Source organism: Glandiceps talaboti, chromosome 2, assembly GCF_964340395.1.
Source record: "Glandiceps talaboti chromosome 2, keGlaTala1.1, whole genome shotgun sequence".
Lineage (NCBI taxonomy): Eukaryota > Metazoa > Hemichordata > Enteropneusta > Spengelidae > Glandiceps > Glandiceps talaboti.
In genome coordinates this window covers 13,478,584-13,622,762 of record NC_135550.1, presented here as the reverse complement: position 1 = coordinate 13,622,762, position 144,179 = coordinate 13,478,584, and the positions used below count along the sequence as shown (strand labels likewise).

Below are 144,179 nucleotides of genomic sequence, written 5' to 3'. Positions count from 1 at the left end.
AAGGGGGGGGGGGGTGTGTACAGCATGTTATCTTCATTTCAGTGAACATGATGATTGTCAGTACGAAGAACTGTCAACATGTGACATATCAGCTCCCTCCCCCAACACTTGACATAACTCCACCCCCTAAAAAACCCAGACAAACAGAAATGGTTGACATGCTGCCTTATATATATTGTAAACTTAATGTCGATTGGTGTTAATTATTTTGCATACAATCTTCAACAGATGTGACATTTTTGCAAAGTGTAATGTAAAGCTACATCTACATCAAATTTTATGAAGAGGAATAAACTAGAGAATTTTGACTGTCCTCTCTTGGCATCAGTAACACAACTTGCATAGAACTATGACAAACATAGTAAAGCCATCGGTCAGTACCTTGTTTTGGAGTGCTTCACCACAGTTCTATGGGTTTGATTTTGTTGTTACTCGTGGTCAACATGATACATCAACACTTTGTTGTCATGGTAATCATACACAGACACTGTGCAATTGTTGTCGTCGTAATCATACATAAAACATATTGCATGTTGTGGTCATGGTAATCATACACAAATACTTTGCCCATTGTTCTCATAGTAACAATACACAAACACTGTTAACATATCTGACAGTGATATTCCTCTGTAAAATTTGTGCAAATGTGGTTTAAATCCCACCAAAATGTGCGGCTGTGAAACTTTGTCGGTTTCTCATCAAAACGAATGAACCAACATGCTATGCCATTGTGGCATTTTATAACTGTTTGCTGTTTTCTGGATAACAGTTTATTGGAGGCTAATCTTTGAAATATTCTTTAGTGGTGCCGACAAGAAGCAATTAATGAGTGTATGGAAAAAAACTGTTCCGATGAATGAACACATTGTATCACAATTGTCATGCACTAGCAGACACGAGGGTGTAATAATGATATTAATTTATCAGAACTGGTCTATTTTATAGACTAATTAGTTGTTGCTTGTCAGAACTATCATAGAATATTTCGAAGACCCACTCTCTTTGTAATTTTGATGTCCCAAAAGAGACAAACAAGACTTGACATTATTCTCAAAAAATGACTCCTAAGTTCAGTTTTTACAGGGAAGTCTGAAAAATGGTGTACATTGCATTCAACAATTTTATATACTCACTGAATCGCACCAAAAGTGATATTTCCAAAATACCTGAACAGTTACAACAAATAGGCCTTTCCAAAATTTGCCATGGTGGCGCTCTACTTCCTGTCTGTGTGTACCTTGGGTGTATACATGGTATAGGTTACTCTGTTTAATAATCACAGATGTCTGAACAATACAAAAAACATCCCTGATTTCCACATCTACAGAATACCAAGGGAAAAAGTTCTTACATTTGTGTATTAAAGAAACAGTACTATGAGGTGGTGATACCCGAATTTGAGCGAGGGCGCTGTATTCTCAATTTCCTGTTTGCAGTCTGGAATGGCCTATTAGCTGATGTACAGCTATTACATGTTACTTTCCGTTGTATCAGCAAGCTAGGGAGTCTTCTGTATTGATTTGACAGTAACAGTATATGATCTACAGCAGATAATGCCAGTACAGTGGAAATATGAGACTAATCACACAAAGACTCCCTATGTCAGTGCAACAGAGCTATCAATGTAGACGCCTGATCTTATTTTTTGGGCTGATATTTTCAGACTTGGCCACTGAACACGTAATTTTCTACCCTTTTCCATACAAATAATGTGAGAAGTACACATCGAATCAATAAAGTAGAAAACAGTTTTAGAAAGAGCAAAAAAAAGCTAAACATTTCACCTGATGATGACAAAGGCCCACTTAGAAAAAAGATTAAAATGAGGGTATGACTGTGAAAAAAGTTGTCTGTTAGAGCTTCAGAAAAAAGTTGGTCCAGAACAAAAGAATAATCTCATCTCATGTAAACCTTTTGGCTCCACTGATAAGATAACACAAATGTAAGAACCTGGGATTGAAACCCTGGCCTTTAATAATAGCTACAGTGGTTTGGTTGTTGCGTGCGCGTGATGTGCAGTGTGTAATCATGGTGTCTCATTGTCGGGCATCTCATTTGATCTTGCCATTGACTTTCAATCCTTGTTTAAACCAATGACATTTTGTTTAAAGCCTAACCCTCAATACTCACAGACACTCACCTGTCAAAACATTTGCACATTTGTATTGCATGTGCACATAATCCAAGTTACCGATTCCATGATATATATATATATATATATATACAAAAGTACTGAATATAGAAAATTAATTTTTTTTTTCAGAATGTTACCATTCAGTATTTATATCAATCCATACACTCAACCATATTTTTTTTATATCAAAATCTTGAGGATAAAAAATTAATCAAAAAGAAAAAAAAAAGGGGAACAAATTTTCTCAAAACTTTCCCAACATTGATATGTTACATGTTGTGAAAATATGACTCAGGATATCCAAGTATCAAAGTTCAAAGTTGAAAAAAAAAAACCCAGTAGGATCCACTGAAGTTCTGCAGAGGCTTTTGAAGGTGTTGTTGAACTGTAAACCAGTTCACATGTTTCTTTTTGTGGCTTGCACAAATTAGCCACTGATGTGTCAGTTTTCTATACATTGTAATTGTAAATCATCTGGTTTTTCTTTGCCCGACACCACTGACATTCTCACTGGCACAGACTCAGTAATGTTGTTGGCGGAAGGCTCCACACGACTGTCAAACACGCACTTAGTTTTAGCCCTGTGCCACAGTTTGACTGCACAGCTCCGGAATGTTCTGTTGAGGAGTGAGTGCATCCATGGATTCATTGCTGAGTTCAGTAGTGTCAACCACTGGGTCACTGAATCAGCATGATATGGTAAATTACGACCAGCAAAACTTGACCATGTATTTGCTATGGTGTAAGGGATCCAACAAATGAAGAATATTCCTAGAATAGAAGTCAGAAAAGAAGCTTATCAATTTTATTTAATTCACTAAGTGAATAAATAGCCCAGAGGGCTCTGGCTGTCTGCGTAAAGTTAAAATGTCATTAGTCAGATAGCCAGGTGAAGTGAACAGCTCCCACCCTCTTTCAGTTTTGGGTTTGGTATGTCTGTTGATAGATAATTTAAAAGAGCTGCTATGATCAATTGTGTAGACTGAAATTATCAATTGGATTGACTGAATTAGAAATCCCCCCCCCCCCCCCCCCCCCCTCAAAAAAAAAAAAAGAAAGAGAAGAATTTACACTACAAAGTCTACATCTTGTCCTGTATCCTCATGGCAAAAAAAGACACATCTTTGCCTTTATCCCTATGGCAACAACGATGCATCATTTCCTTTATCCCTATGGCAACAAAGATGCATCTCTTCCCATATCCCTATGGCAACAAACAAGGCTTTGTATAGTGGTCCAAGATTGACAAATTTGTACTATTGATCATTTTATTAAAACTCGGCTGTATCAAGAAAATGGAAAGTGTCTGATCTGTTGTGAGTGTGATTGATATTATCCCAATTTAATTTTGTAATAAATCATGTCTACTTTGTCATATACATCCTAGATAAATTACGGCAACTACTGAAATGAAGTTTACCTATCTATTAATGTGCTTCATCAATGTCATTGATGGCGATTGTACAGTATTCTTTGTTACTAAGCTTAATATCAGGACAATGGTAATATTCTGTTTTATCCGTCAAAATGGAAAGTAAACAATGAAATATTGACACCACAGAAATGAAGGCTGTCAAATTCTTTTTTATGTCTTGTCATTTTTATCCATTTAGAATGTACAATCAGTTTGTATTTATGTTTTAAACTAGAGTCTAGTTATTGGCTTTCAAGCTGGCGATCATTTCCAACAGCTAAGGTCTGATTTCTAGCACAACTTTCTTACTACACAAGATCTGTATTTTAAATCCATTTCATGAAATTGGAGCATTAATATAAACCAATGACATTATCACATCCACACATGATGTATATTTCAATCCCATCGATGACTGAACTCTCTTAATCTAATTGTTATCATTCACAATGTACAAAGGGGGGGGGGGGGGGTCAGGCTAGACTAGCAGCAAGCTATTTCTTTACTCCTCATTTACCCTTCTCTCTCTTTTTTTGTTGTTGTTTGTTACCAAGGTTTTGTAATTATTTTTACATTTGGGTAAATAAACCATTTATGCATATTCAAACTTGGAGGTGGAACTATGATGTAACATAATTTGAATATCGAGAGTGTGTTTTAGAAAGGTCAAGTAGCGAAATACAAGCACCTCACTCTCTGTACGTCTAGCTAGATGTGTGTGTGTGTAAAATAACAAATCATTGTAGTCATTGGAAATGATTCAAAAGCCAACAACTACTCCCTAGTGTAATGTAGCTAATTCATGTTCTGCTTCAGCCTTCTAACTCATGGTGTTCTGTTTGGTACATTTTGTATTGAATCTTTACCAATGTGTTACTTCAAATTTACGGACCGTTCCGCAAAAAAAAAAAACCCAACACTTTTAGGTGAGAAACCTGGAAGTCAATAAAAATGTCAACCTTTTTCAGACAACCACTCATTGTTACTGTCCTAAAAGAATGAAGCTGTATCAACCCATTGATGTTAAAAAAGGTCTGTCACTTGATACTAGTACAAACTGTACTATGTAAAGCATGTCATTTTGCAGAAAGTTGGAAAATACAACTGTAACAGACTTACAGTTTGCCAATATCTCAGTTCTGTCCTGGCTCCAAACTACACACGTGTATTTGTGTGTTTGGCACAACCAACATGTGAATGAATCGAGGAATTGACCATAATATAGGCTGTTGTAAGGCCTAAAAAAATTGTTTGGTTCCGGTTGCCTGACCCCCACCTAGTTTTTCACGCTGACCCTAAACTTTTTTTTTTACGCATTTGAGAAAAAAAGTAATAAAATAGCAAAAAGTAGCGAAGTATCGCAAGAAATAGTGGATTCAGAAACTGACATCAACTTATGAAAATATTACAATATAAAACTGTTCTTCCAATCTGTAATGGCTGTACATTTGATAGGAAGAAACCAATAACACAGAGACCATATGGAAAACAACAGATTTAAACATAACTACCTGAACTGGACACTCACATATGAAAAAAAATAAAATAAAAAATTCTACCTACCCACCTATACTAAAATTGAGCGTAATCGGAAGCACATGATGTTTTGTGTTAGGTCTAAGCTCTATTGTACAGATATAGATCAAACTAGTCACCATTATAAAGGTGTTTAGAAATAACACCCTACAACATTGGGAAAAGAGTCAAATGTCAATTGGTTTAGAAATATTATGGTTGTAATCTGTAATAGATTTGATATAATCAGGGAATGTAGGCTATATGGGCTTACACAATGTAAGGAGATCAAATTGTAATTTGTGTTTTACCTGAGTGGGAGGGGAGGGGGGTGGAATACAGTTTATGAGTTAACTTATAGATTACATGAATAATAATGAACTGTTCTGTTACCTCTAAAAAGTCCAATTTACAAATAACAGAGGCAATGGCTTCATAATCATAGTTGTATTTTATCTCCCAAAAATGATGAAACACAGAGTTGAAAAACAGTAGCATCATAATATTCACTCACCTGTTATTATTGCAAGTATTTTTGCTGCTCTGTTTTCTCGACTTCTGTTCGGCACATACATACAGTGGTCGTCATTGCATACTAGCTCCCCCCGTTTCGCCTGAATGCGTGCTTCTCTGGCTATGTAAATGTAGGAATGACAGATAATGAAGGCAGGTATAATGACACCGATAACTAACACGATCATGGTGTACGGTATGTCGGCGCTGTAGTTTGGTGCACAAGTACCCTTCCCCAGTGAAAAATGGTATTCTCCAAAATTTAGGAATGGACAGAGTGCTCGGAGAACTGCATATACCCATGCTGTGACGATCATCCATCTGACAGTGGAATGTTTCATTTTCTGCGAATATTGCAGTGGGTACTTTATAGCAAACAATCTCTCAACACTCACCAAAGCCAGTGACGATAATGAAATAGTATAGAACACAATGGATAGGAAGGCCACAATTTGACACCACAAGTTTCTGTAATTCCAAGCAGCGTTTATCCGCACGTCAATGGAAAATGGCAGGACAAAGATAGCAATGCCGAGATCACCAAGTGCTAGGTTGATAACAAATACTCCAGTTATATCATGTAACTTTTTGCTGAAGGCTATGACTGTGAGAACAATAACGTTTCCGACTATCGCCAATAGCATAGTCAGACAAAGTGTACACACATGTAAGATCTGTAAGCAATCTTCCATAGTATCGTAGTCAGTTGTTGAGAAGACAAAACAAAATAATTACTGTCACAACATCAAAGAAATGTTCACAGTGTCTATATTCTGTTATCGCTTCACTGTGAAGTTGTTAATTAGCCTAGTAGTTGACTCCAGGTACTTTCATTGAGGAAGTCTCCCACTCACTGCATGCACTGATGGTCTCCGTATTTCTCACTATTAACACAGTATTGTTAAATTGCATGGTCCAATTCCTGTAATGATAGTCGAACATCAATTCCCCATGTTTAACCATAGACCCTCCCCACCCACAGGATAGGCAACTGCAGTAAACATCAAAGTATCTCTAAATGTTTATTGTACGATGTTTGCTTGCATACATTGGTGGAGGGTCTATGGTTTTTACACAAGTACAACAAGTACTGTATCCTATCGTAGTATTTGCCAAGAATCATTCAGTGCAATCTGGTGTTGTTTACTTGCACCCATCAAGCTAATTACAAAGTCTTCATAACCGTGACATGTTGTAAACCATTACATGATGATGATGATTACGCTTGTTAATAACGTTAATTAGAGAGAGTGTCTCACTATTTGCTGACTTTAACACAATTAAACTATTACTGCCTATTCACGGTAACACTTTTAATTCACATATTATAATCCTCTTTCTTCCCAGAGGTTATTTGTTTGTATACAACTATTAAAGTACAAGATGGGAGAAAGAGGATTTTTTTAATCAATGCAATTTTTAAAAGCATATGAAAGGGAAGTACAAATCTGTGTCTTATAATTATAATCTTAACAGAAAAATTTAAGAAACTATTTGATAAGGGAAATATGAAATGTATGCATTTTATAAAATCAATATTTTGCCAATAAACTATGAAAGCAAATTTTTGATTGTAACTGAGCTACACTCTAATCAGTTTGTAATGAGACTGTATATTTTAAGATTTGTAAAATTAAAACTTGTTGTTTCATGATTAGTTTTTTTTTTAAGGCAATTTTTTATAGCTTTTATAACTTATCTCCAGAAAAATATTTCTAACAGCATTGAATATGACATGGCCATAATCCTTAAATGTCATTTGCCGCAAGGATACTGCAAACGAGTAGGTAATGTAACTATAGAGTTCATTTAGTGATAACCTCTTAAGATGAGTGTAAAGCTAACATCCATGGTTGTCATGGCAGCAACTGGATTGCCCCCCTTTGTGATGCCACTTGCGACTTGAAAGTATCAAATGACCCTACAGTTACAATGTCTGGTGGTAGACTGTTTCTGGGGAGAAAAATGAATAGTTTCTGTTTTTGAATGTTGATATTTGGTAACTTTTTACTATGCATGTGTCTGGTATATCTTTTTTGGAGGTTTAAAATGCTGGACTTTGTTTATAGCAACTGCTTTCGACACTCTCGAGGCTGTAATTTTACGTAGTGATGAGTCCAGTCTGTGACATGGGTGGTTGAGTATATGTGTAAAGTAAAGGAAATAACTCAGCCACTGGGTTCTTTTTTTCTTAAGATTATCTGATTGAAATATGTGTATATTTATATCTCTACCGTATTTCTAGAGACAAGTTTGAGTATTTGCAATCAAATATGTATGTTTTCATTATAAACGAGACTTAATCTCTAAAAAAAACCTAAAGGTACAGACTGTCCCTCTATTGGCAATGAGGTGACCTTATCTCCCGTACAAGAACATATGGTGTCTCTGAATACAGATTTCTAAGGCCTGACATGTATGAAAACGGATCTCATTTTACAATGTACAGAATGTTAGAATATTAGTTTGTTCTATGACAGATATACTTACATTGATTATGTATAATACAACTCCTGCATCTTTCACAAACACAGTGTATCATATATCTACTTCTCCTAAAATTAGACATTTTATCATTTTCAGCTTTGCATTATTGATTCATTACTTAAATGTCATAGCATTGTACTGTAATTATCTAAAAGTGCATGTCAGCTTACTCTTTAGGGTTATTATCTTCATAGTTATGCATATTTGTGTGCCCCACCCTCACCCTGCCCAATAATCATAGTCATGGGAGATTTGCATAATAAAAGATCAGCCTCAGTCTACTGTTTTCAAGAAGTCACATATTGATATTTGGTGGTCATGTTACTTCTGGTGTCTAGTTAGGAAATTGTTGGAATGAAAATGATTGCATCAGAGATGTGGGTTTTGGGTCAAAAAATGTGATTTTTTGTCAAAAAACTTAAACTCCAAAACTACTGGGCAGATTGGCTTGAAATTTGATGGGAACATTCTTAGATGCGAATAAATTACATCTGGTAGGCAAGTGAGTAAACATTCAAAAAAAGTATGCAAATGTCCCTAGCAACCATGGCCACACCCATAGCAACAGTCAAAACGGTCGTGTATTTCACAAAGGTAACAACAGGGATTAATAGACAATTGAACAAACATTCAAAAAATTAATGTAAATTTGCCAAGCAACAAGACCATGCCCATAGCAACAACCAAATAATCACATATATTGCAAAGATAACAGGAATTGAAAGACAAATGAATAAACATTTTAAAAAATCTGTGCAAATGTGCCTAGCAACAAGACCCCGCCCATAGCAATAGCCAAATGATCACATATTTCGAAGATAACAACGGATTGAAAGACAAATGAATAAACATTCAATAAATGTATGCAAATATGCCTAGCAACAAGACCACGCCCATAGCAACAGCCAAATGATCACCTATATTGCAAAGATAATATCAGGAATTCATACACAAGTGAACAAAAACATAAAAAAAGTGCAAATATACTGAGATACAACATGACCACGCCCATAGCTACAGCCAAATGATCGCGTATATCGCAAAGATAGCAACATAGTTGGATATGCAACTGGATAGTCATTCAGCAAATGAACACCTATTGTTAGCATGGACTAGCATATGGATAAACATTTAAAAAAAACTGTACAGTTGTGCTACAACGCCATTGGCGCTATTTTTACTTATTTCGCTGAAAAACTAAAACATAAAAAATTAAAAGGTGATTAAACTGCCTTCTTGTGCAAAAACACAATGTACCAGGCTGGAAAATTAGTCTTTGAGAACTAGCTGAAAACTGAAAAATCGCAAGATTTGCTCGTAGCGAAAATATCTTGGTTTAAAGTACTACTCCCTAAAGGCTGTAGGAAGAATCTTAATATCTTTTAGATTACATGTCTTTTGTTTTGATTTTGCGAATATTTATCTCTACAGAGGATGACGTTTGAGTGATAAATACTTTTAAAACCAAGGCTTGCAATGTATGTCTTCTAATCAGTGGAAATGAATGATAGCAAGTGTCGTTATCGTTGAATCCCATGAAAGTAATGTAATATGGTACAATGAAAGTAACATGATTGGAAATAACGTCAACTTGAAAATGGCTCTGTGGTTATGAAATTGATCATTCATCACATCTCGGCAAATGGAAGAGAAATACATCAACACATTTGAACTAAAATGATCGAATACATGTACAAAAAGTTGTATGTTGGTATAGACAGAAATGAAATGGTAATTTAGTACCGTACCTTGTATATATATATACATGTATATTTCGTTAAAGCAAGTACTGAGAAGGTCTTCAAAGATGAAATGAACAGTTGATACAAAGACCAATCCCAAAGTCTGTCGTGTGTGTGGGCGAATCAAATCTGTGATGTCACACTGATATCCTATCAAGGACTTGTGAAGTATAAAACTCGACAAGACTCGACCATATTACTGCGCAAATGATTAGACAGATGGTAGTCATTGATAATATTAGCTGTAATGTGAGCAGCATGGTGACATTATTAAAAATCAGCCAGGTACCGTCATTGTCAAATCCTGTAGACACGATGGGCACTATGTTTTTCGTATTCTCAGTGGTCGGATGGAAATTGGTAATCCACTTCCAGGTAGTCGCAATCGGCACTATGTTTGTCGTATTCTCAGTGGTCAGGTGGAAATGGTAATCCAGGTAGTCACCATTGGCACCATGTTTTTTTCATTCTCAGTGGTCGGTTGAAAATCCAGGTAGACATAATGCAAAATAAAAGTATTATTTAGCTACTTTATCTTACATTGTCAGTGCATCAGTTCTCTATTCAAGTGCCACGATTTCTCTAGTTTTGACTAGTCAGTTGTAGAGCAGAAACTACTCAAAGCCTTGCACTCTGAGTGATGTAAGCTGTCAAACTCTACGGAAGAAACTGTCTTTATTTTATTTGCTCAGTCTATTCTATATGAATATAATTCATTCTAATAAAGTCTGTCATGTGACCTACATAGCCACAATCCATTAACCCCTTATATTACTAGTATTCAAATGTTAACACCCATAAGAAGTTATCCCAGTGCGTTTTGCTGTTCAAACTGGTTCATTATTTTAAAAAATGAAGTGGAAATAAAGCATGTACATTGACACCTTTCATCTAAGAGGATTACAATGAGGTAATTGGAGAGATAGTGGAGGCACCGATAAAAAGACTTCAAAGATAACCCTTTCCTGTGTGATGTCATTAGTCATGACATATGCCCCTCTATTCATTATCTATGTCAGATAATGAGCTTTAAAGTGGCCATATGGATGAGGATTATGTATGTATTTTGGATTTTGGATTTACAAAACAATTTTATCATGGCTTCCTACTTGGAAAAATCAATGTTACACAACATATATCAAGACCTTGTTTGTAGTTATTTCAATGAATTGCAAAAAGCATGATAAAAAATGTGTAAAATGTTTGTTATTGTATGTACAATAACAAATATTTTTACACTTTTTTGGGCTTTTTTGCAATGTATTAAATGACAAACGCAGACTTGATCTATGTTGTTTCACATTGATTTTTCCAAGTAGGAAGCCATGATAAAATTGTTCTGTAAATTAAAAAATGCAAAATAAATCCAATGGTCATCCATATAGACACTTAAGATGCCCAGTTCATTTACTGTCATGGCACCATTATCAAACAACCTTATTAAAAATGGATCTAGTTCATTCTGACAGCGTTATCATGGAAACTGTCATATTACATGTAATCTGATTTTGTTGATACTTGATACATTGACATTCCCTTGTGATATTAGACACATTATGTTTTTGTTTTTGGATGTGAATATATATATATATGGAATTAGTGCAGTTTTTCTGCTTCTGACTCAGTTTATGAAAACTAAGTTGTTTTACGTGTGTACAATCCCATTTGATTGGTCAGTGAAAGGAGTGTCTTTCATCTTTAGTCAGTGATTATATTCGCATCTGATTTCTGTTATGTAATTGCTGTCACCATGACAACCTTGTGATGATGGAGACTTCGAAAGTAGACTCAAAACTTCTCATCAAGTTTGCACATAATTTATTTCTAAATTGTTGAAATTGTTGAATGAAAATTCTTGTTTTCTGTACAACAAGGTTATTGTTTGACAGTTAAATTTTTTATACTGTAATTTCAGAAATGATAATTTTCTATTGAATGTTTTATCAGCCATATTTGATAATATGTATAGTAATGGCGAAAGTCAAACATTTTTATTTTGTTACAATTTTGTTGGATTTAAAATTATAATTAAAAAAGTTTTATTTTTACTAATCACAATATGTTTATGTTTTTGTTCAGCATTCGGCACCGATACCCCAAGGTGGAAGAGGATGCATTCAGTTCATCACCCAATATCAACATTCTAGCGGACAAAGAAGAGTACGAGTAACAACACTAGCACGCAAGTAAGTAAAACTTTACATTGACACAAAATAAAAGCAATTTACAAGGTAATGGCTGTGGAATAAATGTTGTGCCCTCTGGGCACAGTTCTTCTGTGATATTTACCTTTAATTGAAATGTCACAGAGAAGTCCCAGTTGTAATTGATTTTGACGTCGCTCACAGTATATGTTAATTTTGACTGCGATAACACTACTGATTGTCGGTAAAATTGTCCCTAAAGGATGCTGCCTATAGGGGAAGAAATGATAGATGAAAAGTATAAATATCAAATTTTTACTACAATCCAATCCACCAAAGTAAAGCATTTTCTGTATGTACCACTATTGTTTATAACATCGATATCAAGTACAACCCAAAACACCAAAGTAAAGTGTTTTCTGTATGTACCACAATCTTTTATAGCATCCATATCAAGTGCAAAAGTATAATATTTCATTGCTAATTGACCACCTTAGAAATATCATATGCTTGTCTTGTAAATAGATCAGTTGAAACAGTATACTTCTGCACTTGATATGAATGCTCTAAACCAGTAGTGTAGCACCAGGGAAAGTGCTTTGCTTCAGTGTTACCCTTCCTCATATTAATTATATTAGTACTAATCATGTTATAAGTTAGTTCTTTAATTAGACGGGTTACTCCTGAAATATCACTGATTTATAACTTTGTCAAACCTTGTACATTTTATTTACAACAAGTTTTTTTGATCTTTTTCCAGTCCAAGCAACATTTTCATATATTTTCAATAACATTTGAATGTTTTTTCTGTAAAGTCAACCTTTTAAAAGTTTGTTTGATATTTAGTCCAAAATACAACATTCATTATTCATGTCTATTCAGCAAGACATATCTGAAGGCCACATAGAATAGACTTAACTCATGTTTCAAAGTAACGATACGATTATGTTTGTTGTACCTAAGTATCTATTGATTTGTAATGTGTTAAAATCCTCTCGGATTACTATCGTACATGACATGATATCATGATTACAACTCGACTATCACATTACTCTCCTGTACTCAGCTCCGTTTGTCTGTCAAAGCTGATTGATCACATACTGAAATCCATCCAAACTTGGGCAAAAAAAATGTTTGAATCTGTTGTTACTTCATTGCCATAGCAACACCATATAGTATATACTGTCTATGTCGATGCTAGCTAAAAAGTTAAAATAGTAAAATGAGTTTTGCAATACCTTTCGTTTTTTTGGACGTATCATTATATTCCAGTGTATTGTGTTGTATATTTCTATGCTAGCCGAAAGGTTGAAATGGTGAAATTAGTTGTGCATGCAATACCTTCAGTTTTAGGATGTATTATTAATTAAAAATGTAACATATTGTGCTTAGATAGTGTTCCCCCAGTATTATTGTTCTTTGTTCAGCATAGGAAAATACAAATGTCACTATGCAATGTAGACAAGTAGTGACAAGACCCCTTATGTTACTTGTATTTGTGGCTGAATGAAGAAAAATGTTGGAGAATATAATGTAATATACCTGTGTCAACTTAATTTATGGAAAGCAGAAACTAATGGCAATCTTAATGCTAAGCACTACAAAATCAGTGATGTACACAAGTGTTGCCATGACAATGACGTTGGATATAATCCTGTATATTCTGTTCAAACATGTATAACTGAGCTTGTGTGTGGTATACAAGTACACACAGTGTTCAAACTGTTTATCTTATTCTTAATTAACAGCTAGGTAGACACAACCACAAATATTATACCAGGGTATAAATCTTATATTTTCTGTTCAAATGCACACAATTTAGCTTGTGCGTGGTATAGAAGTATTTACATAATGATCAAATTGTGTATCTTAAACAGCTAGGCAGCTGTCGCCATCAATAGTACAGGATATAAATCTTGTATTTCCTGTCCAAACACGTACAACTTAGCTTGTGCGTGGTGTAAAAGTACTTTAATACAGTGTTCAAACTGTTTATCTTAACAGCTGGGCAGATGCAGCCACTAATATACAACACATAGCAGCAGGCTTTGATCAAGAAGCTTCAGCAGTGTTGATGGCTAGAATTGCTGTACACAGAGCTGACAATGAAGAAGGACCCGATGTCCTGAGATGGTTAGACAGAATGTTAATTAGACTGTGTCAGAAATTTGGTGACTACCACAAGGATGACCCAAACTCGTTTAGATTCTCCGACACATTTTCCTTGTACCCCCAGGTCAGTACACATCATTTGAGAATGTCACAGCAATTTATCTAAAAGAGTCTCCTGATGGAGCAAGCATTTATTGAACTAATTATAATTATGCAAATAGCCAATGAAATAGAAAGAATATCCAATTACTGTAGTCAGATCTAAAGATATTCATGTCACTTTCTAATTGGAAAAAAAAATATTTTGACGTGTTCACCGGAGTTCAGCGAAGGCATGCTTCAGTGAAGTTGTTTACTAATTCACTGTGTTCAGACAGGATGAACTTTGAGAGTTCATTAACGTCCCATATAAAGCCTCGTACACTATCGTAGTATTTTTTAGGGGATAACCACACACACACTTTCAAGAATCAAGGGTTTATAGAGTTAAAACACAGAATGGCATTTTATGCAACACACTAGGTCATGGTCATTTCATGTGGAATATGCAATAATGAAATGTGGCCAAAAAGGAACTGTTATGTACTGAATTGTGTGTATTCAAACTTGTTCATCAGCGACACTGACCTTACCAGGATTATTTGTGGATAACTGTCTCTTGAATTCCTTTACCAATATGTAACTGAAGTTAGGCAGACTTTCAATCCTGTATCTAAATACGGTTGAATAGTTACAAAACATAGTTATTTTACATCCAGATCACATGTTATTCTCATTCTCATCCCCATCGTCGTATAGAAATCAATCACCTAACTGTTATATTGACTGAACTGTGCTATTTTGATATTTCAGTTCATGTTCCACCTGCGTCGTTCTCAGTTTTTACAAGTTTTCAACAATAGTCCAGATGAGACATCTTACTATCGACATATGTTGATGAGAGAGGACTTGACACAGTGTCTGATCATGATTCAACCAATCCTGTATGCGTACTCCTTCAGTGGCCCTCCTGAGGTATGTAGGGTGGTAGTTTTTGAGGGATGAAGTACTTTTATTGGTTGGCAAAGGGGTTGGTATTCTTGAAGAGTAAAGTACTCGGTGTGAGAGTTGGCAAGGGTTGGTATCCTTGAAGTGTACATTACTTGTATGAGGGTAGGCAAGGGTTGGTATCCTTGAAGCGTAGATTACTTGTATGAGGGTGGGCAAGGGTTGGTATCCTTGAAGCGTACATTACTTGTATGAGGGTAGGCAAGGGTTGGTAATGGGGTCTAATCGCCTATCACCCTCAAACCATATAAATTTTTTGTTTCACCTTGCGGCCTTTTTGTGATTAGACATTTGAAAGAGCAATTACATGATAACCATTGCTGCAAGGACAGAAGTGTAGATTTCTCGGTGATTACTGAGCGTGGGAGGTTGTAATGTACTAAATTTGTTTTGTCTCTGTATCTATTTCAGCCTGTGTTACTGGATAGCAGCAGTATTTTACCAGATCGTATTCTTCTGATGGACACATTCTTCCAAATCCTAATCTTTCATGGAGACGTAAGTTGATATATATTAGATTAATGTTGCAAAAAGGTGTGACATATGTATTGAATGTACAAATGTTGCAAGAAATATTCACACTGAGGAAATGATATCTAAGGTGTGTGTATGTATGTGTATCAGTTATTAGAGGTTGCTTGCTGGTCAAATTCACAAACCAATCCTACCCCACCCCCACCCCACTCCATCCCCACCACCGTCTCTTGCATACCATAGAAGAATTAGGAACTAGTACAGAAGTCCTGTGTATAGACTTGTCATTTTTAATGAAGAAAGGTAGTCAAGTTCTGTAGTCAAAGAATGCAAACACTACTGCAGTACAGAATAAGTTTGCCAGTATTTGGGGTTTAAGAGGAGACCTTAACTTTGTCCTCACATTCCAATATTTGATTTCTAATAGTATGGAGCAAGTTTGTGTTAGGGTTCAGGGATGACTGCAGACTGTTTACCTTCAAGTTCAGGGGCAAGATTTTGAACTTGTATAGTGTCACAGACCTCAAATTAGGCTAATGGAGTAGTACTACTGTGAGATTTAATCTTCCAATTAGCTAATGAGTTTACTGTGTACTTTAGTTAGTGACATGTGATAGATATTGGTCCTGTATTTGAAATGTACAGAACCCTTGAAATGTATAAAACTAAATGACGTCAAAACTGTCATGCTAAATTCCCAGTTCAATTAGATAATTAGGATATGTATGTTCAAATCAAGCTAACTCTGCCATTGTTTGACATAGCCGATGTCTGTCTTTGATTCTCAAATCCTAGTCTATAAGCTACATGTATGCAGTGATAGGGCCTTCACCTATCAACCCTTCTCATAGAGAAAGCAGATGAAGGCGAACTACATGATGTAACTTACAGTCTTGCTCTCTGAGCATTGTCATTTCCAATATCTGTTGATTTCACCTCAGACCATATGTCTGTTGATTTCACCTTAGACCATTGCATTATTTTACAATTGACCAATATCTGTTGATTTCACCTCAGACCATTGCATTATTTTACAACTGACTACTGTCTGTTGATTTCACCTCAGACCATTGCATTATTTTACAATTGACCAATATCTGTTGATTTCACCTCAGACCATATATCTGTTGATTTCACCTCAGACCATTGCATTATTTTACAATTGACCAATATCTGTTGATTTCACCTCAGACCATTGCATTATTTTACAACTGACTACTGTCTGTTGATTTCACCTCAGACCATTGCATTATTTTACAATTGACCAATATCTGTTGATTTCACCTCAGACCATTGCATTATTTTACAACTGACCACTGTCTGTTGATTTCACCTCAGACCATTGCATTATTTTACAATTGACCAATATCTGTTGATTTCACCTCAGGTCATTGCATTATTTTACAACTGACCACTGTCTGTTGATTTCACCTCAGACCATTGCATTATTTTACAATTGACCACTGTCTGTTGATTTCACCTCATACCATTGCATTATTTTACAATTGACCAATATCTGTTGATTTCACCTCAGACCATTGCATTATTTTACAATTGACCAATGTCTGTTGATTTCACCTCAGACCATTGCAGTATTTTACAACTGACCACTGTCTGTTGATTTCACCTCAGACCATTGCATTATTTTACAATTGACCAATATCTGTTGATTTCACCTCAGACCATATGTCTATTGATTTCACCTCAGACCATTGCATTATTTTACAACTGACCAATATCTGTTGATTTCACCTCAGACCATTGCATTATTTTACAACTGACCAATATCTGTTGATTTCACCTCAGGCCATTGCATTATTTTACAACTGACCACTGTCTGTTGATTTCACCTCAGACCATTGCATTATTTTACAATTGACCACTGTCTGTTGATTTCACCTCAGACCATTGCATTATTTTACAATTGACCAATATCTGTTGATTTCACATCAGACCATTGCATTATTTTACAATTGACCAATATCTGTTGATTTCACCTCAGACCATTGCATTATTTTACAATTGACCAATATCTGTTGATTTCACCTCAGACCATTGCATTATTTTACAACTGACCACTGTCTGTTGATTTCACCTCAGACCATTGCATCATGGAGAAATCAAAACTACCAGGACCAGCCAAAACATGAGAATTTTCGTCAGCTGTTACAGGCTCCAGTTGACGATGCTCAGGATATCCTACAGACAAGATTTCCTATGCCAAGATATATTGAATGTGATCAAGAAGGTAGTCAGGTGAGATAAGAAACACAGCAAATACTATAGGGGGGGATGTGAGGTTGATTGAACATCACAGGGGTGACATGAAGTAGATAGAAGAATTTTTAATAAAAATCTGACTTAAAAGCATAGGATAACAAATGAATCGGTTTATATCAAAAACATTTTTTCTGAAAGCCTCCCCATAAAATTTAAAGCAAAGGCAAACACATCTCAGTTGTTATATGGATGTTTAGACATTCTGTTCATATTTCAAATACACAGATTTGTAATAACCACAATATATGAAAAACATGGTGATAGCCATTTGCACATTTCGGTACTATGCTGCAATTATGAACTATTGACAACCTTATGTTAGTTTATACAGTCGATATAAAATTCATATTAATATTGTACCGTGGTTTGAAAGTCCGTTCACATTACCAGTGCTTGTTTATGACTTAAATGTATGTAGTGTTCTCACTAGATTCTCTCAACAAGGGCTGACATTTGAGAAATACCCCCAGTACTAGTTAGGTACAGACCAGATCTTTGGTCTGGTCACAGCTTTGATATCAGTTTTATGTAAAGTGAAGTGATATAGAGTTTGATTTTCAGTCTATCCACTGGGCAGTAAGACATTGGGAGGGTTTAGCATACTGGATGCCTTTGTTCAGCAGGGTGAAAACTGGTAACTAAGACTTACTTACATTTACCATCTTTGTGTTTCTAGGCGCGGTTCTTGTTGTCCAAAGTCAATCCATCACAGACACATAACAATATGTACGCTTGGGGACAGGTAAGTTTTCTTTTTATACTGCATGTCTTAAAGATCAGTTGTGAAAAATGTAAAAAAAAGCATGACCTGCTTCAAACTTGAGTTATTACAGTGGCAACCGAGGTTTCAGCTTGCTAAGATCGACACAGACCAAAACTATTACTGTTGCTGTTCAATATGATATATTATACAAGTGGGTGATAGCAGTACATCCGCTGTGCAAATATAATCACCATAGTAATCAAGACAGCGTGTAGCCACACGTAAGAAAAACTAGCCATAAGAAACATCACCCTGCTGAGAGTATGATATTAATCCAATATCCATTCAATAGCTTATATCAACATGTCTCAACAGTAGTAGTTCATGTTTATCTTAGCAAGTGGAAAACCTAATTGCTGTCGAAGTATTTAGTTTTAATACTCACCATATACACAACCTTCCATGTATCAGCATTATGAAAAAGACATATATAACTGCCTATGCATGCACTGCAAGGTAAACACATCATTCTTTGCTATCGTTAAGCAAACAAATCTTTGTAACATACGTGTACAATACTCTGCTGTAATTGTTATAGTATGTAATCAGAAACATTTTATTTTTACTTCCTTTTGTTGTACAAATTATTATTTTTTTGTTCACTAATATTAATAATTGAGATATTTTGCCCAGAGAACTGGTGGAACTTCATAGCTTCAAAGTGCTCTGTGTAGTGTATGTGCATACAGATTTGTCCTGTGGTTTCGAGAATGGACTTGCAGCCTGTCTGTTTTCCATGGACTTTTGGATGGACAATGTGGTTCTTAGGCACCGTAAAAAAAAAAAGCCTATGTTTCTATTTACTAACGCACTGATCCCATTTTCTTTTCATATTCGGTGTGTTTTGGTGGCATTTGTTGATGGGTCGAATCAATCCTTGACAGCCTGCGGTATTTAGACTTTTTATTTTGTTCTCTCTTTGCATTGGGTTCTTTACATGTAAAAAAATGCACTCTGATAAAAACAAAAGAATGGGGCAGATTCCCCTGTGGTGGCAAACTACTGTTGACATCAGAAAGAAAGGAATGTGTGGGATTGTGACAATTAATGGCTGAAGATCTGAGCCTGCAGAAAGCTTTTTTTTTATTATTTTTCTTTATATGTTTACTTGAAAATACACTTTAATACACCTGTCAAAAACACTCTTTGTCCTTTCTCAAAACAAACATAACAAAATCACATTGCCTTCTGCTTTTAATATTCAATGTATCCAACACAAACACGTCTATCTATTGTAAATATCTAATATAGCTAATATCTTTATGAAGGGTGTTGGAGACAGTCGGGGGTGGGTGGGGGTGGTGGTTTGGGGTGGATTATCTATTTCTTCACATTATTATGTCTATAAAAGAAAAGTAAACCAAACTCTTTGTACTTATTTTCTATGGTGTATATGAAGTGTACTAATTGTCATGCCCCCTTGTATTTTTCAGGATGGTGGTGCACCTGTTCTTACTGATGATGTCAGCCTTCAAGTCTTCATGGATCATCTCAAAAAATTGGCCGTCTCAAGCTCGTCATAGAGCCACCACCAACTTTAAACAATAACAACCAGAAATAAATTTATATGTCAACATTTAGAGAGAAAAAATGTTAACTATTCGATCCCTATCATACATACTTTTCTGAACACTCAGCACTGTATATTTATATTTCCTTAAACACCAACTCTGTGGTGAAATTAGAAATGGGCTGTTGGCGGGAAGGAAGGGTCCTTTAAATATTGTACAAAAATAGATTAAAGTAATCTATATACATTCATAATTTGATTACCATATTTTAGTTTCTGAGTTTTCCATAAGTGTGTAAAAAGTGAAACAAAATATTACATCAGTCAGTGTCTGTAGTCTAGCCATGAGCACCACAGGGTAAATGTAAACAATTCCTAAAAAGAATCACACAGCATTGAACCTACAAGTCCTTCAAATGGTGGTCATACTGTGAAGGGCGCCCTCAAAGTATGATATGTGTACTCTGAAGAGAGCCCTCAACCTATTGATTGTGGAAAGTCTATACTGTACAAATAGTGTATTAGGGTCTGTAGGGTTAAAGAAAAAGTGCTGAAAAAGTTCTGCTGAGAGAGAGAGCCAAAATTGTCAGACATGAATACCTGTTGAATTTGCCGTACGTCACAAAGTTGAATTTCCTTATGTGAAGTGTAAAGTCGTTTTGATAATGTGAAACTTCCGGTCTCTGAACAGAAGAGCAAACTGTACAAGACTTTTTCACAAATAATTACTGCTTTTATAAGAAATTCATCATTTTTAATTATATTTAATGCTTGTACAATATTGGATGATACACGAAGAACAATACGTGGGGTAGGATGACGATGAAACAGGGGGGGGGGGATCCAAGAGAGTATTTGAAAGAAGTGAATTCACAACAGTAGTTTGCGACATGCTCTAAAACCGACATCCTTCATGATGTGACTTTGAAATAAATGACAGTCTTGGAGACATGGATATCTCTATATCACTACCACCCACACACACATGATATGATTTGATTTATTTACATACTTTAAGGAAGCTAAATGTCTTTGTTGTCTGTGACACCTATACAAAATACAGTGATGAATTCCCAAGTACTTTACATGATAGTTGAATGGTGCCATAGAATTGAGTTTACAGTCAGTTGATGATTCTTTAGTATTTGCCTCTACACATGTTGGTCCTATGGTAATTTCAGCCCACTAAACAAAGATAGTAGACATCAGCCCAATGCAACTGTACTCTTTATTTTCATTTTCAAATAAACTATGTAAAACTAAATTACCCTGTATGTCGCATTTTTTTTTAATTTTTAATTTTTTTTTTAGCTAAACAGAGGTTCACTAGTGGTCTGGGCATTATAAAGTGTCTAGACTGTTGGGCAGTGCGTGTATGTAAATGGCCGATGGTCAAAACCCACCTTTGCAAATACAGTGACATTTGGTGGTTTGGTGGGGATGTTGTACATATAAATATGATATATACATATAAATGTTGCATATATCATTGCTAAGCCATTACTCCCTAGATAATAGTTTGTGAAGTTTGTTTGTACCAATGGTTCTAAAGGCCCTGTACAGTGTTGTACACTGTTGAATGCAAACCCACTACTGTGGGTCCTGTGCCATGGATACTCTACATTAACAACACAGCTTGGAAGAGTGACCACCTGTACAAGAGATGCACATTTGGAAGTTAAGGGAATTGGTGTTAGGATAGGGATAAAGTGAGACTCCCTAGCATATACCTGATTTTTATCATCTGCAAGGAGTGATCTCTGTCCCACATGTTCTATGTTGACTAGCCTAACAGTATTAAAGTGGCCATATGGATGAGGATTTGGAATTTATTTTGGATTTTTCATTTATGGAACAATGTTATCATGGCGTCCTACTTGAACAATCAATGTGAAACAACATTGACAAAATATGTGTTTGTTACTCAATACATTGAAAAAAAGCTAAAATATGTGTAAAAAGTTTGTTATTGTATGTATAATAACAAACATTTTACGCATTTATTAATCTTTTGCAATTATCTTACAAACAAGGAATTTGTATATGCTGTTTCACGTTTTTTTCAAGTAGGAAGCCATGATAACATTGTTCTATAAAATTCAAAATAAATTCCAAATCCTCATCCATATGGCCACTTTAAAGTACCTGGTAATTTGTTCAACAGTACAGTGTGATCTTTTCAAAGTGACAATTTATTTAGTTGAATGGAGGTGGCAATATCAAAGAAGAATATAGAGGGAAAAAAGGTATGGTTTATGTGGTGTGCAAATGCTGCAAAGAACACATCGTGAGTGATAGAGTACTGTGACTGGATTGTAATCGTCCTATCTCAGACATTAGAATAAGAAGTAGCAGTAATGTGGCATAACAAATGTCATGTCATCATCCTGCATGGTGCGCCCTCTGTGTCAACGTCAGTAGTGAACATTTCAAGTAAACTAATGAGGGCGTATCACTAAAGCAAAGGTGATGACCCAGACATTGTATTAAATCTCAAAAGATTGCAAACATATACCTGAATTTGCTGTGTAAGGGCTGTGCATTATGGTCTGTGTTGCAACCACATCATTCAATATACACCTTACTTTCTTGCCATATAGACATTCACTCAGTATGTATTATAACTACAACTATACTACAGCACCCCCAATATGGGCATGTGTCTTCATCAAACGGATCACCATCCACCCTCCTCCTGTCAGACTGATAATTACCACCTACTCCTCTTATTCAAAATCACTCATGTTCGGGGCAGTAATATACACTAAATACTAAAGTATAGTCCTGGGGCCACATATAATCTCATCTTCATTAACTCACACACTTGGCAAGTCCCAGTTACTGTTTCTTCTCTGCATATATACTCAACAATCTGCATAGGAAAGGCCAGCTAGCTGCAGACATGAGACCACACACATACATTTATGTATATACACACACAAACGGGCAGCCATGCAGGTAACTACATATGTGACTACAGACACACACACACACACACAAGGCATGCTGGTAAGTATACTATACATATGTGACTACACACCCATACACACACACATACATACATACATACATACATACATACATACATACATACATACATACATACATACATACATACATACATACATACATACATACATACACACACACACACACACACACGGGCGGCCATGCTGGTAAGTATACACGCACACACACAAATAAACACTGACTACTTTGTGGTTGGAAATACTGCTTTATTTAAGAAATGCATTTTTTAATATAATAGTAAGGTGATTAATCTGTTCATTTCTAAACTACAAAGCTTTTTCCTCCCATATGAACGATGGGGGGGGAAAAAAACAGACGGCCTAAAATAATGATGAAGACTTTACAATCGTTAGGAGTAGTAATATCGTACTTTATACTCATGCAGCCAAAATATAGAGTTAACAATGTCAACTTTTATTTTCTTTTTTTCTTTTTTTCTTTTTTAATATTTTTTAATTTTAGGCCTTATTGACCCTTTTCTTCCCCTAGCTTCAGTTGTATATGATTGGGTGATGTGAATTTTACACGTAACACAGAAGGAAATGACCAATTTAAATATAGGACGTCGGACATAAAGATAGACCAGATGAAACTCGTCCCATAATATTGCTGGTTGATAAACTGGCAACCTCGCTGATGGATGCATTACTGCGGTCATAATGACTTTGTTTTGTTTTTGAACGCTGTAAAAAGCAACAAATGATACATACTGCACATCAGTAGAAGAGTCAAAATGTAATCTTAGAAGATATAATACTATCAGTAATGAAAATATTGCTGTTGTGATGTACTGACGTTGCATGGAACTCACTGCAAAACCTTTGTACATACATACTGTGCAGGTAGTTGGGTGTCGTTATTGAAACTTCAACGATATAAATTAAATGAAAGCTCTATTAAAACAGGTCCAAGAATACCCCCTCAAAAAAAAACAAAAAAAACCCCACTGTGATGTGGGTCTAACTTTTATTTTATTTCTCAATCACTAAATAATGCCAATGATGCAATTCAGACATCAGAGATGCCATTTTTAAAACATACCTTTGGACTATAAAATAGAGACTGTGGACTATAAACAGAGACTGAGTTGCAAATGTCTATATTAATGTTCTCTGTAATAACTCTACAATATTGTAGCGCTTTGAATATCTCCAAGAGTCCCACATCTTCTCTATCTTGTTTATTCAACAGTTTTTACTATTTCAAAAAGGAAAACTTGCATTTCACTGTTTCAAAATAAAACAATATGCCCTCCTTTGTGTTAAAAACAAACAAACCAAAAAGAGAAAGAAAATAGTGCTGTCATCCATACTATCATTACACTCAGAATCTCAGAAAACCTAAATTTTGATTGTCCATCTTTTTTCTCAGCAAGGTAGCTTTGTATGTTATTAATCAAAAGGCTGCTGACATCTTGAAATCAAGAAATCTCCCCCCCCCCCCCCCCTGTATTAAATGATAAATACTGCCGACTTAAAACATTCAAGTAAATACAAAGGCACTATTTGTTTTAGCTGGTAGATGTATACATACACTATACTTAAGGTCAAAATATCTCTACTAGGGTAACTTTAATTACATACTGATTTCAAATACCAGTACACACTGTAACCCAGATGAGTCACTCCTTGAATCATGCCCTCTGTATGAAATCACCCATCAAAATAGTAATGCATGGCATATACTACTCCCAAAAATAAAGACTCCCTCAAAAAAATCACGAATAAATAGAAAGTCTACCTTCATATTTAGTAACATAAACATGAACTGTTAGTGTGTTTGTTTTTTTGTTCCTTATTTGGAAACGTAAATCCATGAGAGGTACCAGTATCTGAAGACTGCATGCTGGTTACGGATTTCTCTGCCATACCATATGGGGGCGCTATACTACTCACCCCATCACAGAGTGGGGAGGACTTGATGCATAAAGATGTTTCGCTCTATTCTTCCAAATTTTGGAGGATTTCTAGACACTTTTAATAATCATAAGATTGCGACAAAAATAGGCTTGGTGACTTTCTGTCTAAAATAACATGCATGTTAGCAATGCCCTTGCAGTTGTATTGACAACTTACACAGAAGGCGTCTAAAATATGTACAATATATAGTATTAGGTAAGGTTAAAATTTAGCCTGGCTCTATCAATTCACAATTTCAGTGAAAGCACTATATAAAAACTATGGAATTCATTTTCTGCATTTTCAAGATAATTTTGTTTTTTCTTTATTTCACCATTTTCACTTCTTTTTAATAGCTAACAACAACTTGCACTTCAGCTCAGACTGCACCAGAAGAGTTGTTCATTTTTCACTTTGAACAACAACAAAAAACGGCACAGAAATGGGAAGACGTGATTAAATACTATGGTGATAAACTGCAAATTTCATCAACATTGGAAATATCAAGATAAGAAGAAAAATAATGGCAATGCAACATGACCCCCACCCCAATGTTTGCAGTACACTTCAGTACACCAATAATACAGAAATAATATCTTTTTTTTTTCACTTTTCCCTCTCTTGAAAAAATGACACAACTGTTACGCAAAATGAAATAACTTCTGTGGCCTTTTACAGCTTTTTCAAGAAATTGTAATAGTTAGTCCAAATTTACCATATATACTATTCAAAGTTGCTGCAGGCCACCCTTTTTGTCAAAATTGGAATAAATCTTCTCCCTACATTCAAATATTTACTGGTTAATACAGAGAGCGTGCAAATCATAATGTCTTGTCACATCTACAGACTACATAATCTTGCCAACATCCAAAATGATAAAACTCTCTTTAGTTGTATACCAATGCCTACTGTAATGGAGCCCTATTTTGGCTGTTGGTTGTTTATTTTAACTAACTATCTACCATCACACCCCCTTAAATGGAATGGTACGAGCCATGTACTAAACACTGGACTATACCAACAGTATAACTAAGGGGTGGCAAGGTTATGCGTTGTCATCGGTTTTACTTCTTGTTTTATTCAATGTCTCTAATATTGTTTATTTACTTGTGGCAGTGTTCACATCCATCCGCCCGTCAATTTATGAAACAGTTCTTCATTCAGATCCTGGTTCTGGTCTTTGGATCTCATGGACAGGAAAATATATCCACCGATGTATTCATGGATGACTTTACAATCAGCACTGAGGCAGGCAAAGTGGATGTTTTCGTCTTCCATTTGTACGATGACTTCTTTTACTTCCCAGTTGACGTGCCAGGCTGTCATTGTGCTGTACCGCCAGGTGGCCTTAGAATCACCAGAACTTGGGTCCATCTTGATCAAACGGTTATAACATACTCCCAACAGATCCTGTTTAAGTTAAATGAGGTACAAATTATTACCATAATAGTATCAATGCAGAATCAATGAAGATCAAGGTACTCAATATCACGGATTACTGCCACTATTATGTAAAACTGACAATGAACGATAATCACTAGCATTACCTTGACTTAATGTTTTAGCATGAATTCTCTTTTTATGATAAATCTGATATCATAAATATTCTAAATGTACAATGAAATTATCTCCATATTTCATGAAATTTACTGGCCTATTCATTTCATACTCCACTATGCTAATCTGTAAAAGATTCATAGCAACAAATGACATGCTATGACTATAGAGATGATGGGAAATTTCCACATATCAGCTCTACCCTAACAACTAAGATTTATGATTTGTAAATGGATACAAATACAATTAAAAATCTTCCACTAGTTTTATACCTCAATGAGCTTTTTTTAAAAGAAAATTTGATTCATATTTGTAGCACTATTAAGGACTATTAAAAGTAATACGATTGGCATTGCTGTTGAGAGCAAATTTGCCTTGCAATTGTCTACTTTCATGACCTAAGTGTGTCAGGTGATCATTCTTGAATAAATTTACATCAAGTTGAAAACATGTCATCCAACTATTGTGTTCCTAATTGCCATTCCTACATGTAATACTTCTCCCAAAGCAAGCTAAGAATATTGAAGAGATTACAAATTTTCAATCAGATTGAATAGTTTTTTCACATGCTGGCCTCCAGGAATGCTGGGATATAGGTCATACAGAGGTCATGAAATTGTACCTATGTGGGATAAAGGTCATACAGAGGTCATGAAATTGAACCTCAGTGAGATGTCTCCAAGAAAGCTGGGATGTAGGACATACAGAGGTTATGAAATTAAACCTCGGTGGGTAACACTGTATCCATTGATCTGGTTAGCTCATCGGATGACTAAAAATATGGCGATGACAATGTTAGTTTCTGAAAAGGTTTTCTTATTTATCAACTCACCTCCTTCTTCGTATTCCTAAATTTAACAATGAAATAAGTGACACCGTATTCTGGCAGTGCTTGCCAAGCTTTGATGTAACTCATCTTGGCTTCTAATAAATTCATGTCTCTGACATTGGCTTGGCCATCTAAGATACGACCAGCAATCTAAAACACAAATACCACAAAAAAACATGTATTACATTCTGAAACACAAACTGAGATTGAAAGATAAAAACTGTAATATCACATCCCTTTAAAAGCGGCCATATGGATGAAGATTGGGTATTTATTTTGGATTTTTTAATTTATAAAAACAATTTTATTGTGGCTTCCGGCGTGAAATCAATATGAAACAACATTGATTGACAAAGTCTGTGTTTGTAACTCAATACATTGCAAAAAGCTAAAAAGAAATGTGTAAAAAGTTTGTTATTGTACGTACAAGTATTTCACTCATTTCATTACTCCTTTGCAATGTATTGAGTTACAAACAAGGACTTGGCATATGTTGTTTCACATTGATTAAAATTGTTTTATACAGTAAATATCCAAACTAAATAACCAATCCTCATCCATATGGCCACTTCAGACTACTCAAAAAATCCCAATGTAGCTAAATGTACATCAACTCTCGATAGCTTTTGCATATTTCTAGAAAATTTTTTTTCAATTGATTTGATCAAGACACACAGTTTCATTGGCTTGAAAATGTCGAACCCCTCGTAACATATCGGTCAGTACTTACTAAACCTTCCAATTCAACATAAATTTGAGAGATAATTTTCAGATGAAGCATGAACTTGCAATGTTTTCAGTCTTCAAGATGGAAACATATATTCACCTTATTTGTTTTAAATTTCTTGATATAACGAGGACTAACAAAGTCTTCAACTTCGATGTTGACTGATTCTGGGCTGACACTCTGAGCTGCTGCTTTCACTTGTTGCATGTTCAGGAATGCCATGATGCCTTGGACTTCCGAATCATAGGAGCTATCAGCCATAGTTTTACCTTTAGATGCTAGTCGACATGCTGCCATCCAGTGAGCATATTGAGACTCCTGTAAATGCAAACATAAAGTATGATCATACCATGCATAAGTCAGGTTCAACAAAATAATATGGAATATATATACTGGTCGTTCTACATCACAACAATGCATGTCTACGTCATTGGTTCTGCTGTGTTTGAAACATGAGTAAAAATACCAAAAATTGCCATTACTTTTTTTAAATATTACTGCTGATGATATAATTATATTATTCCCCAATAGTTTACTTCATTCAGCCAGAAAATACTCGTGACCTGAGGGTTGTCACTACTAGTCTAATGACTCGGAGGGACAGGGGCCCCTTAGGTCACTCATATTTTCCTTTGGAATAACATCTAATTGTCATCATAAAATTCGCCTTCTTCAAGTTCTTGGTTCTCTCTATCATACACGTGCCCTATTATTATTTTTATCAAAAATTCCCCAGTCATTTACGTAAGATATCAAAAACAACAGACACATTTAGATTATGTCGTGATACGATATTCAGTGCATCTAAGTCTGGCTACGACTGCAATTTCAGCTATGTTGTGTGAGCAATTCTTTGGCTCCACTTGGTTCTATTGTTCTCTCTAGAAGTCACATTTTCTACCGGACCCTGGGACCTGTAACTCAGCATGAGATCATTGTATATCCAAAGTAACACATCAATGTGATAACAATACTGCCCTCAAGGGTGTAATCAAAGATTGTATGTTTACCAACAACAGACAAGCAAACACACACTTGTTATTTTCATGACCATCATTCTTTCTTTGTCAATCAGAGGTGCAGCTCTCCTGAAACTATGTTTAACTTTAAGTAGTTTTTTTTTTAAAACAAGAATTGTTGTTGAAGAAAGACTGAGAACTTCCACATGTTCCACTGACAACCACAGCACCTGACACCCACACAGATTAGACTATTGCACCCACCCACCCACCCACACAAACAGACAGTCCTGTGAATGTTTACATGACGAAAAAGTGAGTGAACTACAAGACTTACACTCTCGCATCTTAGGAGGAATTCTTGCATACCATCTGATTGTGGCACCATCAGTTTCATACCATATTTACCATTGCTAATGTTGACATCTGGGGTTACTTCACAGCCTACAGAACAGCATTACAACATGTACACAAACATCATAAGCACATTTAATATTGAACTATCGTATTACCATAATGGTGAAAGTTGAACTATAGTGTTTCACTACTTTCCAATAAAAACACATTAAACTGCCTATTGTACTCCATGGGGTATCGCAAGAGTTCATGACTTGTTCTTTGACTTTTATAACTTCAACTCAAATTAAGAAAATTTTCATCAAAGGCGCCACATTAACACTATAATTTGATTCTGTAGCCAATATTTTGACAACTTTAAAGCAACACTAGCTGTAACTATATCAATTTTTCGATCACGAAACCCACATTATATTCACTGAAAGTGGTTCCAACACCAAGAACTAGACACTACATCTTAATTAGAGGTCGATTTCAACTATAACTATTTTGAAATCGTGATTGCATTGCGGGTGATGATTTTTGGGTACGGACCCAATAATTAACCAATAATAATCCAAATTATTGGGTTCGTACCCAAAAATCAATTTCACTGGATTTATTGCACAGTATTATGTGTATAGCAACACAAATACATTTACCCACATTCAAAATCAAAGCATTCAAAATGATAATTACTTTCCCTGATTCTTTAATATTACTTTTGATATTACTAGCACTGGTATAATTATGTTATTCTCCAATATTTTTCTTCATTCAGCTGGAAAATACATGTGACCTAAGGGTTGTCACTACTCGTCTATCGACTCATAGTTACAAAGCCCCCTTAGGTCACTCATATTTTCCTTGGCTGAACGAAGAAAATTATTGGGGAATGACATCTAATTGTCAGTCAACACAACACAGGAGAATATTTTACCTTTCAGGTTGACTTTCAGTGTTGGAGGACCATTGGTATCATCATGGTGTTTATAGTAAGAAATATGTGTGTCCTTGAAAACAAACCAGTACTTCTTGAAGCCCTTCAATGTTAGCTTCTTAGGTCTGTAAAGAAACATACATAATATTATTAATTTAAATGTAAAATTCTAAATAGAAACATACATAACACTATGTTAAATTCTACATAGAAATATACACAAAACTATATGTCACGTTCTCCATAGAAATATACATAACAGTATCAAACGAGCTGAAATTCCGACATCTTAATAACAACTTGTTACATGTGATGTATTAATTTACATTATATTTATACTTGTAATTAAAACTACAAACCAAAGTATATATCCAAACAAAGTATAATATTAATCTATAGCTTACTAACTATACATTTACAATATATCATAACAACTTCATATAAATCTGTATACTTCTATATTTTATTGACTTACTTCATGAATCGAAGATAGTCTGCAAGCTCTGGTACATTTGTGATGTCTCCCTGAAAAGATATGATATCAGAAATGAGTACGATTCGTTGATCCACATAACTGTAACCACGGTGCAACGTAAAGAGAGCGACACTGTTATTGTTAAAGTGTATAAATACACAAATGCCAACCACCATAAACCTATATACAGTACGATGATTTCATGCCAAGCCCCATAGACCCTTATTTTTATTAATTTTTGTATACATCTTCTGTACAAACATGGCTTCTCATTTATTTCAGAAACTGTCATCTTTAAATATTTAACTCTGTTGAAACAATTGGCAAGTCTTTCAAACTTCCACATAGGTGAAAATCTGGTATTCAATCCAAGAAATTTTTTGACTCTGTGAGTAGAAATTTTCTTCATTGATAATATGAACTCATAGAGTCCATGAACATTCATTCTGATAATACACACCTGTGCACCAGCTATTGATGTGCCTTCTAGAGTGACTTGTAAATCTGTTAATGCAGCATCGATGTCATCTCCTCCTCCTCCTCCCCCTAAACTGCTTCTAACTCCTCCTCCTGTTCCTCCAAGGGTTCCAAATCCATCCATGCTAACATCTGCTTGTGGTACTTGGGATTGAAGATTCACTTGGAGCTGAAAACGAAAGAGTCAAATTAATCACTGTCTGTGGTTTCTCACCAACAGTATTCACAGCTGTTATAGTGTTTACGTTGCATCATTAGCTAATGACAAATTTAGAGAGTATATATAGTAGTTAAATAATGTAGATCAGATGAAAGATAGTGATGTCTGTGACCTGCAAAAGTAACTTTTTACCACATAGTAAAAATATGTCTGGCAAGACACTACATATACTGCAGGGATTCATTAACTTAATAATCCCCATATCAATTGAAAGATGCACGGTGCAACTTCCCCATAACACCACAACATTGTAAATTGTACTAGTAAGTGGGCCCTTTATTAGACTTTAAAGTCAAGCAGACGTGCTGACAAGCAATTTCTTGTGATGTATCAATATTTGGTGTTCCGCTATGAGATGCATGTGGCAACAAAAATGTCTGTCTTTCATTAGAGGGTACGCTGTATACTATGGGTAGTATTTAGGAGCGGGTACAGAAGGGTGTGCATGAGATGCTGTTAGATGGAAATGGGATTGGGATGGTTAATTAACTGTACACTATGTATCTATGCACAAAGTATGCTGTATTTGTGATTGTTTCCTGTTCCTTCATTTCACAACACAAAAGTTGACTAGTGGACAGTTTTGTCACTTTGTAAATCACGCAAATACAGTTTCAAAAGTGATGCTAATTAACAGAACAAATACTCTCAGGAGTGATGTCCTATGCTATGGGTTCCTCTATCTTGGAACTGATAAGTTGTTGGGGTATATCTACCACTACATAAACAAAAACACGTCATGTTTGAAACTGCAGCTCAAATCCGTCATCAGACAAGACACCATACCTGCAATGCTGCAAACATCATCATTTCTTCCTCTGTGCATTCAATCTCCTCCGCTAAGATCATCCACTTGGCTTGCTCATAGATTTGATTGATACGAATCTGATCAATACTTGGATCCAAGTCGTAGAAGGCAAAGTATTTGAACCTTAGTAGGATCACATCGTTTTCCCGGATTCCTTGCTCCATCAGTGACCGTGATGAATCAAGCCACCTGATCAAAAAAAAATAAAAAAAATTAAAATTAATATAATCAGAATTAAAACAAGTATTACAGTACATGTAAGCAACTACCGTCGTAACTAAATGTAAGAATGAATCTAACGTTAAAGCTGTGATGTGATATACTTTGGATATACCTGCATATAAAGACCGCTCCTTGCAGTGTAACATGCCCGTCGCGTAAAGATTAAAATTCAGGTGGGAAAAACAGTTGTAAGGCAGAGCTATCCTGTTAATCCTGATGGCTCCATTGATAAGTTAGTAGTAATCACAGACTGTGACATGTGATTCAAACATTGGGGGTTCTAACAACCTGTTTTACTTTCCGAGCAGAAAAAAAATGACAAAGCCAGTACTTTCATCCCTGGTAAGATTTGCTTAGTTTTGTCACACCGGTTCTCCATACGAAACAATAGTAAAATTCATTCAGTATCAAGGCATAACGTCAATCTATAATTTGTCTTTTTCAAAATCAAATTTGATGTTGAAATAACTGACTATCATGACAAACAGTTTAACTATCGATTGCTAACATGGAAAATTATGAACTATCCAGTGATAATAGTTTGGAGTGTTAATATCGACGGACATCATAACCATTTCATTTTATTATCATAATTAACAACAATCACTTTACAATGAGGTGTACCCTTAATGTGTTATCTTTTAGAACTCAATCCTTTAGGCTGTGGAAATGACAACTTTCATACCAGTACACTCGATTAGGTCATGACTCATGATAATAGATTGACAGTATAACATTTTACCAACGTATACAGCAGCTGTACCGAACCATTTTAGTTTTTAATAACAGTGATCGCTGTCTTTCCCAAAAGGCAGTTGTTCCCTCTGGGAAATCTTCAATCTCTCATACATAATTGATACGTTTTCTCAAGTCATCACAACTTACCCGCCATTTATAATAGCTTTCTCTCTGAGTGACTTGGGTCTGAAGATGGCTTCCAGGGCCTCTCCTGACGGAGCCAACGGACTCATCGCTAGTGACGTATTCATAGATAAGGATTCGCCAAAGGAACTTGACAGACTAAGAGTATTAGCAGGGGTACCAGTGCTTCCGTTTGTGCCGGCATGATAACTGCTAGTTCCTTTGTTTCTTGGTGTAGTTTGGTAGAAGACTGCTTGTTCATTTAGTGTCGATGGATGGTATATAAACCCCTGGCTGCTAGGTGGTAACGGATACTGACTATAGCTGCCTGGGGACCAGGTCTGATGGCTACCTGCAAGAATTGGGGTGCCATGTCCCTTGTGGTGTACTGCAGGTGAACTTGAACGAAGTGGTGAATGTGGTGCAATACCATCAACACTACCTTGTGAACCCCCTTCCACACTGTTATTTGAAGCTACAGATTCACGGTCTGATTTCTCTTTCTTCTTCTTGCGCAGACTTCCTGTTTTGTTTGAGTTGCGTTTGAATGCTCGGTCAGCTCGGCTACGAAGTAAGGACAGTTCTTCAGGATGCCTGATGCCTATACACAGAAGAAAGAAAAGAAGAAAAAGAAAGATAAAAGAACTGTTTTAAACACTGTGTAAATTGTATGACACAAACAACCAGTACATGCCTTTTCCATTACTGACATTGTACCAAATGAGCATTTTGCTGACAAGGCAAACTGGTGTAAACAGCATAAAAATGGAAGTGGTTAATTTCTAAGTTGTCTACTCAGCACATGACATTTGGTAATGGATCCAAATAGAAAAGAGTGAAGTTATCACTTTGCACACACACACACACAAACAAACACAGAGAACTATAGCTATATTTTTTATTTGTATTCCTAGCATGGAGACACAGTAAAGAGATCACTAAATGTCTTTCACTGAAGTGTTTGGATATGAATAGGGACATAGCATATTAAATGTAATTTGCCAATACAAGCAGTGTTGATACGTTTACCTTGTCAACTCTTACTTTCACTACTCAAAGACTCTATGAACAGGTAGGAAATTGATTACCTCGTAATTGCATTCTGGGGTTATACAAAGGTCTAAGAAAAGGAAAAAGGGTACAATATTTGCACACAGTAGACCAGATTAGAAAAATTCTTACTTAGGAAAGAACCGAATTTGAGAAAATATTTGATGAAATTAAACCATCATTCGGGATATCAGTAACCGTTTATTAGCTAAATATTGAACGGCAAACCACAGATCGCTTCCACTCACAATTGCCAATCAAGTGACTGATCTAATTATGGCAATTAATTAACTTTTCAACATCTCTGTGGACACAGCGAATGCAGCATGGCTATAGCATCGCTATTTCCATATCCAACTGCTTCTACAATTTGCCTCAGGTGCCCACAATCACGTAACAGTGTAGATTGAAAGAAAATTACTTCTAGCTGGTGTGTCACTCACAGAACTGTATTTCTACTATGAAATCATACAAATATCTATGCCGTCTGATTCTGGCTTAGTTCCAAGAATATTAAAATACACTCAGCCAAAATCCAATCAAGTTGAATTAACGATGATTTGTGGTTTTGTTTACTTGATATGCCTTCAGCAAAGCGACATAATGTAGCAATAGATTCTCACTTTTATGGGCTACTTGGAGCAAGCTTTACTTCATTGCTATGGCGACGTACAGATACTCCCGAGGCCTAGCAGGTCACAGTCTATTAGATTTCAGCATTTCACACTATTTTTTTTTTATCATTCAAGCAAAATATATGAAAAAAATCGCTTTACTTTCATTCAATGTACATGAAAACCCGGTTTACTTCATGCAATATACATAAAAATTGTGCGTTTGTCATCTGTATTCAGACAAATTGTATCTTTTCTTGTAAAAGTGATATTACAACAAGATATATCAATAGTACGCACATATGAATAAAAATTTTTGTGCTTAATGTGTATGCAAGCGTATTATTATGTACAAGTCTCCACAGAATTTTTTTTGTGAGTGTTAAATTGATACAGTATTAATCTGAAATCCTTGAATAGACATAGTAGTTACTGTGAATAGCCCCCTAGAGACTGTAAAGAAACCGATCACTGCAACTTGTGCAATTATTACTTTTAAATTACTGATATGTATATTTTGATATTGAGTCAAAGTGTTTGCATTCAAAATGTTGATCAAAAATTTTTGTCAGGGTGGTTCAATAACCAATTTAAGTTAACTGCCAACCTAGTTACATATAGATGAGAATTTTGACACTCATGATACATAGAGTCAGTAAAAATTGACAAATGAGAAATGGGGTTTTGACAGGTGAGAATTATCTCATTATAGGTCATGTTAATCAGGTTCAAAGGTCAGCACATGGGTGATAATGGACACAGAGTTCAAAGGTCACTGAAGGAAGTAATACCAGTCTTGAAAGTTTCAATTTATTTCATGTGTTGGACATTTTTACTACTTCACTCTGCAGCTATGAATTTGGATCATAATTTAATAGACTTTTCGCCTCCAAATTTGTTCATTTTGCTCACAATGCTGAGAGTTTTGTTGTAATGTAATCTAAGTTTATTCAAATGATCTTCATTATCACCACATTTAGAAAATCACACCACCATTTTGTTTTGATGCAGGCAGGATTTTGAAAAATTATGCACTTTAGAATGATGACTGTCAGAAGCCAACTATTTTTAAGAAGGAAAGAATTTATCTGGCACACACACACACACAAGATGGTCTAATTGCTATTCATCCCCTGGGCTATCATTACCTAACACCGATAGCTGTCGGAGTGATTCATTCCAATCTCTTGTTCTAGGTAGCATTGTCGCTATTGACATAGAAGATAATGCTATCCATCTCACTCACTGTCAAATTTTGACAAGAGGTGTGAAGACCCTAAAGTTCTACTACTTCTGATAGATGGCTAAGCCTACAGAACAGCACATATTGAAGTGGGTCACGGCACATAAGGGTATTAGACAGCCACAAATGAAACATTTAAAATCCCTGCTTCACAACTGGTACTTTAATTCATGACACTCAAAAAACAAAAAAACCTCCCATGGGGTATTTGCATAAAATGTATTGAAGACTGAATCGTGAAAGGTTTCATTCATCATGCACAGAGCAATTAGCATAGGACGATGGGACCTGCCCAGCTACTCCAAGTGAAGAGTAATCTGTGTTTATCAAACAAGAGACCACCACCAACTATCATTAGTTTTCACTGCATAAACACATGAAAAGTAAATATTCTATTGAATGGAGACAGTGGAATTTGAGCTATGAGGTCAAGAATGGCTAGAACCATCACAGGTTTCATCAGAGTTGGTGCCTCTCTCCTCTTGACACACGAGGGAGATATTCATACATAATCTTTTGATCATTCAATAGTAAGCTAGCTGGATTCATTAACGAATCTTATGTCTGCATGTTCATATAGCTCCAAACCACTTCACACGAAGCTGACACTGATGACACGTACGTACATGTCTGGAAGATCACAGACACCAGTCAAGGGTTCATTCGCAGTCTTTGCCCCTTCCCCGAGACAGGAAGACTGTGTTTTGAATTCTTGCTAAATTTTTTCCAGACTACATTGCACAACTAAGCGATTACACAGGAAATTTTTTTGCTGGTGAAAAGATACAGCTTGGCTAAATAATTGCTCCAAAACTATTTGTCAAATCTTGTATAATTCCAACATGTCTTGTTAAATTGGGTGAGTAGCACTATAAAGGATATGCCAACAGGCATGATGAAATGATTCACCTCCTGGGAAATTTTCACTTCACTGTTGGTGGATGGACTTTTGCTGTTAAGAGTTCAGACCCCTGGTACATTCACACAGAACATTACGGAGCTCGTATAATTTACAACAGAACAGAAACTGCTGACTAAGCCAATAAATATGACTGAGGTACACAGTTGGGTTTTTTACACACATATATTTAGATCATCCACAAGAACACAAATATCACACCATAATGTGAATTACTTGAAATATTTCATCATACAGTAAAAGTGATAGAATTACGCTATTGCAAAAATAAAGGTTAATCGCTCCCCTTATTTTTTGTCATATTTGTACAGGATTTACATTTTATATGAAATAAAATATTGTAACATCTGTATTTTCATATTCATAACAAAATATGATCTCCCATAAGATTTCATTAATTTGAAATTTATTCCATACCAGGCATTATTACTTTGAAATTGCTTTCATACTAGAGTAGGACAGTATATGTTGTTTTACATGAACAATTGGACGTCATATATGAATGAAATTTCAATGAAGTTATATATATATCTTTATAATAAAGCTACATTTGTGCATGGTTTCACCTGATAACATTGTATTCATACATTTTGCGTGGTAATGTCAACACCAGTGTTCCCTCGAACTTTTTTGAGACTGAGCAATTTAAGGAGAAGGGGGAAAAAATGGAAAGGGTGACATGGCGGCAGTGCTTGCTTGGCCGAGGGGTGATAGTTCGGAAGGGGGTATCCCCCCCCCCTTTCTGGCTGAAGGACGGGAGCAAAATAATATGTTTACTGGCAATATGAAACTAACACTTTTTACCTGCTCTTGGATGCTGAATAGAGAGAAATAAAACTCTATGACAACATTTCATTTAATCATTAATTATACTTTATTTGTATATATTTTCTGTTTCATTCTTGATGCTTTGGATAAAAGGTTGCGCAAAACATGAAATTTGACTGCGAGAGCAGATGGAGACCTTGCGCAAGTAGCGAGCAAATAAGCCTTAGCGAGAACACTGGTCAACAGAGTGACAGAGTGTCTATGTTTTACTGTTCTGACATGTCTAATCTTTAGTCTTTGATGTGTATTCTTAAAAGCATCTCAGAGCAGATAACAAGACAAGGAGCCAAGGTGTCAGAAATGTGAAAGTGAGGTGTCGTTAGGATGATGATAATTTACTAGTAGTACATGTATGTGATATTCACAGTGTTTTTATTATGGGTAAGCAGGTAAAATCTACCAGAGTTCTCTAATCATTTTATCAGGGTCCCCTATTAGTGTTTTAGTTAAGGGTGGTAGTAAGCAGGTGAAATCTACTGGAGTTCTCCAACCACTTTAGCAGGTTCCCTACCAGTGTTTTTGTTATTAAAGGGTGGTAGCAAGCAGGTGAAATCTACCAGAGCTACCCTATCACTTTAGCAAGGTTCCCCACCAGTGTTTTTGTTAAGGGTGGTACCAGTAAGTACAAATGTAGGTAAAATCTACCATGGTTCCCTACCAGTGTTTTGGGGGTAGTAGTATATAGGCAAAATCTACCCGAGTTCTCCAGTTATTGTCCCATGGTTCCCTAATTGTTTTTGGGGCGGTGGTATGTAAAATCTACCTGATTTCTCCAATCACTTTACCAGGGTTCCTACCAGTGTTATGTGGTTTTTTTTTGTTGTTTTTTTGTTGGGGGGGGGGGGGGGGGAGGGTATTAGCATACAGGTATTAAAAATCTACCTGAGTTCTCCAGTCACTTTACCAGTTAGACTAACAGTCACTGAGTCAGGTTCATCTTTGTTTGTACTCCAGCTAAAAATCAGCTAAACACAAGCAATTACATAGCATACACACCAACGAATCTTTCAGTCTATATACCAGGGTTTCCCAAACAAATTGATGGTACTATGTATGGAAAACAACAAATGTATGCTAGTTTTACCCGCTTTCCCCTTCCTGTTACTGATCTTCCTCAGCCTTAGTAAAAATACTATGCACAGCATGAATACCTAAACAAGCACCTTTGTGAACCTAGGGTGTATAAAGTTATCACTATGTTTCAATAGACAACACCCATCTCTGCCAGCCTGGAGGCTAGTACTATAGTGACAAAGATACAACCTAATACCTCAAAAGGTCTGCTTGTCATTCATTCTATAGTGATTAATTTTACTGCACTCCACCCCTATTTTTTGAGTTCTGTGATCTCTTAAAGGCTGTCACCACAGCAATGTTACTAATCTTAGATAGATCTCAAAATCCGACTACTAGTAAGTAGGTTATATGTACAGGAACAGTTGGCTGTATGATATGAGGATGTACATGTATTTAGGTCACGTAATAGGGTGGGGGACTATAAATTAGACTCACTTGATAGTGGGCTAAGTCTCTTCAAGCAGTGCTGAGGTAATAACTTTCTTACGGGCAGAACATTTTCACTTTTTAGGAGAAATTTTACAACCACACAAAGTGGTATATTTAGACTGGATTACTGTTATGGAAACTTTTTATTAGCGTGTCAAGTTCAAAGTGTTTGTGTGATATGTCTCCTCAAAGAGACTATTCACTGATGTTATTCCAGAAGGAAAACAACTCTAAAAACTGTTTGGCCGTGAAATTCTTTCATACGATCAGTTTGGCAGACTTCGACAGCAATCAAAGTCAATGAGCCAAAAAAAAAAAAAATCAAATCAAACCATTTGGACTATAGATAAAAAGAGTTGTCGCCATACTTTACACGGGATCATAGTATTCTATTTACAAAGCAACTTAGGATTTATTGTAGTGAAGAACAGTCCCTGCAATTGATGCTGTCAACTACAACTACAGGGCACATCTGAATAGGGCAAAGGTGGCCAAGCTGTATAAAACACAACATTGTTAAGCTGCAGCTACTGATCTGATGAAAGAGACACTACACCTCTGTGTCTATTTCTATCAGCCTTACTCATCAATCAAACACAAAGCCTTGGTCCATTCAAAATCATTTCCTTTCTGAAGATTGCGCATTTTTAGAATAACTTTTTGGTTGTCCACATACATTATTAAATAGCTGGCCATTTTTTTTTGAGAGATTTCTATGCCTCTATTGTGTGTGTGTCAAACATTATATTCAGTGAACGGTTATAAAATTAGACTTGACATTTCACTGGTTAATAGGCAGAAGACTAAGGCATTGAAGTGTCCATGATGGCCTGGATGGCAGGCTATAGAAACCATAAACACAACTTTTAAACCTTGGTGACTAGATCCGGAAGTAGTCATTTCATGGTCGCTTCCCTGAACATCAATGACACTGAAAACTACACTCAATTAATTGATAGTATCCGTTAGAGTAGAACATAAAGGGACAGACAATGTCAAGTCAAGTTCCTCAATAACATCACGCAATCATCACATACACTTAATTTTGGGATGCTAATTTTGATTTAATAATTGGCGGAGAAACTTATTCGACTTCCAAGTACAGTAGAGTGAATACAGTTTGCAGTCAAGAGTTCTAACCGAGTGCCATAAAGCTGTTAACATTTAGGGCCATCTTTGGTATAGCATGCCTTTATTCTTCCACAATTAATCGCACATTTACGCAAGGTCAAGACGTCTCTTTCACTGGGTTGGGTCCTGCGACAACTGTTAAACTCAGAGGATTAGCTTTTAAGCTGTCAATAGCTGTAGTGATTAGGAATGACCTTCATATTGAAGAATTAGGTCAACGGAATGTGACAGAAGGCTATGCACCATACATCTTTAAAATACTACTTTTTTACATGTGTTGAAGTATATCTGTGCAGGTGGCTGACAATCTTCACTGTGGAGATTAGAAGGGAAGGGCCAACAAGTAATTGGGTGGGGTGGGGGGGGTAACTTACCTAATTCTTTACAGACTTTGATGACAGCGTTAAAGACCATAACAGAGAAGTCTACCCTCATGTCAATCTGTTGGAGATCTGGCAATTGGACACGTAAGGTTTTATGCATGGGGGTGAAATGAAGCTTGGCATCAGCCTGTACCCCAAACTGATCCAGTGTCAGTCTGGTTCGTAGCAACCATGTGTTCTTGTCTGGCCACCACAAGGCATGGTCTGACCAATCAATGGCAACATCTAAACAAGAAATAAAAGAGAGAGAAAAATTTAGTATTATTGGAATTATTTACTTTTTTATAATTAAAGACATTGGGTATACTTTGAAGTGGTGTGTGGAAGGCAAGGGAGGCCTATAAATGTAAAAAATCACTCTCCTGTTAACAATGTTATTTGTAAACATTGAATGTTTGACTGTGGCAAAGCACATAAATATTTGGATTAGGAAGGATTACATGTATCTATACTATCTTAACAAAATAAGATTAGCAAAGATTTCAAAAATCATTTGTTTACATGATTCTACCAGCAATTATCAACACAAAGGGTCTTGTTTTGGCTAATAGAGTTTCTTTCAAAGTGAGGTCTTTATTCTGGGCAAATATCTTCATTTTTTTTTTGGGGGGGGGGGGGTTAAGATTCTTGGTGTGAAAATAAATACACATTTTACAAGTAAGCTCAAATCTCTAATTTTGTATAGGTTGTGATGGAAGTTAACCATGTAGGTATTCAACATGTTGAAGTATCAGAATCGCTGTCTGTCTTATTTGTCATCTATCCTTCAGTGTTTTATACTAAGGAATGTTAGAAGGTAAAATCTAGTGGGGGGGGGGGGGAGGTGTTCTTATGTCATTTCATTTTACCTGGGATATCAAACAAAATTACCATAAACTCTATGAGGAAACACTGCCATTTTTACCCCTTTCTCTCTTTCTGTTACCAGGGTTCACCAACCCTTAGCAAAAACACTGTTCTGTATTAAACTGTTGCATACAACATATCTGTGGCTAACAGTTATGTGTATTGTACATATGGCACACACAACACCTGAAGTACAAATAGCACAATTTGAAACTCTGCTGCCCAGCCAGGTAAACCAGTACTCATTTCAGTCAGTAAGAACACTGCACATCCAATTTCACAATCATTACCTAATATGGCATTGGTCCTGCTTTTTAGTCATTCATTTCACTATGTGTAGTAAGTAGATCAACCTGCTCTCCCCCTGTCAATTTTACTGTGGGTCCTCACGGGGAAAAATTACAGAAATCTACACAAGGTTGACCAGATTTACCACTTCTGTTGCCATAGTTTCAAAACATTTGCAAATATACTTACAGGATCCCTTATTTTAATCCTATGTCAGAGGTGCATCTCTTTAATCTAATTTTAACTTAGTTCAGAGTGTTGATCCATAGATAAAGATCACACAGTACAACACAGTCAGATTAGTGGGCTGAGGTTTAATCCCATAACAACTCATAAGTAGGGTCTTTAGATTAACCATGGCACCTACAGACAATCCCACATCATCCAATCATTAGAATTATTTACTTAACTCATCAAGGATTACAGAGTAAAGACATGAGCTTAACAAATCAATCAACACCTTGATAGAAACAATTTCATTTTAGAGAAAGGACTTAACCATGCAGATGATGCAGTGAGAAATCCACACACACTGTCCAGGTGTTTACCCTGTATCAATAACATCACCCACAACATACACCCCTCTGTACACTGTATACAAATATTGCTACTGGTAAATGTACTTGAACAAATGCTACTCCTGAATGATTGTCATAATATACAGTGTGAAATTTCTACAAATGAAAACAATGGATACAGTCCAGATGTTCAAACATTATTTACTTTACTAGCAGCAAAATAATTTTGCCTTGGATTGGATTTTCAACATGATTTACTAATACCCAAACAGTAAACTCTACAATAGACATATCAGGAAACAAATATATCACACCAGTAATGAGAGGCATAAATTGACTGTTGGCTGTTTTTTTTCCATGCCACATCTTACATCAGTTTACATAACATTTTTTTAATAGGCTACACTTGTTCACTTTTCTCAGCTATGTCACATGATTGATGATGTCAAAACAAACAGGTGCACTGTAAGTAACAGAGTTGGAGAAAAGCTTTCACTTGTGTTGTCCCTTCATAACCACACCATTAAGTCTTTGCTTTATATGTTTACAGCGATTCAATTTACCGAGGACAGATTTGATATGGCTGTATGTAGCAACATCTATTATTCAGTCTGCCACCCCCTATGAGATGCTAGTCACGTAGTAGTGATAGTGCCCATCAGACGTTTATATTACAACGTTGTATAGTTCTTGACAATGCAACAGTAAGGGATCAACTCATACAACATGTTGCAGTTCTGAAGTCAGCTTGTTCACAACCATTTTGTTTTACGACACCTCAGCAGTTTTTTAAAGGTCCAATATATATATGTGTAATTCACTAAATGACAACACACCCACTTTTATAAACCCACTGCATCAGTTCATAGTATATGAATAATTACATTAACAAAAGACAATCTGTTTATATTTAATAGCCTGTAAATTTTAATACATGTAGCATTAAATCTACCAGGGTATGTTATATCATGGGTGTGTTGAGTGATGACTAGAGGACATGACCTAGAGTGACTATTCCACCCTTCAGTTCAATGTATGGCACCATACTGGGCAGTACCCTTGAACCTACACATACCACAGCCAGATCATATACTAAACATGACTCTGGAATGACCACGACTACTGGGCATAGCCTCACCCGAAATTCTTTAGGATATTTCAATTTCAAGACTACAACTTCCTACTTTCTTAGAAGATGTTCAAGTGTCTTGTCTTGTCAGTAACATGATAGTCTGTGTGTGTGTGTGATCCATCTCTCATCAGTTCAGGTTGATGTAGTTCCTTAGCTATTACATGTACAAGCTACCGTCCATGTATCATCTTATTAATTTCAATATACTCACTGAGCTGTGGTCTGACTTTTCATTAATTTTCTCCTCATTTGTAGTACTTCACATGCTATCATTTTTTTGCAACAGATGACTAACTACCTTGTAATGAAACCCTACATATTACAAAGAGAAACTACATGTACTCTGAACTAGACAATAACATTAAACATATTCATTAGCATTTTTTCAGCCCAAACTTTAAAAAAAAAAATTCCTATTTTTTTTTTGGGGGGGGGGGGGGGGGTAACATTATATGAAGGCTGACAAATACAAACGCTATTTGTTTTAGGATTTTATAATAGAATCTCGACTTTTCGCACCTTCTAAGCAGCTGCATGCCATTTTCGTTTTATCATGTGGCGCTTTGGTTCTTATATACAATATACAGACAAACAAGTGAACCTGGTTGAGACACAAATAACTACATGTACACTGTCTACTGAACTGCCATATATCAGACTCATGACATGACATACGATTTAATGCACAGTGTAGCGTCTAACTGAAGCACAGTGTTACATGATATTATGACATATTAAAAGACCAGTTCACTCACTGTTATTACATATGAACTTTACATACCAACACACAATATTTGCATCCATAGCTATGTTAAGAGCAAACCCTTACATATCATGTAAGCGCATGTTGGTATCTTTGCCTGATTGTTTCGACATATTGGTAAATGTATCATCAATCATTCAAATTCCGACCAAATTCTTAGAAATTCCCACTTGTCCTTCCTACACGTTTTTTTTTTTTTTTTTTTTTTAAATTCTCTTATCACATCAGACTGGCAAACAAACAGTAACTTTATCTTCTTTCATCCTGATTTCCTAAGGCTTAGAGTGTCAACATACACTTTTGAGAAGGTTACACTGCTATATTTGAACCAATGATTAAGGGAAGTTTACTCAACTCTGCAATGGTTTTCCTTCCTGTAGATGCATTGAACTGTGTGAATTACAGAGCTGCAAATTAAATAATTCAGAACAAAAATACCGAAAAACCATCATTTTCATGATCAGAAAGTCGGTTGACATTTCAGTTCATATTTTATATATAACCTTTCACAGGGCAGTAGTACCAACACTAATCAATCACCCTAAGTGAAATCAAACTGACACACAGAGAAAGCTTACCACTCATGTGTAAGGTGGTGGTGGGCCTCTACCTTTACACACAACTGGACCACGTAATCTTTAATCAACATGAAATCATGATGAATTTAAATGACTTTGAACTTCCTACTGGGAAAGCCAAAACAGGGCAATCACCTCATGCTATCAGAGTTATTATTACACGATAACATTGTGTGGTAGGCTCCCTATGGTGAAATCCCCATGTCCTGAATGCAGGCCTCCAGGGAATTCAGCATCTACAGAAACATTAATCTCAACAAAAAAAATTTCTCCTGCCTAAACAAGTTGATATAGAGGAATCATAGCTGAAACAATGCCAAATTGCGACAATACATGTAAACAAAATATGAAGGGTGTTACACATATGAACAAATATTCATGTACAATTTCTCGACTTGTAACGGAAATCATCACCTGGGGAGTACCAACATGGCCAACCATATCATACACATTAGGAGTAATACGTAATTGTTATTTATGCTTTATACATCTTAAAAATCTTGAAAGACTTTGAAATCTTTGGATAAATTTCACTTCTGGTATTCATTTCACTACATTGCAACAAAAATTGCATATTACTACGGTTCAAAATACAATTTATAAGTTAGAATAGAAGATGGGCGTAATGTATACATGAGTGTACGAGCATATATGATATATACGCTTGAATCAACAGTTTTCAAATTACCAAAGCTATAATTGAAAATGAAATAAGATACACTATTATCATCAATGCATAAAAAAATTATGGGAATATTTGATGACATAGTCAGCATCTAGATATATGTTGCAATGATGAGTGAGGAACAAGGAAGGGTAAGCACAACATTAGCTATGATCGGATACACGTTACGTAGAAACAAATGAGTCATGCACGATGATAATATCAGCCAGTATTGTGTTTCTTTCCGAGACTATTATTAATAACATACAACCATAATGATCCACATAAAAACATATCTCTTTGTTTTTTCCTGTCTCAAAAGAGGAGCTGAAACTGAATTCTAATATGATTTCGAGAACCTTTTATGTACATTTTGGCAAAGAAGCCTACATCACAGTATACTTTGGAAGATATAAAGTATTCTATTACGATTACCGCTTGTACATAGTTTATACCCACGCTCATTTCTTAAATTATCTACATGATTTAATTATCTGCTAATATCAGGATCAAGTACACAATGACTTCTATAATATGAGTACATTACAGTCATGTGATCAGCTGACAAACGCAGAATGATTGATTTCCCAAAGTTCTACTATCATACACATCGCCTATACATTTTACTGGCCCGTGTAATTCATTGCAAGGCAGCTTTTAAATCACATGCAAGACCTGCTTTCTTCCGACATCACTGGGAAAACAAAATCATCTCTGGAGGGAAATGTAAAGTCATATTTCACTGATAATATCCATAGACGATGAAAGGAAACTCCAGGATGTGCTCAGTGTAGCAGAGCTGACTAAATGAGGTCATATCTGGCTGCAGCAAGCACTGCCCCAAACCACATGCTTGACATATTCCCCATACCAACCATATAAAAGATCAGATGTGTCATACAGATGGGACTGACTCCTTGCATTGGTGCGGGGATCCTGCAAAGTTTAAGGTCAAACTTCCTGCTACGGATGTAAGCCTAAACCGTGCAAGTCTTGAAATTGGAGAATAAAGACTTTCTTTTATAATCTTAGACTACTAACAGTTATAGACAAACGTGAGGAGTTGGGGGTTAACTTAGCTCCCACCACCCATACCACACATAGTTTCTGTTTTTTATTATCACACATTTAGTCAAAAATTATACAAGTCCAGCCTTGTAGAAACCCTATAAATTCATCCTTGTATCTAAGTACCTCAATTACTTGAACCATTAGGCCAAAAAAATATATATATCTGGTTCTGGTCAGCACGCGCGTGCCCTGAATACCCTCGCGGCGATCTTTTTTTTTCTGATAATTTTTGCTTTCCCGTTCCTTATTTATTCCTGATATGGAGAACAAGCAGCTGAAATCTACCCTACATGCCAAGACTGCTTAAATACAAAGCCTAAACTGCTTCAAAGAAAAGGGAAGTTTTTCAAGAGATAAATATGATAGAACAGAGTATGTAAAATGTCAAAAAAATGTGTATTTACTTATTTGCAAAAAAAAAAAAAAAATAGAAAAAAAAGAAGAAAAAATCACGTCGTCGCACCACTTTAGAAAGTTTACCCTTACCAGAACCAGATTTTTTTTTTTTTTTTGGCCTACAGTAGATACGTGTAAACCTATTTGTCTTTTTAGAAAAACCCTGGCCCTTCATTCAATAGCTGTACATTTTTAGTAATTATGATCAACAGAGTCAGCATGTCTTCTCATTCACATAAAACAAGATTTTTAAACTGATCAACATCCAGGGGCACAATTTCTTCATTTCAATAACAACATTAATGAGTTTGTTAATACAATATATTAGTGATAATTACCGACTCAATTCAAATCTTTTAAGTGTTTCTTTTTTTTTCAATGGCTTTAATTGTGATGATGAGCCACGAAGACGTGTCTTAATATATTGTCAATGTCAATCCTCCCAAGTGATTCAATTCCTCGCTGACTTTTTATATTTACAATCTTTTCTCAAATCATTGATAGTACTCAGCAATTGTCAAAAAAAAAGCCTACAGAAATGGAACATTGTACAATCTCTTTAAAAGTGAAATTGATGCGTGGAAACTTGATACGTTTGACATGGCCTACCATGCACAGACATAATTCATTATTATATTAGCTTGATGATGACTGATAATCTACAGGACATCTCTGAATTATCTTTTCTTTTGATTAGATAACGAGTCTCTCTCATCAATTTTTTAAACATCTCTTTTGAAAACCTGAAGCAACCATGATATTTTGCTTCCAATTCAACTTGCATCTTTCTGATCTTCAATCAGAAAAGCAATCAAATACACCATCACACTTCAAAATCAACCACACTGATATTTGCTTATCGTGAAGAATTATCAGAGACGTAATTTACACAAAATATGACTATATTATTGATGAATGTATCTCATCATGCATACAACTGATAGGTTTTGATTATTCATATTTTATGCCCCATGGGATTATGAGCAACTGTGGCTCTAAATCACAACCGGAAATTCATTTATTACTTTGGCTTAAAAACCCCTACTTCTTGTCTGCTGTTGCCAAACAAAGTACACAAGTGTACTCTGGTGGTACTAATGGCTGAGTAAATTTTGAAAATATAAAAATAGAAACATACTTTGCATAACTCATCAACAAAACACTCTATTAGAAGTGGGTCAAACATATGAATAATAATTCATAGTACAATTCCAAATATGTTTCCTATTAGTCAACCAGGCAACCATTAATACATTCATGCATTTCCAAACAGTGAATATAATTATTTTTTTCTATTTGCTTTATAACAGTCAATTTTCCCGGAGTTATATATTACCTCGTGAAAATATTTCAGCAGATGAGATGAAATCTGGCCAAAATACCTGTATGTAATTACAGGAGTAATAAAGCTGTCAACTGTGAAGTGGTAACTCATTTTTTGGGGGGTTCTCACTCCATCTGGACCAATATTGAAGGCTCAAAGTATCATACAGAGCAGTAAAAAACAAGTGACATCAATAAAATGTCAAATCAAATTTCAAAAGTTTCAAATATGGCTGTTTATGGAGGATGTCTGTATTTTATTTTAAGTGTGTTCATCTTTCAGATAGGAGTATTGTCTGGACTACGTAACGGTATATACTGGATATGCATGTACAAACACATGAGACTCACGCTTATATTTTATTATGTTCATGACAGTCCAATACACCAAAAAATATTCCATTTTTAGACACTGTATTTTATAGTTGTACGTAATCCATGACTAAAATCCACAAATTCTTAATTATAATAATAATATATCTAATTTTTCCATTGCTGTAAATCAATATAGCAGCCATACTATTTTCATACTTGTATTTCTTGCCGATGTTCATGACATCCTGTTTGAGTCAATATGATTTCATTCCATAGAAGGATACCCCATTTTGTATGCCATACAATTATGACCATATGTGTGTATTTGTATTCACATGAAATCCCACCATAGATCTGCTATCAAAGAAACCTTAGGGACACAGGAACTTCAAATCAACCCATGGCTTAAAAACACTCACATTATCATAATGTCATTCAAGTTTCATTTCTGTGTGTGTGTTAATTTGAACATCACTACAAGATGTCACACCACAGTCCTTCATGTATGCATGTACTATAAACTTTCAAAGTTTGATGCCAATTACATACAAATGTGTGTCCAAATACTAATAAACAAGTCGGGGACGGGTGTTGGCTTGCCTGTTATCCACTGCTAACATTTCAAAAATACCACTTACACAGTATTTGATCCTATACTAGTGAACTATGTGTATAAACTATTATAGTACCCTTTTGTAAATGTCAAAGAGTGCCAGTGTTAGCAATACATATATCACTGACAGTTGAAAGTGGTACCGGATTTCAAACGGCAACATATGTGAGAAAATTACAGGGATTCCCCAAATTAATCAAGTTGCAATTTCAAATATGAGTTCATGTTAAGTTGCGTTCTTCAATACTGTCTTTTCTGAAATCCATGATGTCATGACCTTTCAATGTACTTTTTCTTTGACCTATCGCACTGTATGTGTATTGTGAAGTTTCACTATAATACAAGGAAAATCTGTGCTAACCTATTCCTATAAAAGTTTATCGGTGAGAAAAAAAGAAACAATAGAACCATATTTTCTGAACTTGCAGTATGAAGTTAGAAGTTATCAATATCAGCCATCTTGATTGGTGGGTAGGGACAGAGTAGTCTGGAGGCTATCCATGGTTCCAAATCTCTCAAGATCTCTCTTTTTCAAAGAGTTTTCAAATCTCTAGACTAAGACAGAATGGCCTGCCCCTGGTCTACTAATGCTTCAATCATATAATTTGCAAATAGTGGTTGCTCATGAACAAAACTCTTCACTGAATGAGTGAATCTATGATGTAGTACAAAACAAAATGAGATGCAAGACAGGAGAGCCTGGCAATTCTAGGCAAGGTCAGGGCAATGACAGAGTTAGGGAATATATAGTTTCTCTATTTTGACATCACACCTGCCATATCTAGTCGACATGAAATACATATGTGGCCATCTGAACAAACACAGATTATCACAAATATAATTGCTTTGTTTGATGACTCATACACTATCTCTGTGGTTTAATCACGATATCAGTGTGTGTGTGTCTCTGATACTCTGGGTTGGATTTCTCATACAGGGACATTAAAATGGAATATAATCCAACCTTTCAAGTTACAGTGCAATCCAAGGGTAACTACATAAACTATGGGTAGGGCCACCGCCATGTACATTGTTATGAATATGAAATTAAAACAGATGGGGTTACTACTTTGGTAACTGTCTTTTCCATGATATAATATTCAACTTCCGTAGCCATACCTACCATCACTGTACGTCATGAAGCAAGTATGCTAACTGTTCAAGTCTCAAGGTACAGGAGTAGCTCAGTTGTATGGTTTTTAAAAAGTAAAGTCCTTATACTTTAGGATCAAACAGACCAGTTTACACATCACTACCTAAATCAAACAAACCAGCCTTATCTATTCTCATATCCTATCTTCTGTCATCAAACAGCTCTGATTGATGCAATAACATATTAACCTATGCTTGCCAATTACAGCTTCACCCAATGTAATGAGGACTGGTCAGGGAAGACCAAGATCTACTGGCCATCTCAGATGTAAGTTACTCTTGGTACATAACACTATCATGAACTTTCAATGTCCCCTATCCACCACGATTCAGACACAGAAACTGACGTTAAATTTATGATTTAGTTTCAGTCCGGGTAGAAAGATGACCGTTTGACAATAAATTATTATTTACTAGTATTGCTGAAGCAAACACAATGTGCCAAAAAGAGATATACCCAAATTTTACGACTTTACCTGCTCAAGTAGGGTAACATTTAATCTGTTAGTAATGTTAAGCACCCGGGTCATAATTCTTTCTCTCTCTTTTTTTTATGTGTAAATTCCTAATGTAATGTTCATTCATATTGAAGAAGTCTGGAATGTGTCCGTACTTGTTTTGTTTCAATTATGGATACCCATATATCAGTATTTTTGTGTGTTTCAGGACAGTTATCATACCATACACTGACACATGTTGATACTTCTAGTATTCAAAACCTATGAATTTGCTTTAAATAAAAGCAACAAATCTTAAATTAAGTAACATAGCAACACAATGATATGAACAGCTTGTAAGTACTCTGTATATTTCATGATGCAATGTTGTTCCTTTTCCTTTTTCCAATCTTCAATTTCCTACTTGTATTGGGTCCTTATGTCTATTATATAGCTTTTTCAAAAGAAAGACTGTTGCACCTGGTAAAATAACGATACACTAACAAGCCTTGCAAAAGTTGCATGGATTCCGTGCAATGTGTCTTGAACTTCATGCACACCAAATCAATTATTTATGTGTATTCTAATCTATTTATAATAAAGTCCCCGATAATTAAAATACCTGTGTGGTATGCCACAAACTGCATACAACCTTGAGGTCAATATGGCACCTAGTGAGCACTCATTAATCCTCTAAGTAGATACTTGATTACAGAGGACACACAATCATTTGCATCATTTCAGTGGGGCTCATTTTATCGAATTTCAACAATTTAAACCCCTTCTGAATAGCCGATAAAAAACCAAAACAAGACGAAAACACAAGAAAACCACGGGTGATTCCACTGGCTGTAAACTACTCCATACATCACTGGACCATGCAATGCAGTGTTGTGGAAAATCAGTGACAAAGAACAGCTAAGCTGCAAAATAAACTGACTTGTCCAAACAAATAGTACATAGCCAGTGTACACATATTACTATGTACTTATGAATGTAGCTGTATATAGGCCAAGGTAAGTTATTCTTGGCCAACTCTTAGCAACCTGAGATTTCCATTCAAGTATCTCATCTCCAATCGTATAAATTCAACCAACAGGAACACCCCTTCTTCCTGATATTTTCTTTTCTTTAAAAGATACATTGTCAAGCAGCTTTATTGATGTCAAGTCTTTTGTCAGCCATTTTTACTAAACCACAACAAATTGTACACAACAAAGGCTGCAACCTGGATGCAGGCACGTATGCGATGATATAACGATAGACACATACTGAGTACATCTGTGAAGGACCCTTGATAAGAGAAAAAGTGGTGAATTACAGACATGTACAGACTGGGACCAACTATGTTGGTGGGTCTTCTGTCTCATTCAATTGCTACATGCTATGTTATATAACTTAATCATGCCCTTGCTTCAGTTTATCTACTTCGATATGTCATGTTGAAATTGAGAGAGAGTAACACATGCCCTACAGCACTTTTCTAGAGACGTTGCATTATCTATAATTTATAAAGAATCAACAATGCTGAATTCATTCAAAGAATGTACCACACGATACTGATAGTCTCCAAATAATTGTTGTTCCAACTAAACTTGTTGACAATGTGTCTTAATTCATATCACTGTGCACAGCTTGGATTTAATTTGTTATGAAAAAAAGGCATTTGAGTGGAAATCTGGTAATTCCTACTGTGGTAAGCACACGCAGGAATGTTAGTGCTATAAACTTGTGTCTAGCAAATTCAAATATTGCATACCATGTAACATATGCAAAGCAGTTTCCAAATATTCATTTTTTTGAATTCATTGGGATGCAAATGTCATCAATGTGTGAATGCATTGATTGTTTGCAGTTATTGTTGTTTACATAACACAAAAAACATCATGTATTATAATGCAAGAGTTTGAAATTCCATATCCTGTAGTCTGACTTTCATGATATACATGCCTATTAAACATAAATGTTCTCTTTGTGGATCTTGTGAGGAATACAGATGTACACCATTTTCCCCTCTAGACAGACATTTGACAATGGCCAATTGCCAATTTTGTTGTAATTACCCCATTTCAAATGCATCATTCCTTAATCATATTATTCATTAATAGCACTGGTTATTAAATGTAATTAAAAGAGAAAATAATGTCTCGATTGACAGACAATTTACATGTTAATTAGTCATTCATCTTTTTTAAAGGAGAATTTTCAAACGATGTTTTTATTCAATATTTATTAATTCATTACCAGAACTTCATACATGGCCATCTGTACAGCATAAGTGAATTCAATTTCTTCAACACAGCTAACCAAGTCAGATATTTTCTGGATAGCTTTTCCAGAGGTGCCACACAGCCTGACCTTTGACCTGTGCAGCCATCTTGTTTGCTTCTTCAGCTATTCATCTTGTAAACACTTTGCATGCTTCTTTGGAAGTTGTTTGGTCTATGAACTCAAAATGCCACATATATCAACATCTGAAGACCACATTGTACCCAGTTAACCCTAACACAGACCATGAGAACTCCTTAAAATGCAGTAAAACAGTGATGAAATGTCACAAGGAGACAATTCTTGACGTCGCTACCAGTCATAGAATTTCTAGTAGGTTTCTTTCACGAGATGAGCAAATGAAACTGTTTACATGATAATACTTACATGTATCTTCGGCTGAAAAACGTGATCACTTGAAATGACTATAATTTTACGACAATCTTTTATTACTTCTGACATTTACTCATTGAAGTACGTACAGGTTTTTTAAAATTAAAATCTAGTGAAAGGCATTTGATGAAGCGGTGCATGATCTCAGCAATTTTGGAATTTTGTCTATAAAGTAGTTCACTACAGTGTACTAAATATAGCGTGGTGACTAGACCCAACAAAGCAGTGTCCAATACAACAGTCAGAGATGTTGTTTTATTGTATTAACAATATGGCAGACAACTCAATTAAGAGGAAATGCTTAAAAATTGATTGAATTAGCATGGTTTTTTGTCTGCACAAAGTTATGCCACGGAAGAATGAACACACTGTAATGATTCTCTTTTTTAACCTGCCGGTGGTGGAAAAAAAAAAAGACACAAACCATCTCATTAATCAAGCCATTGTTAGTTACCTTTTGGATTGATGACATCCCTGCTAATAAACTTTTCTTGTACATGTTTTTTTTTCTTCCGGATGCACACCTGAGTTTAAACCACTTTGCTTTTTTTTTTAAATCAAATGGGCTCAAAGAGAAACACTATTACATCCACTGCAAAGGTCAAAAACCCAATGCCTAAATGGGTCGCTCTGTTAAAACGTATCACATATTGAAAAGAAACGATGCGTCAGTAAAAAGGCTTTTAGAGCAATATAAGGTAGGTCACTGGCTGGAGTGATTCTTTGTGGTCACTCAGCTAGAACAGTGAACAGTGAACTAATTCTAGGCTGATTACATAGCTATGTGCATCCCTAAACAACTACGCCTTGTCTAATAATCCTCCCCAGAATCAAATCTACAAAGGCCATGTTCAAGTCACTCATGCCGCTCTCACAGCATCAAAGAACTTGGCTAATGAATGACAATTGGAAGGCAAGTGCTTCATTCATTCATTCATTCATTCATTCATCCACTCACTCATTATAGTTGATGCAAATTCCCACAATGATTAGTACATACAGACACCTCCATGTCAATTTAGTGTACTGTATTCCAGATACATCATTACGTACATAATACAAGAACTTGACAATTTTTTTCAACTAAATTGTACATTGCCAATACAAATTGAGACTGTGATTGTACATGATGTACAGGACTTGAATGATGGTTTATTCATCTATAAAAATCACAATATGAATTGCCCTGTGAGTCTAGACACTGCCATCATGCATTCACTATCTTACAAAGTGAGTCTTTTGTAATACAACATGGAGATATAACACTTCCCTTTTCATTCATCGAATAGTAACGCTTCACTCATACAAACTCAAAATATGATGTATTTTCACAATATACTGCACTGTTTATAAAACCTGATCTGTCCTTCGTTTTTTTGTTTTGTTTTGTTTTGTTTTAAATATTGACAACCTTGCTGGTTTCCTTCTACCTCATTACCCTTCATAGTGTATTTTGGAGATGACTTCCAAATGTCAATGACAGTCATGCATGAATATTCACATCAACTGTTATTCATTTGGCTCAATTAGTCCCATTTAACCAAAGTATCAACACACAGTTGGAGCTTCTTCCTACGCAAAGTTTGCTTAAACAAATGATTATTTATTCAATGTCTTATTTGCTGAGCAGAGTAGTAATTCATTAGGGAAATTATGCCTAATCAGCAAAACATACACACACCACCAGGACAATTTATAACCAACAGAGGCTGTCTATACAAAAGAAAGAATCGTACAATCATGCAATGCTTATATTATCTACACATCACCACAGACCACTCCGCAGACACCACAAATTTGTGAAGATACCATTTTTGCATGCACATGAATGCAGGTTTTCTCTGGTCAAAGGTGAAACTGTTTGACCTATGACCTGTACACTTCCTGAGTATCTCAGCCTGCAAGGTATACTTGAAACCACAAGTTCCATTGTAAATTATCTCAAGAAAGAAATCTAAGCTGTGGAACTGGAAGTATGTGGGCCATGGTGTGAGTAATATGTCTAGAATTGTGAAATAGCAGACAACATGCACACCTTTATACAGACACTGTGATTTAATATCTTGCCTCAACACAATGTAGAGTTGATCTTTTTACAAACAAGCCACACTTCCCAGTAGTCAATTGACATGTAAAGGCCATGTGTATATTATGTTTTGGAGTAGCAACATGTGTGATGATGGCATGGAACTCAACCAGTATTATAAATATTATACCATTTTTACATGTCCCACTGTTCAAGTTCTTTTCAACATGAACACTTAAAAAATGTACACAATATCTAACTAGAATACAAGAAACACTTACTGATATTTGCATTATCAGTAATTTCAGTTTATGGCCTTTGAATACCCTGATAAGATGCAAGTAAGTTCATGATTCCATACTGCATTCTACAGGTTCAAGTAATTTCCTAGACAGTGCCTCCAGATGAAGACCAGGTCCTAGATCAACATGTCATCACTATCCATTACACTAGAAATGTACAATCTCAATACGGTGGTATTTGGCAAGTAGAGTACACCAATCTTTAACTGGTAAATCGTCTATTCACTTCTCTTTGTCAGTCAATCTAAATATGCATAAACTTACTTGCTATCATCAAGTACTGAGGTCTACCTCCAGCCTACAATAGCATAGTGGGCTCCACCCTACCATTTCTAAATAAATAAACAATGTTTCTTTTGTTTTGCAAATTCCCTGTGATTTTATTGTTATTATGATATCAGGAGCACACTGAATATAAATGTTATAAATGGTGACTATCGATTGGAAATAGAAATTTATATCTGATGAACATATGCTGGATAAATATCACTTTGTTACTGACATTTAGAGTCATCCTTTCACTTCTAGCTGACTTCAGTAGTTTTGATTATCAATCTCAGTGGCACCATTTCTCATGCTTATACCATATACCATCTAATAATGTTATATTGTGATTTAATGCCTAGCTACTATTATTATTCATTTTTTTTTATGCAAACAAATATAATACACTCAGAGTGACTCTAAATTTAAGAGCTTGCTACTCAGAGATCAGCTGTACTAAAAATCTGGGGTCATGACACCTCCATCATCAAGCCCTTGCTCAGCAATTATGGTACAATACACAGGGAAGGAAGGATGTGAGATAATCATACATGTAAGTCAGTAGTGAGGCCAACTAAAGTGTATAGCCTTCACAAGCACTTGTTAAAAAAAAACACCACATCAAAGGTTCAAAAGGGAAGTCTCATGGTCATACTTAAACCACATTTCAAAATAAAAATATTCAAAGTTTAAGGATTGCCTTGACTTCTGAACTGTGTACGTACATATAGACATGTAGACATTTTCTCTGTTTTCCCCCACATACAAACACTATAGATATACGTGGTAAAGCCTAGAAATATAATCCAGAATGAGATTTTGTTGGTACTTTACCATCATCTGTTCAAGTGTTGAACACGTCACTCACACAACGAAGAAAACAGTGATGGTGAAAATAGAAATGGTATTCCAATAATACCAACTTTATGCCATCAAATTTGAACACTGGCCCCCAGAAATTCTCTTTGATGCAATGCGATTATTTTTCTTATTTCTTCATTCTCTACTAATATTACTTTCAGTTGATAACTGGCAGCACCCCTCGTGGCTGAAATTTGATCATTGTGAGAGGCATAGACCCAAGTGCCTTCAAATGAAAGTATCCGCTATCACCTTCTAACACTGAGATACTTCATCCTTCAAACAGCTGCAAACTTTTATATTTTTTTTTTCATTTTAAAAATCACCATGAATTTTTTAGCAAACATTCTTTACATTACAACAAGCAGTGACCGAGGTCTGCATTCATGAGCAAGTCGTTTGAAATGGCGTAGGCGATTTTCTCCCGCGAGTATATGTCTCAATCTGCGTATCATGTATCTATTGATTTCATTTCATACGGATTATTCACTGCTGGTTGGTATCTATCCATCGGATGATAAATGGAAACAGTATAGACAACAAACTGGAGACTGCTCTTCATCAATTCTATCCCATCAAGAGTTCAACACACACACACATGGCATCAATCATCTAAGTAGCTCCTTAGTACCAAGACAAGATGTATTTCGAAGAACCAGACATCATTAGGAACATTTCTGAACAATGCGATCATGTTTACGTTTGTAAATCTTTAATAGAAATACAGGATGTATTACCTCAATCATACAAATGTACATATCACCTTGACCGCTGTGACACAGGTTGCCCTTTAGACAGCGATATGACCATGGATCATTGCCATAAAAAATACCCATAAATTGAACACACCCGGTCGACATCACAAATCACACATACCAATATTTTTGACAAATATGGGATACCTTGTCCATTGATCCTACCTGTATCAGTGTATGCAAAAACTTGTCCATCCTACCAGTATACCAAAACAGATATTATGTTTATCTAGCAACTTAACTTGCAGTATGTACTTCACTGAATCTTGAAATCTTTTGTACAAATAAAATGAAATGGCAATACATGTGTGTGTGTGTGTGAACCCTGACACTAAGCTGAACTATGGTGCAATAAACACACACCTGGAAACCAGCTGTCTAATGTACACCTGTAAGCTGTAACACATGTTTTTTTTCTGGTCACTCAAATTTGTAGAGAGAAAAGGAACCTTGTTTCCTTTATCTAAATTCTGCTATTCTCAATAAAACTAAAAGCTGTGTTTTTTTCTACATAAAATTCAAATTTTAGGGGTTTTTTTAAAACAAATTACTCAGAAATACACCAGCGCTCACACTACTTTAACTAGCTTTTGTTATATTTGTGATAATTTCATTGATATGGATTTAACGATCTAACTGACTACAGAGAAGATGACAGTTAGGGGCTTACAAAATGGCAGATAATGAGGACATCAGGAGAGTGGATGATTTATCTCACTTGTCATCTCTTCCATCTGCTCAATAAACAACCTGTTTACTTGGAAATTGCTCTTCTATTCTGATTATCGCTTTTCTCTAGAATTGATCAACTTGGGTGATATAACATACATAAACTATTTATGTCATAATATCCTGGTCTACAGATACACTCTCTTCTTACACGGAATGCAGATGTGCGCTACAACTATTTCAATTATTCCATCCATTATCCATATGATATATAATCCTCAGTATATATTATATATACGACATGTAGTTATTTTAGTTTCATCACTTTCGCTTTCCATTTCATTAACATAAGTAATTACACATTGATCACAGAAACACCCACGTCAAAAGCCTTGCCATCTGCAGTAATATATATTGCATCAGCAATGAACCCCAACCCCACCCCACCAATCATTCACTCTCATCCTAACTGATGTAGTAAATTGTCCTTTAAAAAATGTAAATGAACTCTGAAATTGATTGACATTAAGACAATGAACTATAATCAAATTACAGTACACAGATGATTGACTTACACGGCAATGATGAATTTGACAATTGGAATTTGTGTCCATATATTATAAATAAATATATCCGAAGAATGATGATGACACAGAGCATGGTCTTGCCAAGTGTTTGATGCATGTAAATTCATGGCACAGGAGGGGGGGGGGGGGGGGAACAACGATGACGACGACATCAGTTTACAAACACCAGAGTCCTTACTTTGTGAAATGAATCACCAGATTTCCGCTGTCCTATAATCTTAGCTCATATCCAGCAGTTTTTATCAAATATCATTCATATGATATGGGCATGTATACATCATGACCAATTTCCTTTTTGCTAGGTTGGTGCTCCATCCAGTCACCAACCCACAAAGGGGAGGCACATTACACAATTCTCTCTCTCTCTGGAAAGTGGCTATCATCTGTTTGTAATTATTTTGTAAATCTATCTCCGTTTACAGTCCTTTCCTAATTAATGGTGTTATTTTAGTACAATATTGGTCTCTCTGTAATACTTCACATTTTAATGACAAGTAAGATTTCAATGAACTTTTGACTATTAAAATACCACCCTGATACAGATGTTTATACAGACCCAATCCAAACACTAACAATACCATTCAATTTTTCTATCCACTCTTTTCCTGAAAAGAAAACATGTGCTAGCGGGTAGATCTAAGCCTTTTTTTTCTCTTTTCTTGTCATGTTGTTTTGGTCAGATACAGAATCAGGTCACACAAACTTCAACAGTGCTAGTATTTTGAAATACTAAAACTTGTAAAAGTATACACTCACATGAACTTCACAAGAATGTTGAATACAAAAGACACTGTTCTGGTATTTGCCCATGACTGTGAAATTTGATCATTTCGATGCATTGTGAACACTTGTGGTCGACAAATGGGGTGGTATTCAGCTCAAGATTCAACTGTACTATTTGAATTGTATTATGTGAACCATAGCAGCACTTCTTTTGTTGCTAATTCTTTATCTCAAAGTTTAGATTTGACACTCTTCCTGAAAGTCTGCTATTGTGATATGCGGATACAACTATGAAAACACTTGAAGCCTCTTTGCATTATTATATACTAGTATATTTCAAGATGGCCCCATATATGAACACAGACATGCATTCACTAGTAGGGCTGAAGACTACCTGTGCACCTGGTAGTAAAACCACTATTTCACAGCAAAAATCTACATAATTAGGCAAATGAATTAAGATACACAGTAAAGCCATAGTGATAACCATATTTAGTATATCTCCAATCAACACACACTTTTGTGATGTTCCAAAGTACAGACTGTATTTCCATTAATACACTTGATTATCAGTCAGACGTTTCCTTCCCACTAAATTCTGTCCATCTGTTGATAATCTCCTAGTGTGATTATGTGTTAGGGATGGAGACTTAACTTTTATTAGTCATTCCATCTTTGAAGTCCAAGCACATACAGTTAGTGTCTATAAATGATCAAATACCCACTTGTAGATTTCAACATGGTCAGTTTACACTGACCTGCTTATATATATATTAGTAACTGTTGCCTGGCAACTTTCTTCATCTATATTCCACATTTCTCAAGGGATAGCAGAAATGACTAGACTTTGTAAAATGGTGATTTTGAGAGGCCTACACATCACTGTAATTTTTACAATGTATAGCACTGTTCACAGAAATTCCAGCAAGTGTTCAGATATTACATAAGATTACGAACTCATTTTCGTCAGCCCTTTTTTGATCATTTATATACAAGTATGCAGTAATTGTGAATTGCTGAATTGTTCAACTTCTTCAATGGTGACTTCCTCCAGACATCCCTACGTGACTTACATTGACTAGCATACAATGTAGCCGTTCTGTACTTACCATTGTCACAATAGAATTACAACAGAACAGAGCATTTGTCAAATTTTAATAAAATTACGAGTATTTTTTTTTGAAAGCCGGTGACAAAGTGGCATGTTTTGCGTCATGAAGGACTTAATGTAACAATGTTTTGATTGTTGTACTCTCTGCAATGTTTTTGACCCCTCCCCGTACGTACGATTATAAATATTACCGGCTAAAAATGTAACTAAATAATTTACTACGTACCCATATCTTCCACGAGTTGTAACATCAGTCCTCCAATGTGAACATCTCCTCTAACTCTCAACATTCTCTCTGTTTGCAGATCTGTCACATAAATACAGAGTTCCCATGAGCCGTCGGCATATTTGCCGTCCGGCAACTTGAACATGTGTGAGTCCATTTTGGAGTCCAACCACTCGATACAAAAAAGTACTTGAGTTGAGTGATCTACGTTGGCGAGTCTTTTCAGCACAGATAGATAACTGAATTACACAAACGTCATATGAAATAATAACAAAGAAACGCCAGAGCACTGTTATTTCCGATCACAAGTCTCAAGATCAAAAACTGTTCTAAAACACAGTTCCTCGATTTAGTAATATTACATGTACGGCGGACGTAATATTACGTAGTACAAAACCAAACACTCAACTTCCGCCCTTCTGATGACACCAACAATGACAAACTCGATGTTCCGTTCGTACAGACGTATCGACCGATCAACTTATCGGCTTGGTTATTGTTCAAGCCACGTAATGTAGTCACTCCAGTTCCCCCGACTCCGGTATATAACGCGACCGCTGGCTGCGTTGGAATAAAATCAATCGACTATAAACCTTCCTTACACCGAGGATATCGCCCCCGGTTCAAAGTTGACCCAATTACACAGAAAAGTGAGCGAGCGAAGATTGAGACAACCCCACGGTTGGATTTTTAAGCATACAGCACACGATACATCTACGAGCCACCAATCGATCCTAGTCTCTCAAAAAAAGCATGGCGGAAGTCTGTTATAGTTCCATGTTAGCATGGGCGTTTCAATCTAAGGAATTTTTCGTCACAACCTCAGTGCACGCATAGGGTCAATTTCCATCTGCCATCGCCCACAATCGACGGAGTATCATGTATACCGCAGCCTTTTTTGGCAATAACCCCATCGATTACCGACGCTATAAAAAAGAACTCATGTGATTGGTCATCTCACTTGTACTGATTAGCGTAGTTTGTTAGGTCCAGAGTAATTTATTGGTGCTCACAAAGTATTTCTATCAATAGATGTTGAAGACTAAACACAGTAATTTAAAAATTCATTATAAATAATGCATAAATAAGAAAAATTCAGCAATACGTCGCTAAAATTACCAGATTCCATTAGCCAATAGGGAAGTACGTTACAAGTGGGCACATGTATTTACATAGGAGTGTTTTCTTGAGTAAATCATAAACGTGACGCATGCATGTGATTTCCATTTACAAATACCACGTTACCCACACTCACCTCAAGCAAGGGCGCCACCAATTGCCAACATTTTCGAAATTATATATGATACAGACTGCTCGTATCATGTCGAGCTATCGTATTTCGCGGTACAACAATTTATGATTTATGTGTGGTAATCATTTATTGGAAGCATGCTGAGTTGAGATAAAAATTATTATATACACAGCTTTCTTGAATGTACAAGAGCAGAAAAGAGGTGGGGATTAGGGGTGGGTACAGTGTAACAATCACAAACTAAACTGACAGAACCGTTTCAAATTTTGTTTTTCTTTATCACAAATCACAGCCTAAATAGATTTCCAAAAAAGATTCTTTGATTTTTCAAAATTGTTTAAAAGAGACTGGTTTTAAAGTCATCAGATGAAATTGGTGGGGGTGGGTGGGGGGTGGGGGGTGAGGGTCGGCAACAAAGTTCTAGAAAGAAAGGAAAACTCAGTATGAATTTATTTTTTATTAACAAAAATTGCTTATGGTCTATGGTTGAAGTGGCAATATGGATGAGAAATTGATATTAAGTTTGGATTTTTAATTAATAAAGCAAATTTTAATAATGTTTTTTACTTGAAAAAAACAAAACAATGTGAAACAACACAAGACCAAGTCTGTACATCCAGTCTGTCATTATCTCATGTATCTGAAACATAAACCATACATAAATAGTTTAAATTACTCTGCATTCACTTGTGATACAATTGATTACTCATGTTCCCCATGCTCACCCACTTTGTTTACAAATCATAACAAATTATAACTTCACAATAAACAACTTTTTACACATTTTGAAAAAAAAATTTCGCCACCCTTGGTCAATGTTGTTTCACTTTTTTTTTTCAAGTAGAAACACATAGGAAAGTTGTTTTATTATTACATTGTAAAGGCCTCAAAGAAATAAAGATGTTTTCATAAATTTTGGGTTCTGGAGAGTCATTTGATGATTTTACATTACCAGATAATACACAGGAATCGTTCGGGTGATGTTTGCTGTGTGCCACATTGGCTCATGGGAGTCAGCAGAAATGCATATACAATAGATGAGCAAATGAATATGCATGGCATTTTCACTGAAGGTAATAAACACTTAGGAATTCATCCCCAGTATACGTATAGCGGGTCTGTTCATGGCTGCTTTGAATAATTTCATTGTTTTTTTTCCTGTGAGAACTCATGCAATGCAGAGGTGGTAAGAGTGACTTTTCACGACTTACTAGACATCGCGTAAAGCAACTAGGCAATCAGTCTCACCTTTGTTCCCCCTGATAATTGTTCATGCCATTTGTCTACTACATATCACATCATACTCAAATCATTTCAGGTGTTCCACCATGGCCAAACTGTTTGGTTATCAAGACCAAAGTAGCACCAATGGCATTGTAGCACAACACTGCATAACTTGGGCAAGGATTCATGCTGTGTACGTGTAAATTTTTGGACGATTTGATAGGTGGGACCATAGACACTACACACAAGTCTATGGTTTAAAAAAGAAAAATTAAGATAGACAATCATTGTACAATACTAATTTAATGATAAGTAAATCTAAGGTAAATATGTATACACATTATTCTAATAACGCAGATATAGTAAACCTTCATTCCATTTCACTTGGTGAGATAAAACTGAAAATTTTTAAATTCTACATCCTTAATTCTATCAAATGATTGAAAAGTCTCTGATAAATGGGACATACAAGCATAAAGTCCTGCATAATGTTTCAATAAACAAAATATTTTCTTCAAATATTTACAACAAAATGAAACAATACAACCAATAGAGTGTTAACACACATGGAAACAATAAGGGGCTTCAAATTTAGTAAAAACCCACTTTTTTTGCTACAGTTTTTCATAGAATTGCGTTCTAAATGTAATACTAATATATAAAGAAACGCTCACCAAATGTACACTTCAACACATAAAGTGGCACAACTTTTGTCCAAGAAGTTTCAACGTTGACATTTTACCATCATAATGTTACAAACATTCTTCCATAATCTATGGATAGCTAGAATTTCACTAGATCTTTCTTCAAAATATAATTTTGATAATGCACATGACAACAAATCTCTGTTGGAGAACGAACGGTATGGATTGGAAATCAATTTACATACATAAAATATATTTGAAATATCAGTTTTTTCTGAAACTGTCATGCCAGTTTATTTTCTTGTCACTTTGGCGATTTTTCATTTATTTTTAAGTAAGTATTTGCAGTCAGACAGACAGGAAAATTATCTACATTGAGCTCCACTACTTTATTAGTTACTTTAAAATGCACAAATTATTTTGAAAAGGACATACAGATGTATCTCAATATCATCCATGTAATCATTTACAAGTCACTTCTGTCGGACTTTTCAAAAGTGCAGGCTGTAGAGATTGACAACTGTGGTGTCATTTCAGCAGTGGTATATCCAAAACACCAACGCTTTGTGCTAGTACTACTATACAAGAATGCAGAAATCTCGGGCGTAGAAGTATCAATACCACTACCAATTTATGGACAAAAACCACTCTCCGTTAAAGACACTGAAAACCTTGTCATTTGTACTCTTGACATTCTTCATATGTATACAATAGATAAATTGAAGTATGGGCTGATTATCAAAGGCAGTGCAATATACAAAAAACATTCTAATGTACAAAAAGGAGTTGACAAGCAAAAAACAAAAAAACTTCAATTTTAAAAACAAATGTTTCTTGGTCTCTACTGATAGCCATATAAGCTAGTATACAAGCAAAGTTGTCTATTTTTTGTATATTATAGTACTCAAAGACTTACTTTAATTTCAGTGTACATCACATCATAATAGTCTCTCCATGGAAAACGTGAATGCTACAAGTAAAATGCTATGTACATGTTAAGAGCATCCTAAACATATCTTACACTTCATTCTTTGTTTTAATATCTTCATTTTTTTTGCTCATTTTTTTCTTTCTTTTTTTTGTGTTTTTTTTCTTTTCTCTTTTTGATACATTTTCAGTCATATTTATAGGCAGCTTATTTCATAAGTATCTGAAATTGGGCTTAAAGGGGGGTTTGAAATACATAGTAACTTAATTTCATTTCTTAAAATGTACTGTACAGCGATGATAAGCCAATAAGTGGCAAAATATGGAAACCCTCTCATTATTGAATTATTTGTAAGCTGTAAACAGCAATACAATAGTCTTTTCTAGATTTTATGGTACCATCTGTACATTTTCAAGACATTAGTAACACTCCTATTGTAAAATATTATCAGGCATAAGACTACTCATGTCCACTGTCAGCAACTGGTTATCTAAGTCTGGTGTTTCTAATTCAATACTATCACAGAAGGGTAGATGTAACGAATCAGTTGGATTTTCCATCATGACATCTCCATGGGAATCATCAAGAATGCTCAAATCTGAAGCACTAATGTTAGTCAACCCTGTAGTTGTCGGCATGGTGACAGATGCAGCTGTGTTCACTGCTAATCCTGCCGCACTCAAGTCAAAGTTCAAATTGTTGGCGGGGACCATTCCTTGATATTGTTGAGTGTTTGGGATAGATTGTTGGGCAGAAATAGGATGTGAAACTGCAGTGTTTGTAGTTGTGGAACTTGCAGAGGTGACAGTTTGTGGGAACTCTACTATAGTGTTGCCGAAGTTGGTGTTAGAAACGCTACTGAATGACAAGGACGGTGATGATGATGATGATGATGATAATGACTCTCCTGCTAAAAACTGAGTGACCCCAGGGGCTTTGTTTCCTGAACATGGCGGTCTTGAAATTCCTGGCAAAGAAAAACAACAACAAATTATGATAAGTTAAAAGTAGGACAAGCCAAGTTGTAAACCTCTTTACTCAGGTGAAGACTCTAACGCACATAACCTTGATTAAATTATTCTAGCATAATGTCAAATAGATGTCTTTGATGTCACAAAAAATCACCCTCTGGTGTTATTAGCACACTTAACATCTTGACATAGGTTTCGTCAACTTTTTACAACACATAGTAAATTATGTGACAAATCATTTATAAACCATGCAAGAACACCAGTTTTGACTACTGCAATGGCAGTAGGTAGAAAACTACAGATACAACAATTAACATGCAACAAAACAGTCCCATAAAAGATATCAACTGAGCCTACATCTTGCCATGGTCATTGTCTTTTACATGTACTTGACCTAAAGAGGGAGGGTGTGGGTTCTAACCATGACACACCAGAAAGTTCTGAAGCTTTATATTTCCCTGCACTACAGCCAAAGTTCATTACACTTTCAGACATCCTTATAAATGATATACTTACTTTCTTCTTTGACGACAGTAGTGTTCTTTTCAAGTTTCATCCTTAGCAACATTTTTGCGTCTAATTGTTTTACAGTCCCAATGCTATCACTTGGGGCAAAGTTACTAGCTCCATAAAAAGGAATGGGTTCATCTGTACAGCAAAAGAAAACATTTCATAATGACAATGATGTTCCCAACGATATGGACATAACTAATAATGATAAATGTCAAGTTATCAGATACAGCTCCCCATGCTTGGTCTAGCTGTTAAACCCTTGGGCAATGTCCTCACTTTTAAAAACCACCATAGGTCGCATAGCCAAGGGCTGTGCTCTATAGGGACTGTGAACAGAGTAGACTCTCTCACAGTCCTCAAAGCTTCGCATAAATGGCTAAAACTTGGGTTGTTTTGTATATATCTACTGCATAATTGTACTCATATACTAGTATTCCAGTATCCCTAGCCCTGTACTGTGCACCCTCATCGATCACATAGAGCTAACAGCTAACAGCTTGAAGCTTCGCCTAACACATCAACAAAATGTTAGCCCTATGTGATCGACGAGGGCGCACAGTACAGGGCTAGGGATACTGGGATACTACTATATGAGTACAATTATGCAGTAGATATATATACAAAACAACTCAAGTTTTAGCTATTTATGCGAAGCTTCGAGGACTGTGAGAGAGTCTATGAACAGAGGTACTGCCATCGTTTTGTTCAGTAACCTGAGCACAGATTTGAGGTCTTACTCCAAGACTATCTCACACCACCTGTGTTCAAAGCCCATTACAAATGTTACCCTTGGTATGAACCTATAACAGCACAACATACTTCAACTCTCCACTGCAGTCTCTATGAGTACATAGCACTAAATCCTTCATATTGCAACCTCTATCCTACCAGGTCCGCCAATCATACAGCTGGATTACAAGGGGACCCAATCATGATTCATTTCTTGCCCAAGGAATTTAGCCATTCAGAAACAAATGATGGTTGGTGGTGATGCTCTTAACTAGAAACATAAACATTCCAAGCCAGCTACTTTAACTATTTCAACATGATGACTAAAGTTGTACAATGAATATCTCAGGTTGAGTGGTTTAACTTGGATGGATTCTGACAACCTTATTATGTTCTTCAAAAGTCTTATCACTGGTACAGTCATGTTTGGTTCATACTTACTTTTTACAGCTTTCTGTTTTGCTGGTGTGACAAATTTCTCAAATGTTGCCTGTTTCCTTTTCCTCTTTGCTGATATAATTTGCATATCTAAAGCAATATAATCAATCATTAAAAAGTTTATTAGAATTTGAAAAAAATCATCATACCATGCACTATTCATTAGACTATGACAATGACAGTCAAACAAAACAGTAATCGCATAAACCAGAGGATTTGAACGTTTAAAGGTAATCTAGATTGATGTTAGGAATGTTATAAATCCAATTCAGTCAACTTTACTAATGTTAGAGATGAAATGGGTACATCATCTTTCACTGACACTTTTTGACCTAGCTGCACAGAATTATTGAGAAAATACAACAAAATCCACAAAATTCTCCAATTCCTACAGCCACATTATTTCAACTTCAGAAATGATCCTGTCTTTTGAATCTTTTACAAGTCATTGTCACCGCTAAACCTAGTGAACCAGCTTCCCATTTCAACTTACCATTTTATTATTTCCCATTTCAACTTACCATTTCAATATTTGACATTTTAATTTATCACTTTATTTCACATTTCAACTTATCATTTTATTTTACATTTCACCTTACCATTTTTTATTATTTTACATTTCAACTTACCATTTTATTATGTTACATTTGAACTTATCATTTTATTTTACATTTCAACTTACTGTATTATTATGTTACATTTCAACTTACCATTTTCAGCTGGCGTATAAACAAAATCCACATACTCAGACCATTCTTGGTCTGATGGTCTTCTTAGTGCCATCTGTACAGTTACAGGCTCTCTAATATCTTTGGTAAAATACGGCGGAGTTTTAGCAACTATTGCCACCTAAAAGATAATTATAAAACCACATTAGTCTCAATCAGTCAATACTTATTATAATAGTCTTTATTTTTCTATATTTTATATTAATTTGACATCTCAATCTTGTTATATTTTCAAGTAACCTATCACAATTTTCTAGAGTCATGGAAATTATCCATTAACTAATAATCAACTGGGTGGAGAGGAGAGGAGAGGAGGGGGGGGGGGGGATTCAACCAACTTACTGCTAAATAAAATATACATCAGAACTGAATTAAGTTTTAATGAAATTCTGAATCTTGTTTATCTTAGACAAGGTCAAGGTCAACACACAAGAGGAGAGATTTCAGCAATGACTATTTTAGCATACTCTGTTATCAACAGGACTTTTGACGATATTTGACAGATTGGGGAAATCTCAACACAATTAACTTTTTTAAGTACTCTCAAAAACGTTAAGAGTCACTCTATTAATACTGCCACTTTCCAAGAAAAAACTTTTACTTCTTAAAACCCTTTAGATATTTTTCAGAACTTCTGCTTTTTTTCTGTTCTATCATAATTTGTAGTGACAAGGCAAATTAGGCAAATCATATTTTCTTGGCTGAACAAATAATGGGAAATAATATCTAAATATACACATTATGTACAGACTATATAATACATACATACATACATACATACATACATACATACATACATACATACATACATACATACATACATACATACATACATACATACATACATACATACATACATACATACATACAACATACATACATACATACATACATACATACATACATACATACATACATATATGTAAACACAAACGAGAACTGGATAGTCTCAACAAAATTCAACTCAAATATATACAGACAATAACACCTATAAAACTACCGTGATATATTGTTAGTTTCTCTAAAGTACAACAGTATAAAGTAGTAGTAGTAGTAGACACTAACCTGTCTATGTACATCATTCTGTCCAAATTTACCATTCTCTTCCCAACCATTGGTGTCGTCAACAAAGACAACTTCAATATCATCTGTTAACAGATACATTAATGGGAAATTTATCACTACAGAACTGATTCAAATCTTCATGTCAACTATGCATACTTTCACAATGATCTCAACTGTACCATGTTTTATTTCCATGTTTCTCACTGTAGCATGTTAAAAATGATCGGTCAGTTGAAAAAAAAATAAATAAATAAAAATCAAGTGTATGAGCACATGTTGGTGAAGCTATCAATTCATGATAGTACTTTGAGCTGTCTGACTGACTTAGAAGTGACAATTAAAGTGAGAAGGAAACTTTGAACAATTTGTTTTATTCAAGGTCCCAAATTCCAGCAACAAACAATAGTTCTTGCTCAAATACATGCCTGTGGGTCACCATTATAAAAATCAGTGACATTGCAATTTTTTCTAATCCTGTCATAGAGGGTGTCAATTTTTAAAAATAATTTCACTGGATTGAAGAATATAGGGTTAGTCAGTCAGTCATGTGAAACATAGGAAATAACTAGGGTCATCCTAATAGGAAGTAACTGAAAATTTTCAACAACTAAATACTAGCAAAATTCCTCACAACTATCAGTATCTTCAGGTTCTTAATAATATCCGAATGTAAGCTGGACAATAAGAATCCAAAAAAGAAGAAAAAACACACCTAAAGGAGATCATTTATAAATATAAAATTCACAAACAAAAAGGAAAAAGAAGAAAACTTACCCTTTTGTACTTTATCACATAAAATGAATATTTCTTCTTCTCCAAGAACACTTCCCGAATGTCTGTCAACTCTGGATATGTGGAGTGATGCACCCTCTAGAGGCAAGAAAGAGAAATTGTTTACTCCCCATACAGAACCAAGCCTAACAATGTCTCATAGCTGTTATTAACTATTGACTAAGCTTTGGGAAAACAGGCAATTTTGATGACTGAATAAAAAACACCAACCTGATATTTTTTTTTTTTACAAAATAATGAAATGGGACTTCTGTATTATTCGTGTTTCCTTGTTTTCTTTGTATGAAAAAAGACAATTAATGAATAACAACTTCAAACTATAAGGAAACAACACCTCACAACCGTGACTCAAGACTTGATGATTCACTGCACATCCAAACATACCAAAATTATGATTAGAATACAATAATAGAAGCTAAACTGGCTTCTATTTTTTCAATCTGAACCACACTAAAATTTGTAACAATATACGCTATTTTGGAACAGATTTTTTGAAGGATTGTTTTTAACTATGCATTGTAACAAGTCTTTTGTGTTTTGTGCAATTTTGTAGTGTGTGAGCTGGTTCTCAAAATAAATCATTATTATATTATTATCATTATCATTTATTCTTATTATCATTGCCTTTCCCTTTCACACAAAAATGTTTTCCACATATTATTACAACTTTTCACACTACAACAATTTGGATCCAGACATTTTCCTTCCCATTTAATATAGGGTATTGGGGTACTAAAGAGGGACTATGAACTTGAACATTCATTGTCACAAATCACAAAACATTTGCATGTACTTACTTTTATCGTGGATGGGTTGTGATACAACTGGTGACAGAGGAGCTGTGAATTTAACTTGAGTGGGATTCTGTGGATCTCTCGATGGTAGAAATGCTTGGAAACACAACCTGACCACATTCAGTTCAAAATCTTCAATAGAAACTTTGGGTTTTCCTTTCTGAAACGCTGCAAACAAACGTAGAGGTACATTACTCTCATTATCATGTATACTATAACATTCGCAAACCTGACAAATCAGACTGCATGTTTCAATAACACACATTTCTTGCTCCATATCATCCACACAGATGACACTGTCAATCTTGTTTTTATCACATTGCAATTTTAGAAAACCTATGAATATAGTATTTTTGTAGGCACATGTGCCAACTTTGATCTCAAGAATGCTACATACTATACTAATACTATGTTACTACTAACAGCTGCAGTTTCAGCTAAGAATTTACAGTGCATCACAAAACAGTTAATGATGACTGATATGACATAAACTTATGTATACCACAACCTCAACCTTCAATTTCTCACAACTAAGGCCAAAAAAGAGAGAAAATAATTGATTCTGGTTAGGATGGTTTGTCTAAAGTGGTGCGACGACGCAAACTTTTTTTTTTATTCTCAACAAACCTGTCACTCAGTCTACTATTTATGGCAGTTACCATTCTTTTTATTTCGTACTTTAGAGCAAGTGTACGTATGTGGGGAAGATGTCATTTGCTTGTTCATGATTGGCTCTGCAGTTGTCTTCACTGAAGTAGGGAGGGTTATTTTTGTGTTTCTGCCTTGGTTCTGCACACAACAAGGGCTGGACAAACACACACACACCCCAAAAAAAAAAGACCGATGCGAGGTATTTAAAACCCCAATATTTTAATCCCATGGGTTTGGATTAGTATAATCATTCTTATCAGTGGAGTTATATAGGGATTACATAGGATTATCCATTCATTCAGGATCAACTTCTTCATGACTGCCAGACAGCTAATATTTTAATCCTAATCCGACATTTGTAGAATGAATACTTACTTCCAAATGGATCAATACCAAGTTCTTTTCTTTTCTGTAATGCTTCTTGGATGTCTTTTTTCCTAACACACTGTATACCAAGGTTCTGAAAACTGCAATAGGAGAAACTGTGTCACTATAATGCCCGTACAAAGACTATGATAGTATGCAGAAGATATCAGAAAGATTTTGAATATCAAATGTCAGAAGTAAAATTATGCTTCTCCTGTTTATTCAGATGGAAATGTCACAAAACTGACGGAATTTGGCTCATCATAATAAATTCCACTAAGGGACGATGTCGCACAAACTCAATAAACGAGCTTCATATGTTTAGGACAAAAAAAACCCTCCCCTCTTCCCCTAAACATGTGTGACATTGATGCTATTTTCTTGTCTCTTGCCTTGAATTTTTTTTTTATGCTACATTTATTGTATACTTTCCTACCAACTATTTTTACATTTTCTTTCTTGTGGGAAGTAAATCTCAATTTAATTCAATTCAATAATACATAAAACTTATTGCCAATGAACTATAGAAATTGAGTACAACAGAACTCCCTAAAAATGCAATATTAGGATATCATTCCAGACAATAATCATAGTCAATGACTCTTTCATCATGTTCAAATGAGAAGAAACCAGTCACTTGTTGTCATTGAAAATGTTCAAAATGTGTCAATGAGTTTTCAGTAATGTTGTCATTCTCATCACAAATCATAAACAGACAGTAATTTTGTCTTAAATTTCATTTGTCAGTTTTGGGGATCATGGCACCTCTGTATTCTTTCCAAAAATTTCGTTTTTTTATGCCGTTTTTGATGTTTTTCTGATATGAAAAATTTATGGTCTGCATGGACAAAGTCAATATGGTTTGGTAATCTGAACCAGGTAATTTTGTTCAGCTTACAATGTATATTATAAATAACAATATCTACATCTAACAGTTTAACAGCAAAAGTACCTACCAAGCTACCATATTTGTTTCCGGTGACACTTTCATTGTACAGATTCCTTTACTGCATCCTTTACCAACAAGACTATGTGGATGAGGTTTTGGAGGATCATCTCTTGTTATCAAGGAAACCACGATCATCGCCTCTCCATTATAACCGCTCACCTATAATAAAATTAATGGGTTCCTCTTTTTTGTCATTTCTGTTGTACAGTGATCAGTTTTTACAAAGTGGGTGACAGACCTGCACTTGGTATCACCAAGATGTGCTTAGATTGAATGTTTTGTGACTGTCTATCACGTTATGTAAGCTTTTTGTGTATGGTGTGATGATGTCATACCATGATTGGATAGCTGCTTGGGTTCACATTCTTACAATCACAACTTATAAAGTACAAAATCTTAACACACACTCTCACACACACACACACACACACACACACACACACACACACACACACACACACACACACACACATAAAGCAAGGAAAAGTGCTTTTTCATCAGTCTTCACTACAAGTTTCATATCAAATCAATATGCAAATGAGGTACAACATGCACAAGATACATGAGATACGAGTATAAAGTTGGCGTCAGATTCAGATTCAGATTCAGTTAGCATCATATTGAGCGTCAGATAGCGTCAGATCCGAAGACATCCGACGGACTCAATCAAACCTGAAATAATACTGTTGAGTCTACAGGGAAAGATTCCGCTTCACAGCCTTTTGATGGAAGTTGGAATGTCTCTGCTTGCACAATTTTTATTTGGGAAAAATATGTGAAATAGAGTTGAAATACTTGCAACGGAGACATTGATAGCCCCAAGTTCAGCCACTGTATATTCGTTGGTTGATACGTTTTGCCAATAATGTACATGGTGTCAATAAAAGCTAAGTTTACGTATGTAATATGTTGTCATTTTTACAAATTTGAATTTAGAATTTAAAAATTGTGCAAGCAGAGACATTCCATCTTCCATCAAAAGGTTGTGAAGCAGAATCTTTCCCTGTAGTCTCAACGGTATTATTTCAGTTTTGATTGAGTCCGTCAGGTGTCTTCGGATCTGAGGCTATCTGACGCTGAATCTTACTCATAACACACATCTCACCTTAACTGCTGGGTAAGACTTCTTGTCCTGTGTTGATTTCTCTCCTGGTAAACTGCCAGCTGATCTGCCTTCACACAGGTATCTAAACCTTTGTCCTCTCTGTTTTGGTTGTTCAGTGATCTCAAGGTATGGCTTACTTGCATTGGATTGATAAGCAGCTTGTTGCTGCTGCTGCTGCTGCTGCTGTTGTTGTTGTTGTTGCTGCTGCTGCTGTTGTTGTTGTTGTTGTAATAATTGTTGTTGATGTTGCATTTGCATTTGCTGTAGAATCAACTGTTCCTGTGGTGTTTGTTGTGGTTGTTGTTCAGTGAGAGTCTGTTTTTCTGGTTGGCCTGGCTTTGAATTTAGCGGTGGTTGAATTATGTCAGCTGTATTCAAGAAAGAATAAAATGAATTATTAAATAATACTGAGATCAAGATTTATCACAACTCTAAGACTTCATCAGATCCTGCACGTCACTCCAAGGTCCACTGAGAAACCTAGTCTGGCTATATATCTAATTTAAAACACCTGTGCTGATAAACATGTTATCAAATATTTTGTGTTCAACTGTAATATTACAGATCATTGCGTTTTGCAATAAATACATCTCACACCACTAGAAATATTATGTAATGCTTACAAAGCCCCAAAGAAACTTGAATCCTTAACTACTGAATACTTCTGATCAATATCTGTCACACAGGAAGTGTGAATACCTCATCCCTGAAATATGTGAGTATAAATTAAATATATCTATTGACAAACCAACTTATGGGTTTTACAAGTCAGAGATTCAACAGGATATGAGGGCATGCACCTGCCAGACATATCTTGAAAAGTGCCAGAGCAAAACAAACATACATATGCACACACACACACACACACACACACACACACACACACACACACACATACACAGACAGACAGAGAGACAGACAGACAGACAGACAGACAGACAGACACACACACACATGCACACACACACACACACACACACACATACACACACACACACACACACACACACACACACACACACACACACACACACACACACACACACACACACACACACGCATATTGTAACTTCTTACTGAGTTCCTGCAAGTCTTCAGGTAATAGGCCATTACTAAATATATACTCCATTTGGTTTGCTTCCATACTCTCCAGAATTCTGTCAATACTGTTAATCCTTGGCCCAACGTCTGCTTCTGAAAGGGGATTTTTAATTACATTTAAATTTACAATAAATCAATATAATACTCTTAGTGAGAAAACAAATTAACACTAGTTAGTATCACTACAACAGAGTACTGCATCATGTACTTTGACCAAGTAACATTGAAATCGAACAACTGCCATCAAATGTGTCATGTGTTTTTACCAGTTCTCCATACACATACAGTGTGTGCAAAGGATTGCTTGAAACTATAAAATAGGAAACCATTGTCCCTAATAATACTTTATATCAATGATATGTATTCGTCTAACTTGAGGATTTCGCATCATAATTTGATTCTGTACTTAGGGGGGTTCCAATGACTTGGTATGATTGCATTCACCACAACAGCTGGTTTTGTTTTCGTGCGTTATGGGAAATCCGTCGACCCCAAAATCTTAATTACTTCCGGCCAGCAGAGGACAAGGATGCGAAAATTCTTCTAAGCCGTGTGTGTTGGTCCGAGCGTTTGTCTAGTCTCCGCTCCAACTCGCTAGTCTAAAAGGTACATAACTTCACACAATTTACAATGTAAATATATTTATACAGTGCTGTTTGAGGAGATGGATGCCTTCGCGTAGAATAAGAAGTGGAAATTCGTTTGGGTAGGAGTCCGTAAACCTCAAAAATATTATATATGATGGCTAAAATATTGCGTAAAGTGCATGTAATGGACCTACCTGCCCCTTCTGTCATGATTGGGTCGGAAAAACAAGGTTAAATTGGACGCCAAAATATGACAAATATAGATTCTGGAAAATCCAGTTGTGACGAATTGAGCAACACACCTCACAGTTCCGGGAATTCCCCTTTTGGCTGAGCAATCTGATTGGTCAGAAGTAGCACGTGGTCTCTTTGATGTCGCGTCACAAGAGGGCGACTACGGGGTACGGGACAATAATACGAACGGCCCTTCCCCCTCACTGACTATATGCGGCTCGGTGAATCATGGAATACCTCACCTGTACGTGTTGAATACAATGTATGACAGTAACCAGTAGTAACTTAACTAAATCCCCGATCAACAGGCACTTATTCACAAGGTATGCAGTTAGTCCAATGTTTTGAAGTAAACAAAATAATAATTAATATTGCGACAATTTGTTTTCACTTTCATTTTGCTTTACATCACAGTCGCTTGTAAACTGTTATTCCTTTCCTAAATGGTTTTATTCTTGTCTATGACGGTCCTAATACAGAACAATGGCGTTAATATAGGGATTGGCGATATTCTTATAAAATCGGTAGCGATGTCCCTGCTACGGAGCGTCACACAGTACAGATGTGTTCGAACAAATCTCGCGTGAACTCGCAATATTATTCTACAAGACTGTCAAAAAGTTCGATCATAGTTACCACGCACACAAGCGAAAGCTGTCAATGTAAATAGAACGTGCAAATGCTGACTGTTTATGCAATGATAGAAAACTTATATGCCGTGTAATATTACCTTCAAAATGATTTTCTCAAGACGAGCTTCTTTGTCAATATATGTTAACTACATGTATTCAATTAAGGTAAAACAGAAAACTATTTTCTTGTCAAATGTGATATTTATTCAATACTGAATTCATCTATTCTGTTCTCCTAAGTTGAGATATGCGCTGTTCATCACTTCATTTGTTTGATAATGATAAGTTGCATTACCTTTTGAAACAAAAGTTTAGTTGTTCTTCCTGTTGTTGTTGTTGTTGTTGTTGTTGTTGTTGTTGTTGTTGTTGTTGTTAAATATTGATATCATCAATGTTTCATATACTTGTCAACCTCAATATTTTGTGGAAATGAAACAAGACAATGTTGGTCGTATTTATGTAAAATACTGTACAATCTCTCATCACATATATTTACATTTATAAAAGTAATGACTATAAATTTATGTTTCATATAGATTTGTACATCGATTTCTTTCTTGTAGCTATAAATTGTTGTCAAAGATCTGCGAAAACGAATAAAGTAGACTTGAGAGGCGAAAATCGACATTAAACTATGCGCGCTCTCTCTCTCTCTCTCTCTCTCTCTCTCTCTCTCTCTCTCTCTCTCTCTCTCTCTCTCTCTCTCTCTCTCTCTCTCTCTCTCTCTCTCTCTCTCTCTCTCTCTCTCTCTCTCTCTCTCTCTCTACCAGTAACATGTACAGTAACATACGTTACTGCTACCGACAGCAGTATTTAATCGTGTTACAATACGGTATGTATGGCAACTGGTGTGTTGACGTTATGCCATACCCTAGCGTAATTTACCCATATCATAAAAATAGGACTGCCTCAAAGTGCAATCAAGTAATGGATGAGCAATTCTGATAGTTCTTAAAACATCTAAGTTCACACAACATGTGATGTAGCTGTAAGCCATCTATAGAGTAATGTATTAATTCAAGTATAATTAATTTCTTTTCGTCATTTCAATAGAGACTCATAAAAAAAATAGTTCAAATTAATAATGACCTAAACAAACGGAAGACAGAACTTTAACCAGGGAGAAGTTTCTGATAAAAAAAACAAGACGAAATAGAAGAGAAACTCAAAGATCTTAAGAACAGGGAGTAAATAAGTGAAACATCCAACAACAGCTAGAAACAACAAAAATGAACTTTGGTCAGAGAGAAAGATATTAGATGAGAGAGACAACAATCTTCGTGAAATTGATGATAAAATGGGGAAAAAGAGAAGTACGTCTCGAAGACAAAATGAGAAATATAACAAACAAGGGCAGTAGACTAAATGACAGACAACAACAAATTTAAAGGAAAGAGGAGGGGAATAGAAGAATTGAGCGATGACAGCCGTTGCTAGGAGACAGGAAAAAGGCAGTGGTAAATGATGAAGGATAGTGATTCAGATGACAGAGTTAATACTACATGAGAGTGATTCTAGTATAGATACACGATCTGTCAGCTAGGGTTGTAGGTGCGAAGATCAAAAAGTAGCACGTGCAAGAGAAGGTAAACTTGCTGGAAAAATTATTTAAATATAGACACCCTCATCGAGACTGTGTAGACAAAAATAAGAGAATTTAAACAGGAGGAGAGGGAGGTAAAAGAAACCAAGAGTGAGAAAGTTTGATTTATTTGAGGGAAGAAGAACACTGAGAACAAAAGACAAGTTGACCTAGCCCAGGAAGAGATTAATTGTCCCTCCTCGGTGTTTAGAGTCAAGTCAGTATTACAGACTCGACTCTAAACACCGAGGAGGGACAATTGTCAGAATCGAGTCCCTTCACGGCTTTCGTACTAAGCGAGTCTCGGATTACTCCGCATGCAAGCAGGACTAGTCTCAGGGGCGGTAGCCATCAAGCGAGAGCCCTCAACGACGAGAGCATGGATATATGCAGTGCAGTGCCAGGCTGGGTGTCGTGATCTGTTTCTGCTCCAGCTCGGGCTAATAAACATGAATTTTGGGCAGAGATTTACTCCCGCGTCATATCCATGACACATGGGATGATTTATGACGTAGCTGTCATGTTCTTGTTCACATTTACTTGCATCCTGACATCTACCTAAATGACAACAACTTGAAGCAACACGTTACAACAAGTCCTGGCGCGGCGCGTTGCTGTGAACGGACATCGAATGCAGCTGTAGCTGTCAGATTGAACAAGACTTGGAATATATGTTTATTTGGATGTGTTCACCTGCCTACTTAACACCACAATCATGGCATTGATCCGCGAGAACATTGAACTATTAAGTCGTGCGCTAACAGTGAGCGGAGCCACTAAAATTAGTGCGGAACGTTTTCGGCAGGCAAAATTCGACAAACCGGAAGCGGTGAGTTGAACTTGAAGACTTAGATACCTGTTTACGATCTATGTTTCTGCATGGATGTATTAGTCCCACTAATACATCCATGGTTTCTGCTTCACGTTTACTGTCTCACGAGTTGTGAGAAACACATATCGTTATATACTGTTAAATGATACCCATATTACACTGTGAAGAATTTGTTTAAGTCGATTTTGTTATAAAATCTCTCAAGTGAATTAACTTTCATGATTATCACATATCAGAATATTAATATAAGAATTATCATTACCCATCCTCATCTTCATTTGATACTGTTAATTGAGGTCAAAGACCAGCTTACAATGATCCATTACTTTGAATAATAATATGTCAGTCCGGTGTATTTACTTCCGTTTCAGATTGAAATAATTTCACCTGCAATATACTAAGTTATTGATTCATATTGTTTAGCAACTATATTGATTTCTAATCATGTATTTCGATAATTTGGATATTTATAAATGATTACATTTTTAACAGTCAATCACATTATGATATAAATTAGGGTTACCAAAAGAATTGAAAAATGCCAGACCATCACTATCATGTCTTATTTATTTATTTGTTTGTTTGTTTGTTAGTTTATTTAGTTATTGCATCCATTTTATATCAGGGGCTCACTAAGTTATGTTTGGAACAGTAGTAAAGTAAAACACAAAATATGACTAATAGGGAACTTGCAAACCCGCCATGTTGAATGTTGCATCAAGGGAATGTGATAATAAATACTAATCAATTAGCATTGTAAACAATAATGTTACATTGTTTGTAACCTCAAATAATCAATACATTGTCACCCTGACTATTGTGGGAGGTTTATTTTTATTGGTACCTCCAGATTAGGTATTACGATAGCCACAGATAATCCCATAGTCCTTTGCATCTGAGCATGCTCAGTTTGGATCGCAAGTGCCCTATTACAAATAAATTATGCACTTGTAGTATTCTGCTTACTGAAACATGTTTTTTCACTTGGAACTGATCTCAAATCAGGTATCAAGACATAACAGTAATTTGATGATGTACGTAATCGTATGATAACATGTTGAGAAACCCATTACGTACAATGCAGTCAACTGTGCTAACAATACAACCTCCCAAGAACAAAATTGTAACTTCATAAAAGGTATTCATCGTCAATATAACATTAATACTGTTGCAGTTTAATCAAGGTTTGTAGTATTTTCACCCTCAGTAAAAGGCTTATTATTCTAAACTCAGCTTGTCCGTGTGCCAAGATGAACTAGTATTATGTTTTTGAACAGGCATGTACATTTCAGCCCAACGAGGTAAGGCATAAATTACAGTCTCAGTCCCTTAAACAAAAACGCAATGTACATCATAGAAAATTCTTGGTAGAAATGAATGTCATTGCTTGGCAGTCATCAGTTTTATTTTTTTTTTTTGGAACAGTAAATCATATGTAGCTATATAGTTTAATACTGTGATACAGCCATCCTGTTCTGATAAACAGTCTTATAATTTATCCCACACACAGGTCACAGCATTTTGGTTACTATTGTACGAACTGCTTCATTTCAACAAGTATGGTGAATTTCCTAGACGAGAGGAATCCTCGGACACGCCTACATCAGACATTATTATTATGGTTGTCAAACATGAGCTTTACCTCGCTGGCTATCGATCACCTGCCTTCTTTACAACATCATCAGATACTAACATCAGCAGTCGACAGTTACTACTAGCAGTTGGATGGATAATTGCCAAGTATGAGATTATTGATAAGATGATGACAAATACTCAATCTCCCATAGATGTTTTCCACAGTGATGAAACTCATAAAAAAACAAAAGAATATCTCAAATGTGACCTTAATCACACCACTTCAAGAGACAAAGAAGATTTAACACATAATGCAAAGTATTTATTATGGGTCAATGGGAGACTACTGTTAACATTGAGAGGACTCTTTGCTGTGAATGTTGAAAGGCAGGCTTTGAGCCACCAAGTGCAAGAAGCAACTCAGGGGGTGTCTCTCCTAAGCTACATTCCACATTTGACTGTACAGGAGGCATACTTACTTCGACACCCCAAATTGCAGTCCAAGGTTTGTAGTCATTTACAGTTTACAGTTCAGCTCAGCTGCTGTTCAAATGCAGTTGTCGTGATTTCTGTATCACCCAGTGTGCATCAAAGACGACAAACACTCGTCCAGTAAGTTTGGATGGGGTTTGAACTATACCTTGCCCCCGATTTTGTAGGGTTAATTAATGCTGGACCAGTGCCCACTAAATAAAGTAATTAATAAACACTATCAGATGTATACAATACAATTTGGTATTGCCTATGCTTTATATTTGATTCTGTAACTTTAAGGGGTAAATGGAGAAAAAAGTCTAATAATTTATAGCTTACTACCATTATCATCATTATTTAGAAGTGCCTATGATCAGAATGTCTTTTTTTATCAGTAATGGAAAATTAAAAGTGGCTTTGAAGGTGTCTGAGAAGTCTTATCCTTATCACACCATCACATTAACATAAATTCACTTCCACCTACACATGGCCACATCACACTAGTACACAAATACACACACACTGAACTCATGATACTCAAGTCTGGCTTGAAGTAGTTTATACTTTCTTAAGGACTGCCATCCTAGCTGTATGCTGTGTTTACATGTATATGTAATAGAATAAATTGACAAAATGTATGTGATATCAATAAGGAGGTGATTTCCGGCACCGTCAAAGCTAGTTTCCAAGTAATTGTCCACAATTGATACACGAAGTTCTGATCACAGGCAATTCTTAATGATATTGATAATGGTTGTATATTAAGAGGATGGTCTTTTCAATCATAATGGCTGCTTTCCCAAGAAGCCTTCTACATGTACAATTTTTAAAATGTAATAAAAGAGACAACAAAATCATCAAAACATTGTACACAGGTAAAATGTAAAAGATCAAAATTAGTAATTAAAAAAAATGACAAAAAACAAATTGTACATGAGATATTCAGGTACTAAGCCATTCAAACAGTTACAGATGTACATATTTGTAAGGTTGGTTCAAGTTTAGTGTAGGTATATGATAAAAAGTCGGGACGTTCTGGGTTGTGTCTGTAGAATTAATCTACCAAATCTATTGCATTACTTGTAATCTACTCATCTATGTTTGTTTGCAGTGCTTGGAATTTATTGAAGCAGAGAACAGCAGACTTCAAGTATTGTTGAAATGGAAGGAAAATGAGGATATATTCTGGAAGTGGATGGTAGGTATTATATTTGAGAGCCTATTTCTCCTGACATTGATGAAATAGTGTGTTGTGTATGTGTTTTTTAGCTCTCAGCAGCCACACCTGTAATGATTCAGCTTGTCTGTCTTGTAACTTGTTCTGTATTGTACATGTTGTGACTTTGGGTGTATGTGTGTAAAGCCCATAGAATTAATGTTCGCTAGAAGTGAGGTACTTCACTTTAAGCTCATGTTTCCTCCACACACACACACACACACACACACACACACACACACACACACACACACACACACACACACACACACACACACACACACGTGCACGCACACACACATGCACACACATGCACACACATGCACATGCACACACACACACACACACACACACAGCCAGATTTGCAACAGGTATTTTACAGTATGGGTATATCAGGACAACACAGACAAGCTAACTCTTTTTAACAGTTAGTTGATCAAAACAAATGACGTATTTATATCAGTGTCTTGTGAAAATTTTGGTTGTGCATATATAACACTGAAGAATATATTATGCTAGAAGTGTGGTACTGCACTTGACTGCACTTTTGGCTAATGTTTTGACTATGTACGGGTGTCAAGCACATACATGCAGCCTGGCCAGATTCACAGCAGGCATTTTCACAGTATTGGTAAATAAGAACAACACAGATATGTTTCTAGCAGTGGATATTAACTATTTTGGTTGTGCAGTTATAACACCGAAGAATATACTATGATGCATCAGAATTTTGTAATACACCATATACATGTATGTTGACAGGAAAGTGTTGTAGATGCTCAGCTCAAAGAAGATTCTAGCAAGCATGGACCTGCCCATCATTTGGAACTTGAAGACTTTGGCTTGACAACCAACATTGACTCCTATCAACTTGTGGACTTGCATTCTGATTTGGGGGCAATTTTGAATGATTGCCATGGAAATGTAGATGAAATCGACAAAGTATCAAGGAAAAAGGTATCAAAGATTTTATCCCTCTATGATATATCAAATTGCGCTTTGAGAGACAAATATTCCTGAAAATTAAAGTTCTTTATTTCACCCAAACTTTGCCATATGAAAGCTTGGTCCTGCTCCTTTTGAAACAATAAAACAAATTTGAGGGTTCACCATCTTGTTTTCAAGGTAATCGTCAGTCTTTTATTTTGCCATATAGAGATAACACAGTATTTGGTGGCCATATTGGATTCTAAACTGACTAAATTTTGATATCATTTTGATTGTTCTTTAAAAAATTTCTAAGATGATCCTAGATTATTTTCATTGATTTTCACTGAAAGTAGGTTGAAGATTTCTTGAACTAATGTAACAGCAATAGTGTAAAGAGTCTATATATGAGGTGCATTCTACGTTAATTCAAACATGGATGAAGTGCAGGCAATGTGTAGGTACATATGATACACATAGATTTGGCCATACCAATCACAACATTGCCAAGATAGTGTCAAATTCAAGTAACAGATTATTATTGGAACATAAAATACTGCCACGTGATATGCAGTACCACTCACAACGTAACTGTTGTATACCACTACCATCCACTTAAGGCTGTGGGGTTTTGTTATTTTACTTAATATGTCTATTATTGTACTATGCTGATAGAGTAGTTGAAAATTGTTTTCAAGTCTTACATGTACATTCAGGAAGAGATAAATTGGTGATAAGGAGAGGGAACGTGTCTCTCTGATGTCAAAATACTCTCCGAAGGAATGCAATATTTTTGAATATTATGACAGAATTCAATGACTTCTGAGTGCAAGTCAGGGGTGGGGGGTATTTGCACTCATGATTGCTGTGTTCCCTGCAGTGAGTGAAAGTGTAGCAAGCACAATTGCTAATACCCCTGAGTACCCACACTTGCACTCACAAGATATGGGCTTCTGTTTCTATTATATATGTTTATTCAAAACAAGAAACTTCCATAAAAATCAAACTCTGCAATGATGTGATTTTGTCACACAAGTAATGAGTGTGTCCTATTTGCATTTCATCTGCATATGGGTATGCAGTAATGTTTTGGTATTGTTATGCAGTGTATATACCACTATCATGCATGTACACTGCACTGGTACAAGTAATCACCAGTACATATGTGATAACACTAGAGTATTGCCATTCTTTACTTGAACAGATTTCCAATGTTGCCAAGAAACAAGTGGTAGAGTATCTATTGAAAGGGATTGACCAGCAGATTGCTGAAACTCTGAATGCCTATCCAAGACTCGCCGGTATAGAGAATAAAAAAAGTCAGAAATGTCCTCAGTTTGTACTGAAGAAGAAAACAACTCAACCCACATCAATGATGAAAATACCAAAAGATGTTAAAGAAGATAGCTTAATGAAAGATGTTGATGAAGAAATTAAAACATTGATGCAAATCAGGGATGAATACCAAACTGACTTGGATATATTGAGACATAAACATAGAGACAGTGTATCACTATTAGCACAACATTTAGACGATGTCGTTTGTATTCCACCGATGGCTAGGAAATGATGACTAAATAGAGACAGTGTCTCACTATTAGCACATTATTTAGACAATGTCGTTTGTATTCCACCGATGGCTAGGAAATGATGACTAGATAGAGACAGTATGTCGCTATTAGCGCAACATTTGGACATTTGTATTCCACCAGTTGCTAGAAATTGATGGCTAGATAGAGGCAGTGTATCACTATTAGCACAACATTTAGACGATGTCGTTTGTATTCCACCAATGGCTAGGAAATGATGACGAGAAGGAAAATCCATGCTAGAAATACTCAGCTATCAAGCAGCTGAAGCGTCTGTCAAATGAATGACCCACATATCAACTTATGTTGACCCTCAGGGTTGAAATTTTAAATAATCCATTTCATCCATTAGACACACAGAAATAAAATAATTAAGGAACCATGAAGTGTGTCTTTATTGAACAAAAACTTATTCCAAATTTTTGCATGTATATTTTAATATATGTTTTTTTATAACTTAGCTTTAACAATTTGGCCGGATGCCTCACATTGCAATAAAGGTTCATTATGTAGTACTTACATAACCATTATTTTCTTGGTCTTTTTTTCAATTCATACTTGTATATCTTTATTCAGTGCATTGAAAGTTTACAAATTTTCCCTTATGTTATCATGTATTTGTTGCTATAATTGTCTCAAAAAAGTTTACAAGTATGCTAACTTGCATATATGGTTAGGAGTCAGTCAACCAACATAGTGTGGAGTTGTGATGGTTAAATGGTAGTCCACATGAAATATTGCTGTCATTTGTTGGTGAATGACTAAAGTCCTTGATATGAGCAAGATTTGAACTTCTATATTAAAAAAATTGATAGATAACTGGTTGACTTTTTCTTATCTTTAAGGACCACAAGCTGAGTTTATAAGTTTTTTGGATGTAATATTTTCTGCATATTAAAAGGTACTCGCAGTATTCTACTTACTTACAGATATATACTTAACCATCACTTACAATTGACTGAACTCAAACCTAGTACTAGGATATAACCTATAAATGATCCAATGACAATTTATTATATGTATCCAAAAATGTTGCCGAAATCCATACTATGGAATCAACAGTTCTAACAATGCCAGAATATTATAATATCATAGAAGACATGCATCGACATTCACATTATACTAGAATAGTTTAATTGAAGTTTCTTTGTAAGTATTTTCACTCGCGTCTAGAGCTTATAAACTGATATTGTAACATTATTGGATAAATATTTTGTTTGGTTAGAGGTAGGTAGTCTTGTCGGTTGTAACAGGCTTTGTGTGAGAAGAACCATTGATGATACAAAATTAAATATCATTTAGATAATTGCTTTCCTGTCATTTTGGGACTTTCAATGCTATCAATGCTAAAATTACAATACAAGTTAATAATACAATATGAATGAATTGGCATATATTTCAGCTTTGTTTTGCTTATTTCCAAAAGAAGTGTCAACAGCTAGTGTTTACACGACGTGCTTCACCGGTTACACTCGAGTCAGTCGAGATCTATCAATGTAGATGCTCTCTTACAGAATGTAACTTTAATATTGTAACATCTGTTATTTCCTTCTGCTCTCTGTCGTCAATCGAAACAAACTTATGAAAAATTCTTACACTGCGGCTAAAATTATGGTTCTGCCTACTCTAAGATTGCTCCCTCCGACCTTAATGATGGTGCATGCAATGCTGCGCAAGGCATGTGTGATTGCTGTTGACGATAAACACCATATTTTGATATTCTCCCACCTGGGCAAAGATACTAGTATAAATACCGTTGTCTTACAATGTAAATTTTTATGCTCCAAAGTTCGATACAGAATGAGTTTTGTTCCGTCAGCTGTCAGATTGTTACATCGATGTGTTTGTGTATTTTGTGCTTGTCTTTGATTTTACTCGTCTTTTTTTTTGTTTATTGTTTTTTTTCCGTTGTGAGCTGTGAAATATGTATCCTTTGAGAATAAATAAATAAATAAATAAATAGTAATAAATCTATGTATCAATAACTTAAGGAAATACAATAAATTATGCATTTTATTAGTACAATAAAACTAGCACAAAAAATTCTAAAAACTATAGCAGATCATATTCAATCCGACAATCGTGTAACACTACACCCCCTATATGAATGAATGGTGAATCCCAAATCAGGTGTTGACGATAAGTGCCATGCGCACAGACAAACATACGAAAATAAATACACGTATATAAATGGGTAACTATTGTGATTGAGAAATACGTGTGTCCGTTGTTCAAATTGACCGGAGGTGCTGAACACGACTGTGAAATATTCGGATAGCATGATATTTTGGAATTAACTATGTCTGTGGAATAGTTGGACATAATTTTACTTGTTATCAGCTAATTCTAACTCCGAAAAACCCCACAATATGTTGTTGGGGTCAGTTCAAATATCAGGGGAATCGCTGTCATCTCGCGAGGTGAGCGACATTTGTGAATCGCTGGAGAATCACTCAATGCGTTTACTATCTTTACGGGGATGTAAAATTAGCGAAAAGGACTTCAAACGTATAGCTGCAGCAGTGGGACTGTGTACTTCAATTCTCCAACTGAATTTCAACTTGGGAGTCATTACATGCGTGGCCAGAGTGAAGTTACTAACCGAAGCTTTGAATAAAAATAGATCACTACAGGCCTTATTGTAAGTATATACCGCTTTGTATATTGATTGACATTAAATGACGTAGATAGGTTAAGGTTGACACCCTTTGTTGACAAACGGGTGTTAAAACAAGAGGCTGCTATCACGTAGTATTGTTTAGAAATCTAAGGTCACGCTAAGTCAAGCGAAACAATGTGTAACGACTTTACACATAACATAGATCGTGTAACGGATGAGGTATTTCGAACAAAAGATATAACACTTAATATGATGTACAAGAAACAATTATACCCTCAACAAAACGAGGTCATGGACAAAAAAAACCCAACCGTCTTGAACTCTGATATCTCCTGGGGATATAATTATAACGCTGTGTCGATAATTTCAGGTTACCGCGCACCGTGGTAAGCTTTAGACCGTCGCGTTGCTACACACTCGTTTTGGTGAGTCAACAGAAATTCACGTTACGTATTATCTGTTAGTATTTGACACTGATACTATTCAGAAGCCTTAGTAAATAGTAGCAATTTAATAACAACAAATTTGCGTCTCACACCCATTCTTTGTTGAAATAAAGAAGAGCTAATATTCTAGCCACTCTGATACATAACTAACAATGAATATGCAATAAAAGTAACGGTTGCCGTCGTTATTTCAGAAAGGTCAAGTGGTATTTACATGCAGTGTGTCTGCTTTTGTTGTCCCTTTATCCGTCCCCAGGCCTAACCCCTGGTCCTGTGGTTACCCAAGCGAGTACAGTTACAAAAAAAATAGAAAAACAGCACACATCAAAGGCGACAAATACATTTTTTACGATATTAAAGTATTTCTAATATGTATACTACTGTTACTAGAATCAGTATAACAAGCTGATTCCGAACCTTTCAAAACAAAATATTTGGGTTCGACACAAAGTCGACAAATCCCACAGTCTACAGTTTATTTCCAACATTAACATGAGAGGTCTTCATGGTCTAAAAACAATAATAAAATGAACGAAACAAAATGAGTAAAATAAAAAAATGGATCGATAAAGGTATAGTACGCTCTCGTCTACGTCGACAATCGATTGTAAAGGTCTATGTCGACGATTGATTGTAAAGGTCTACATCGAGGTCGAAACATCGAAAATAAAGGTTTTATATAACACAGACTCGAGGACTTGTCGACTTTGCATCAAACCTAGTTTTATATATTTTCAAGTCCATGTCTCCAAATTGGTGTAATAATTGTGGTTTATAAACTGACGGGCAGTTTTTGTAACAAACTTTCTAAAAATAATCGTACATTTTCTTGTTCTACCCCACCCCCATAATATGTTATTTAATCCACAGTCCCTCTATTCCATAGACTCTGCACCCATGGTGTATGCTCTATTATGACATCATGATAGAAAGACTGTGGATAATCCAACTCACCATAGAGTTAATACTTAATTACCAGTTCATGTGTTGCCCGGAGTGTTGCCTAAGTTTGATACAGTAATTCATTCTAAAAGGAAGTCATTATATTTTATTCATCTTTGGTAATAAATAGAACACATCAACCAATCTCTTTCAGTGTACATGTCGCCTTCATATTATTGACAATCGTTATTCATTTGGTCATAATATAAACAAATAACATTATATTATGCTATGTGACAAAAGTAGGTTTTTCAGAAATACATACCACAAAATGCAATCTAGTCCATTTTTGCAGCAGTGTCAACATGTAAAGGTATACACTCTCCTAACACTAAAGTAATCATCAAAATGAATGAAAACTAAACAGGACCAAATATAAATAAAATTAAACAAAAAGGACCCCAGAAGAAAAAAGATGACTGAAAGGGATGTATAAGAAAAACATGAACTGAATTATTAATTTGCATAAAATACAAAGCAGAAGATGAATTTATATATTGTTAATGTTTTTATTAAACAGTTTGCATGGCAACCATTTTGGAGATGATGGATTAGAAATTTTGTCCAAAGGCTTGTCCATGCATCCATCATTAGTATCCCTGGATGTTGGGGATTGTTGCCTAGGTGACAAAGGTATTCGGATGATAAGTAATCTTCTCCCAGATGATGGTGCCAAATCTGGTAAGAGTTCATACAATGTATAATGGTATGGCAGCTTTTACATGTAATAATATGTATGCAATCCAACAGGTGGTTGGGGGGGGGGGGGGGGGCTCGAGAACCACAGGACACATAATATGTATGATATGATGAGGTAAATAGTATTGTTATAATGTATAATATATGGTATGTATATGATATACTATGATATATGATGCAAGATATGTAATATGTATGAGGTATTTAACATCGTTATAATGTATAATATATGGTATATATATGATATACTATATGATGAAAATATGATGATAATACTGATAATATGATGACATTACTTATATAATATATATAAGTAATGTGTATGTGATGAGGTATATAATATATGACATGACATGTCATTGTTTTATGACATGATAATGATATATGATATATATGATAATGATATGATATGATATGATATATGAAACGATATGATATGATATGATATATGATATGATTATGATATGATAGCGATACCTAAATTTGGTGCAGAATTAAGGATCATCATACCATTATACTAAGTATGGATCATCTCTTCAAAATAATATGATAATGGCTGTAGCAAAAATAATTATAATACAATATTGTTATATAAAATAAATTGAGTGAAATAGCAGTACAAAACATATTTATATGCAGAGGTAGTTTATGTCGAGTTGTTTATCTCAGCATAAAAATTGTAACTACAGCTCAGACTTAACAGCGATTAATATCATAACTAGGCAAAGCCCATAAGCTCTCGCAGGTTAGATTCATTTGTGATCAGCTCCGTTACAATGATATTGTTGATAGCGCCCTCTGCATGGAGAATGCGCTTAGTATATAGAATGCGCATGTTTATTAATTGCGCCACAATGCATCCTTGAGTAAAACCACCAAAAAATATTGCATAGTATATAGGACGCACATGAGTACTAGTCATTGAGCTGCTATGTGAGCCATAAACCGACTTGTATTGTATAATTAGTTTTTTTTCTATAGTATTTTTATTTTTTTGTGGTTGTATGGGACTTTTTTAATGGCCTGAAATAAAGAATATAATAATAATAATAATAATAATAAATGTATGTGCTATCATAAGTTGTTATTCCTAATTCTAAATGATATATATTGACTATACAATGTATGTACTATCTGCAGCAGGGGTGCATATATGTCACAGACAGTGCAGTTTTCAGTAAAATTTAATTTAATTTAATTTTTAGATGAGCTTTGCATATCATGTAGAGAGGTGTTCAGGGCACTTACAATATCAACATGATATGGACATATTAATGTGCGTGTGTGTGTGTGTGTGTGTGCAGAGTCGAACTAGTTATGGTTTTTTGTGATCATTATATGAGTTTCATTTGCATTTTAATAGGATTCTGCTGATGTTCTAAACATTTGTCTCAAAGGAAATAGTGAATCACTCTTTAGTCTCTAATATTACCTTCTCCTGGTCTGTATCTCAGGTTTAAAAGAACTCATTTTGAGTGCTAACCCAGACATAACAACCAATGGATGGGCCCACTTTGCTATCGCCATGGCAGCGAGTTCTACAATCAGAATTTTACATGTGGATTACAATCATATTGGAGACTATGGAGCAGGATTGTTTGCCGTTGCCATAGCATCCAGTAAAGACTTGGAAGTGATGGATTTGGAAGCTACAGGCATCACAGAACAAGGGGGAAAGGTGAGTAATTTTTTTTCTTTGATCATGTTGTCTTTTTTCAGTGGAAAGAGCCAATTTAGAGAAAACAGACATGCGAAGATTTCTTTTTGAAAGAATCATCACTGAACAGAATAAAGAGAACTCATGTGGATGAATAGAATCAATTATATTTGTTGGTTGTTTAGATAGCTGTTTGTGGTGTGTCATATATTGAGCAGAAATAAAGAAATTCTACAAACAATTGTATCCTTAGTTTCGGACTCTAACGTCAGCAAAACTGGAAAGGTTTTTAGTATGCATGGAGTGTTATATTTGTATTATTTAACTTAGATGAGAATGAAATCAAAAGTTTTAGCATGTAAGTGTTTATTCATGTAGCAAATGTATTTATTTTTTGTCTTATTATTTTGTTTACATAAACTATTGAGGAATACATTGACACCTACCATTGTTCAAAGTCAATAGAGTCTTCCTCTTGAATGAAAATTTGACAAGTTGATACGGTATTTGAATAAAAAATCTCAAGTTCATATTTACTGGAAACAGTAAATTTTTGCATTAAATGAGTACGACAAATGCCTTGAATTTCTGTGTTACATCTAAGTGAGTTTTTTCAACCAGAAACTGTATCACTAGTCTTTCAGGATTCATTCATTCACTTATTCATTCAGTCACTGCTTTAGTGATTCATGCATCAATATTGATATATTGATTAATTAAATAATTGAATGATCAATTGATTGATTTACTATACTTAGGTTCTTCTTGACTTGGTAAAAAATTACCCAACTCCACTAAGACAGCTGAACATCAGAGAAAACTACGTCAGTAGAAAAGTTGGAAATAAAATCAACCAGCTGTTAGGTTTTGAAAATGAAGAGGAGGAGGAAGAGGATGATGATGATGATGACGAGGCATCAAACTCATCATCACCATCACCACCATCTTCATCATCATCAACTGCATCATCATCAGAATCTGAGGAGGAGGAGGCAGCAAAAGATGATGAAGGAAAGGATGATAAGCATAGAGTTGTGAAGCTGAAGAAAGACAGTGCCTCTAATGCTGAGAAAGCCGACAGTGATTCTAGAAATAGTGGGCACACTGTGAGTGGAGACTCATCACAGCAGGGTGCAAGCAGTAGTAGTACTAGTAGCAGCAGCAGCACCAACAACAACAGTAACCATCCAGTCAGACTTAGTGACTTAGTAGGTGCACATCTTGATAGAAGTGGCAGACTCAATAGAAGTGTCACTTGGAGATCACCTCCAGTGTATGATGAACAACAAAACATGACATCACGCTCTGAAGGTCAGCAATCATTACAGAGTACACCAAGAAAATATAGACCTTTACCTATACCAACAGGACCAATCAAAGTGTAGCTATCAAGTAACTCACTGGTTGACAGACTGCACTCATTGGCCAATTGGAACTATGGAATATCAATTTACAATTTAAAATATCAATATTAAGATATAGATATGGATTCACATATATGTTTACATTAATTCTTATTGATTAGTAGATGACACATGCATAGATAAAACTTATAGAATCTACTTGTCCTGTATTGAATACAATGCTTATGTGTTGTACGTTTAAAAAAAAAATTCTATTTACTTGTAACATTATTCTCATTTATTTATTTTTATCTTAGTGCATGATACACAATCAATCTATACATTTTTACCTTTCAGTGGATCATTCTCTTTCACATGTTGTAATAATATTTCTGGTAATGATAATAATAATAATTACTTCATTAATCAAAATAAAATTCTGATATCAGATAGAGTCACCACTTGTGCAACACCCAAGTGCCCTTTATTGTTAAAGCTGGAGGAAACTGGTGTACACTAAGAAAACCTGTGTTGTTCGGTAGGGTTATACTGAGTATCATCCTTCTTACATACAGATCTGGGATTTTTTTAATGAACCCTGCTGATGCTGGGTGGGTTCAAATACAGACTGCAGTGGTAAGAGGTTCACAGGCTTGTAAACCACTAGACCATCATCAACCCTTTATCTTGCCTCTACCTTGTTACAGGATTTATATTCAAACTTTGGTAATTTTAGTTATTCTTAGGAACTGTATTAAGCTAGAACATTTATACTTTACATATTGATGTGTTTGCTTTTCTTAGATTTGGAATTCTTCTTGTCCATGCAGGTGTTTTATTTTCCATTATGTTTGATTTTTTAATCATATAGTTTTTATCTTTGCAATCTTTTGAATTTTTTCTGTTTTGTTCTGTGAAAGTTCACAGTTCTTTCCTTGAAAAAAAAAGCCAACTGAGGTAACAAGTCAGTCTAACTTGCCAACTGTGTTTTCAGCAGTCGTTTTAAGTTTTTGATTACAGTGAAGTCTGGCAAAGCTAATCAGTCTATTCAAGTCTACTGAAGTAGCAGGAGATATAGTCTAGTTCCTATACATGTTGACTTTTTCTACGATCGCTGTGATCGTAACGCATGTAGGAAACTAGATTAGTACAGGGGATATAAATATCAATAGTACACAGCACCTTCCTACAGTCATTAGACAATTCAATGTCATTGAAGTGTACACACCAAAAGCCAAAGGAGGCCAAGTGCTTCAGCCAAAATTGATGTCTAGATTTCAGAACAACTAAAAAAACAATCTATTGGTATGCATAGACTCATAATCATTCAAAGATTCATTTAGGACATAGCCATTGGAGAGAGATTTCCATCATATGATTACGGTATCTAATTTGTAATCATCAAAATATTGAGGATAACTAAACCAGTTATGGTTGACATATGTATATTTGAGTTTGTTAAAGAATTTCCACATGTAAGAGTAATTTTTAAGAAGGCACATAATTTTCACTGGTGAATTTTAAAGGCTCATAATTTATAAATATTTTGATTGTAGTTGTATCAGATGTCAATCATTTTTTTTCAATTTGTCACTTTCAGACAGTTCATCTAATTTAGTGTACAGTCAAAAAATCATGCAACCTGTATTATTAGTTGTGGGTTTTATTGGTCTATTCTCTCCACAGCCAAATTTATATTTGTCACAATCAGAATGAGGGAAGGAACACTGAGAAATCTATATGTCTTCGTAATATTGAAGTCCAAGTTTATGTACAGTTATAATCATTATTAAGTTCAACTATACCATTTTAGCAGATATACAAGATCTCAATTTATATGCATTCAAAATAGGCCTTTCCAAAATTTGCTATGATGGCGCTATACTTCCTGTCTGTGTATACCTTGGGGGTATACACAGTATAGGTTACTCAGTCAATCATAGAACATTCCTGCTTTCCTTGATATCTGAACAATATGAAAAACATCCCTGATTTACACTTCTACATATACCAAGGGACAAAGCAGTACTGAGGTGATGATACCTCAATTTGAACGAGGGCGCTGTACTCTCAATTTCCTGTTTGCAGTCTGGCATGGCCTATTCGATGTTTACATATAATCATGTCAATATACCAGTACATCTCACCATTAAATCTTGCCTTAATTACACATTTCAATTTCTGATTAGGTGTACATAATTTTAAAGGGATTTTCACAGACACGCCTGCTATATAATATATATATATATTTCATTTTTCTATGGAGCTGTTTAATAAAATGACAAATGACTTCCAAAGTCATGACAATCCACAAGCCCTGTCACAATCATTGTATTTCTGTAGTCTGTGAGTGTGGGGGTGTTTTGACTTCTGGTGTGGTTAAGATTTATCATTGGCGGCCATTTTCATCCATCGAGATCCAGACATGAGAAGCTGATGTTAATATCTTAAATTGTGGCAGTTACATCAATAATTGTGTAAGCTACAGTTCAAACTAAGGGGTTGTGCGATATTCTTGTGTGAATGACAAGCGTTTGTTAACAAACATGACACCATGCACCATGGTCATTTTACACTCACACCAGGATTCTATACAGTAATGTTTACATGTCCCTGTAGAGCCATTGATATGCTGTTTCAGTGCTCCTGGTTACTGGCTAGGCTTTCAAAGTTTGGGACCCTGTGGCATGATGGGTTGAACAACTACCCTTTTTTTAAGCTGAAGTGTTTTCATAACGTGAGAAATTGTACTTCGTATCTAACCAGTATAAAGACTATTAAACCTTGTGGGTTGAAATCAACTGGTATGTTTACTAGCAGACTTGAGTTCAAAATGCGTAGTTTAAAAGATTGTTATGGTGATTTGTCATGTGAGAATTGTTCAATAGTCAATAAAAATCAGTTTGTTTCCATGTATACCTATACACTAACAACATTCTGATCAATGGACATTATCGCAGAACTATCTATGCTTGTATAAAAATTGGCCAAGTAGGTGTAGGAATATTTCATGATTCCAGCTGTAGGTGATGACGACATGCATTTTAAATACACCAATACATTAGTATTACTGTAGTGCTGGTAATGGTTCAGTTATACAAGGGGAAAAAAAACAGTTAACAAAATCATGATAGCTTATTTAGTTTGTTTATTTTCAAGAAATTGTATGTGTAAGCATTTGAGACAAAATACAAACAAAGGCAATATTAATATAGTAAAAACTTTGCAGACTGATAGCTTAATTAAAATAATCATGATGAGGTAATCATTTGGTCATATGGTCTACCTTAGAAAACCACAATACACTGTTTTAATGTTGCAAGTATACAGTTACCCTGCCTTTCAATATGAGTTAAGTCTCATGGTATTTTTCATCTGAAAACCAATGCTACACAATGTATACTGCCTTAGTCTATTCTACTTATATACTGAAACTTTACACCCTGGAGTAAAAGAAAGACCAACCATCTAGAATGGATGACGGTAAACCCTGAATTTTGTAGTCGTTATCACATCTATAATGTAATATAATTGTAATTCTACTGGGCATAACAAACAGCTTACCAAGGTATGTATGGATTCAATTTGTTGACATAATTTAATTCTGCAATGTTAATGTGCAATTTAGACTCAGATTTCGAATTCTGCACAACATGGGTGGATTGATGATGATTGCAGTGAGTGCTACTGATGGATACAATTAAACTATATCAGTTGATGAATTATCCGACATAGACATGTAAAATTACACATGTACTAAGAGACTTCCTTAACTTCCCTCCCCACCTACCACACCCATCCCACCTTGGGTGCATTACAAATCACACTGGAGGGCACACTCTTGTGTGTTGCTGTAGTGATTGTAAACACCTAGAGAATGAGCAGATTTTGTGATGTGAAATCTGATATGACTACCAGAGTAGAAGGTCATAGTTGGTACATTTTGCATGATCAGAATAGTTATTCTGTCAAACTGTACTGGTGATTTGATATTCCAATCTATGGTAATCTTTCTACCATTGAAACCCTACTTTGACTACTAAATAGTTTAGTTAATTAGCTTCAGGCTGGGTTTATACTAACTGTGCCAACTGTGCAAAGTTACAAATAAACATTGGACTACTTGGTTAATGTGGTTTCCATACACAGGCTAAGTTAGTGTGACTTCTTACATCTGGTGAATACTAGCAGTTCAAATATATGTACCGTTGGTCTTGACCTTGTTTGATGTACTAACAATTGACATATTCTAAAGGTATACAACCAAACCATCTAGTGAATGGTAAACACTCTGTACAGGTCACAACATACGTACAATCCCTGCCTGCATTGACAGTGACCATATTTCTATGCAAGCACCTGATGAGAGTTGACAAAAAAAAATTCTGTTTAGAAATCAAAAGCCAATTTTCTTGGTGTCATGAATTCCTTCAAAACTTCATCTGTAACTGCAGCTCTTCTTTCTTTGTGCTGTCTTACCATCGGTTGGAGGATCTCTATAAGCACTTTCTTCAATTCTCCTGTTAATAATTTACCACTTGAATAGTCCTGGATAATGAGAAAGGTGAATCAGAAATGGTGGATTCTGACAAAACAGAGAACATGCACATACGTACACACACACACACACACACACACACACACACACACACACACACACACACACACACACACACACACACATAGAGACACACACACACACACACACACACACACACACACATACACACACACAGATCTCTTTATACATCTTTACGTGTGGCTGGGGAATAACTTAAAGAGTACCATAATAACAAATTCCAGTAAATATGTCATATGACAAATATGTCATTGTAGACAATTTGAATATACATATTTATAAAGACAATTCTCAGATAAAGTTCACCTTTGTGAAACCTACACATTTACATAAAGCTAAAATAAAAGTTTACCTGATTTAGTTGTTGAAGTCTATCATCATCTTCCAGGAAGAACTTCAAGTACTGGTAGGCTATATCTACATCACAGTTGCCGCCTTTCTCTCTGTGTTCATCTACCGTGGCACCACCACCAGAAAATGCATATTTATTGACCTAAATCAGAAATTGAATTCAATATTAGATCTGTTATTGACTGACAAAACAACGATTCACAAGTTTTTTTGTGAAATATTCAAATGTGATTGCAGATGACTTGCACATATTATAACACACATGCAGTTCATGTTTTTAACACTGAGATTTCGATCTATCTTGGTCTACAATCCTCATCAGAATGGCATATTTCATATTCACAGCTGGCCTCTAGGTGGCGGTATGATCAGCACAATATCGAACCTCCTGTTTATTATAACCCTCATTTGGTCTACCAAGCTAATGAACATTTTTGGTTCATATGATTGCAAAATAATCACCATTCAACATAATCATGTGATGTCTTATACTTGATACATGCCAACATAAAAAGAAATCACAAAATGGAACCTGACAACATGCTGATGTAACATCACATAATATGAACATGACAATGTAACATCAATAAAAACATGACAAAATGCTAATGTGACATTAAATAATGGTAACATGAGTACATGCTAATATAACATCATTCACATAATATGCACATGATGACATGTTTCAGTAATCTGACAACATGGTAATTTTACATTACATAATGAAACATGGAAACATACTAATGCAACATCACAGCAACATCACATAGTACAAATATGAAAATATGCTAATGTAACATCATGTCATAAAAACATGATAATGTGATATCACAGAATGGAAACACAACATGATGTGACATTTCATTATGAACACATGACAACATGGTAATGTAAGATCACGTAACACAAATATGACATCTTAATCTAACATCACAAAAATATGAATATGACAACATGCTAGGGTAACATGACAACATGTTACGATAACCTGAAAACATGCTAATGTAACATCAGATCATGGAAACATAAAAATACACTAAATTGAAAATTGCACCCTACAGACATGACAAACTAATGTACCGCCACATAATATATACAAACCAACATAGAAATGTGGACATCACGTAATCAGTGGAAACTAAACAATATGATGTGATATTACATTATGTACACATGACAATAAGAATGATATGGCACATACCTTTGTCTTGATTTGTTTATCAGTGTCAGTCAGGAATATAGAGGAGGTAGGATCACTAGAACTCATCTTAGTCTGTGCACCTTGTAATGCTGGGAAGAACTGGGAATGCAGCAAGGCTGGCTTGGGATAACCTATCCTTGGGGCTACATCACGTGTCATACGGAAATATGGGTCCTGTTGAAAAAGACATAGAAATCATATGAAGCAGATGGAAATATGGGTCCTGTAGAAATATACATAGAAATCACACAAAACATATGGAAATATCGGTTCTGTAGTAATATACATGGAAATCACATGAAAAATAATAAAATTGTATATTTTGTGAAATTGTCAACACAATTGTGATAAGTGTTTATTTTATGAATATACAAGAAAGGTGTTGAGTGTATTAGCTTCAAAATACATATCTTCTAATTAAAAATAGATTGATCAATGATATACAGTATCTGTATATTGATGCAAAGGACATCAAAACATCATACTTTGAAATATAACACTAACACCAGATAAATGAATTGGCTTCACATTCAGATCTGGATCCACACTCGGATTCAAGTTTGCTTTGGAATCCCTATTTGAACACATGTGATGTAAAAACAGCTGTTATTTGGCTCTAACAAGCACAATCGTAAAGTGAACTGATGTGCATATGTACTTGATAGTATCATGTAACATATATGCCAGGTATGGTAAAAAAGATCGATGTATGCCAAAGATATGGCTGTCCCCGTGGACTGACTGTCGGACGGATGGATGGATGGATGGCCAAGGGTCATTCCTATAGTCCCCATTCAAGCTTGCCTCATTAGTGGCTATAAAGATTGATATGTGGATCTGTATATTGATGCAAAAGACATGATAACATTACATTTTGAAATAAAACACTAACACCAGATACATACCTGATCTATTGCACACGGGATAAGACAATGAATATCCTTTCTCTTGCCAAATATCTGAGGAAATGAATTACAAAATGATGGCGCTGCTTGGGTGGCTGGAAAACTGATTTTACCTAGATGATGATAGAAATAAGGATATCAGTGTTAGTTACAGACTATGAGGATTTTGATATTTCAGACATGCCTTCTTTTGAAGACAGAATCCCCCCCCCCCCCTCCCCACTTGTGTGTTGTATTGTGTAAGATGGTTTGCATTTTGGCAATTTCAACATGGGAATGTAGCGATGCAAATATTTGTAGTGTTTGGTTTTCAGTACAATTAGCAATAATATTTGGTCATCTTAACTGTTCAGCTAGAATGTAACCCTTTTTCTCTCTTCACCTTGACAGTGTTTGTCAAGGTCAAAGGTCAGTGTCTCATTAGAAAGTTCATCATTGATAATGTGAGGGTAAACACTTGAATGGTGTTCATTGGTATCAAACTTTTGGAGATAACAGACAAAATGTACTTTTTATCACAAAGATAGCCGCCATTTTGCTATACAGGTCACGGTCATGAAATTAAGTGACTATCATTTGCTACACATCGTCAAACCTAAGTTATGATTAAACTATTATCAATTGAAATTTTTATTATATATATATATATATATATATGGTCTTTTATTAGTGTAGTTAAAGGCCATCGGCCCAAAATACAATGTACAAATAATTTACCCACAAACATGGCAGGAGAAAATGAAAGAATATACATAACACTCAGACAACGGCATGCACTTCCTTACGTAGCTTCATAGCATGGAATACATATACAGCTAACTTTTGAATAATAACAGTATCGGGTGAAGTCATGGTCACGTGATTTGCATTCAACCGGCAGGTTGCATGTCACTTTCGCAAAAATTTTTATTCAAAATCCTATGAAGATAACCAAAATTTGGCTATTTGACCTTGATGAAGATTTTCAAGGTCAAAGGTCAAGGTCTTAAAAGAAACCTCACATTTGATAATATGGGTGTAAGCACTTGAATGGAGTCACTACATATTACACCTCCAAAGTTATGATGCATATTTTGAAATTCAGTATCAAATATGGCCGCCATTCAGCTATATTTGATTTGGTCGCAACACAAAGTAACGTGTATATGTCTCACATATAGGGCTCGAAATTAACTTTACTGAATACTGGCCCTTTGGGCAGGTGAATTACAATTTCCACTTGCCCGAAAGGCAATTCTCTGATAGTTACCAAGAGTTCATTACATTTGCTATAATTGTCCATCTGCAGTGTTGGTCGTCTTGACCTCTGTCGTCAAAGTCAAAGTCATTGAAAAGTGTTGTTCTCTTTCCAGGCTTGCTTGTTGCACTGTCGGTGCAGCATTCTGTTTGTCTTTTCCTTTCAGGAACTTGCCCGAAAAAAATGTTGTTTGTTTTGCCATTATCCCAAGTTACATATTCACTCAGTACAAGTGTACTCAATGTTCAATAAAACACAGGTGAAAGTAAGTTGGCTGTTCCTACCACTCATCAATACCCCCTCCTTGTTATGTCACATATAATCCAAGCATTTATTTGCCAAGCTTTTCCAGAGGGGTGTAATCGTAACAGCACCTAGTGGCTTTTTAAAGAGTTGTGACAACCCCTAAATGTTGAATGCATATAAATGACGCCCACCACAAATAGCATGAGAGTAAGGTTTTTTTCATGGCACAGCTCACGGAAAAGACACACTTCCTCTAACAAATGTTTATGGTAGTACTGAGTAAATACACAGACTGTCCACTTTCTTTTTCAGGTTATAAAGGCTTCTTAAAATCAGACAAAAACAATGTCTTATGATTTTTTTATTCAAGTTGATCTTAGTGTATTCACACAAATAACAATTAATCAACCAACCAACCAACCAACCACTCACTTACTCTCACACATGCATACACACATACACAGACACAGACACATATACATACATACATACATACATACATACATACATACATACATACATACATACATACATACATACATACATACATACATACATACATACATACATACATACATACATACATACATACATACATACATACATACATACATACATACATACATACACACACACACACACACACATACATACACAGAGACTTACCTATACAATCACTGTCACCAAAACCAAAGATACCCTTTACTTGGTTGAAAGTTACACATCGTTGTACTCGCAGCATATTCTGGTAAAAAGCACTTGAAGACCTGATAAATGATACAATGATAAAAACAAAAAATAATCATTCTATTTCTTTTCTTGAATTTACAAATATTTGTGGGCCATAATAAAACATCACTGACCTCATTATGTAAATTTTAGTGTTAATTCATAATTCTGTTTTTGTTAAGGGTGGTTAGTAAGTCAAATTTACTTGAGATCCCCAGTCATTGTACCAGGGTTCCTAAATAAAAATTATGGTCCAACGTATGTATACGAAATTCTGTCAGTTTTTAAAACATGATTTCTGTCTTTGTGTTACTAGGATTTCAAACACTTGGCAAAAAGACTGTAACAGGTGTTTATATGGTAGTGTTTATTTACAGGCTGGACACTGTTGGCCATTGGTGAGGTAGGACTCTGAGGTGTATGCATACAATATCATCGTTTCTGCTTGCATGGTGACACAGAAATGGAAGGTATCTAATGAGGTATTACATACATGTAGTTTCACTATGTGATTGGATACATTCCACCTACCCTGTGTACTACAAAATGTGATTAGATACATTCCACCAGCTACCACATGTACTACAAAATGTGATTGGATACATTCCACCTACCCTATGTATTACAAAGTGTGATTGGATACATTCCACCTACCCTGTGTATTACAAAGTGTGATTGGATAGATTCCACCTACCCTATGTACTACAAAGTGTGATTGGATAGATTCCACCTACCCTATGTACTCAATGTCAGAGAAGATGAACGTTTTATTGATATCAAAACCACATGCGATGATATCTTTAGCATTCTCATAAGCCAGTCTATGTGCTTCTTCTACTTTCAGATCTTTCCATAAAAACTTCTCATCATCAGTCAGCTGAACAACCAAGGGAACATTGAAAGCATCTTGAAGATATCTGTAAACAAAAACAAAAAAAAGTTTCAAGAATTAAGGAGCTGACACAAGACATTCCTTTACGGTCCCATCCGGTGTTACCTTTGGGGGCTAAAATTCATCTTGAAGGTATATGAAAGCAAAAAGCGCAAAACACCAGTAGTTTCAGTTTCAGTTCTAACACAAGATATTCCTAGAGCCCTGTATGAATGTTGCCTTTTGGCAGCTAAAAATGGTGTCCAAATTTGCACTAAGTAAATTTTTTAAAGGAATGCTACCTCATAACTGACATTGAACTTTATTTATATGTAACTTTGTCCATTTATATAGAATTTCAAAAAATACATGCTTAACCCAGCTTCCTTACTTTGTAAATATAAATGGTATAAGATGACCTAAATGCATGGCTTCTGACGATGGTCCTCTGCCTGTATACAGGAAAAACGGCTTGCCCTTTTCATACAGATCAAGAATTTGGTTCATATCTCTGTGAATAGAATGAAAAGTCAAACATTAAAGTGTGGCGTTACTACATCCTGTACAAGGAAAATTGATGCATAAGATTGTAAAATACAATATGCATGACACGCTGAATAATAATTCATCATTTATAAATATACAGTAACATCAAAACAAATTGTAATCGGTATTAATTGTGCGAAAGGAGAGTATGTCAGGTACGACCTTATTGTACTGACATGGCGATTCGTGCCATGCTATCAACTATCACTTGCATGATGACAGAGCCAAACAACATGATGTATATTAGTCTAATTAGAGCTTTGACAGAATGGAAAAATTATAAAGTATTTACAAATTTAAACAAAAAAGAAAATACACAAATGAAAAATAGACAAAAGCAAAAAGTAGACCTAATTAAATATACAAAGAATGACAAGTAACATAAAAATGAGTATATGTTATGTGAATATGGCCTGGGTTAGTCTGCTGGTTGGAGAATTCTATTTTGAAATGACTTCTGCTGTTGATGTTGATAGGGACACCTGCATACTTGACAGTTAACTGGCTAGCCCTGTGGTTTGCATTTGGAATTTACTGATTTCATTTCTGGTTATCTGTTGTATGTAAGAATGGTCAATGGTAGTGACGAAATCTTGAAATCTTGTGTCTGGTAATTTTGAATTAATACATTATGTATAAAAAATGGCAAGCTGTAGTTTGTGTGGTTTCAAAATGTTTGAGAATATGCAGCTTCTTAAAAAATGGTGCCGATTGTGCATGTCAGTGGCTTCTCGTAAAGGTAAAGTACACACTATAAATCTCTTTCGGATTAAGAATAATTCATTCAGGTATGTGGGGTATGTATGTGTTGCTCCACACTTTGAGACTGTACGTGACATATGTGAACAAAATATGTGATACATGAACAAAATACACTGGAACACTCTTCCAAGTAATTCTGTACAAAAACAGTGAATTTTCGTCTGAATTAACTTTTGAAGTTATTGTTGTCATTGAATTTCTATTATTGTTTTCACAAAGTCACAGACTGTCTATGGTCCTATACCATTACTGTACTGTACTATACTATTACAATACTGCATATTATAAGATATAATTAATACACATACAAGGCAGGCTGTCAATTTACCTTTGTGAAAAGAAAATCCCTCTGCTGAGCAGATGATGTGGGGGCTTCCCAGTTACTTTTTCAATTCTCTCCAACAGTGCTGGCTCAATTTTCTGGCTTCCGAACCTCTCTGTTTATGAATTAAAAAAATAGTACTCATCATCGTGCTTAAATTTTTACAAAAGTTCAAATTTTGAAAATATATTGTGTATCATAAAACTGGGAAAAATTTGTTCAAAGAATTATATTTGGTACTTATCATCGTAAATATACGTGTATGAATATTTCTCTGAATACACAGTTAATCATCATATAATTAAAAAAAATATTTACATACAGTACACATTCTGAAACGAAAGTACATTTGTATTTGACATTCAAATTTTTAATTGGAGATAGATAGTGACACTCACTGATTAGTTTGTCATAGTCAACACCTTTGGCTGATGCACTGAGTACAGACCAAGGATCAACAAGATCTTCGGTTTCTTCATCCTCAATCTTGTCTTCGCTTAAATTCATATTTTCAATCGGTGGAGTTGCATCATTCTTTGCCATATTGAACCAACTCAAATTGCCGATATCATGTAGGACACGTGTGGCTCACTGCTTAAAATTGGTGAATTCGTTTTCCTCCTTGTGATCTTGCTAGCTGTGAGAAAGAACTCTTCTTGGGAATGTACGAAAACACACTAGTACAAAATATGATCTTGTATTTTGCAATATCGTGTTTTGCCTTCGCTTAGTGGGATTGCTCTGAAATTGCAGCATGCACCAGGAAGTCCTCTATCTAAGTCCACTTTGGAAACCACGATTTCATTGGTTATGTGGTCGAGGCACGTATGCTTATTACAAACACTTATAGAACACGTCCGCTTATTGGCTCCAACAAAATTACCGTGGTACATCTGCACCTAATATGGCGGCGCCCAGGTTATTTATATTTTGTCAAGGCCTCAAAACTTTGTGTTTCAGACCCGTTATATGCGATTTATTAGAATAATTTCAACGCTGGTAAGATAAAAGAGAGAACATGGATGCAATTCGTGCCTACGACACCTCTGATTCCGACAGTGATTCGGAACACAATGCACAACAAGTAGCCGATCGTTCCGTCGCGGCAGGAAAAGACCTCCACAGGCTTCAGGATAACACGGAACGCGGTAACACTTACCTGTCAAGTTCAAATGAAGGTGTCTCAGCGCAAATTCCGAACACTGACTATAGCTGGAAAGAACAGGAAACACATAGGACAGAAAACTCGACATTTCAGGACTTGTCGGGTAGAGGTACTGGATCACAATATGTAGATCACAGACACCCTCCAGGTCTGTCTGATCATAATGCTCACAGTGAAAACCACTGGCAAGGGCATGCAGGAGGAGAAGCTACAACTCGAGATGTGTACGGGAATGCTTCAAGACCGATGCCTTCGTCCGATCATGTGGGCAAGATTGGTCTCTTGCCCCCTCCTCCATGGCCTGAGCAAGCTAGGAACACTGAACCTTTACAGGAGGGTTATGGAAATGTAGGGAGAAAGGGGTCAAATTATTGGCAGCAATACCCCAAAGCTGTACATCCTGATTTTGACTACAGTGTACCCCCACCACCATTGCCATTTCCACCACCAAGTAAACCACCTACGCATCAGATCAATTCTCCTGTTGAACAGGTTGTTGATACAAGGCATGCAGAGCTAACAACAGCTTGGCCACCCCAGAATATGCAGCAACAAGGACCCAAGAAACGTTCAAGAGAGAGTAGATGGGGCCCTGAAGCAAACCAATATGATACAATACCTAGTGAAAATACTGTTTCTCAAGATGTGAGCAACGATTCAGAAAGGCAGTGGAACCAATGGGGACATGATGCAAACCAACTTAACAAGGTACCGAGTGAATTTATTGGTCAACATGACAGGAGCACTGAGTCAGGTAGACCTTGGACTAGAGGTGGTGGCAATGAGCACCCTAAATTTCACGAGCCAGTCAATACAGATCCATTTCCTGTTGAGCCATATATTCCAAAGCGATTGAGAACTCAAATGGACCAATCAAACAATGAACAGACAAATTATAATGAACTACAAACTTCACCAACAATGGGACAGTTTGAAAATGGGAGAAATTCACATTTTGAACAGCATTCACAGCCACCGCCATTATTTGAACAAAAAAGAACTTGGCAAGAGAGTACGCAATTTTCAAAGAAATTAATGATAACTCCTCCACCAGTGTCTTCAGCAATGAACCAAGAAGTGATCGACAGACTCCCTGTCAGAAATATAGTCACTTTCACTGAACACACTGCTGCAGTCAATCATGTCAGATGGAATGTACATCAATATAGTCATCTCCTAGCATCAGCATCTATGGATAAAACTGTCAAAGTGTGGGATGCCGTCACATCTAAGAAGTGTGTACAGACGTTATCACAGCACTCAACTGGTATTAAAGATGTACAGTGGAACCATAGCGGTGATCATTTGCTGAGTTGTGGATTTGACAAGACAGCAAGACTATGTCATGTGGAAACTGGTCAGTCTCAACAGGGTCTTCATTTAGAGAGCAAAATAGTTTGTTCTGGTCTGATAATCTAACCTTATAGATAATATCTTAAAAGATTGATGAAGGTGGTTTTATACATATCACCATACTATGTAGACTAAAATACAGTCATCCAATATTATAATCTACACTAGCTGCAATAATTGTTACTTTTTGCTTCTGAGGTTTTTTTTTAATCCTTCCAGGGTTTGCATCAAAAAGAATGCTGCAAATCCACCTGTACAAACCAAAAAGATGATACAATACAAATCTGAATTGCACAAGTTGGGTGGATTCATTTGCTAAATTATGCCTTATCTGCCAAAAAAATGAGACGGTCCCAAACTCTGGAATTAACGGACTGACGAGGAAGATTTCCTCCTTGTCTGTGATTAGCAATAGATCCCTCACAACCTATGACCTAATCAATGTTCCTAAGTACCCCTATCCCATCAAATATAGCAAAATCATCTCTAATATTTGAAGTACATTGTAGATGCGAGTCCAAGATCTTGTCAACATACCATGTAAGAGTCTTAGACTAGCTCTGGTTAAGGGAATTTTTTCTTTTTCATACATTAATGAATTATCAAATTGATTATTTTCCCTAGGTATTTGTTCATCAAACCCCACATTCACACCGAATTCCGTATAAGTACATTTTGTACACATACACAGGTTGTTTTGGTATCTTTATCTTAAATCAACACTTCATCTATTGTAGAGCAAAGATGGTGGGATGTACTAAAAAATTGTTCGTTTACAGTTTTAAACATCTGAACAGTAATGATAAGCTATAGTATTAGAGTCAGATATTATGATGGTCCACATTGCAACCCATACAGAACTGCAGTAATCAGGCTATTGAGTTGACATCAGAATGAAGATTAGGTCTATCCACAAACTAACTACGTTTATTTTGTGATACCTTTGAGTGGAAGCACATTCAGATTTATAGTGTGAAGAAACTGTGCCCAGGTGTTTTCAAAACACATCACATACATTACTAGCCTAAAGTTAAGCCATCTGGGCATTTTGACCATCATAATGGTTGGCTGATGTTTGAGGGCGCCCCACCACGTCGTACCTTACAGACTATGGTTCCCCTTGCATCAAGCATTTCCCTAATGATGTTTTGCTGTAATGAACATTAGGTCATAAAGCCTGCGCAAATTCTTATTGGGTTAATAAATTTACCTGTTGCATGTGTTTTGAGATGATCTCAGTAACAGTTACAATGTGATTAGAACCAACAAGGAGATTGGAGTAGTAAATGTAAACATGATTTCCATATCATGAACATTACTGTGTCTAATTTAGGTTTGATTACTGTAGGCTGAGAGTCAAAATCCTGGTTGAAACCCCCACACTGTAGACTAATTACATGCATTACAGACATAGAATTTTGAATTTGTTATTTCCCCTGTCAAAATTCAAAATCTCCAATCGCCTGGATTCTAAGCTAGCATAGAAAGAATGATGTATTCAATTTTCAAAGCTATGCATTATGCATGCACTTCAAACTGTAATCAATAAAAGGAGGGTTGCCAGGCATGTTGTCAAGGAGTATACAATCATACAAATGTACATGCCATGATGATGTAGATAGCAGTCATCAGTATCTTCCTATGGATTTATCATACTGATAATGTGGCACTTTGTGTATATTTTCACAAATGCTGTGTCTGTGCTGTGTGTTAGTCTGTGTGTTTTAGAGAGAAATTATCATAGCATGCATATTGACATTTCATACTTTGTACTATTTGTCTCCAGGCCAGGAAGTATTATGTTCACAACACCCATCTTACGTTACCTGTGTAAGATTTCATCCAGACCAGCCAAATGTTTTCATAAGTGGAACATATCAATCATCAATACTATGTTGGGATACAAGAACAAATAAGGTAATAAAAGAAAGTACATTTCTTACAATATTCACCCAGATCAGTTTCATGGATTCTGTGTATTGAGAGTAATATACAGGCTATGATTATTGTTGTAACCATGGTGAATTGTTGAGAGCTTTCTACTTAAAAACCAAATTTTCAAGTTATCACTATGTTCAAACATAGACCCTGTAGGGTCTATGGTTCAAAGTTGTCAAATGTTTTCAGTTGTGTCTCCATTCCACAGATCCAGCCAGTAGGTGGGCTAGCTTAAATGTTAATCTTAATGTTAATCTTTATTTCTCATAAAGTGCATTACATTAACAATCAATGCACTGTACAACTGACAGGAAAAACAAACATAAAAGACAAAAAAAAAACACTATTTGAAAAACTTTTTAAAATGTCCCAATATAAGGAAAATACTAGTAAAAATGTATACATGCATGTTGAGTTCCAAACAAATTGTGGCAAGTCATGTTGAAAATATGTGTACCATACTTCTGTAAATATCAATGGATGGCTAAAAAAACACAAATTATCAAGTTTTTGACTAAATTTTTGATTTTTTTTCACAGATTATAAAAGAGTACAAGGGTCAGTTTGGCCAAGTGCTGGATCTCATGTTTTTGGCCAATGGTATGGAATTTCTTTCCTCCACAGACATCGTTTCCAGAGATTCATCCGATAGAACAATCATTGCCTGGGATTTCAGAACAACAGCTGTCTTGTCAAATCAAATATATCACGTAAGTTAGAACATTCAAATCAAAGATGTAGTCAGTAACTTTTGAGAAATTGTAACCTCACATATTATCGATATATTGAATGTATACTAGTACATATAACCATTTTCATAATTATTGTAACAATTGTTATGTAAATGAATTTCTGTTGACATCAATTTCACAGTAGCGCCCTCTGATACACAAAGTTCTTTTGTTGATGTTGTCAAATACAATTGATAGCTGAGTTACTATTTTTTACCCTTTGATGATTTCAGGAAAAATACACATGTCCAACACTGAAGTCCCATCCCTATGATGATGTATTTGTTGCACAAACCAACGGAGACTACATTGCGTACTTCTCATCAGTCCGACCTTACAAGATGAACAAACATAAGAGATGTGATGGACACTGTGTAAGTACATACAACTTGTATGATGTATACATTAGGATAGTGCTGTGCTGTTTGTTTCGTCTTTTTCACAGACATTTAGCCATATGCTTTCAATATTTTTAATGTAATGAACCAGAAAATCAGTGCAAATTCTTACTGGGTTTTAAGTTTTAGCTGCTATGTGAAATGATATCAGTGACATCATGACATGATCAATATCGATGAGGAGGATGGAGTTATGTTATATAATGTGATGTAATCCGACCGACTCATCATTTTTAAGGTTTGACGATGAGAACCATAGAATTAGTATGGATGCCTGTATACTCAGTTTTTGTTTAACTTACATTTCAGCCAAGATATTTTAAACTATTCATTGATTTTACTATTTGATGTAATATACAACCAGATATGATATTTTGCTTCTTTTTTTCTTCTTTTTTTTTGCACCTTGTAGGTATCTGGCTATCAGATTGGTTGTGACTTCTCTCCTCATGGCGGCATGCTAATTAGCGGCAGCTCAGATGGAAAAATGTATTTCTATGACTACAAATCTGGAAGACGAATCCATGTAATGGAGTGTCATCAGGAAGCTTGCACGGATGTAGCCTTCCATCCGTTGTTTTCTGCCATGATTGCTACATGCAGTTGGGCTGGTGCTGTATCTCTCTGGCAGTAATAGAAGCTTTGATTTTTAAAGTTTAGAGTACAAAATAGTTGAGGAAGTATCAAAACATGTCAACAGTAGATGCTTGGGAGGCTAGGCTGGTTGAATGAATAAATTTCACATTGAAAAAATTTTAGTACAGAAAAATGTTACAGTATTTTCAAGAATGCTGTGGGTTCTACATGAACCTTTATAATGGAAGAAGAAACACTAATATTTTTAATTTCTATGTGTTTATTATGACGGTACCTACCAAATCAATTTTGTAGCGGTACCTTGTGATACAGGGACCACACTGTTAAATTATTGAGTTCTCTAAACACTGATTATCTTGTAATATGCTACATGGATGAATTGAGCTATCTCTGAGACTAAATTCCCACTGCTGTATTTTGGGGGATAGCATAGTACATAGTAAAGAATAAGGCAAGCAATTCATCTTTCAAGTTCGAATATTTGAAAGCCGTACTAGCTGCAACTGGACCATTTATTGAAACTTGTCTTGTTTAGAAAAACTGATTTTCTTCTCAATGTCGTACATCATGCATGAGGTGTACTGAATCATCATCCCATAGGTAAACTTATGTGTGTGTAGCTGTGCGTGGTAAGACATGTTGAAGTTAAACATAAAACATGATCATTCATGTGACATGTCGTGAATGAATACTTGGCAATTGTTGTGACTGGAACTGTCTGACGTAGCTTGTGCCTTGGTGAGGTATAATGGCAAATTCAACCAACATGATTTTCTTGGATTGAAAACCAAGCTGTCACTCAAAATTTAATCTTGTAACTACACTACTTACCAATAAAATCGACCACTAATTAACAGCTACAATGTCTTTTATAAGTTTTGAAAATTTTTTAGTGACTATATCTTTAGTTACATGATGGATGAAAAAAAATGTCCCAGTTGCAGCTAGTGCAGATTTAAAGGAAATTAATTCAGAGTCACAGTGATTTTAGTGCAGGCTTTTATACCATAGTGTGCTAACAATATTATGCAATACCATAGTAGTAGAAATTGAAGTATACAGATTTTCAAAAACAGTCCACAGATCCTTCAATATTACCTAAAGAGAAACTGTATGTGTGTGTGTATGTATGTATGTATGTATGTGTGTGTGTGTGTGTGTGTGTGTGTGTGTGTGTGTGTGTGTGTGTGTGTGTGTGTGTGTGTGTACATGTATGTGTGTCTGATTACATTTTTGGACTTTTGTTGTACAATTTTTACATTGTTTATATTTTAAGCACCTTTGACTACCACAAACTTCAAACAACCTTACTATACTCGTCTCTTCAATACAAAATTATGAAACATTCTCTAGTCAGCATTCTTTTTCATAAACAGTAATAGATAGCTCAAATGTGTTAGCCTTTTGGGGTGGGGTGGTGGTGGGGTGGAGAGAGAGAGAGAGAGAGAGAGAGAGAGAGAGAGAGAGAGAGAGAGAGAGAGAGAGAGAGAGAGAGAGAGAGAGAGAGAGAGAGAGAGAGAGAGAGAGAGAGAGAAAATGAGAGAGAAAATGAGAGAGAAAATGAGAGAGGTGGGGGTGGGGGTGGAGAATGGGAGATAGAAGGGAGGGATGGGGGGAGAGGTGGTGGTTTGTCTTCAATTGTCACAAAAGTTTGTTCAGGAAAGTGTATAGTTAGCTTGATACCGTAGTTTGAAATCTTTATTTTACATTCAGAAAGAATTTATCTTTATTAGAAAATTTTTAGTAAGTGGTTGATTGCATACAATTTAGTGTTGTGTTACTAGTAAACAGTGTAGAATGGTAGCACTTTTGGTGGTTATTTTCATTTATATGAAAATCAGCTCAAAAGTTCTTATGACCAAAGCATGTCGTATAGTAGACACTATTTGCAAAAGAAGGTGACCCCAGTGGTCGATATGCTTTGACACACTGGCCGTAATAATATTTTAGCATAGTCATACATGTATGTTTGTGTGTGTAAGTGTTTGAATATTTTCTATTGTATTGTTACAGTAATGTAATCATAAATGTCATTGTGGTGATTAAAAAATTTATTGTTAGTTGTGTCAAACACACCGTTTAGAATGATTTCACAACAAGAATAATTTAAACCAAGGTTTTTAGAAATTTTCTTTTTCTGTCATATTTCTAGTTTTCACAACTGTTTCTTTGCACTTTTTGACTAAATGTATTGTAGTGCTGGTATGACCAGCAAGTTAGTATTTTACTGTGTATGGTACATATTGAATTGTGGGAAGTCCTTGATAATGTTTACCCAAGACGTATATCTATTCAGTAGTACAGATGACAGTATAGGCAGACACCAAACCCCTTTTGTAATTTCTAAGTTTTTAGTCTCCCAAAGGGGTGACTATTACAATGGGCTCCATCCATCCGTTCATCCATGCATGCATCTGTCTGTCTGTAATACATCATTTCTCAGACACTCAATGTATGTTGTCTTTCAAACCTGGCATAAAGGTGACATGGGACTTATATGCACGTTACTTTTTCTTAAGACATATGCAAATTTGACCAAATGGCAGCCATATTTGTAGTTAAAAATCAATATTTACTACATAGATGAAAAACTGTACATACATAGAGACTTCATTTAAGTGTCTACCCCCATATTCTCTTTTGAAATCTTGATCTTTGACCTTGACTTTGACCTTCAGGGTCAGTTATCAAAATTAAGCCATTTCTTAAATCATGTTTACAGGTAATATAGAAGAAAAGAAATAAAAAAACCCATGTTATCAGGTTTAAACTTTCTTTTGAGACAGTGACCTTTGACCTTGATCTTTAGGTACAATTATGGAAATCCATCCTTGTCTGCACTATCTCAAACACTTTGTAGTATTTATTTGTTGCCACCAATTCTTTTAAATCATATCTCCATTCAGTCACATGAATCCTGTCCACATTGAGTAATATAGAAGTAAAGTATTTGAGGGGGCTGTGTCTTCTATGAAGTCTTGTTTTTTGATGAAATGAAATGAAAGAAACAATACATCTTCAAGTATAATACCTCAGTAAGCTAGTCAGCATTGTGTGATGGTCACTATCTAGGTAACCTCGTCATGAGTGTTGTGTGTAAGTCACCACCTGGGTAACATAGTCGGTGTGATGTGACAGTCACTATCTGGGTAATCTAATCAGTGTTGTATGACAGTCACCATCTGGGTAACCTAGTCAGTGTTGTGTGACACTAAATAGACAAATCAAAAAGGTATATTTTCCCCTTCATGAAATCACATCAGTTAGGACTTTTCATTGCTCCATCCCCCTTGGCACATCTACTACATACTTGTTACTTTGTTTTCAGTAATTTACATGTGCTACTGAAGTTGTGCAAAAAAAAAAACATGGTGTGAAATTAAAATGTTGAGTATTCTATATATAGAACATACCTTGTTGATCTCATTGCCGACTGTATATATCATTCATTCATATGACCTCAGGTCAGGCATGGTTGCCATGGTATTGATGTAATGATGAAGTCCACCATTTTTTGAAGGACATAACATGTAGTGTATAGAATTAATTGTTATTTGCCTCTATAAGTATGAAACAAAGTATATGCTACCTTCCATCACATGCAAGTTTTTTCTGTCGAGGCAGACTATTGCCCCATGGTATAAGTTCACTGACAACAGAGGCACAATCATGAAGTTTGAATGATCAACTTGTGCAACATATTGATATATAACCAAAGTAGTTTTAGTAGTCAGATCAAAGAAGTGCTGCAATTGTGTACGCTGTTACTGATAACTCAAGTTCAACTTGGCACTGGTTGCTGTTATACCAGTCTGCATACAGATGAAGACAGTCTCATGCCAGCACTGTTCATTATATTGGTAACTTGTGAAAAATACTTTGTCAAGTATTTATGCATGAGCATTTTCTCATGTTTCACAGTTAATAACTGACCACTGAAATGATTGGGTTGACTTCACATGTCATCTACGTTTAGGTGACAGTGCCATTTCCTTGTACATCTACAGGTACTGGGGTTCTTATTTGTCAACACAATGAATGTGTGTGCCTGTTTTGGCAATGTCAACAAAAGAAACTGTTACTTGAATTGGTAGCTGTCTCATTAATATTGTGAATACGACCAAATCTAAGTCAGTTCATCAGAACATATTGAGTTATGTATCTATGTGTTACAGTTCTTCATCATTTAAATAACTGTAGGAATGACTTAGTAGGACTTTACTCTTTTGTAAAGTCATCAAATTACTTTATAAGTGGCTTTTATCTTTATGCAAGTATATAACTACAGTATAACTATATGTTACCGTAGAATGTCTTTTGCGAAAACGTATTGTATATTAAAATAACCCTTTTTGAAATAATATGAAATATTCCATTGTGATTATTGTTCATATTTTCATATATTGTAAAAAAAACTTTCAGTATTTTTTATACTATTGTTATTTTTCTTAGAGGAATGTAACATGACTATTGGGATGGAAGCTTTGTTCTTTCTAAATGTGACCTTATTGTGAGATCTGGAATAAAAGATTTGAAATGAATGTAGGTTTGTGGAGTGTGTTTAGGTTATGCTTGTTTTGTCCCTCTTTCTGTCCAACAATGTACGACTTGCATCAGAATACAGTGGAGTGTCTCTTCATTGAGTAGAACGTAACATACACATACATAACGTACACGTAACATGCCTTTTACAGGGTAGTATCATCATCTATAGTTCTCATGAGTTACTGGTAATATACATTCGTGGTCCCTTATTTTCAGCGAGATGCTTCTGTTGCTCCAAAATGAAGGCTATCAACTTTGGCCCTCACAAACATATACCCCAAATCCCTTGATTCTGGTATATTGAGTCCACTTTCACTTTGTCCTATTGTCATTAATGTTTTCATTTGAAATTAAAGGGTAATGCCGCTCCAGGAAATGAAGTCATTCTCATAAACTATGGGTTCTGGAGAGTCATTTCATGATGTTACACCACCTACAATTATTTGCGATTTCAGAGAAACATTTGTACGCTATCTCCTGTCACACATACATTAACACAGACTGACAACAAATATTTATACTTTTTGATTTATTATTGAAACAATAAGACAGATGTGTCATCTCTAGTAAACAGAACATATAAAGTTGATTTTAACAGTCCTGTCCACACACATATAAAAGTATTCCATCTGAAATGTTCATTTATTGGACAACTCTATGACAATAAAAAAAGGTGAAATATCAAAAGAAAACAAATGGAAAATGAAATCATATTTAGGCATCGAAAGTAGCATATCGTTGTGTGGGATAATTGTACTGCACTAAGTGTTAAATACATGTATCTAAAATTGGCTACTGCATATGCAGGGTACTAGTATATAAAACAGTTACCACATTGCATGCTGGATATGCAAACTAATTACTGTATAATATGCTGGTATGCAAAGTAGCTACTACATTATATGCAAATACGGTATGGTATGTAGGATATCCAAAGTAATTAATATACAGTATACAGGATATGCAAAGTAGTTAATACATATGATATGCTGGATATCCAAGTTGGGACTACACAATACAGAATATGCAAATTAATTAAAATAAAGTATGCAGGATATGCAAAGGAGTTAATATACTTTATTCATGATATGCAAATTAGCCATATTTCATATTCAAACTATTGCAAAAGTATATCCATTTTGTCATGGTCAAATCAAATAGAATGTCATGTATTTGAATAGATTATGTAAATTATATGAATAATTGATGAATACTAAATGAGTAATATTGGATGTTAGTAGGAATGCTAACTACTTTAAGCATATATAAACGGGTTATTTGCATTCTAAACTAATTCAAACAAAGCAATAAAATCCATATAAAAGCACTAAATATCCTATATACAAATACAAGTCAAATAAGCACTTTCAAATAGTGCATTCACCACGAGAATGTGCCTCAAAGTTTATTGTATGACAGGGACCTTTCTATTGGGACATGTGGATTGAATGACCATTGCGAGTTGTTGGCCAGTTATAGGTTGTACTAGCCTAAGAAAAGAACAAATGATAGACATATTACAGACCATTATATGGCTGTATGTATTACTAGTTTGTACTGTTATACTTGTAGTTCAATTGGTGACATGATAGTTATGTGTATGGTTGAAGAGATAACATGGTAGCATTATATGCTTGAAGTTGTAACCTTGTCGTGTGTGTATGTTTGAAATGGTAACAGTAGTATGTGTTATATGGTTGAACTGGTAACATTGTAGCATGTATATGGTTGAAATGGTAACACTAGCATGTGTATGGATGAAATGGTAACACTGTAGCATGTGTATGGTTGAAATGGTAACACTAACATGTGTATGGTTGAAATGGTAACACTGTAGCATGTGTATGGTTGAAATGGTAACACTAACATGTGTATGGTTGAAATGGTAACACTGTAGCATGTGTATGGTTGAAATGGTAACACTAACATGTGTATGGTTGAAATGGTAACACTGTAGCATGTGTATGGTTGAAATGGTAACACTAACATGTGTATGGGTGAAATGGTAACACTAACATGTGTATGGTTGAAATGGTAACACTGTAGCATGTGTATGGTTGAAATGGTAACACTGTAGCATGTGTATGGGTGAAATGGTAACACTAACATGTGTATGGTTGAAATGGTAACACTGTAGCATGTGTATGGTTGAAATGGTAACACTGTAGCATGTGTATGGTTGAAATGGTAACACTGTAGCATGTGTATGGTTGAATGGTAACACTGTAGCATGTGTATGGTTGAATGGTAACACTGTAGCATGTGTATGGTTGGAATGGTAACACTGTAGCATGTGTATGGTTGAAATGGTAACACTGTAGCATGTGTATGGTTGGAATGGTAACACTGTAGCATGTGTATGGTTGAAATGGTAACACTGTAGCATGTGTATGGTTGAATGGTAACACTGTAGCATGTGTATGGTTGGAATGGTAACACTGTAGCATGTGTATGGTTGAAATGGTAACACTGTAGCATGTGTATGGTTGAATAGTAATACTGAATACACATATTGTTCATGGTAGCACCAAATTATTGGTATGGCTGAGATGGTACCACCATAGTATATGATACCAATTTAGTGTGCATGTTTTGTGTGGTAGGTTGAAATGGTTAATCTGCAATGTGGGGGGATGGCCGTAATTGTTGATAATTTGTTATTTTTCATAGTAGGGTGTGAAATGGTCCACCTCTGCAGCATATATTGCTATGGTATCAAAATGTGTGTGCATGGAAGTCTGACTAAAAATCTATGCTAAGAATGTGAAGAGATCCTATAAAGCCTAGTTTCAGTTCCTTCACTACAAAAAAATGACAAACCGATGCAGAAAGATATGAAGACACACACAGTCAAACACTGTTAGATTTAAGTACATCATCCAGTATTAAACACACACATCCAAGTGTGTCGTATTCACAGTCTATTTCAGTACATTATATATATATATATACTTTACAAGTCACATAAATCACACAAAGTTTACAGCAGTATAAGAACTGGAATGTTTTACAGAGAGATAGAAACATTATTCACAAATATCATGGTGTCATTTCTATGAACACATCAAGCGGTTGTTGTGTATATTAAAGACAACACAAAACCAACAAATGATTATACATTTGGACCATATCTGATGGTATGCCACTACATGTAACACTGAGTGACAAAAGGCACTACAAATACTATGGTAACGGCACAAAATAGAGTCAGTCATTGTGTAAAGTGTAGTCAAGCATAGAAAACAGAAGACAATTATCTGATGTCTGTCTAGTCACATTGTATGTGATGAGTTGGTGAACACCAAGAGGAAAGGAAATATAGACAGAAACTCGATCATGTTACAATTGGAAATTCTTACCACACTTGATGATATTTGGTTTTCGATTAGAAACAAAATTCTGTCTATTGTATTTTGATTTACATTGTCAAATTCACAGAAAGTTGACACATGCGATGTTTTTTTTTCACCACAATGTAGAGTGAGAGAACTGTGAAAACATGGTACATGTAAATAAAGTATATACCACAGCATACAAAAACAACATAAAACTTGTCGTCATGACAACATAAAAACCTGTTGCCATGACAACATTTAACTGGTTTACTGAAATTTTCAATGTAACATACATTAGCATACACTCATGGGGATATTATGAAGGAGGATTGAACACAAGATGATATGTGGACACACTTCTTCACTATTTGACCTACAGAGTCAACAATATATAGGTTTGTCCTTTAACTTTAATTATCACTATGACAACCGAAGAGAAATCATTGCTTTACTAAAGAAACAGAAAATGATTAATGAACACAATTAATCATTACATTGTATAACTTCAAAGACTAAAAACCCAACTATAAAACTAGCCGATTTTGTACAAAAGATTGATAAAATACTTTCATCTTTAACATCTCAACTTCACAAATTGTTTCTCCTCCAAGTGTTATGTGCTCTGCAAAGGAGACAGTACGGTATGCCTTGTTCATGATCTACTGCCCTCACAGTTCAACTGCCTATAATATATGAGGTAATTTCTGTATGAAGTCATTCCAAACAAAGCAAAATTCTGACCTGATCAAGCTACACGTCAGCTGATAAAATTGGATGGACTAATCTAGCTATGCATGACTCATTATTACCTGACTTGACCTGACCTAACCTGACCTGACCTGACCTAACCTGACCTGACCTGACCTAACCTGACCAGGCAACATGCCTGCTATTATGAAGACCTATGTTTATCGGTGATGCAAATTTTCTTCACTAGATGTATCAAGAATGTTATTGAACAACATTATTTGTTCAGCTGAGGGAAATACAAGTAACATAAGGGGCCTTGTTTTTGCAAGTCAAATGAGTAGTTTGTGGGTAGGAATAACATAACTATACCTGCATAAGAGTAATTTATGAAAACTGGGAAAAATAATGGTGTGAATTTGAAAGTTTTGACTCATATTGCAAGCAGAACCAATGACATAGACACACATTTTTCTTGATGTAGAATGACCAGGGTATAAATTGCATATTTTCTGTTCTAATTTGTGCAACTTGTCTCATGCGGGGTATAATCCAGTTATCTAACCTGGCAGTTAACATTGCACATATAAATATCTATAGCCTAAATTCGCTCTGGGATTACCACGGTAACTCTCATGTATCTGCCATATTTATCGATAATTTTATTTTAAAATAATGGTATTAGAATCTGAAGCAAGATTCTTAAATATCAAATTAACTCAAAGACTGAAATAATTCCTAACATCACAAACATTTTACTGTGCAATACAGCTGTGCTTTGGCGGTAGACAAAAATCAAAGCTGTGGACATTTCTAAATAATTTCAGAGAAAAACTTTCAAATGTCTTATGTCAAGTGGTCATTTTTAATTTCATATAGTATGCATTGATATTGTTTAACACACATAAATAGCATAAAATGAGGATTTCATTTTCAGCCGGGAATGAAAAATCAGGCGTGTCAAACTTTTTTTTTTTTTAACAGACATGACAACAAAAGTTCAGACATGATTTACATAGTATTATTGGGAATATCAGCAGCATTAGAGCTTTCTTGTGTTCCGTCTTGATTGGGCAAAAATATTTTTTTTTGATAGAAGACAGTCTCTGCTTCACAGAAATCGCAAGATTTGGCAAATGATTGTTCTTCAATATTGTAGTTTTTTGTTATTCGTGACCCTGTATTGTGTTATTAAGTAGATTTCACTCCCTTTAAAATGTAGAGAAACGCACTAAAAATCTCAACATATGTAAATCTTCACAAATTTGAGTAGACATAATTACGTTCTTATACTGAACATGAATTCATCGAATGAAAGTTTTGAAAAATTTGAAAAACAAATACTATATTGCTAGGTGGTGGTGTGCCCTCATTAAAAGCTTAGTCTCTAAAAACTACCTAAAATTTGTGACGTCATTAAAAAAAAACGCTTGATGGAAATGTGCCCAGTGTAGGTACAATTTCTAAGTTTTTTGTGTAAAAATGTAATGAAACAAATAACTGGTATCTGGTATGTTTACCAAGATTATCACATATTACGTTTTCATCGATAGTCAAATCTATCTGGATTAGCAAGCCTTTTTATCTCACATCAATTTCCCGTCCAAAAATCAGGTTTCATACTCTGATAGGAAAAATTCTACCCCAAAATCTGTCCTCGTCCCAGAAAGTTGTTCTACGACCTTGGCAACACATTACAAGTCATGTAAAAACACTTGAATAATGATCATATCCTGAAAGTATTCATGTTCTATCTCCATACCTGTCAAACTAAACAGACAAGTACGGCTGTCACTACTGTGTTCCTCCTTTTATAATCTGGATGAGTAAAAAAAAACATATACCACTGATGTAAATCACGTACAGGCTAGTAAAAATGAAAAAAATATTGCAAAGTTTTGAGTTTTTGCAAAATTCACAAGAATTTCAATTTTTCCATAAAACTACTGAATTGTAATATGTTTGTTTCTGTGTACACTTTGTTGTACGTTTTGTGATAGAAACAAAAAATAAAGGATTTTTTTTTCTCAAAATTATTAAATCCATGTACTCCACATCACATTATCTATTTCAATAAACTTTTTTTTTTTTTAAAAAGATCTGATATGAAATGCTATGTCCACCTAGATTTCATTCATGATCTAGACAAATTGACATTAAAAGACTAAAAGTCACATACAGTTTACTTATATCAAACGTCAGTGTGTACACCTGCTGGAGGGGGCACTGCATTGGCAATAAAGTGTGCTGGTGATGCTGGTGGTGTTGTATGTTGGAAGGATCGTCCTGGACCACTGTGTTTGTGTGAAGCCATCATTCCTGGTTTGACAGGGCCTCTACCTTTGAGTTGCGGAGTTACAACAACTCCGCGACTGCCGTGTATCTTATAAACAGGTTTTGGCTGAGTTGTGAGTGGTGAGGGACTGAGCTGTTTGACTAGATCTGGCCCGTATTCAATCTCCCTACTGCTATGACTGCCCACTCTGTGTAGCCCTCTGTGACTGACAGCGTTGTCTGTACTTGTTGAACTTGAACTGCTGTGTCTTCTCTTAGAGTTCAACTGTAGGTTATCAGGTTCACTGTCAAAACTGCTTCTACGTGACGACCCACGGGAAGAAACTCGAGACGAACTCCTCGATGTGGGTAATTCTTGGTTAGGAATAGCGCCATCAGTGGTTGCTGTATTACTATTAACAGTAGGGGTTTGTGAGAAATCGATCAAATCTGCTGTTTCAGCATCCATCAGATTTTGTGGATTATTACTATTACAATCTTGATTGTCATTACTTTTTGATAAATTCTCTAGTGTTTCTTCACCTAACATTACCTGGTTTCCCTTTTCACTTGTACCATTGGCGATGTTCTTCTTCATTTTAGCAGACAATGATCCTTGGAAGGGTTGTATGGTTTGTGTTCCCATGTCCATAGCTTCCACATGTCTGACTGGTAACAGTTTGACCTTTTCTTTCATTTCATCCAGTTCTCTCATTTGCATGGCTTTAGTGATAACGTCAGTGGACACTCTGTCGTAGACCCGTCCTGCTAAGTTTGGTGCACCGTCATCGTTTGGTGTGTATAGAAGGGGTTCGTGAGTATCTTCCTGCTGTGTTTGAAGCTCTTCAGCCATCACTTTGTGAACTCTGTACTGGAGATCATGAGGTAGCTGCAATGTGCAAAAGATTGATCAGACATTATTCTGAATTGTGGCAAATCCAGGTGTGCAACTTTATCAAAGACATATTTGTCTCCCGAAAATAATTTACATTTGAAATCTGATTTTACCATCAGTCAGTCTTGCTTAATATAAGAACAATGTTCTCTGAAAATTACAACAAAAAATTACTGCAAATTTTGATATCAGGTATGTTGACTGATGTCTGCCAAAAAAGCCAAAAATACATTTGTCCTTTTTGCATACGATATTATGTGTCACACAAATACACATTAACATTTCTTCTTGCCAAAATCACTTTCACAACAAAAACAAAAGTTCACCTATCCCATTGCTCCTTGCTTGATGACTAATAGAGATGATGACACAGAAACATGAATGAAAACTGGATAGTCTCAAAAAACTCAACTCATATTTTTTTCAAAAAAATTCTGTAAAGTAGATAATACTTACACTGCTGACTTTATGGGTGAGATAGTTAGAGGAAGGTGCACACTGTAATAACTGTACTGCTAGCTCACAGTCCTTCTTCAGTCGACACTGCCAACAGAAAATACACGGGAAATTACAGGTACAATATCACTTGTCAACTGTGCAACCCATTCATGGGGTGACAACAATCAATCTATCTATCTATCTATCTGTCTGTCTGTCTGTCTGTCTGTCTGTCTGTCTGTCTGTCTACCTAGTGCTAGTTAACTATATATCTATGAAGTATTCTTTGGAAATACAGAATACGGCCATATTACTTTGACCTCTGATTGACCCCACAAAGGTCATTACACTCTTGTTGAGCAGACAAAGGTCACAGCACTATCAACCTCACAAACGTTAATGCATATTATAATTTTTACAATAATTTTTGCTATATACCTATGAGGCTAATGACTTTGTGTAGTCAATTTGAGAGAATTGCTATCTCTGTTTTCAATCTTGGATGGCAGAGAAGTGTGTGCTTTTTAAGTGCTACCTTATCTCTCTTTCAGATCTTGGCTAGCATTGAAATAGCTAAACCATGTGTCAATGTGTTTGGTCTTTCTGAATTGCTAGATAAGTGGACAAGGCATCCAATATTGGTGGTATACAGAGATTGCATGCCAGCTTTAGAAATTGTTACGGCAAATTGATATGTAGTCATAATTGCACTTTTTTAAAACAGTACAACAAAGGTTCCAATAATACTAGACTGTATGCGTCATATATGTTGCTATGGATTAATAAAACATGTTATGAATTTTTCAAATATCACAGTCTAAACTTATATGATCTGTGATAGTGATTATTATGCATTGGTTCCTCCAATCTCAATATCCAATATGATTGTTGAGTAGAAGTGACTGCAGATTCATTGTGAGGCTCACAAATTTTATGTTGATACCCATCCCCGACCCACTAGCTTACTATTCTGAGTTGATATATTATAACACACCTTCATCATACTCTCCTTCCATCTTAGTAACCACTGTCGTCGGTGTTTGCACACGAAAAAAATAGTACTTCAGTGTTGCTGTCTTACAAAAGTTCACCAAAATTTAATTCCAATTACTTGACATTTATAGTTGTACAAATGTGAGAATTGACTTACATTTTCATCTTCTCTTTCATTTAGTTTACATCTGACATCTACAAGTCTACTAGTCAGTGTCATCATTTCTTTACCAAGGTATTGTTTTTCTTTCTCAAATTTGGCGGCCTGAATGGGAAAACAAAAATGACATTTCACTCTGCTGTCAACATAAGAATAGGTTCCGACTTGATCTCATTCACACACATATGCACATGCACATGCACATGCACATTCATGCACACACACATACACACACACAGACACACATACATACATACATACATACATACATACACACACATACATACATACATACATACATACATTATCATACATACACAGACAGACATACATACATACATACATACATACATACATACATACATACATACATACCACACACATGCAAACACACACACATACACATACATACATACCACACACATGCACATATACACACACATCACACACATACATACATACATACATACATACATACATACATACCACACATGCACGCATACACACACAGTGACACACACACACACATACATACACACACACATAAATACATACATACATACAATACAAACATACACACATACATACATACATACAATACACACACAACCATCACTCAGGCTAAAGACAATGTCTCATTGATATTATAACTGACAGTACAAGCAAATACGTACAACTTGTAGCACTTTGTCTTCTAACTCTTGATTTGTCCGTTGTAATGAAGCATGGCTGTCTTCCAACCTGTAACAAACATTATACACACTCTTTATACATGAACACTGTCACTGACACTTAGATACTATGTAACACACAAGTTACCCATTACATAATTAATTCCAACTGCTGTATACACTAAAGTCAGAGGGGTTAAAAGGGGCAATCACTTGAAACATGTACAGGTTATGAGTTCGATAAGAGAGATAGGCTTAAGTGGCGTGACGTGCGACCAAATTTATCAGTGAAGATCTCTCTCATTGAACTCTAACTGACTTAGTAGTCAACCATTGGTTGGTTTGATCGTCAACGGCATGCATCAGAATTGTCACTTTATACACATGGGAGACATACAAATCACAATAGCTTGATATATTAGTACTACAGTTTTGCAAACATTCATTGTTAGCATGTCAATGTGATGGGGAGAATGTGTAATACCATTATTCAACCACTCTCAGAGGGACATTTTTTTCGAGAAATAGAAAAATTGTAGCAAATGAGCTGGGAAGATTTCTATTGGTCGATATATCGGGGTCAAGAGAGGTCAACTTCTAAAGCACTATGATGGTTAAATGGTCAGAATCTGTACATTACTGGTTTGAGATTTGTTGCTGCTATTCATTGTCTGTGGACACGATTTGAACCATCATTGTGTGCCAAACCCAATGCCGAGTTTATTTTGATTCAGATATGTTTTTCAACTAAATCAGCTATTAAAAGAAGCTAAGAGTCAAAATAAATGTGTTGACAGTATTAACCGTAAAACTGTACTCAAAGTTTTGTTTATAGAGAAAAGATACATTATAAATACTCATCATTATTATCATTTTAAATTCAAACAAAAATGTCCATATTTAAATAATTCACATTTGGTATTAATAAATCTGTCTATAAACACAGCACTTAAAATTTAATATCCATATGAATCTACAGCAAATGACAGTTCTAATATCATAATTTATGGTTTGAAAACAGATGTCTGCTACTCTAGTGAAAATTCCTAAATTCATGATATTTTAATCATCAAACAACACAGTGTTCATCAGCTTGGTAGATCTAGTCAACCAAGACAAAACATTGAGCTGCTTGTCCATTACAACCTTTGTACATCAACACACCAAGTAGTTTTTTTCTGAATTGACATAATTTTTCTGTGCATACAGGTTAAAATAATGAGGAATCGTTTTGAAGCTGATGGATTATTTATTACATATTTACTCTGGAAATTATGCAACACTGCAGTTAAAATTTGTACAACTGCCAATGTTTTGATTCTTTTTCCAAACTAAGGTTCGATGTAAAATCGTATGTGAATGTACACTTTTGTGGAATTTGTCGCAGTACACAACTGGCTTTATTCCATTCAATCATGGCAAATAATGTAGAAGTGTAATTATTTTTCTAAATTTCACTTTGCAGTATTATTATTTTTTTTTAACAAATGATATTAAATGATGCCAGTTTATCAACCCTCACCACATGAGATGAAGCTAGTAGATGAATCAAGTATATGTACCAGTAGTTATAAATCATTCAAACAGACTACATGGTCTGCAGACATAAATCAGGGAATCTGATCAGCTATGGTCATACATATTGGAGTTTCTTTAGTACATGTATATGTACATGCCAGCAGGCTAGAAAGAATGTAATAAATCAAACCATGGTATATCAACAATCTTGGCAAGCTGTCATATACTGTCTAGATATCAAAAGGTTACAAAACAAGACTGACAGTTTCAATACTTGTAATAATCCCATTCAGGTCAGAGGTCATAATATGGGACATGCCACACATACATGACCATATAGCATTGTTTTCAAGAACACTACTAACTTATGATACATTGACGACATCATTTCTTTGGCAGGTACAACATTGTACTCTTACTGTAGGCGTAGATTTAGTTGTTTAGAGTCCGTTGGTGGTGATGTTGTCATTAGGGAGTTAGGATTATGCACTTGATATTATTCTCTTGAAAGGTAATAGATATCTTTTTACAGGCAAATTCTACCTCTCAATAATTCATGCCGACTTTTTCTCCACATTTAAAAGTCTTGAGTCTTTGCTTCAGACAGGAAAAATAAAGACGCTAGACACAAGTTTTACATCGTTATTCGTATAATCCACTGTAAGATTCATCTCAACATCAAACATTTACACTTTGACATTTAGTATCCAATATTGTTCCTTTTTGACATGTTATGACTTAAAATCTAGCATTTCTTTACCAAATTTTATAAAGATATTTTAAAAAAAAAATCTAACACAAACTAAAATCTCCAAAATCTAAAATCCTTCATGTGAGTTGTGATCAATAGGTCTGGTAATAAACTTGACATTTTAAAGGTTTTGTCAAATCTTTATGGACATATTCTTGGCAAACTGAAGGCTGACTACAACAAAATAAATTTGGCTGTATACAAAATAAACTTGGCAACTGAAGGCTGACCACAACAAAATAAATTTGGCTGTATACAAAATAAACTTGGCAACTGAAGGCTGACTACAACAAAATAAATTTGGCTGTATACAAAATAAACTCCATGGCAACTGAAGGCTGACCACAACAAAATAAATTTGGCTGTACACAACATAAACTCCATGGCAACTGAAGGCTGACTACAACAAAATAAATTTGGCTGTACACAACATAAACTCCATGGCAACTGAAGGCTGACCACAACAAAATAAATTTGGCTGTACACAACATAAACTCCATGGCAACTGAAGGCTGACCACAACAAAATAAATTTGGCTGTACACAAAATAAACTCCATGGCAACTGAAGGCTGACTACAACAAAATAAATTTGGCTGTATACAAAATAAACTCCATGGCAACTGAAGGCTGACCACAACAAAATAAATTTGGCTGTACACAACATAAACTTGGCAAATATGAATGAATGATATGAAAGCCAGTCAGGACACTGACACATTCAAGGCTAAACTCCATAAACATTACTACTAGGCTTTTTGTGTGCACACCCCCCCCCCCCCCAGCTGTGATATCCGTAAGGAGTTTGGCTAGTATTATATAGATAGATAGATAGATAGATAGATAGATAGATAGATAGATAGATAGATAGATAGATAGATAGATAGATAGATAGATAGATAGATAAATAGATAGATAGATAGATAGATAGATAGATAGATAGATAGATAGATAGATAGATAGAAAGATAGAAATGCAGGTTGACCAAAACAAAATAAATTTGGCTGTACACAACATAAATTGAAATAGTTGTCTTTGTCTGTCAAGTCATCATACATCATACCACAACATGTTACAGACAGTCTCTGACCTCAAACATCACCTGGAAGGATTAGAACGACACAGACAGGAATGGACTTTGGAGAATTTACATTATTGATGGTTATAATTTATCACTGTTATTGGATTCCACATAAATCAGGGATTACTAGTACTTTCAACCATGGCAACACAGAAAGTAGTCGATAAAGGATGTCTGGCTATTGGCATTACGACTGCTGTCTCTCTACTAATTCTTTTTCATAATTTCAAGTGTGAACATAACAGTCTTTCCCACATCACTACAATGTCGTAAGTCAACAGAAGGATTAAAACTGAAAGCATCTGAAATTTAATATGTAATTTTGAGACGTCGTCACATCACGTTTTTGGACTTTGCACAGAGACTAGATTAGGTAGTTTTGTTTTTATTAATTTCCGATATCATGTACTTTCAAGATGCAATCAACTTTTTCCATGAACCTTTGAAAAGAGAGAAATCACAACTGATGACAGCTTGTCATGAAAGTATAAAATATAATTAAAAAATTTGGACAAGTGTTGACAGATGTCTAAAAATTTTATTGATTAATAGTCACTTCACAGATACTGGGAACACCAAAGTTTTGTAGAACTCGCTGACTGTTCAAAGAAAGTCAAATATACAGTTGTAAGCCTAAGTATGGAGAGATGAGTTGGTAGACTGATAAAGCCAACGTATATATAGACAGTCACATGTCTTTAGTACAATGTATGTATGTATGAACACAACAAATACCATAATTTAGCAATAATTACATTAGGTTAGAAATGAACGACTGAAATAGACATTTCCTAATCCATTATCATAATTTGATATGTTATATATGTTGTAATGCTATCTCTGAGGTCATCACCCTAACAAGGATTATCAAAGTCATCAACATTTGTATGCAGTCCTTGTAGCACGGCCCCTTGTACCTTTACTTACTCACTACTCTAGACAGCTTCATTCTTTTGATGTATAGCAGCCGCAGCGAACACAGTAATAAGAGTAGAAACTGTTATGCTAACAATGGCTAGCTGAAGTGTCTCATCACTCAATACCAATGCAATAAATAAAAACACATAGTTAGCACCATTAGGCAAACCAAGATCACCACTTGAACTGTAAAAGAGACAACCATATTTGGGAGTCTTACCTTTTATATCGTTCCTTCATGACTCGAAGTTCCTCCTTACAGTTAGCGAGATCGTTTTCAGCACGCAGAGTACTCTGTAGGTAATCTGTCTCCATCATAGTGATACGATTCTTACTATCAGCTACTCTCTTCTTTAATTCCTCATACTGCTCTTTACTGCAACCACAAAGCTATGAAGGAAAAAAAAACCCAGACAAGACAAATAAAAAAAATTCCTACATCTGATATCTTAAACATAAGATCATCATCACAGCAGTCCTACCGGGTAATAATACCCAGTCAAATGGTGCAGTCTGCACTTGTACAGTTTGATTAATTTGACAACTTAAAACATATATCTTAATAGCTGGTGTGATCTGATTATGCCCTTACTGCAATAGCACGCAGACATGACCTACTCTATAATTCCTCAATTTCAAAGAAGCGCTAGAAGACCATTTTATAATTTATTTACTATAATTTATCAAGTAAGCATCTCATCATGTTGCCTTATGTGATCTAAGATATGAAAAAACATCCCTTTATCCATAGTAGGTTGTCACCTCTATAAGTATGTAGTAAATCTACACATATCTGCATAAAGACACACACATACACACACGTGTACACACATGTGTACACATACAAATGTACACACACAAATGTGCATATACAAGTTCATTAATACATACATTCAAAAATGCACTTACATGTACATACATTTTCAAATACACGATATATATACAGACACACTGCCACATTCACACACACACACACACACACACACACACACCTACATGTATGCAGTCATACATATATGCACACATTATCACACACATATATGTTGCTACACATTCAGATATACCACATACACAAATTACTAAACATTCTTCATAAACATGTACAGTACATACACATAACCCAAACACATACACATATGTACAGAACCATTGTCAAGTTATAAAGATACCCACTAAGATGCAAACTTACACATGCTCTCACACAAAATGCACAGCTCTACAAATGCACTAACTCGTGCACACACACATGTGCACACACATACACACACACATACACATGTGCACACACACAAACATGCACACACACATGCACATGCACACACCCTATCTACATAGACACATACATTCTCCAATCTCATTTATTACCATGACTTCAAATTATATGGTTTCTTTATATTAAGTTCAGTTCGAACCTAGCCCCAACTCACACCGACATGCATATAGATCTACAAGGCATTTCATTTCCTCACTACAGAAAAAAAAAAAAAGCCACACAGAATCTCTTACATGTAACCATTGAAATGAACATAGATGCATTATTGTTTTTTTTTAACATCAATAAAACAACGTGATAACATAACCCAAACACTTGTAATTTATTTAATTATCCGATCATAAAACGAAGACTACTTTTCCTGTCTTGCCTCAAATTGATTCATGGGTCATTCTACTGATAAATATTCCCCTGTGTGTATTCAATCAATACCTAATTTCATTACTCTTAGTGTTGGTCATTATATCTCCTATTAGTAGTTTGCCTACTTTATTGTGTCGGATAGTTTTTAATCAGCATACGTCAAAGTCATCAAAATGAAAAATTACTTGATTGTAAAAAATATGGCATAACATATTCTTATAACCTTTTCTTGTTAATCTATGAAACCAGGAAACATAAAAAGTTCAATCAGGTAAAACCGATTTGCGAATATATACAATAATTTTTTTTTCTCTCAAACTGACAACTTTTGGTAGGGAACTGTAAAGCAAAAGGGGAATGTAGTATACATGTACACGTAATCTCACCACATACAGTAAAATCGACCCCCTCTTATTTTCTTACGTTTTTGAACCCCAATGTTTGAACCCCATGTTTTGCATAATTACTTCCTGGTTATCACTAGAGGCTGTGCAGCCACTGGGGAATAAAAACTTTTAAAAAGGAAATCTCTTACACACGACCAAGTTTTTGCTGTAGCACTGCCAAACAACTGTTTTTTTTGCAAACCTAATTGTTACTTCAAATCTAACAATGGCGTCTGAAGTTCCTACAAAACGTCTTTCCTCTGCATTAACGTTTTTGCTTTCTTTTCAGGGACAGAAAGAAAAATGAGCCTAAGATACCAGGTACTAAAAAAAACACACATAAAAAAAAGATGCGCAACAAATGAAATGAATGTAACATACACAAGGGACAATAAATATTGCCGAAATTTATTTACATCTCAAAGGATGGGTAATCCAATGATGAATAACTGCCTATATACTTGATATGGTTTCTCTTTTCTGATTTATGTATGTGCAATTATGTTATTGCCAATGGTTTGGGGCAGTTGTTCTGTCTGGATTTCCTTTAGAACATTCAGGGGAATAATTGTTTTAATTCATACTACTGCAGGTATAGGATGTTGCTCTTACGGGATAAGAATAAGTGAACACTCATTTGAGGTGGAAAATTTGAATAAAAAAATTCCTACGGGAAGTAATGGTGGGTAGGGGATTAATGTAATTGAGGATAGGTGTTGAATTAATTGAGGGTAGGAGATTGTGAAAGCAATCTGTTTTCAAGAGATTTGATTTCATTCAAAGGAAATATAAAACTGCTTGGATTATTAAAACTTTTCACTACCGGGTATAAGTATTTCATTTCATTTGACCCAACATCATGGTGAGTATCAAAACAACTTCAGAAAGTACCATTTTTTCTCACACCTCCCTAAATAACTAAATTGACAGATATCCAAAAACAAAGTGACGGTAAAAATTTTTTTATTTCCTTAGGATTTAAGTGGAATTAGTCAGCGTATATGAGGCAACACTGGAAAGGAACGACCATCCATCAAAACAGTCTAGAATTCTACAACAAAGTCAAAGACACAAACTACTAAGTAGAGAAATACATCAATGACTGTGGACTTTTTTTTGAGACATACAATAACAAGATATAGTAGAAGAGACATTTCCAGCAGCTTTCTGTATGCCACGAATTCAATTTGATCCATAAATACACACTCAATCACTAGACTGTCATCCTAGCATCATAATTAAATAGCATATTTGATATTCAAAAGCCAGTTGGCTGGGGGACTCGAGAGAATTGACTTTATCTTGCCAATTTATTTGGCATCATCATTTTACGGTTGAGCAGAAACATCTAGATTAAATCAGATAAAAGTTATTTCACAGACAAATGATAAATGGCGCTCACCTCTATTCAAGGAAGTCACAGGGAAAACTTAGGGTAAAAATAACAACAAGCAAAATGCATTTCTATATCTTGCTATGGGGTGGTGAGAACTTGAAAGGGCTTTGTTTCAATCTAAAGGATTACACAGGATTATATTTTTGTTCTGAACCGACCTTTTCTAAGGTTCTGCCAAACAACTGGTTTTCACATCTAAATTTGAATGATAGTCGGAAGTGGACCTTTAAAAATCTTACGAAGTTTGAATCAATATAATTTTAGGAGGTTTTCCTGTAGAATGAACAGTGTAAGCACAAGCAACAAACTAAAGACAGCGGTTACTTTTAATTACAATACAAAAAAAACCCCAGAAAATTCTGATACTGTGTATGTACATGTACACACATATGCGTGCGCACACACACACACACACACACACACACACACACACACACACACACACACACACACACACACACACAGATAGACACACACAGACACAAACACACACACAGATAGACACACACAGACACAAACACTGACAAACACAGACATACAGACAGAAGACAGACAGACAGACAGACAGACAGACAGACAGACAGACAGACACATACACATGTACTTGAATCTTAAACACCAAAAATTTCATGGTTAGAAATAAAAATTTCTCACAGACTACCAACAATAGGAAATTATCATTATGAACACAGAGTCAGTGAGTCCGTCAATAAACATTCATTCGTTCTTGTAGAAATTTCATGTTTTGAATCTTGTATTTATATAAATACATATACTATACATACGGTAATTCAACTAAATTATTTTCTTGCACTTTTTCAAATCCATGACAGTTATTTAGTATGTACTTTTCACCCTGTTCATGTTTGACTTATTACTTCATAGAAATAGTGCAATAGATGAACCAGGAAACGTACATGTACATGTATCATAAAAAAACTTACCACACATTTTTCATAACTGATAAGGCTATTACGGTTCTCTTCTGGAGTACTAGCCATCTTGATAATACTTTGTCCGTAGAAGACGACTTATTCACTTGTAGGATCACTGGCTGGATTGAGGGCTGTCTGTCGGTATGTATACGACTACTCCACTGTTGTACGATCACTGTGTGGATTGAGGCCTATCTGTCTGTACGTATACGACTACTGCACTGTCAGATGATATCACTGTCTACATGTGACATCAGTCAGTAGCTGCACAGAAAGAATGAAAAAAAAAATTGAAGCCACACAGAATTATTCCTATGTTTACTAACACTTTGACAGATAATTTGGACAGTGTGAAAGTTGATGTTATTTTCAACACATCTCACGTTCTGGTTAGGCTCTAACTAAGATGTGGTAATTGTGGCAGCAATGTCATAATCAACCACGACGGAAAGGGTGGGTCAATGAGGATGAACGAACATTGCATATTTGACAGACTAAATGGTTTTTGACTGATTGACACTTAACAGTACACACTACTTCTCACTCAGAAGTCAAAGCATATCAAAATACACACAGTAACATAATACTTCGCCTGGCAATAAGTTGGAAGCTGAACAAGCATGAAACCACAAAACTGCACAATAAATCAACTACATGGATCTACTCTGCACACAACACTGATGAAGACACATACACACATCTAGTGAGAGATGGAAAGTCAGAATTATATATATACGGTTCTCAGTAGATTAACCGAAGGTGTCGGGAAGCCACAGAACTGCAACAAATAACCCAATGCATGTAATGGGTCCTTCGAAATCATAGACACTGGAGAGGGATACATGCAGCCATAAATATCATACACGATTCTCTGAACAGACAAGATAACAGTATAGATTTGTGGTAAACACTGTATATATTGATGTATATGCAGAGACAAATCAATACATGATATAATAGCTACTCTAAAATAGGATTGGTGATTCTGTGAATCTATGAAGTGAGTCAGAGACAAAGAATGGGATAATTATATGAATTATGCATTGATTTAACATACAGAAATAGAAACTGACAAATTTAATAATAACTATCAATAAAGTGGTCAAGTCACATGGCTGAGCTCGCCTTCTAACATCTCATTGAACAATGTGTATTGTTTACAGTTCTCCCAACAAAACAATAATGCAGTCACAAAAAATTTGCAAAACAAAAGAACTTATTATTATGTTTGCTAACTTAAATTGTTATCAACAAATTACATGGTTGAACCTATTCTTCTGGAAAAGAGGTCCCAAGGGGAGACCCCCCATGTGTACGACACTGTTCAGTCAATTTGCCAATTAATACTGTTTGTTGTCTACATGTAACTTGATATAAGACTTTTCACTGAGTAATTCTATGTATCATATCAGCTTTAATATAAAACCAGTAAGTTAAAGGGTACTATGAACATCACCAATAAAACCCCCCCCACCCACCCACCCACCCACCCCCATCATAGTAAATGAACATCAAAATCTAGATTTAAATGCCATGCTTATTTTATCATTTTTATTGGATTTGTTCATTCAGCTGCATTTCCCAATATTATAAATGACGACAAAATCAACACAGTTTCTGTAGTCTTAGTTGTATAGTGTTATCTTGTAAAGATCTGTGGCTTATCTATGACGTACATATTGCTTGCTGGAGCTATCATACACAAAGTTGAAACTACTGGCTTAGTTTAATAAAACAAACTGCTGGTAATTTTCCTGTTCCTGTGTTTATCAGCAAATTCAATGAGCACATTTTTTAAACTAATAAATTATAACTTGAACATCTTAATTTTCATAAAATTTGAAGTTCAAATCTTGTTCAATTATCACACAATGGACAAACATATTATAACAAAAGTGAAAACCACAGAACATGACAAGAATTATTGCAAAGAATTATTGTATTAAATTCAAACACATTTTATAGACAAACTGAGAGTCAATTAAAAAAACTAACTGACATAAGCTAGCACACAATATCACCTGTAGGATATTACAACTATTGATACACCCACATACAAGTCCTTATTCATTTTTTATGACAAAGCAATATATCAACATCAGATCAGATCAAGTAATGTATATGTCGGCCCCTTGCTATAAATACTAACTACTGTGGCAATGTTATTATATACTATTACACTATAGAAAACTACACTGCTTTTCCAAGAAAAATAGATACTATTTTGTATCCTGTTAAGACATTATCTAATAGCAGTTTGGTTTGGGTGACTGGGAATACTACATACTACCATTTGATGAATTCCTTGCACTCTTTTTCCAGGGTTTCCTGTCAAAATCATGGTTGTCTAGTAAGGAAATTAATCCCAATTTTGAAGGATTTTCCATCTTTTTGTTAGAGGGGTTTTAAAACCCTTCGTTAGAAATATCACGGTGTGATTGCCTTTAGTATGCATTAATATATACATACATATCTGTCTTGGCATTGATAGTAATCGTTACATATGGGTTTTGTGGACTGAGGTTGTAGAGTGGAAGCTTAGGGCCCAACTTTAGGAGGGCCAGTAAGCCATGCTATCGAGGTCCAAAAATCCCACATCTGTGCTGCACAGGTTTTATTTAATATATACCACACGCAATGACAAGGAAACATCAATTTGAATCACATAATCATATAAATTGGCAGTGAAATATTATTTTATTTGCAAAACTGTAAAAATAGTGCAGAAATAAACTAAGCCAAATCACTAAGTGAACAGATATTGATAAGCGTGCCACTTGCCATATTCGGGCAAACTGTGCTGGGGGCATGATACCGAAAAGTATTGCCAAGGTTTGATGTGTGTGCTCTCCATAGGAACGAAGCAATACTGGGTATATGATTATTCCACTATAAGTATATACATACATGTACATGTACAAACGTAGTACATTTTACATGCATACATGGAAGTCTATTTCTTTTTATCAGTTTTCAATCTTCACACGACTTCGTACTATGCACCATACACCTCACTGCATGTCAATACACAAATCTAGTAAAGACAAAGATCTGTAAATCTCAGTGCATGTAATAATAGCATTTGACCTCATGTTAGAAGGGTCTAAAATACACCATAGAAGGCTGCATTATTCTCACACATACACCTCTACTATAGTAATGCATGTCTAGCGTGTGGAGTGGAAGTCAGAATGACAACCAAGACATCGAATGATCATTATATTTATGACACACCTAGCTGATCAAATACTATTGTTTTAAATTGTTCAATCTCAAATTTACAAAAACGAATCAAACCTTTTTTGAGTCGATATTATCAAATTACAGGTACATATTATTTGATTAAAACTGCCTTACACTGCCTTGTACTGCGATTACACTTCTATTTAATATTGCATTCATCGAAGTTGTACACTGCAAGGAATCCATGCTGTTACAGAAATGAAAAGTCTTGTTGTCGCCAGTAATCCTCTCGTTTTAACACACAGGTCTATGCTACATGTATTATGTACAGTTAATGGTGCCAGAGGCTGAGTACACGACAGGTTTCAAATTGGATATTCATAACCCAAATGACACTGGTTACTGCTGATAAACTCTTTCAGATTTGTTATGATACAAACTAAACTGTAATGTGTCGATGAGTTCATCACTCCCCCCTCCCCTCTCCCCCTTCCAATCTTGTTTACATTTCTATCTATGACTGTGTTTCACTGTCTCATTAACCACTTGTAATGCTATCAGTGGCAACTGTTTAATTTAGCCAAGCCCCCAATGGAGTAATCAACAAGCCTGTTTGTAGATATTTACATACTATTTACTATATGTAAATTTTGTCACTCTTGCGGGCACATTTACATATTGACTTCATTTGAATATATTCAAGTAGGCTGACATACGTTATCACTCCCCATTGTGACCAATCAAATTAAGTGTATGTTTTTTCAAACCAATCGGTTTGAGCATATAATGTTAACACAATATTAATCATCTGCTGTTGCTAGCAAGTGGTTAAAACAGCTTTAGCAAAACACAGATCATGATGTAAACAGCCTACCCCTTCCCCCCTCCCCTCCCCCCCCCCCCCCAAAAAAAAGAGAACAAATCCTGCTTGATGATAAAGATGCATACAAAGACATCATGCCATCATGTCTAGTACATCAAATTATAACCTATTGACAAGGAAATGGAAAAGGTCATTCTGGTATACAAACTGAATTTACATCTCCCGGTGGACCAAGTATGCTGGCAAATCTATATACTTAGCTGTTACAATATAGTTGATTGATATTGGAAATAAATTGCATATTTACTTAATCAAGTTATTATCATTTTCATCCTGAATGAAATAATTTAAATTTTTTTAGTAACAAATAACGGCTGTTTTTAGAATCACATCTATGCTAACATTAAAAATATGTGTCAAAAAAAAGTCAGTTAGTCATTTAGGCAATTCTTGAAATTCTCAGACTCGGTAGCTTACCACTGTTTTTAGTTACTTTATGTCCGTTGAAAATTACAGCAAACCTTTGCTGTGAACAACTCGATCCTTCTACATAGCTGAATCTGCTGTTAGTTGTACAAGATGGCATTGTGTATGTTGATGTGTAAATGGTGCAAAGAAACAGTCAAGACAATTGCCTTGTTTGTCATCAGCTGGTAAATTTGAGAGATATGATATGATAACATATTTGATCACTAGACTAGAGTCTATCACCATATATGCCTCAACATATATCGGTCAAAATCAAGAACATGCCTTCATTTGTATAAGACATAGTCCTTACTTGATTTCTGTCACTAATAAATAGGTTTTATTACTTAATTTTTTATCCTAAAGGTCAAGGTAAAATACAATGGTACAGAAAGGTCAAATCTTACTATATTGCATTTGCAAGACACACACAATTCTTGTTCGAAACACACACAATCCTTGTTCGAAACACGCACAATCCTGGTCATAAGTCCTTAGCATTTGCCGTTTTGTGCAACAATTTACTCTAAAACAGGACACATCAAAAGATGCATCAGTTCCAGGCAACAAAACAAACACTCCAGTTGAAACCACACCAACTTGTGTCTGCATCAACTCTCATTGACGGAACCCTTGATGTCTTCTGTTTTAGAGTAAATTGTTGCAGAAAACAACCAAATGCTAAGGTCTTATGACCAGAATTGAGGTGTTCGAAACACACTGAATCCTGGTCATAAGACCTTAGCATTTGGGGATTTTCTGCAACAATTTACTCTAAAACAGCACACATCAAAGGGCCGTCAACATGGATTGACAGTTCGGGTAGTCTACACGACGGGTGTTTTCGGTGACCAACACCTAGTACAATTCTGACTCTCCGACGCCCCAGCAGTGGCAGTTGCTCAATCATGGATGGGTGGCCCGTGGGTACCCCAGCTTGTTAGCGAAATTTCATATGTACCCCTTTTCGAGTTAATATTTCAATGAAAAAGAACCACTCTTTTTTGTTTACTGAATCTGGGAGAAAATCACTTCAAAAACCCCCTTTTTCCGAAATCCGGGAGGTTTTACCTTCAACTAGCTCTGGATTTCTACACTACGGGGTTTCGACACGTAGCATATAAATCCAGAGCTATACCTTCAACGACACGACAGAGAGAGTAGAAATGGGGCATCGTACCCACATTCTCGGAGGGTGATCTGAAAAAGTACCCCCTTTTTATGATTCCACTGACCTAGATGGCCAAGAGATGCGAAACATCCATTGGACCGCGACTAAGAAAACAGATCATAAATTGTGATATTGCGATTCTGAAGAGTCACTTACGGTAGCATGCTCGCAGACGGTGTACGAGTTTCACTCAAGGGACGACTTACTCCGTATGCAAGCAGGACTACTATCACGGCAGAGTACCATCTAATTTGGATGAAGAATCATTGAAGTTTGAGCGTTTCATACACCACTTTTTAAAATTTGATGTAGACACTGGACGTACGTACTCTACGAAAAGACACAGCGAGAGAGGGGTTAAAAAGGAGACACGAGAAACATCAGTGGAAAGCGGGATGGTCACCGAAAACACTGGACATCGCGTAGACGTCTACTGACAGCTCGAGCGCTCTCTTCAACGTTGAAAGCGGCATCTTTGATGGTCACAAATGCTTAGCATTTGACAGTTAATGTCAACAATTTACTCTGATCGACAGACCAGAAGTTAGTGTGTCTTAGACACCACACGAAATTGTAACAGTGTGTAAAGCAGGATGCTTTGAAGAAGTCACCTCTGACTAACGCATCTTTTGATGTGTTCTGTGTTAGAGTAAATTGTAGCATAAAACGTCAAATGCTAAGCTCTTATGACCAGGATTCAGTGTGTCTCAAACAAGGACTGTGTGCGTCTCAAACAAGAATTTTGTGTGTCTCAAACACCCAAATGCTAAGGTTTTATGACAAAAAGAGTAGTCTACATGTATGTGTTATGGTTCCTCCTCCATCTAGTGTACAAATATGATATTTGCATTTTTCCATCCACAAACATGAACACTAAAAATGATGTATATTATATAATATTATTATAACCTTCTTCTGTATCATCTCTGCAAAAAACGTCTGAGATATACAAGAAATGGCTTAATTTTGACAACTGACCCTAAGAATCAAGGTCAAACAAAATGTAGACAAAATCTTGCTCTTGATACATGTAATATAGGGATAGACACTTGAATGGAGTCTTATATTTCACTTTTTTAGTGATCATTACCAAATATGGAGGAGATTTGGCCAAATTTGATAATGTTGTGTTCAAAACAGTCTGATCATGTGCATCTGGCTTCTACATATACATATATATGAATATCATCTTTGTGCAAGGTTTCAATGAAATTAGGTTTTGTAGTGATATGGCTGTGTAGAATCTGATGTACAGAACTCATCATAATAGACCCCAGGAAATTAAAAAGAAGTTTTAAGGAACTTTACTTTTGTCAATACAGAAATTGAAGGCAGGCTGGAAAATTAGTCTTTTAGATTATTCAGAAATGAAATACAAAATGTACCAACAGCCAGCTGGTGTCGGTTGTGAGTAAAAATATACCATGCTATGAGAATATATCATACAGTAGTAGTACGTATGAACTTTGACATGTTTTTCTTTGAATAGAATACTAGAAAGTAATTTGTTTATGCTACATCTGTTACACATATGCATCATCATTACAGTCACGTAAAGCTATGCATAATATCTATTTTACGCCTGAAAGATGTAAAAAAAATTCCATCTAAAATTGGAAATCTTTGACACTGTCACAGCTGAATAAATTTAGATTTATTGCAACCTAGGTGTAACATGCATGGATTCCTGAAGGTTTGCATATACATGCATGAATGCATTCATAACGGGCATATATGAAACATGACCGGAGAAGAAAGCATTAGCAAGACCTGTATACAGTATATTCACTGCATTCAAGAAGTATGCATACAAAAATGCATTCGTAAAGACTTGTGTACTTGAATGCATTCAGAAAGGAATGCATACTTGAATGCCTTTGTACAGACCTACTTACTTGAATGCATTCATAAAGACTTGCGTATTTAGATGTAGTTGTAAAGACGTGCATATTTCAATACATTTGCAAGGACTTGCGTACTTTAATGCATTCGTAAGGACTTGAACACTTAGATCGATAGATGCATTTGTATAGACTTGCGTATTTGAATGTATTCACAAAAGCGTACATACTTGAATGCATTCGCAACTGCATTCACATACATGTAAAGATTTGCATATTTGAATGCATTTGCAAAGACATGCGTACCTGAAAGCATTGTAGAGATATGCATACTCGAATACACGCGTACAGACTAATTGACAGCGAGTCCAAAGACATTGCTGTGTATTGTATTATCATATGTATAAACAGCTCTACAGAAAATGTGAAACATATCAAAACTGCTTAAATGAAAACTTGTCACATTTGGATCAATATTACCAGATTACTGACACAGATAACTATGCTGAAACAAAGACTCGTGGTAGGCAGACCAATGACATAAATGTCAAACTTGTCAATATGGAATTGTTAACGCCCAGGAGAAATAAAGAAATGTGTATTCTATTGTTGTGGTCTAGAACTAGAACATCATGTTATCATGATCTCACTGAGAAAGACTATAAAAATGTCTCTGCGTCCAAGCAACTGCAGTCAACTCTGACATACTGATAAAATAGTACCTTGTGCCAGCAATAAACAAGTATAATCTATAAATAAATATAACAATGTATTGATAGACCATGTTTGATTGGAAATTTTGCTTCTAGTTTGACATACACACTTCATATGAAATAAACGGTGGCTTGTTTTACTATGCAAGGCTCCATGTAGTAACAAAGTTTTTTTTTTTTAAGAGTCAAAGAACATCTGATCTTCATTGGGTCCTCAGGACTTTTATACAGGTTCCTTGCACAGTGACATTGATTGTAGATAGTATGATCATTTCAAATAAGTTTGCCCTTCTTTTACAAGATTCTACAATTTACTGGAATACCTGATGGAATTGTAGTGTTGTTAAATACCCCTATTGTTTAGTTCACCTTCCCTCTGGATGACCTATGACCCTGTAACACATGTAGACCTTCAATGATTTCATCCAAGGTCAAAATAACACGTTGGGAGCACTCTAGGCTTTACTCTCACAGACCATAGACAGTGTAATTGTGCACAAGCTAATCAACTTTACAGTGATTAGTAAGTGTATAAACTATGTATACTTCAATATTAAACCATAGACCCTCCACCCAGTCTATGATTAAACATATCCCAACCCCAACTCAAAAGTCACATGAAATCTCAATGCCATATTACAACAAAGCCTACCACCAGGGAAGGGAGAAGAGAAGTTACATGTAATTGGCAAATTTGCAACTTCCCGAGACATCTTCCTTTGAATACAAAAGGATCAGACTTCTCTACTGATGAGACTGTATTGTCTCCGACACAAAGCGCAGCGACGACTGCTGCCTGGACCGGTGGATATTTAAATAGAGTTATGTGGACGAAAATCACTGACACTGGGAGTAGTTCACAATTTTAAACACAAGCTTTCCTCACCTTGAATGATCAATGGACTTTTACCACGAGATTTATTTTAGCAGCATCACAAGGACATTACAGAATAGATCTGTATACAATAGGTCGGAGATGTTATATTGATACGAGATAAAACCTTCCACCAACTTGCGTTAGTTTTTTTAAAGTTCACACGTCACCGAAAATTCTGTGCCCTCCAAACCTAGTACCTGCATGATGCACTTTAGTGGTGTCAATTGGCGTTCTCGTTCTCGGAACGGAAATATCACGTAGAATTGTAAACCGAAGCGAAGAATGTACTAACACTAAATAATCATACATGAGCAGTGAATATCGAAATATATGATTACCTTACCTGTTGGTGAGTCAGCCAGAGCACTGATCTACCTTGGGGTTACTAGTAAACCGCCATCTTGTTGACCTGGTGTTGGACTCCCTAGGTTTACTTACAATAGTCTGTCATGTGTTAATAAACTTGCTGTTCGCAGATATCACGTTTACAACAAATACTGTGACCAGCAAGCGTGTAAAACCCAGTACAGTAGTGATTGTTTTGAACTTTTGGTCCAAAATAAGGAAATGATACTGCCTTCGGTTCTAATCAAGCAATAATCTGTAACGTTTATGAAGTGTTTATACGTTCAATCACAGAGACCAATGAAATGGTGTAGCAATACTTGTATGACTCACAGAGTTTTGTGTAAATACTAAAAGATAGATTAGATTACAGACTGCAGTCGTAGTAAAGTAAAAGTCAGCAGCTCGTATCAGTTACCGTTTTGGAATGAAATACTGTTGTGACGTTTTAGCTTTTTGTATAGTTTACATCAACCGGACGTCCTTTCAATCTGTCCACATTCCATACACATTCCAAATACAAACCAAACATTTGACAGGACAAGCATTGTATGCAAATGAATCCAACCGGTAAATTGTAAACAACTTGTTCATGTATGATATAAAAAGAGGGCGCTATACACCCTATTGCCTAAGCAAACACTTTTTTTCGTAAAAAAACTTGTTTATATTAGCTTTGTCTAAATTAAAAAAGAAAAGACTAAAATAGTTCATTTATACATAAATGTACACATAATGACACTCAATAAAAATGTCAATCAGTTGATATTTTCTTCTTTTTTCAAATATAATGTTACATATTTATCAAGTTTCGAATACTTCCATTACTTTGTTTAATTTCCCTTTATACTAAGTATTACATCACCTACAGTATCCATGACGTCGACCGAGAAATGACATCTAAGCTTACTTACGAGAGGCTTGCCAGAACTATATATGTACGAATTGGCAGTGATAATTCGGACAACATTCTTTGAAAAAGTTAGTAAAAAACTACCCGACAGTTAAATCGTAATTTTTTAATAATCCCACTAGATTTACCAGTAACTTCAGGAGTGAATTATTCATTGACATTTTCCTTCATTTTCAACTTGTTATACTTTATACAAAAGCATGCATGATTGCCTCGTGATCAAAATATGTGTCGACAACCACAATTCAAAACTTGTTCAGTTC

The 144,179-nt window shown here is 35.4% G+C and overlaps 8 protein-coding genes across 9 annotated transcripts in view; 3 read left to right on the top strand and 5 right to left on the bottom strand.

The window, feature by feature from the left end:
* LOC144453736 (protein transport protein Sec23A-like) overlaps positions 1-21,399 on the top strand; it is a 31,181-nt gene extending 9,782 nt beyond the window's left edge. Inside the window, exons 12-18 of the mRNA XM_078145076.1 lie at positions 11,885-11,991; positions 13,954-14,185; positions 14,914-15,075; positions 15,520-15,606; positions 17,683-17,838; positions 18,539-18,604; positions 20,059-21,399. Coding sequence (XP_078001202.1) covers positions 11,885-11,991; positions 13,954-14,185; positions 14,914-15,075; positions 15,520-15,606; positions 17,683-17,838; positions 18,539-18,604; positions 20,059-20,148 — 900 coding nt within the window. The 3' untranslated portion in view covers positions 20,149-21,399. The remainder of the gene's footprint in view (positions 1-11,884; positions 11,992-13,953; positions 14,186-14,913; positions 15,076-15,519; positions 15,607-17,682; positions 17,839-18,538; positions 18,605-20,058) is intronic.
* LOC144453374 (histamine H2 receptor-like) lies at positions 2,577-6,268 on the bottom strand. The gene is made up of 2 exons (XM_078144650.1): positions 5,578-6,268; positions 2,577-2,905 (listed from the first exon to the last, which is right to left on the bottom strand). Exons 1-2 carry the CDS (start codon positions 6,266-6,268, stop codon positions 2,577-2,579), a joined length of 1,020 nt encoding a protein of 339 aa, XP_078000776.1.
* A 4,747-nt stretch (positions 21,400-26,146) lies between the features above and the next one.
* LOC144453641 (fermitin family homolog 2-like) lies at positions 26,147-62,356 on the bottom strand. Its single transcript, XM_078144969.1, has 11 exons — positions 61,430-62,356; positions 41,140-41,373; positions 33,499-34,075; positions 32,370-32,580; positions 31,347-31,532; positions 30,887-30,936; positions 30,412-30,536; positions 29,473-29,579; positions 28,276-28,494; positions 27,453-27,599; positions 26,147-26,473 (listed from the first exon to the last, which is right to left on the bottom strand). Exons 1-11 carry the CDS (start codon positions 61,584-61,586, stop codon positions 26,183-26,185), a joined length of 2,304 nt encoding a protein of 767 aa, XP_078001095.1. The 5' UTR covers positions 61,587-62,356; the 3' UTR covers positions 26,147-26,182.
* Positions 62,357-63,299: 943 nt separating this feature from the next.
* On the bottom strand, positions 63,300-76,587 carry LOC144447338 (uncharacterized). Its single transcript, XM_078137309.1, has 12 exons — positions 76,461-76,587; positions 75,656-75,772; positions 74,579-74,946; positions 73,481-73,632; positions 72,534-72,625; positions 71,511-71,675; positions 70,696-70,791; positions 69,922-70,004; positions 68,839-68,977; positions 68,132-68,218; positions 66,965-67,096; positions 63,300-66,444 (listed from the first exon to the last, which is right to left on the bottom strand). The coding sequence occupies exons 1-12, from the start codon at positions 76,474-76,476 to the stop codon at positions 65,909-65,911; spliced, it is 1,983 nt and encodes a 660-aa protein (XP_077993435.1). The 5' UTR covers positions 76,477-76,587; the 3' UTR covers positions 63,300-65,908.
* LOC144447347 (tubulin epsilon and delta complex protein 1-like) lies at positions 76,535-86,360 on the top strand. Of its 2 annotated transcripts, XM_078137320.1 has the most exons (6): positions 76,779-76,849; positions 79,039-79,543; positions 81,057-81,626; positions 82,707-82,793; positions 83,574-83,768; positions 84,943-86,360. In XM_078137320.1, the coding sequence occupies exons 2-6, from the start codon at positions 79,430-79,432 to the stop codon at positions 85,306-85,308; spliced, it is 1,332 nt and encodes a 443-aa protein (XP_077993446.1). In that variant the 5' UTR covers positions 76,779-76,849; positions 79,039-79,429; the 3' UTR covers positions 85,309-86,360. The 2 variants fall into 2 exon arrangements, with proteins under 2 accessions (XP_077993456.1, XP_077993446.1); XM_078137330.1 differs by lacking the exon at positions 79,039-79,543 and having other exon boundaries at positions 76,535-76,823.
* A 1,160-nt stretch (positions 86,361-87,520) lies between these two features.
* LOC144447358 (leucine-rich repeat-containing protein 73-like) lies at positions 87,521-95,296 on the top strand. The gene is made up of 4 exons (XM_078137343.1): positions 87,521-87,968; positions 89,856-90,016; positions 91,489-91,712; positions 92,450-95,296. Exons 1-4 carry the CDS (start codon positions 87,697-87,699, stop codon positions 93,074-93,076), a joined length of 1,284 nt encoding a protein of 427 aa, XP_077993469.1. The 5' UTR covers positions 87,521-87,696; the 3' UTR covers positions 93,077-95,296.
* A 966-nt stretch (positions 95,297-96,262) lies between these two features.
* LOC144448676 (tryptophan--tRNA ligase, cytoplasmic-like) lies at positions 96,263-105,544 on the bottom strand. Its single transcript, XM_078138963.1, has 9 exons — positions 105,182-105,544; positions 104,790-104,898; positions 103,545-103,664; positions 103,017-103,199; positions 102,220-102,320; positions 100,071-100,183; positions 99,166-99,339; positions 97,966-98,106; positions 96,263-97,582 (listed from the first exon to the last, which is right to left on the bottom strand). The coding sequence occupies exons 1-9, from the start codon at positions 105,324-105,326 to the stop codon at positions 97,424-97,426; spliced, it is 1,245 nt and encodes a 414-aa protein (XP_077995089.1). The 5' UTR covers positions 105,327-105,544; the 3' UTR covers positions 96,263-97,423.
* Positions 105,545-121,523: 15,979 nt separating this feature from the next.
* On the bottom strand, positions 121,524-143,411 carry LOC144451461 (uncharacterized). The gene is made up of 7 exons (XM_078142305.1): positions 143,002-143,411; positions 133,592-133,846; positions 129,450-129,619; positions 124,967-125,033; positions 124,290-124,397; positions 123,158-123,244; positions 121,524-122,695 (listed from the first exon to the last, which is right to left on the bottom strand). Exons 2-7 carry the CDS (start codon positions 133,646-133,648, stop codon positions 121,724-121,726), a joined length of 1,461 nt encoding a protein of 486 aa, XP_077998431.1. The 5' UTR covers positions 133,649-133,846; positions 143,002-143,411; the 3' UTR covers positions 121,524-121,723.
* Between the last annotated feature and the right edge of the window lie 768 nt (positions 143,412-144,179).

Coding starts and splice junctions, on each gene's coding strand:
- LOC144453374 (XM_078144650.1), bottom strand. CDS start 6,268: ATGGAAGATTGCTTACAGATCTTACATGTGTGTACACTTTGTCTGACT. Junction 2,906..5,577: donor AATACTTGCAATAATAACAG/GTGAGTGAATAT, acceptor CTTCTATTCTAG/GAATATTCTTCATTTGTTGG.
- LOC144453641 (XM_078144969.1), bottom strand. CDS start 61,586: ATGGACTCACACATGTTCAAGTTGCCGGACGGCAAATATGCCGACGGC. Junction 41,374..61,429: donor ACAACTCGTGGAAGATATGG/GTACGTAGTAAA, acceptor TTTCTTGTTTAG/ATGTTGCCATTGATTGGTCA. Junction 30,537..30,886: donor GACTATCTTCGATTCATGAA/GTAAGTCAATAA, acceptor GTTTCTTTACAG/ACCTAAGAAGCTAACATTGA.
- LOC144447338 (XM_078137309.1), bottom strand. Junction 73,633..74,578: donor AGTCTTACCCAGCAGTTAAG/GTGAGATGTGTG, acceptor ATTTTATTATAG/GTGAGCGGTTATAATGGAGA. Junction 70,005..70,695: donor ATGTGATAAAGTACAAAAGG/GTAAGTTTTCTT, acceptor ATCTGTTAACAG/ATGATATTGAAGTTGTCTTT.
- LOC144447347 (XM_078137320.1), top strand. CDS start 79,430: ATGGCATTGATCCGCGAGAACATTGAACTATTAAGTCGTGCGCTAACA. Junction 81,627..82,706: donor ACCCCAAATTGCAGTCCAAG/GTTTGTAGTCAT, acceptor GTTTGTTTGCAG/TGCTTGGAATTTATTGAAGC. Junction 83,769..84,942: donor ACAAAGTATCAAGGAAAAAG/GTATCAAAGATT, acceptor TTACTTGAACAG/ATTTCCAATGTTGCCAAGAA.
- LOC144447358 (XM_078137343.1), top strand. CDS start 87,697: ATGTTGTTGGGGTCAGTTCAAATATCAGGGGAATCGCTGTCATCTCGC. Junction 87,969..89,855: donor AGATCACTACAGGCCTTATT/GTAAGTATATAC, acceptor TTTATTAAACAG/TTTGCATGGCAACCATTTTG. Junction 91,713..92,449: donor TCACAGAACAAGGGGGAAAG/GTGAGTAATTTT, acceptor TACTATACTTAG/GTTCTTCTTGACTTGGTAAA.
- LOC144448676 (XM_078138963.1), bottom strand. CDS start 105,326: ATGGCAAAGAATGATGCAACTCCACCGATTGAAAATATGAATTTAAGC. Junction 104,899..105,181: donor TGACTATGACAAACTAATCA/GTGAGTGTCACT, acceptor ATTCATAAACAG/AGAGGTTCGGAAGCCAGAAA. Junction 97,583..97,965: donor GACTTCAACAACTAAATCAG/GTAAACTTTTAT, acceptor CTCATTATCCAG/GACTATTCAAGTGGTAAATT.
- LOC144451461 (XM_078142305.1), bottom strand. CDS start 133,648: ATGGCTAGTACTCCAGAAGAGAACCGTAATAGCCTTATCAGTTATGAA. Junction 125,034..129,449: donor ATGAAGGAACGATATAAAAG/GTAAGACTCCCA, acceptor TGTTTGTTACAG/GTTGGAAGACAGCCATGCTT. Junction 122,696..123,157: donor TCACCCATAAAGTCAGCAGT/GTAAGTATTATC, acceptor TGCACATTGCAG/CTACCTCATGATCTCCAGTA.